The following is a 104,954-nucleotide window of genomic DNA, read 5'->3' on the forward strand; positions in this document are numbered from 1 at the left end:
AGGGTAGTAACTGACACAAATCATGATCATGCTTTTAGGTTTGAAATAAACTCAAAGTATTCAACGTTGGCTAAAAAAATCTGCAATAAGTGTTTACTGGCAGGTTTTGAATTCTCACTTAGCATGCAAAAGAGCTATACGTGATAAACCACATACTTTTACTGGGGAAAACATCCAACAAAGGTATTGGACACAGTACTCAGGAACACATGGGAAACATAATTTAAAACTTTAATGTGTTTTTTGTTTCTTATTCTTTTGACATAATTTGAACTGTGCTTCGATCTTCACATTAGTATGTCTTCTATAGACCTTTCTAGTGTCTTTTTCTTTGTTAAAACAGTACTGGTAGTAATAGTCAGGCACCCTTATCTCTATAAGAATCCTTTGATGTGAATTCTAAAATATTTTCTTTCAGCTAGAAAAAAAAAAAAAGAAAAAAGGAACGGCTAGTTCGAAGAGTTCACTTGTTTGTACACAGAGCTGTGGATGCTTGGAGCTCACAGGCCGGAGGCGAGGCTTGGAGGCTGTGAGGTATGGGTGGAGGTGTGGGGCTCAGTCATAATGGACCTTGCGCTCGGCCATGCCAGAGCTGGGTAAGTTTCCATTGGAGAGTGTCTGGAGGGTTGAATGAGGCCTGTCTTTCAAGGTACACCTGGTCTTCATCATGTACTTTCGAAAGGCCTTTTGAATAACAGCAGCACATCTTTCCTCTTCCTTCCTTTTGGTGGTGGTGACTATGGGTTCATATAACTTCTTGAAAGGGTTGGCCTCCATGAACTTCTCCTCTATCGCTGCTTTCATGCTATCCAGGCCACTGGACTCACCAAGTACCCTCTTGGTGAAAGCAAAGAGAATATCCAAGCAATGGAGACGATCTCCACTCACCATTGGCAAGTCCATGACTAAAAATTGGTATTTATTTGGCTTTGCCACACGCAGAGGCTCAGGAAGGGCATCAGCAAAGTCAGAAAGGACAGAATATTTGATAAACTGTGTTGCTTCTGGGTCAAACTTTTCCCAGACTTCGTAGAACATTTCAAAGTCATCTTCACCCAAAGGTTCCTCACTTTCTTCAGTGGCTACATTGAAGTTTTCTAAAATCACAGCAATATACATGTTGACCACAATGAGAGAGGAGATGATGATATAGGTGACGAAGTAGATTATGGCTATGGTAGAGAGGTGACAGCTCTCTGACTTGGGGTCACAGGACTCTTTTGATTTCAACATGGGGCTGAGGAGGGCATCCCAGCCTGCTGTCGTGGTTATCTGGAAGAGGCAGAGCATGCTGCTTATAAAAGTTCGGAAGTTGAAGATGTCATCAATTCCAGAATCTTCCTCCACTTTGCGAAAAGAGTTCATACCAAAAATGGCATAAATAAACATAACCAGAAAGAGGAGAAGACCAATATTGAATAGAGAGGGCAGGGACATCATCAGAGCGAAAAGCAGAGTTCTGATTCTTCGTGCTGCTCGAACAAGTCTCAGGATTCGGCCAATCCGAGCCAAGCGAACCACTCTGAACAGTGTTGGAGGGAAAGGAATGTGCTTCTGGCTTTCCAAGGCAGAAACCACTGTACCTGAAGACAAGGAGGAGGGTCAATGAGTTTCCAGCAGGCAGATTGATTTTAGACATAGCCTGTCTCTCCTGCTTTCAATCTGAGTGAGACCAAATTTTTACCATTACTTTTCAGCTTATGTACAAAATTAAGAATTTTTTTACCCATATCAGGGGGAAAAAAATATATGTGCCTTAAACTGAAGAGCAATTTTCAAGGTTCATACAATTTAGATAGGAATTTAGATGGGACAGGACATCTAAGAAGACCCTCCAAAGAAAAGAAATAAAATGCAGCTTATTAAAGGCTATTTTGTAAGTTACCTAATGGATTTGAAATACATTATCATTGATGTTGGGCATTTAAAATCACTCATGAGGTAGCAAATATAACAGTTTTCTATATTTATTATATACATAGAATGGAAAACAGATAAACTATTGATGGAGTCATTTAGATTATAATGCAAAGAGAAATTTCTGCTACTGAAGCCTGAGTGTGAGCTATCAGTGGAAGTTGTACACCCCTAACCTCAAGGTTTCTTAAACAAACAGGTTCTTACTGTAGAGGAATTTGAACACAGCCTGCTATAGGCAAGGACAGAGGTAGAGAAAGAAGGTGGTGTTGCGATGCTTGTCTCTGGGCTAAAACTGCCACAGATTTCTCATCTTTGTCAATACGCTCATTCCAAGGACTTCTGGAAGTCCAAACTCAAAAAGCTATGGGAATAAGTTGGAGACAGTTTTTCTATTATTGTAAATATCCCAGAAGTGGCATCTCAAGCAGAAGTTTCTGCAGACTGCTGAATATTTGGCCTAAAACGTCACCCTGTTTTCTCATTGCTTGCTCTGCAAACAAGTGATACAAGGGTTTAAAACAAAACACATTTTGAACCCAATATTACAGAATGGCTTGAACATGCTTGCCTCGTACACACAGGGCCTTGTTCTTCCTCTAGGATCCTCTAAGGTCATTAGAAATGATGGAAAACCAATTTTTTTGAGATGTGGAACTTTTACCATTTCAGCAACAAGTGGAGGAAGTCCCTCCTTTAAGGTCCACTTCTTCTGTGAATATTTCTTTCAGTAATCAAGCTCACAGTAATTTGTCTTTCCTGTGAGCTCAGTTCTTTCATGCAGCAAGTGAGTTGGGGTTCAATTAATTTCTCGGTCTTTTTCTGATTCCTTAATGTGGTAGGTCTTAATTTTGTTGTTGTTCAGTCACTCAGTCGTGTCCAATTCTTTGTGACTCCATAGACTGCAGCATGCCAGGTTTCCCTGCCCTTCACTATCTCCCAGAGTTTGCTCAAACTCATGACCATTGAGTTGGTGACGTCATCCAACCATCTCATCCTGTGTCACCCACTTCTCCTCCTGCCTTCAATCTTTCCCAGCATTAGGGTCTTTTCCAATGAGTCGCTCTTTGAATCAGGTGGCCAAAGTACTGGAGCTTCAGCTTCAACATCAGTTCTTCCAATGAATGTTCAGGGTTGATTTCCTTTAGGATTGGCTGGTTTGATCTCTTGACTGTCCAAGAGACTCTCTAGAGTCTTCTCTAGCACCATAGTTCGACAGCATCAATTCTTCAACACTCGGCCTTCTTTATGGTCAAACTCTCATATGCATGCATGACTACTGGAAAAACCATAGTTTTGACTATAAGGACCTTTGTCAGCAAAGTGATGTCTCTGCTTTTTAATACGCTGTCTAGTTTTGTCATAGCTTTTCTTCCAAGGAGCAAGCATCTTTTAATTTCATGGTAGCAGTCACCATCTGCAGTGATTTGTGAGCCCAGGAAAATAAAGTCTGTCATTGTTTTCATTTTTCTCCCATCTATTTGGCATGAAGTTATGGGACTGAATGCCATGATCTTCATTTTTTGAATGTTGAATTCTTAAGTCAATTTTTTCACTCACTTCTTTCACCTTCAAGAGGCTCTTCAGTTTCTGTTCACCTTCTGCCATTAGGGTGGTATTATTTGCATATCTGAAGTTACAGATATTTCTCCCAGCAATTTTGATTCCAGCTGTGCTTCATCCAGCCCAGCATTTCACATGATGTACTCTGCACATAAGTTAAATAAGCAGGGTGACAATGTACATATTCCTTTTGAAGCAGTCAGTTGTTCCATGTCCAGTTATAATTATTGCTTCTTGACCTGCATACAGGTTTCCCAGGAGGCAGGTGAGGTGGTCTGGTACTCCTATCTCTTGTAGAATTGTCCACAATTTGTTGTGATCCTCAGAGTCAAAGGTTTTAGCAAAGTCAGTGAAGCAGAAGTAGATATTTTTCCAGAATTCCCCTGCTTTTTCTGTGATTCAACAGATGTTGGCAATTTGATCTCTGATTCCTCTGACTTTTCTAAACCCAGTTTGTATACCTAGAAGTTCTCGGTTCATGTGCTGCTGGAGCCTAGCTTGAAGGATTTTAAACATAACCTTGCTGACATTAAAATGAGTGTAATTGTATGGTAGTTTAAATGTTCTTTGACATTGCCCTTCTTTGGGATTGGAATGAAAACTGACCTTTTCCAGTCCTGGGGCCACAGTTGAGTTTTCCAAATTTGCTGACATATTGAGTGCAGCACTTTCACAGCATCATCTTTTAGGATTTTAAACAGCTCAGACAGAATTCCATCACCCCTATTAGCTTTGTTTGTAGTAATGCTTCCTAAGGCCTATTTGACTTCAGACTTCAGGATGTCTGGCTCTAGATGATGGTCACACCATCGTGGTTATCTGTGTCATGAAGATCATTTTTGTATAGTTCTTCTGTGTATTCTTGCCACCTCTTCTTAACCTCTTCTGCTTCTATTAGGTTCATACCGTTTCTTTCCTTTATTGTGCCTATCTTTTCATGAAATGTTCCCTTGGTATCTCTAACTCTCTTGAAGAGATCTCTAGTCTTTCCCATTCTGTTGTTTTCCTCTATTTCTTTGCAATGATCACTTAGGAAGGCTTTCTTATCTCTCCTTGCTATTCTTTGGAACTCTGAATTCAGATGGATATATCTTTCCATTTCTCCTTTGTCTTTCGCTTCTCTTCTCAACTATTTGTAAGGCCTCCTCAGACAACCATTTTGCCTTGTTGCATTTCTTTTTCTTGGCGATGGTTTGGATCACTGCCTTCTGTACAACGTCACAAACCTCTGCCCATAGTTCTTCAGGCACTCTGTCAGTCAGATCTAATCCCTTGAATCTACTCGTCACTTTCACTGTTTAATCATAAGGGATTTGATTTAGGTCATACCTGAATGGTCTAGTAGTTTTCCCTACTTACTTGAATTTAAGTCTGAATTTTACAATATGGAGCTCATGATCTGAGCCACAGTTAGCTCCCTGTCTTGTTTTTGCTAATGATATAGAGCTTCTCCATCTTCAGCTACAAATAATATAACAACCTAATTTCAGTATTGACCATCTGGTGACATCCATGTGTACAGTCGTCTCTTGTGTTGTTGGAAAAGGGTGTTTGCTATGACCAGAGCATTCTCTTGGAAAAACTCTGCTAGTCTTTTCCCTGATTCATTTTGTACTCTGAGGTCAAACTTGCCTGTTACTCCAGGTATAACTTGACTTCCTACTTTTGCATTCTAGTCCCCTATGATGAAAAGGATATTTTTTTTGGTGTTATTTTAGAAGGTCTTGTAGGTTATATGGAAGCATTCAACTTTATACTCTTCAGCACAGTGGTTAGGGCACAGACTTGGATTACTGTCATGTTGAACAGTTTGCCTTGGAAATGAACAGAGATTATTCTGCCATTTTTGAGAGTGCATCCAAGTAGTGCATTTTAGATACTTTAGTTGACTTTGAGGGCTACCCCATTTCGTCTAAGGGATTCTTGCCCACAGTAGCAGATATAAGGGTCATCTGAATTAAATTTGCCCACTCTGGTCCATTTTAATTCATTGATTCCTAAAATGTCAATGTTGACCCTTGCCATTTCCTGTTTGACCACTTCCAATTTACCTTGATTCATGGACCTAACGTTCCAGGTTCCTATGCAATACTGTTCTTTATAGCACCAGATTTTACTTTCACCACCAGACATATCCACAACTGGGCATCATTTCCCTTTTGGCTAAGCCTCTTCATTCCTTTTGGAGCTATTTCTCCACTCCTCTCCAATAGCATATTGGACATCTACTGGCCTGGGGGTGGGGTGGGTGTTTATCTTTCAGTGTCATATCTTTTTGCCTTATCATACTGTTTGTGGGGTTCTCAAGGTAAGAATGCTGAAGTGATTTGCCATTCCCTTCTCCAGTGGACCACGTTTTGTTAGAACTCACCATGACTCATTTGTCTTGGGTGGCCCTACACAGCATGGCTCATAGTTTCACTGAGCTATACAAGGGTGTGATCCATGTGATCATTTTGGTTAGCTTTCTGTGATTGTGGTTTTCATTCTGTCTGCCCTCTGAGGGATGAGGGTAAGAGTTTGTGCAAGCTTCCTGATAGGAGGGACTGGCTGCAGGGAAGACTGGGTCTTGCTCTGGAGGGCTGTATCTTGCTCTGCTGCTGCTGCTAAGTCGCTTCAGTCATGTCTGACTCTGTGTGACCCCATAGACAGCAGCCCACCAGGCTCTGCCGTCCCTGGGATTCTCCAGGCAAGAACACTGGAGTGGGTTGCCATTTCCTTCTCCAATTGTAGGAAAGTGAAAAGTGAAAGTGAAGTCGCTCAGTCATTTCCGACTCTTCGCGACCCCATGGACTGCAGCCTACCAGGCTCCTCTGTCCATGGGATTCTCCAGGCAAGAACACTGGAGTGGGTTTCCATTTCCTTCTCCAATGCATGCATGCATGCTAAGTTGCTTCAGTCGTGTCTGACTCTTCGCGACCCCATGGACTGTAGCCTGCACCAGGCTCCTTCGTCCATGGGATTTTCCAGGCGAGAGTACTGGAATGGGGTGCCATTGCCTTCTCCGGTACCTTGCTCAGTTAATCTTTAATCCAATTTTCTGCTGATGGGAGGGGCTGTGCTTTCTACCTGTACTTTGGCTTGCGGCGGCCCAGTCCTACAGTCTTCAGTCTCTATGGTAGGCTATTGGCTATATGGTAGGGGTAATGGCGACCTCCTTCAGTTACTGTGAACTCTACAATGCCTGGTACTGCCTGGAAAAAGTTCAGCAAATAGTGGAATGAATGAGCTGCTCTCTGCATATTGGAGGAAGAGCTCTTTAAGTGCTCAGGTGGTTGCCCCAGACTCATCATGATTTTCTAACTTTATTGCTGCTGTCAATTTCACTAGGACTTGTGCTTGAAACTGACTAATAAAGATTAACAGTCTATTTAACCATAAGTATATCAAAAGATCTATTACTAAGCCTTATCTACATAAGTTTCCATGGCTAAAAAGTAGAACAGACTATGAACTGTACCATTTTCTTGGTCCCTGACACATCTGCATTGCTGCTATCGTGTTAAGAACCAAAATATTTTGATCCAGGGAGTCTGTTTATTGCATCCCTTCTGAGATAAAACAAAAGCTTCCACTTGTGAAATTCATTTTCACTGCCTTCATGCTCTTTGAACAATGAGAGGAACCCATAGGTAGTTATACGCAATTATAGTTAAATTATCAGTTTAATTAAAGCAGACTTCAAAAACCCAGAGTAAAATCGTACAGCTTAGTCATGAAGAATTTAACTTCGAAGTTAATGTACGTGCATGTGTGTGTATATGTTTCATGGAAAGGTATAAGGCAATAACCCTCTTTTTCTCCCTATTCTTCTATAAACCTTAAGGTTAATTTCTGTCTGCAGTTAAGAAAAATATAGTGATTATAGGGTGCGCTAGTTGGTGAGTGAAACCGAAGCAGCTGACACACTATGTAGATTCCACTGTAATTTAACGTGAGATTCAGAACAACAAAAAAGCACTATTTGTCCTCATGACACACTCTCACAAGACCCATACAGGGTGAGCCGTGGAGGCCCTCTATAAGGAGGAGGGAAGGGAAGGCCCGGCAATGTCACTGGGACACAGTAATTGTGATCTGACATCCACAAGGATTTTGAACTAGAGAAAAACATGGAAACTAAATGCCAAATCCTTAAAACAAGAAAAGCTCTTTAGGCCTTATAGTTGTAGAAGAAAATGGAACTTTGACTCAATTCCCTGGATAAAGTAGGTAGCCCCACAAAAACTTCTAAGTCATCTTAATTTCATCTATCCCCATTGAATAAATGATCCACATAATTACTTAACTGTATTTCAATTGTGTAGATAGTCAAGGGAGTGAAAATTACTCTGTATCTTCTAGCAACTCCCCAAAGATAATGGCATTCATTCATCTATTTTTTTTCCAAAAACCACATTAAATTTAATTTTCTGCTCTGTGGATACTCTGGACAAAATTTCAAATGATAAGATTTACAAGTTTACTTCTGGCTCTCAGATTAAAGCCCCTCTGGGTTGCCAATTTTACTTACTAACAATAGAAAGGCCCAAGATCACACAGTCAAATAAATTCCAGCCATTGGTGAAGTAGTATTGCCTCAAAGCAAAGATTTTGATGAGACACTCAAATCCAAAGATGACCACAAAGGCCAGGTTGAGACGATCAAGTAAATGTTTCATGGCGTCTGACTGGTCATATGATTCAGCCATCATGCTAAGCATGTTGAGGAGAATGAGGATGATGATAATGATGTCAAAGACCTGGTGTGTGACGAGGTCAAACACAAAACCTTGGCATTTGTTCTGAGGAAAAATAAAAAGGAATCATAGATCATTTGGAGTTGTAGGAATTAAGTCACAAACATTAAAAGGCACATACAATAGCATTTGTCCTCTCTTACAATTAAAGTAGTTTCTTGGAAAATGCACACTTTTTAAAGGGCAAGAAATTCTTCTAATAGATATTTTTCATTTAATTTCATTAAATTTAATTAGAAACTGGTTTTAAAATGTAGGCATATAGCTTTAATCCCATTTTGAAACTAAATAAATATGTATATTTTTAGTAACAACATAACTTTGATGTGGTGGATGATTTGTTTTTGCTGAAATAAAATACCTCATGTTGGGTTTAATCATAAAAAAATGAACTTTGGTCTGTATATTTCACCTACTTCTGTATTTTTTGACTTTAATAATATTAATGCAGAGGATACTTGCTTACATACTTTTGTTGAACAAGACAGAATTAACATCTCCAAGGCTCCATTTGTTAGTTTAGAATAATCAGAACCTATACTCAACCAAAACATTGTATTCAAACAATTCTTGAAAGTCAATTTTCTAATTCTTGTTCACTTGACAATAAGGCTAGATAAATGGGATTCTAATCCAGTGAATACTAAAACTGAAAACAGAAAAACTGATTATTTCACATTAGTACTGATGGTGAACTTGCATATTGTTTCGTACATGGATGGCCTGCTCCAAAGTAAAGGTGTGCTGATTGCTCTAGTACAGGTTCTAACTCAAGTTTCCGTGCCTTATCTACCATGTGCAGTGCAAGACTCAACTACTCCACTATTTTCTTTAATTATCTCTATAAGGCACTACTTGGTTGTTTGCTTAAATGAAAACTGTTCTTTAGCACAAACTCAGACACTGATATTGTATGGCATGCTTGACTATACATTGCTTGTTTATGTATAATCTAATATATATATATATATACACCATATGTATATATTAGATTATTTCATATTATATATCATCTAATCAAAGTATGCACATAGCGTTCTATTAGAAAATGCACAGACCCCTGAGAATTCATGTCAACAGCCCCAGGCATCTGTTAGGGTAATCCAGGCAAAAGATGATATTTTGTGGTCCTAACAGTAGAGAAAGACATGAGTTTTTAGGTTTAAGAACTAATATGGAAGTAGAAGCAGGAGTCCAAGAGTGTTCTAATGGAGTAGGCTGTGGGAAAGTTAAGGCTGAGGTCATAATTTCTGCTTGTTGGTGCATTCTATCAACTGGAGAACAGCAGATAAGGAGTTTGGTGGGGAGATGATGGATATGTCCTGGGTACCCTGGAGTTTGAAGTGCCCAGTGGGACATCCAAGGGACATGAGCAGGTAGAGGTATGGGTCTGGAGTTCAGGCAGAGAGCTGGAAAGCAAATGTGGAGTTCCATGGCATCAGTACTGATATGAACTAACATCAAGAGAATGAAGGCTGTCACTATGGGAGAGCAAGGGCAATGAGAAGAAAAAGGGTTGGAACAGCAGTAGAAGGATATTACATGTAAGTTGATGTCTTTCAAACTTTGCTTCAGGAGCTCTAAAACTTTTAAGGAGTCTGGAGAAGAAACTTGAAAGTCAAATGCCTTTCCTATGTGCGAATGCAACTGGGAAGTCAGAAAGGACCTGGAGAAACGATACTTTTAAGGATACTCTCCAAGAAAGTAGAATAAGGGCTGAGAAAAAATGTAAGGGCATGGTAAGCACTGGCCTTACAGTTCAACTCTAATATTTAGAAAGTGGAGGAAATTAAAAATATAAGCTACCAAATGTGGTAGAGGATCAAAAAAAAAATCTATGTTATTTTAAGATACATTCTATGTATTTTAATGTATTCTACATACATTCTATGTCATTTTATAGTGACTTCTATACCTCAGGATAATTTTTAAAGCCTGTAATGAAGCTACCTTGTGGGAATGCTTTAGGTAGAAATGATTCCAGATCCCTTGGTCTTACTGCTGGAAAGAATATCCATCACTTCTCAGGTTAAAACAGCTGTACTTCCCTCTCTATGCAGTTGCTACTCCAAAGATCAAAAGATAATATGTAGACTTTAGAAATTAAAAAAAAAAATCTCTGGGGAGTTAAGGGCTAGTGTGTCTAGCCTATACATGCTCAGTCATGTCTGACTCTTTGTGATCCTGTGGACTGGGGCCCACCAGGCTCCTCTGGCCATAGGATTTCCCAGGCAAGAATACTGGAGTGGAGTACCACTTCCTTCTCCAGGGGATCTTCTTGACCCAGGCACTGGACTCATGTCTCTTGTGTCTCCTTCATTGGCAGGCGAACTCTTTACCATTTGCACCACCTTGGAAGCCCAGTTAAGGGCTAACAGCTGATTCAAAGTCTAAGCTCAAATTCGGACACCAGGGGACAGGGTTTGGGGTTTACCTCATGCAACACTGCTCTCTGGAGTATAGAGTTTAAGATAAATGCTTGGCATTAACTGGTGAGTTGCCCTTGGTTGTCGGAATCACTCATTGTGAAGCCATGATTGGTGAGCCATGCAGGAATGTCTCTGGGGTAAGACCTACTCCCCGATGAGACACGCAACAAACAAGCTATAACAGATAGTTAGGAATGGAGGTGGCGGCATCCCTGTGGGAAAGCAGTCCATGCCCACTTCAAGTTCATCTCTTGCATTCTGACATGTCCAGTGCAGTATGTGTGTTGTGTGCTCAGTCACGTCCAACTCTTTGCAACCCCATGGACTGCAGCCTGCCAGGCTCCTCTGTCCATGGGATTTTCCCAGCCAGGCAAGAATACTGCAGTGGGTTGTCATTTCCCCTTCCAGGGGATCTTTCCAATCCAGGGATAGAAACTGTGTCTCCTGTGTCTCTGCCTGCATCGGCAGGTGGGTCCTCTTACCACTGAGCCACCTGGGAAGCCCAGTGCAGTGCAGAGGCCTAGAAGCTGCATATGTGTCACTGCAGCTTCTGTTCAACTGTGTGCTGCACTGCCAGCTTCACATCCTTCACGAAACAAACTAGTAAATGGGTGTCTCATGAGTCTTTTAATAAACTTCAAATCTGGGACCAACTGGTACTGAATCAATGGTTGCATATCATGCACATATAAACAAAAATTCTCTTTGCCTTTCTTGTTGGCTCAAGTTTAAATAAGAACTTCAAAGTGTTTGCTGTTGTTCAGTCACTAACTCACGTCTGACTCTTTGTGACCCCATGAACTGTAGCATGCCAGGCTTCTTCTGTCCTTCACTATCTCCTGGAGTTTGCTCAAATTCATGTCCATTGACTCATTGATGCCATCCAACTACCTTGTTCTCTGCCATCCCTTTCTCCTTTTGCTTTCAATCTTTCCCAGGATCAGGGTCATTTCCAATGAGTCAGCTCTTTGCATCAGGTGGTCAAAGTATTGGAGTTTCAATTTCAGCATCAGTCTTTCCAATGAGTATTCAGGGTTGATTTCCCTTAGGATTGACTGGTTTGATCTCCTTGCAGTCAAAGGGACTCTCAAGAATTTTCTCTAGTGACACAATTTGAAAGCATCAATTATTCAGCGCTCAGTCTTCTTTATGGTTCAACTCTCACATCCATGTATGACTACTAGGAAAACCATAGCTCTGACTATAGAGACCTTGTTGGCAAAGTGATGTCTCTGCTTTTTAATACCCTGTCTAGGTTTGTCATAGCTTTCCTTCCAAGGAACAAGCGGCTTTTAATTTTATGCAGTCTCTGTCCATGGTGATTTGAGAGTCCAAGAAAATAAAATTTGTCACTGCTTCCACTTATTCCCCTTCTATTTTCCATGAAATGGTGGGACTGGATGTCATGATTTTTTCAAAGTTGAATTTCAAGTCAGCTTTTTCACTCTCCTCTTGCACCCTCATCAAGAGGCTCTTTAGTTCCTCTTCACTTTCTGCCATTAGAGTGATATCATCTGCATATCTGAGGTTGTTGATATTTCTCCCAGCAATCCTGATTCCACTTTGTGATTCATCCAGCCTGGCATTTTGCATGATGTACTCTGTGCTGTGGGCTTCCCTGATAGCTTAGTTGGTAAAGAATCCACCGACAATGCAGGACATCCCAGTTCAATTACTGGGGTGGGAAGATCTGCTGGAGAAGGGATAGGCTACCCCCTCCAGTATTCCTGGGCTTCCTTGTGGCTCAGCTGGCAAACAGTCCACCTGTAATGCAGGAGACCAGGGTTTGATCCCTGGGTTGGGAAGATCCCCTGGAGAAGGGAAAGGCTACCCACTCCAGTATTCTGGCCTGGAGAATTCCATGGCCTGTGTAGTCCATGGGGTAGCAGAGAGTTGGACACGCCTGAGCAGCTTTCACTTTCACTCTGTGCTGTGCTTAGTCGCTCAGTCATGTCCAACTCTGTGGGCCCATGGACTGTAGCTTCCACATCAAAGTTAAATGAGCAGGGTGACCATACCTGCCTTGTCATACTTCTTTCCCCATTTGGAACCAGTCAGTCATTCCATGTCCAGTTCTAACTGCTGCTTCTTTCTTGACCTGGTTTCTCAGGAGACAGGTAAGGTGGTCTGGTACTCCCATCTCTGTCAAAGTCTTTAGCATAGTCACTGAAGCAGAAGTAGATGTTTTTCTGGAATTCCTTTGCTTTCTCCCTGGTTCAGCGAATGTTGGCAATTTGATCCCTGGTTCCTCTGCCTTTTCTAAATCCAGCTTGAACATCTGGAAGTTCTTGGTTCACAAACTGCTGAAGCCTAGCTTGAAGGATTCTGAGCATAACCTTGCTAGCATGTGAAATAAGCACAACTGGAACATTCTTTGGGATTGGAATGAAAACTGACTTTTCCAGTCTTGTGGCCATGGATGAGTTTTCCAAATTTGCTGGCATATTGACTGCAACACTTCAACAGCATCATCTTTTAGGATTTGAAATAGCTCAGCTGAAATTCTATCACCTCCACTAGCTTTGTTTGTAGTAATGCTTCCTAAGGTCCACATGACCTCACATTCTAGGAAGTCTGGCTCTAGGTGAGTGACCACATCATCATGGTTATCTGGGTCATTAAGACCTTTTTTGTACAGTTCTTCTATGTATTCTTGCCACTTTTTCTTAATCTCTTCTGCTTCTGTTAGGTCCTTACCATTTCTGTCCTTGTGAAGTCACTTGAAAGTGAAATTAGTACTGGAAAATGAGTATGATACTTAAAAGCTAGATATGACTTAGGTAAATTTAAGTTCCACATACTGTTGTCAGATGAAAACTCTATAAATATAATTTTATCATTAAACTTTTTGTAAAAATTTTTCATTGTATAAATTCTAAACACTTGTCCTGACATTTAGAGACATTTTTAGTACAACATAAATGTTTAAACCTAGTGGAATGGATTTTGTGCCCTAAAACATACTTCTTTATTCAACAAATCATTGAAAATGTACTTAATGCTAGGCTCTATTCTGATTGCTGGGAATAGCAGGAAATTAAATATACCTTTGATAATTTAGGGTTTCCCTCATAGCTCAATTGGGAAAGAATCCACCTGCAATGCAGGAGACCCCAGTTCGATTCCTAGGTCAGGAAGGCCCAGCTGGAGAAGGTTTAGGCTACCCACTCCAGTATTCTTGGGCTTCCCTTGTGGCTCAACTGGTAAAGAATCTGCCTGCAATGTGGGAGACCTGGATTCGATCCCTGGATTGGGAAGATCTCTTGGAGAAGGGAAAGGCTACCCACTCCAGTATTCTGGCCTGGAGAATTCCATGGACTGTATAGTCCATGGGATGACAAAGAGTTGGACATGACTAAGCAACTTTCACTTTCACTTTGATAATTTGGGACCTCATGGTTGAATGAAAATCTCCAAGTCCTCTACATGCATCAGATATCAAGCCCCTCTTCCATACTGCTTTCTCAGACTTTTCGGTACCCCCGACCCTCCTCATCTTGAAAGCCTCCAAACTCGCTTCTCAGAACTACCAACTGTGCCTGTTGTATGACTTTATAATCTAATGCTCTCAAATTCCAGCCCCTTGATGGACTGTAAGCACAGAGCAGCCCTGTAAGTACCTCGTAAGTCAGGGTTTAGCAATCTGTGGCCCAAAGGCCAAATCCGGTCCCTCACCTATTTTAGTATAGCCCATGAGCTCCGAACAGGTTTTACTCAGAGTGAGTTTTGGGGGAAAAAACTCAAAAAGAATAAAATTTTGACACATGAAAATTACATGAAATCCAAATTTTGGTGTTTATAAATAAAGTTATACTGGAGCACGGCCAAGAACATTTGTTCTCTATCTATAATGATTGCTTTTGTGTAACAACATCAAAGTTGAGTAGTAATAGCAGAAACCACATGGCCTGTAAAGCTTAAAATATTTACTGCCTGGCCTTTTACAGAAAAAGTGTGTCCGCTCCTAAGATAGAAAGTTTATCATAAATACTTGTGAAGTGGAAGTGAGTATGCGTGACCTCAATTTCACACCAGAGAAAGGTGGTAAAATATATTATAAATACATTTTAAATTGGCCAAGATTACATTCAAATAAGCTGCTAAATTTACATCACTGTAATGAGTATATACTGAGCAGCTCTCGTGCATGCATGCATGCTAAGTTGCTTCAGTAATGTCTGATTCTTTGCAACCCTATGAACTGCAGCCTGCCAAGCTCCTCTGACCGTGGCATTCTCCAGGCAAGAATACTGGAGTGAGTTGCTGTGCCCTCCTCCAGGGTATCTGCCTGACCCCAGGATCAAATCCGCATCTCTTACGTTTTCTGCATTGGCAGGCGGGTTCTTTACCAATAATGCCACTTGGGAAGCCCAAGCAGCTCTCGAATGCTCACGAAAAAGTAAATTTAAGCTGTTGCCCAGGCATTTACTATTGAATTCGAATGTCTGATTATCCTAAGAACTCGAGTCATACACCAGTGTACCTTGGTTCATATAGAGTTCTCAGGTCAAGTCTATAAATTTAAAAATTAAAGAGAATGGCACTGCAGATGTCTGAGTTCCTCATAACCACTTAATGCATCCATGTATTTAGAATCAATCAAGTGCTCTCACCCGAGGCCTTGGAATGGGCCTTTGAGGTTTTTTGGATCCTAATTTTTTCATTGCATTATAGTATTTCTTCTGTTCTTCTGTCAGAAAGACATCTTGGCCACCTAAGTATGTGGAGAAGATGACAGCTAATTATCATCAACAGATTTTTGGAAATGAATTCTGAATTTTCAGAAATAGTTTTAAAGTTATATTGCATTTCTATTAACAAATCCTAAAATTCCAATCTGAAGCAGAATGAGACTCTAAGGAAGGGCCTAAAGGAAACAGGGTTTAAATTAAGGAATAAGGGAGATATGTTACTTTTATCAGTTATATTTCTCTTTTTATAATATAAATAAGACTACAAATTCTTTGCAAACATCCACAGAAACTTTACAAAAGCTGAACATACTTCAAGTTGTGTAAATCAAACTACAGTGAAACAACCATAGATATTAGTAATAAAAATCTAAATGAAAAGTCCTAAAGAGTGACAACTAAAATATATGAATGCATATATCACTAATAAAATTTCCAAAAACATCTGTCTAGAGCCATTCTTGCCAAAAAAATTAGAGAGCTTTAAGTGTCTTCACCACTGAGTAATAAAGAACAGAAAAGTGAAGGAGGATTTTCACGAAATTAGGGTGGGAGAAGTGGTAAAACATCTAGAAATGCTGGATAAAATAGAACAGAATTACTTTTAAAAGACATAGCTGAACTTGCCCAAAAAGTAAGGAAAATTTCCATCATCTGAAAGTCAAGAGAGAGAAAAAAAGAGTAGTAAATTAGTCCTGAAGTCATGGCTGGCCTAAGAACACTTGCTAACTTATGCAAAAATGAGAATCTTAGGATTTAATAAGTACAAGGGGATCATGGGGAAAAGACAGTGGGGTTAGCCCAAGAACCCTGTGTGCTGGTAATGGAATTCTCCAAGTGCTGCCATTACAGAGTGAAAAAGAAAACCAAACATATCTGCTGGGGAGAGAAGACAACCAGGACATCATCTTAGTCTATACTCTTCACTGAGAACTTGTGAATCCAAGCCTGCCTTGATGAGGGTGTGGGGTTTAAATTTACACCACCAGTATGGACCAAAAAATACAGTCCCAGAACAGTCTTTCCAACAAATGGCGCCAGGAAAACTGGATATCAACATACAAAAGAATGAAGATGAATCATTACGTAACACCATATACAAAAATTAACTCAAAATGGATCAAAGACATAAATGTAATATCTAGAACAATAAAACTCTCAGAATAAAACACAGAACAAAAGCTTCAAAGCATTAGATCTGGTAATGATTTCTTGGATATGACACAAAAGGCAAAAGAAAAAACAAACCAATTGGACTTCATAGTTTTAAATTTGGGGGCATCAGAGACACTCTCAATGAAGTAAAAAGGCAACACACAGAGTGAGGAAATATTTGAAAATCATATATTTGATAAGAGATTAATAATATATAGAGGACTCTGAAAATATAAAAACAAAAAGACAGACAACCTGATTTTTAAAAGGGCAAAAGGTTTGAATAGATATTTCTCTAAAGAAGATATACAAATGGCCAATAAGGACATGAAAAAATGTTCAGTGTCACTAATCATTAGGGAAATGCAAATCAAAATCGAAATGATATATCACCTCACATCCATTAGAATAGCTACTATCAACAAAACAGCAAACAAGTGTCTGAGAATGGAGAGAAATTAGAAACTTTGTATATTGTACATATCACCATATGATATAGCAATTCCACGTCTATATAGACCTAAAAGAATCAAAGCAGGGTCTCAAAGAGATGTTTGCACACCCATGTTCATAGGACTTTTATTCACATTAACTAAAACATGGAAGAAACCCAACTGTCCATCAATACATGGATGAAAGAGCAAAACATGATATATATATAGCCTTAAACAAGAAGGAAATTCTGCAATATGCAACAACATGCATGAACCTTAAGGTCATTATGCTAAATGAAGCAAGCTACTCACAGAAAGACAAGCACTGCATGATTCCACTTACACGAGATGCTTAGAATAGTTAAAATCATGAAGATAGAAAGTAGAATGGGAGCTGTCAGGGGCTGGTGGGAAGTACGGGGAGTTATGAGCTTAAGGGGTGTAGAGTTTCAGTTTTACAAGATAAAGAGTTATAGAGATGGATGGTGATGATGGTTGCACAACATTATGAATGTATTTAACACCACTGAGCTGTATATGAAAAATGCATAAGATGATAAATCTGATGTTATGAGCATTTTGCCACAGCAAAAATAAATAAATAAATAAACCAACAACCCAGCCCTAGAAGTTAACCAGGTTTTCTCAGGATGCCTGGCAGACATTAACTATCTTCAGTAATCATATGCATCATGATAGTATTAATACTATTTTTATGAGACTGCCCTTTGTGTGTTGTGAGATAAATAAAATGAACAGCTATGGAAATTTTAAAGGCTATCACATTCTGTACCCACAAGAACCAGTTTTCTCAGTGTGGAAAAGAGGAGATACAGATGTACTGGTTAAATGAAAACCTTGTAGTCCTAAATTTGAAGTAGCTCTGTCCACTGAAAAAGTCTCAAAATAATCACAATGAGCATTCTAGATTGTGATCTTAGAACACTACCTCCCAGAACTCCCTAAAGAAATGGCTGATTCCAGATCTGGAACAAAAAGTGTAAAAACAATGCCTAGAACATACTGTCAATCCAGAGAGCAAGGAAGTCACCCAGTGCAAGGACCTGATTTGAATCCTAATTTGAAAAGAAGCAAACTTTAAATACAATCAATCAACTAATCAGTTAAAGAATGAATAAATATTTTGAGAATATAAAAGACTGGAGGAAATTTGAACATTGACTGGATTTTTGATGAATTTAAGAACTCATATTAAACTTTTTAGATGTGATCATGGAATTGTAGCTTTGTTTAAAAAGAGAGATGTTCTGAAAAATTGGTGGATGAAATAATATGATGTATGTGATGCTCTATAAAAAAAATTCAGTGGAAGGATCCAGTGGGGAAAGACATTGAAGGTATAAGGATGTTCTTAAATCAATAAATGTTGTGCTGGGTGATGGGTATTTTAGCTTCATTTTACCATATTCTTCTGAGTGTTTGAAGTTTTCCGTAATAAAAAGTAAAACAAAATAGAACAAAAATGCTATGGACTGATCAAAACAGTGATTTCAAATGCAAGCTTAAACCTAAAATCACAAGGCCTGACATTCAGATTGTAGGTGTTGACTGCAATCAAGCTGCGTATTACAGAGGTGACTCCACATAGTACACTCCTGAGTAACAGCAGCTATGTAGTTGCCTGGGACTGTGAATGACTCTCCCAGCAGACACTGAGGAAGCTCAGCAGTATCAGGATACATTTTAGATGGATTAAGAAAAGCTCAACAGAAAAACAAAGAAGGGTTGCAAAACAAGGAAAAAACCAAAGGTGAATATTTAGCCACCTGATTTTAGGATTGAGAAATGCCTTCAGTATATAAATTCAAGAAAAGAGGGTAAAAGGACAAGATTGAAAGCTTGACTTAAAGATGTCATTACAAAAGTGTAAGAGGTAAGTCAAATTGGACATACTATATAAAACCATAAGAAAAAATGATAATATCAATTTTAAGAAGAGACAAAGACTATATAAACAGAAAACTCAAGGAAGAAACAGTTATGGCCATCAACCTGTGGAAAAGTGTATAACTTCAGAAATGGTCAAATGAATGAATGTAAAACTGTGAGATAACACTTTTACCCATCAAGCTGGAAAAAATGATTTAAAATTACAAAAGTCAGAATGATGAGAACTGAATAAACAGGCATCTTCATGTCTTGCAAAAGGAGGCCACCCAGCAGAGCACTTCTGAAAGGTAATTTGACAATCTATCTTTAATGCCTTAAATTCTAGGAACTTATCATGAGGAAATAATCAGAGATATACAGACAGACTTTCAAGAATGTTCATGATTATTTTAGAAGAGCAAGAAATTTGGAAATGACCTAAATGTCCTTAAAAAGGAGAGTATGGGGAATGGTTGGAACAAATTATGATCTATCCATAATATGGGATGTAATTCATCCATGAAAATTCTTATAATAAAGATGATCTCATGACATGAACTCATAACTAATGAAGAGGACAGTTAAAAATATTATATAATCTCAACAGTGTAAAAGAAACATTTAGTATTATTTAGTAGTAACTGGAAAAGCTGGTACCAAAATGATGAGGCTTAATCTAAAATAGTTATCATTTGGTGGTCACCTTATGGGTGATTTAAATTTTCTTTTTATCTTACTCTTTTTTCCACATTTACTACAGTGCTCCTATAGATTATTGAATCAGAAAAACAAATATGTGTCACAACACACGGTGGGGGAAAAAACCTGTCTCTTCTGCACCATCTTCTTTCCAAGTGAGTTCAGTAAATCTGCTGAGACTTGAGTGTTGAAGAGGCAGGATGCAAGTTTACCGAAAGAGAAGAGTTTACAGATTTTTCCTGCACTTAGAATGGTTTTACATCCGATAAACCCATGGTAAGTTGAAAATATTGTATGTAACTTGAAATGAATTTAATACACTTAACCTGCTGAACATCACAGCTTAGCCTTGCCTACCTTAAACATGCTCAGAACACTTAGAAATTAGCTTTCATGTGTGTGTGAAAGTTGCTCAGTCATGTCTGACTCTTTGTGACCCCATGGACTATACTAGTCCTTGGAATTCTCCAGGCCAGAATACTGAGGTGGGTAGCCCTTCCCTTCTCCAGGGAATCTTCCCAATCCAGGGATTGAACCCAGGTCTCCGACATTGCAGATGGATTCTTTACCAGCTGAGCCACAAGGGAAGCCCAAGAATCCTGGAGGGGGTAGCCCATCCCTTCTTCAGGAGAGCTTACCAACCCAGGAATTGAATCAGGGTCTCCCGCATTGCAAGCTATCAGGGAAGCCCAGAAATTAGATTACAGTTGGGCAAAATCATGTAACACAAACCCTATTTGAAAATAAAGTGTCGCATATCTCATTTAGCTTATCAAATACTGGATTGAAAGTGAAAAACAGAACGGTTGTATGGGTACAGATTGCTGTGAGTATATGTCCACTGTTTATCCTCAACGAGCGCGCGGATGGTCGGGAGCTGTGGCTCTGATGCTCAGTGCATTAGGAAAGTATTGTACTGCATACCTCTAGCACAGGAAAAGATCACAGTTCAAAACCTGTAGCAACGTCTCTACTCAATGTGTATCACTTCCACATCATCGGAAAGCTGAAAAATCATGTAAATTGAACTATCCTAAGTCAGGGATTGTACTTGTTTTATCCCGAATACACTTGCAAGGTTACTAAAATTTGACATAAATACTGATCCTGATATTTGGTTTTCTACTAGAGTTCAACAATGTCCTTTGTTTAAGAGGGTAGGCTGAAGAATAAAAACAATGATTAACAAAACCCAGCTGATGCAGTCCCGTTTCAGTCATATCCTCAAGACTCTTCTCTACGAGGCTCCCTCTTCGTTCTCATGCAGATGATAAAGGCTACTTTGCACAACAATCTAGAACTGATTTATGCTCCATTCAAGCTCTTTGGAGAAATGAGGAGGTAAAAACACCAAATCAGGACAATCCCCATACTTATCTTTTTCTGCTGTTGGTTGAAGTTGTCAATAATAACACCAGTAAAGAGATTCAGAGTGAAGAATGAGCCAAAGATGATAAAAACTACGAAGTAAAGGTACATGCAAGAACGTGCCTCAAACTTTGGCTGTTGTCCTTCCTGTTAGGGATTGTTTTAATGAAAGAAGAAAACAGTTATTGGAGAAAAATATGAGCCATCTTAACTGCTTGGTAGCCGCACCATTAACCACTCAGCCTCCTCCAGTGAGCCATGGCCCTGCAGGGAGCCCCTTTCCCATCCTTCAGTTTCCCCCAGTGCAGCTCCCCCCACAGTGGGGAGGGGGTATGGTGGAACATTAGGACTTCTCTTTGCAGCAATGGAGAATCACTGAAGGGTTGTGAGACAGGGGAGTAGCATGATTGTGTGTGTCCTTTGAAAACGTCTCTAGGATGTCCATATAGACACATAACTAGAGGGCGCCAAATTGAAGATGGCCACCCGAGAAGGGACATGTCCATTTCACGCAAAGGAGCCTAACCACCAATCCTTGCTGAATAGCTCCATTGTTCCTACGGAGCCCACTACACTTTGCATTTAGTCTGTGCTTGTGTCCTGTCACTCTTGGGTTCCTAGTGCCTGGCAGAGTTTGTGACACGAGGTTCTCCACACATTGAATGAGTGTATGAATGAATGCTCAAGCTCTGGAATGGACAAAAATGGACTACAACCAAGCTGGCCGAGTTTGAGGCATGACCAAAAGCATCCAAGATCCCTTCTGCCCAAGTTCTTCACAAGGCTCTGGTTTTATTCATTTTGGGGATAGGGGTAGGAGCATCTCTCTTTTCTTTTCTCTAGTCATATTCAAAGATAGAGATGAGTGTTGATAGCTCTGTCATCTGCTCAAAGTACTTATGATATTTGTTATTGAACACCTGCCATAGAAACCACTGTATTGGACATAAATATTTGAAACAATTATTTTTCTCTTTTGCCTTGAAGAGTACCTAACCTTAGTCCCACTTGGCTTCCAGGCATCTACTTGTTTGAATTAAGGGTGGGCATTAGTCTGGAAACAATATAATGGAAAGAAAGAATTAATATTCAGTCAATTTAACTGACAATTTAACATAAGACTGCAGCAAGCTGATAATCTTGCAAAGAGAGGTTCAGCTAGAGGAACAGAGAAAAGCTCACCTCACTTGTACCCAGGGAATTGTCAGAAAGAGAAATAGACAGAGAACATCAGAGCTGTGAGCATGCTAGGATGTAATACTCACAGGAAGATGAATAAGAACCCTTGTAATCCCTGTTTCACAGAGTTTGTCTTAATGTAAAAAAGGCAGAGAACCCTGGCCACTGGAACGATGATGAGGGAAGTTCTGGGCTGGCCATGTAGTCATGATTCTCCTGATTTGATCCTAGCACTCTACAACATGGTAGAACACAAGCTCACCTCAGTGGAATCAACAGCTGCATACATAATTTCCATCCAGCCCTTAAATGTTGCCTGCAGTGAAAGAAGAGAAACATGAACACCATTATAGACTTGTCATCAACATACAAAAGCCAGCAAGTCCAGAGGGCAGATGTATATAAGATGATGGTCCACCCTTCCTGGACAGAATGTCTACATAAAGGAATAGCTGAAAAAAAGCTCATGGGCATGTGTTTTGTATTATTTTTTCTTCATTTTCACAAGATAAAAAGTTTAAAAACAAGAAAAATTTCTGCTTTAAAAATTCCTAGAGAAGTTATGGACCAGCTGATGCAAAGAACCTGACTAAGGCTCTTTCCTGATGCCACATCTATTTGCTCTATCTGTCCAAGACCTTGCAACCACAGTTTGACATGGGACTGCTCCCACAGGGAACTGTTACTACATCTGAGGCTCCATGTTTCTCTGGCTGGAGCTAAGGAGAACAAGGCACCACAGGACAGTGTGAGGTCCAAACCCTTACAGGGTCTTGGAGGTTGAAGCTCAGTAGACAATAAAGTTGGCGATGCTCAGTGGGGAACAATGCCAGAGGGCATTAGCTCCTGTGAGGAAATTGGGGTCTGATTCTATTATTTCAGCAGAGTCATTATATTTTTATTAGCTGAGAAGTGGCTCATGATTCTGTTGAGGGTTCTTTCCCCAGAGTGAAAAACAAACCAACAACACTCACCACTTGCAGTAGCGCAAGGTAGGCCATTAACACATTGTCAAAGTTGACGTGCGGGGTGTGCCAGAGGAAATCTCCACTTTCACACTGATTCCGGTTTGCAACAATGTTAGAATCTATAACTGATTTTACATCTGTTGCATTAACACATCTTCCAAATCTTCCAGAAAACAGACTTACTCCCAGGATACAAAATATGAGCCAGAAAATGAGGCAGACAAGCAAAACATTCAGAATAGCAGGTATGGCACCTACGAGAGCATAAACTACCACCTTTAGGAAACAAAGCAGAAGAAAAACATAATAGGTGTGTGAGACTCACCAAGCTCTTAATCTTCCCAGGATGGGTCTGATGTGTGGGGCTGCATTTCTTGAAACCTCATCTTTACATTCCAACTCTGAACCCCAAACCTATGGCAAGCCCTGCTCTCAGCTCCATACACTATGGGTCCTTTCGGTTGCTACAGGATCAGTTGAGAAGTGTCTTCTGATGATGGTGTTTGAGACACCTGCCCAAGGACTGAAGGGAAGCCAGAGCCCAGCTTGACTGTCACAGAAGTACTTTTGGGTGAAGACTATATCTTAGACCTTTCTCTACCTCTGAAATTCTAAGCAGTGGGTTAGATGGGTCAAGGAGTCCAGGAAAAGTTTGACAATTTAAGGGATGTCCAGCCCAAGAAGAGCAGTTGGCTTCTCTACCTTTCCCTGCTAGCTGACTTTCCTCCATTCCACCTAAAGAACATACCTTCATCCCTTCAAACTGGGACAGTGCTCGCAGGGGCCTCAGTGCTCGAAGAATCCGGAAGGACTTCAAGCCCTTTGAGTCGATGAGACTGGTCACAGAGACCTGATGGGAAAAGAAGCTACGGGTAGTGTATCCAATTTGTTGCCCAGAGAACCCAGTGGGTGTTAAAAGCCATCTTTCTGAGAGGCAAATGCATGCCCACAGTGGATTATCCAGACACAGAAACCAACCAGACCCAGCTGGAAGGGGAGGGCAGGTTACAGGCTATTTTTCTCCTTGCCTGGCAAAGCTCCAGCCCATATGGGTGACAACTGTGCATTTACATGATTTGTTTAATGAAAGACAAAGAAAAGCTGAGAAACTGTTGTGAATTCAGGGAAACCAGAGAGACATGACAATGGTGTGTCATGTGGGATCCTGAGTGTGATCCTAGATTGCGGTAGGGGGAAAGGTGGTGGTAGGTAGGGAGGGTAAATTAGCCATAAAGGACCTTGTGACAACTGAGAACATTTGAAAATGGATGTGGGTTTTAGTGTTGGATCATGTTAAATTTCCTAACCTTGACAATTGTTTTGTGACTGTGTGAGATAATATGCTTGTTCTTTGGAAGTACACCCTGAAATATTGAGGGCTAACGTAGTGTGATCCCTACAACTTAATCTCAAGCAGTTTAGGGGGAAAAATACAGGAAAAATTGATATGGCAGATGGGTTTAAATATTAATAATGGATGAATCTGGCGAAAGAATATAAGGGATTCTTTTGCAACCCTTGCAACTTTTCCATAAGCTTGAAATATCAAAATAAAAAGTTACAAAGAAATAATTCTAAAAAGAAAGAATGAATGAATTCCTTTTGGCTAATATGGTCTCTCATTCAAACAGCTCCTTTTTGGGGAATTAAATCCAATTTTCTCTCCTAACATGCTTCTTTACGGGATAGGACAGAGGGTTGGAAAACTCTATAAACACTAAAACTCAACAAACAGGGACTTCCCTAGTGGTCCAGTGGTTAAGACTCTGTGCTCCCAACACAGTGGGTGTGGGTTCAATCCCTGCCCAGGGAACTAGATCCCACTGCCACAACTAAGACCTGGCATAGACAAATAAATAATAATTTTTTTTAAAAAAGCTCAATAAACGTGCTGAACTTAAGTTGAAGAGTACTATTTGCAGATTTTCAGCCATTCTTATTGTTTATGCAGAGTCTTCAGAAGCTCAACTTAGATGGAGAGTGCTCAGCAGGACAGGAAGTGAATTATTGATACTCCCGACTTAGCTGCTGGCAAAGTTCACTGGGATCTAAAAACACCTCCCAATCTCATGGAGAAGGAAATGGCAACCCACTCCAGTGTTCTTGCCTGGAGAATCCCAGGGACGGGGGAGCCTGGTGGGCTGCCGTCTATGGGGTCTCACAGAGTCGGACACGACTGAAGCGACTTAGCAGCAGCAGCAGCAGCCAATCTCATTGCAGTAGTAACACATTTGCAGATTAAGAGAAGTTGAATGAATATGGCAGAATAACCAGATTCTTAAATTCATAATCAACTTTAAAAAATCACCATCAATTCAAAATGTGCTTATTTATAATGGTTTTTTCAAATAAGCTGTTCTGTCCTTCTGCTTGTGACAGCATTGCCTGTTGGGAGAGTTATTTAATCAGCTTTTGCACAAATACGCCTACCTTGTTCCTATGGTGGTGGTTTAGTCGCTAAGTCTGACCCTAGTGACCCCATGGACTGTTGACCTTGTTCCTAACCAGAGGGAAAAGGGTTGTAAAGCTTAGCAGTTCTGGCTTTATTAAATGACTATTACTATAAATGGAGAAGATGTTCCTGGAGGGATATTATACACCTTTTCACCTGGAACCTCACCCCTGACTGAAACATCCATGAGAAACGCTGACAAGAATACATCCCTGTTCTTTTCCACTCTATGACATTCTTCCAGGTGGGAAGTTTTCACTAGTTTTATTTTATTCATACCTAATTTGCATTAATCTCCCTGTACTATGCTTTTGAGATTCCTATGATGTTCATATACATTCTTATGGATTTCTCCTTTTAACTGTTATGGAGTATTATAGCATATATTTATATTTTATGAACTCATCCCCCCTTGGTGAATACCTAAGTTATTTCCATTTCTTTGCTACTATGAACAAGAGCAAACTGGACAGATGTGCATTTTTCCTGGGTACATACATATGAGTTTTCCTTAAACGTATAACTAGAAGTGGTATTTCTGGATTTGTAAATTGGGTTCATTTGTAATTTTAACTTAATGGTGCAAAACTTTCCCCAAATGTCTTGTATAGCAGTTAGCAGTGATTAGAAATTCCATTTTCCTAAACCCTTCTCATGTTAGATATTATCCAACTTAAAAATTTTTGTCTGTCTGATAAGGAATAAGAAGTCTCATTTTAATATGCACTTCTGTGCTAACTGGTGGTATAACTAGTGTGTATTTCTTCATACATTTATTAGCAACTCGAGATCCTTCTGTGAATTGCCTGCTTACATCCGTCTCCCCTTCTTACACTGGGTTGTCTTTGTCTTGTTGATCTGTAGGGGTATTTATTTACAGTGGATAATAACTATCTGTTATGCATGCAAGTGTGCTCAGTCACTTCAGTCATGTCTGACTCTTTGAGACCCTATGGACCATAGCCCACCAGGTTCCTCTGTCCATGGTATTCTCCAGGCAAGAATACCGGAGTGGGTTGCCAAGCCCTACCTCCAGGCACCAAACCTGTGTCTGACCCAGGGACCAAACCTATGTCTCCTGCATTGCAGGTGGATTCTTTACCACTGAGTCACCCGGTAAGCTCAACTATCTATTATGAATGTGGTATATACTGTCTCGAGGGTCTAGCCTGTCTTTTATAATCATGGTGTTGTTGAACAAAAAAAAATAAAGTCTTATATTTTGATATATATTTGTGGTTGTGTTTGCACTTTCCAATTCCAAAATTATAAAGAGCATTTTATTTAATCTTGAGTAATAAGCAACATAAAAAGATTACTCACATAACTCATTTAATCCACATGATAATGTTCTGAATTATGCAGTGGTGTACATCACTGCTGGGCGTCCCACATGGTCCCAGTGGTAAAGAACCTGTCTGACAATGCAGGAGTCTTAAGAGACATGGGTTCAATCCCTGTCGGGAAGATCCCCTGGAGAATGACATGCCAATCCACCGCAGTATTCTTGCCTGGAAAAACTCCTGGACAGAGGAGCCTGGTAGGCTACAGTCCATAGGGTTGCAAAGAGTCAGACATGACTAAACTGACTGAGCACACACACACATAACATCACTACCGCATAACATCACTACCACATTACAGACAATGAACTCTGAAGCTCAGTGGATCAGCATCTTGTTTCAGATGGAACTGGGTCTGTACAATGCTAAGGCTGGTAACAGTAATAGTGGACCACACTTAGTGCTTTCTCTGGGATTTATAAAGCTATATAGTTAAAGGATTATATCTTCTCTTGCTCTACTCATTTTTGTTCCATTCATTTTGTTATCAAGGTTATGTTTGTCTCATTAAATAAATTTACAAGCCTCCCCTCCTTTTCTGTTCCTTGTCTTAATTTGAGTAAGGTTGGGATGCACTGCTTGTCTTAGTTCAGGCTGCTGTATCAGAATACCATACCATAGTCTGGATGTATAAACAACAGAAATTTCTTACAATCTGAAGGCTGGAAATTCCAAGATTAAGATACTGGCAGAGCCAGTGTCTGGTTGAGGACCTATTTCCTGATTCATAGGCAGTCATCTTCTCCCTGTCTTCACAGAAGGAGTGAGGAAACTGTGGGGTCTCTTATAAAATCACTAATCCTATCCATGAGGGCTCTGGAGCCAAAGCTCTTATGTCCTAGCTGCCTCCCAAAGGCCCCATCTCCAACACACTGGAGATTAGGTTTCAACGCAAATTTCCGGGGCGGGGTAGGGGGACAAAAACGTTTGGTCTATAGCACTGCCTCTTGGAAGTTTGGTAAAACCTGTTTTCAGAATCCACCTAGACCTGGTGTCCTTTTTGAAAGTATGGCACTCGGCTACTGCTTTGATATTTTAAATAGTTATTGTTAGCTGTATGTTTTCCATTTTGTATCTGGGCAAATTTGGGCAATTTAGAGTCTACACTTTCATTTATATTCATTTGGAAATTGATGCCAAAACTTCAAGCACTTTGCTTGAGGTTACACACAAAGGGAGTAAAGAAACAGCTTCAAAATCAGTCTCCTACACAGACCTGTGGACACAGCAGTGGAAGGAGAGGATGGGACAAATTGAGAGAGCAGCACTGACATATACACACTACCACGTGTAAAACACAGAGCTAGCGGGAAGCCGCTGTATAATACAGGTATCCCAGCCTGGTACTCTCTGAAGACCTAGGGGGACAGGATGGCGGGAAAAGGGGAGGGAGGAAGGCTCAAGAGGAAGGGGATACACATATATATAGTTATATAGTTATCACAGATTTGCAGTGTTGTATGGCAGAAACCAACACAAAATTTTAAAGTAATTATCCTCCAATCAAGAATAAAAAAAGAATCAGTCACCTAAGTTTAGGCCAGTAAACCACAGGTCCTAGATCAGAGATACCAAAAATCTGTCCATTGTCTTATGCATCCTTCACTATAGTCAATAAGATAACGGATACACAGTGACTAGCACTCTGGAAACTGATAGGGACCCACATGATGCTCATGAGAATGCTTGTGTTGGAGCTCTGATGGCACCGACGACTCTAAAATGCTTGAACCACACGGTCCAGTTGTACCCACCAACAAAACTATGGCTCTCCAAAGTGGTGTGCTGAGCACACAGTTTTTACTATGCATTTGTCATGTCTACTTTCGTAAGTAGCAGGGACAAAGTCCAACTAATTAGGTCATTGTAGAAAGGATACAGATGTTAAAATCAAATACTTTGCAGGGAGGCTTACTAGATTTGAGTCTCACCTCCATCTTCTAGCTGGGCAACCTCGAACATGTTTCTATGACTTAATTTACTCCTATGTATCTGGGAAAAATAATAACTGCAACATGGAAACGCTGTGATAACTAAAAGAGAGAATGCATAAAAGGCATATGGCAGAGTACCTGGTACTGAGAAAGCAGTCAGAAAATGTTATCTACTATTACTGCTATTGGCCTTGGCATCCTACAGACCAAGGTGTGAATTCCAATCTCATCTGAAACAAACTGCTAAGCCTCTGAGCTTCAGATTTCCTTGTTTGTAACATGGTAGGCAATACATAGGTCTGCCTAACTTGGAACACTGTTGTTCAGATTAAATGGGGGGAAAAAATGTATATGAATAATCCTCTTTGTTGTTTGACAATCAAGATGGAGACCAGCCTAATATGGTGGCTGCTAACCTGCTTTGAGAAGTCTTGAAAAGAAGTGAAAAGTTGGAAGGAAAAGGAAAAGTAGAGAATGTGCAAAGTTATTCTAGATGTACATCAGACATAAGCACTGCTTATGGAGAGAAGTGAATAAGTACCATCACAGAAAGGGTTGAGATGGTGAGCATATGAAATGCAGCATATGAGGAATGGGACCAAGGAAAGGCTGGACTGCTGATAGATAAATGTGAAGAAAAATATTCTGCAGAGGCACTCACGTGAGGCACATGGGAGAAGAAGCTCCCATGTGATCCCCTCCTCCACCCCTACCCAGCCCCCCTCAATCCCACCGGCACATGACACAGAGATGGTAAACTTACAATCACAATGATGAAATCGAGCCAGCACCAGGCACTTGTGAAATACTTCCCAAATCCAAAGGCCACCCATTTCAGACCCATCTCCAAGATAAAAATGTATGTGAAAACAGTGTCAGTACAATTAAGTAATTCTTGGATTTTAGGTTGTTTATCAAGGTTAATATCTTCAAATACCTGAAATGATAAAGCACAGCCATAGGTCAGGTTGAACTGTCTGCTGACTTTACTTTTTATTGTTCTTCCTTATTTGAATAAACTAGGATCTTTCTTGGTGATGAGATTTTGCTCAAAAGGTATTAAGGCTGAACTTTTCCAGTAGAAAGAATTCCTTGAGTAAGTAAGACAAAAGAAGGAAAATCCTATTCCTAGATTTCTGTTGCCACCGTAACTTCCCAGAGTCTCATCAATGGCCCCTGGAATATTAAAAAAAAGAAAAAATCTTCCTAATGGATCATTGCACTATCTCCTGGTCTTCCTAATCCTTTCAACTCTTGCCAACAATATCTTGCCAACTTTCCCAGAACCTCCCAGAGGCATTCACCATTTCTTTCATCCTCCTAGTTATCTGGGTGGCTCTATTCAGTGGCTGTTCACTGCTTATAACATCAAGTCTGAAAACCTTAGTTCACATTCTGGATCCACCAACCCTGAGGCTCGCCATCCCCCACCACAAACAGCATTGTCCACTTATCCCAGTGTTCCCTACAGATGTGATCATTTTTATATGGGAGCCATGATGTGCAAAAGTTTGGGAAGCACTGGGCTAGAGCTCCCAATGTAAATTACTTTGAATGTTGCTAAGTCGCTTCAGTCATGTCTGACTCTGTGCCTAACCCTAACCCTAACGTTAGGTTCTATGGACCGTATCCCACCAGGCTCCTCTGTCCATGGGATTCCCCAGGCAATACTACTGGAGTAGGTTGCCATTTCCTTCTCCAGGGGATCTTGCCAACCCAGGGACTGAACCTGAGTCTCTTATGTCTACCTGCATTGGCAGGTGAGTTCTTTACCACAGGCACCACATGGGAAGCCCCAAACATTCATTAAGTGTGACTATGAAAATGAGACATCTAAGCTTTGGGAGAGACCCCTTTCCACACCACATCCAAACATTTCCTTAACCCAAAGTATGTGTGTGTGTGATTCTTCAGGGTTTATACTGCTAGGCTATAAGCTGTCCTTTTGGCCTTTACAGTGTTACTGAGGATGAAAGAAAGGAGAGAGGAGGCACTAAATCTGCCAAGTCATTTGGGAAGGCAAGAAAGAAGTCAGCAATGCGGATAGGAACTAAGGTAATCTCAGTTACACAACCCTAGAGAAAATGAATAAAGAATAAAACAGTCTCACTTTCAACCCCCAAGTGGGCTTTTCACTGAAGAAGGCCCTTCATCTCCTCCTCTCCCCCACTGGCTCCTGGTCAGCCTTTAAGATATTAGCTTAGCTGATATCTTCTGTAGGAAATTGTCCTTCTTCCACAGGAACAGGTTAGGTGCTACCCTACATGGCCCGTTGCTTCTCTGAGTGTACCACTATGGCCCTAGTCATAGATGTCTGGATTCCACCTGTCTTGCCTACAAGCCTCCAAGCTCTTGAAGACCAGGGGTTGTCTGTTTGCCTCTTTCAGTTCAGTCGTTCAGTCATGTTCGACTCTGCAACACCATGGACTGCAGTATGCCAGGCTTCCCTGTCCATCGCCAACTCCTGGAGCTTGCCCAAACTCATGTTCACTGAGTCAGTGATAACCATCCAACCATCTCATCCTCTGTCGTCGTCCCCTTCTCCTCCCACCTTCAATCTTTCCCATATCAGGGTCTTTTCCAATGAGTCTGTTCTTCACATCAGGTGGCCAAAGTATTGAAATTTCAGCTTCAGCATCAGTCCTTGCAATGAATATTCAGGACTGATTTCCTTTAGGATGGACTGCTTTGATCTCCTTACAGTCCAAGGGACTCTCAAGAGTCTTCTCTAACACCACAGTTTAAAAGCATCAATTCTTCATTGCTCAGCTTTCTTCATAGTCCAACTCTCACATCCATACATGACCACTGGAAAAACCATAGCTTTGACTAGATGGACTTCTGTTGACAAAGTAATGTCCCTGCTTTTTAATATGCTCTCTAGGTTGGTCATAGCTTTTCTTCCAAGGAACAAGCGTCTTTTAATTTCATGACTGCAGTCACCATCTGCAGTGATTTTGGAGCCCAGAAAAATAAAGTCTCTCACTGTTTCCGTTGTTTCCCTATCTATTTGCCATGAAGTGATGGGACCAGATGTCATGATCTTCATTTTTTGAATGCTGAGTTTAAGCCAGCTTTTTCACTCTCCTCTTTCACTTTTATCAAGAGGCTCTTTAGTTCTTCTTTGCTTTCTGCCATAAGGGTGGTATTATCTGCATATTTGGGGTTATTGATGTTTCTCCCAGCAATCTTAATTCCAGCTTTTGCTTCATCCAGCCCGGCATTTCTCATGATGTACTCTGCATATAAATTAAATAAGCAGGGTACAATATACAGCCTTGACATACTCCTTTCCCGATTTGGAACCAGTCTGTTGTTTCATGTCCAGTTCTAACTGTTGCTTCTTGATCTGCATACAGATTTCTCAGGAGGCAGGTCAGGTGGTCTGGTATTCCCATCTCTTAAAGAATTGTCCACAGTTTGTTGTGATCTACACAGTCAAAGGCTTTGGCGTAGTCAATAAAGCAGAAGTAGATGTTTTTCTGGTATTCTCTTGCTTTTTCGATGATCCAGCGGATGTTGGCAATTTAATCTCTGGTTCCTCTCCCTTTTCTAAAATCCAGCTTGAACATCTGGAAGTCCACAGTTCATGGACTGTTGAAGACTGGCTTGGAGAATTTTGAGCATTACTTTGCTAGTGTGTGAGATGAGTGCGATTGTGCAGTAGCTTGAACATTCTTTGGCATTGTCTTTCTTTGGGATTGGAATGAAAACTGACCTTTCCAGTCCTGTGGCCACTGCTGAGTTTTCCAAATTTGCTGGCATCTTGGGCGGAGAACTTGAACAGCATCATCTTTCAGGATCTGAAATAGCTCAACTGGAATTCCATCACCTCCACTAGCTCTGTTTGTAGTGATGCTTCCTAAGGCCCACTTGACTTCACATTCCAGGATGTCTGGCTCTAGGTGAGTGATCACACCATTGTGATTATCTGGATCATGAAAATCTTTTTGTATAGTTCTTCTGTGTATTCTTGCCACCTCTTAATATCTTCTGCTTCTGTTAGGTCCATACCATTTCTGTCCTTTATTGAGCACATCTTTGCATAAAATGTTCCCTTGGTATCTCTAATTTTCTTGAAGAGATCTCTAGTCTTTCCCATTCTGTTTTTTCCTCTATTTCTTTACACTGATCACTGAGGAAGGCTTTCTTATCTCTCCTTGCTATTCTTTGGAACTCTGCATTCAAATGGGCATATCTCCTCTTCTCCTGTGCCTTTCACTTCTCTTCTTTTCTTAGCTATTTGGTAAGGCCTCCTCAGACAACCATTTTGCCTTTTGGCATTTCTTTTTCTTGGGGATGGTTTTGATCACTGCCTCCCATACAATGTCATGAACCTCCATCCACAGTTCTTCAGGCACTCTATCAGATCTAATCCCTTGAATCTATTTGTCACTTCCATTGTATAATTCTAAGGGATTTGATTTAGGTCATAATGGTCTAGTGGTTTTCCCTACTTTCTTCAATTTAAGTCTGAATTTGGCAATCAGGAGTTCATGATCTGAGCCACAGTCAGCTCCCGGTCTTGGTTTTGCCGACTGCCTCTTTAGGAGAGACAAATCTGAATGGTGTTGAAAGTTCATTTCCCATTTCATTTTGGAAGCTTAGCAACAAGCTGTCTCAGCAGGTCTGAGTTTGCTCAAAGGAAGAGCAGGCTGATATCAGAACTGAGCATTGGAAGCTCCCATAATATAACTAGGCCTAATCCAGGATGCTCCCATTTCTATGTAGTTGCCCAAATCAGAGCTTCACAAACTCTAATGAGCCTTAAACCACCTAGAGTCTGATTCAGCAGGTCTGGGGTGAGCCCAAGACTCTGAATTCTTAATAAGCTGCCAGGTGATACGAGGCTGTTGGTCCATGTATCACATATGGTGGTGAGGGACTGGATGTTTCTTGTCTCATTTCTCTATAAATACGTGCAGGGCAACGGGGCCTGTGTCTGCCTCCCGGAAGCCTCTGCACTGTGTGCGCTCACTCTGCCCAGCCTACACTTTCCTCATCTGAAGGCAGATGAGAACTAGGAGATCTGCGTGCCCTCTGCTGCTTCTCTGATTGTAAGTCTTCTCAGACAGGTGCATAGTTTTCTCACACAGGTGTCTGTGTGACCTTGTGACAATAACATTGCTTTTCCACTAAATAACACAGGGCAGGGCGGATAACAATGACTATTTGTGGAATAAGTGCAAGAACCTTGTCACTTGGAAGTGTAGATAGCTAATGAAATCTAATCACCAGAAGATTACAGGGAAGCCTACAGGATGAGGGATAAAAATTAATCAATTTTTTTGTCTTAGAGATTGTCTTAGAGTAATTTGCTTTTTTGTTTCAGGAATAATTTACATAGCAGTAAGGAGGTAAATGGGTTTCCCTGGTGGCTCAATGGTAAAGAATACACCTGCCAATGCAGGAGACCTGGGTTTGAACCCTGGGTCGGGAAGATCTCCTGGAGAAGGAAATGGCAACCCATTCCAGCATTCTTGCCTGGGAAATCCCATGGAGAGAGGAGCCTGGCAGGCCACACTTCACAGGGTTGCAAAGAGTTTGAAGAACAACAAAGCAGGTAAATAGGCTGTCTGTTGATCACAGGCTCTGATGGACCCCAGTGCATGCTCATCTCTTTTCATCTGGAAATCACACAGGTGTAAAGCACTAACCAGGAAGGTAGGGGTGCAGGAACAAGATGGGTCCTTGTCCCTCCTAGCAATTTACTGTGAAATGATCTATGACTCTAAACCAATAAGGGGAACTAAGTACTCCATTCACTTGGGATGATAAATACTAAGAGAATTTAGTTTTACATTATGGCCATTTTAAGAGGAAACACAAGACATAAGGGGAGGGAGAGAGAGAAACACGTAGGTGGTAAGACAGAAAATACTGTTGCTCAAGGTGAGGGTATGTGTGCAGAGGAGGAAAGGACAACAAGGTGAGGAGAGAGAGCAGAAAGGAGTTCATGACCATATGGCTAGGGAGGTTGATCGATTCAGTTATTTCCAAAGCTCATTAGAAATCACAACATACCTCAATTTAGGATACACCTAAAACAGTGTCTTTTCCCCTCCTCTCAAAGGATCATGAGTGGTGAAAAATACCAAGGCAACTTATATCCTATTCTAGCCCCTGTAGACTTCTCCTCCTAAACATTTTATCTTTTAGAAAGCAACACGAGGGCCATCAGGAAAAAAGAGAATAGGAGCATTGCCATCTAGAGGAGGAAACATGTAGGATACATTGAAAATGTCTAGAAATCCTCCAGGAATGATGGACAGACTTGGAGTTAAGGTCAAGAATCCAATAGACACTTTAAAGTGCCAATCTGGGGACTTCCCTGGTGGTTCAGTGGTTAAGATTCTGTGCGTCAGTGGCAGGGGGCACAAGTTTCATTCCTGTTCAGAGAACTAAGTTCTCACATGCTGTGTGGCATGGCGGAAAAACAAACAAATAAATAAATACATTTATTTATTAAATACGTGGGTCATGCCTCCCACAGGTAAAGCATCTTCAGCTTGGGGATTTCCCAGCTGTAGCATTTCTTCAGAACATACTGGCAAATCCTGTCCCCTAAGGGGGTACACCAACAGAAATCCCACTTCTTCCTAGCTTCCCCACATTCACAGCTCCTTGAAGGGCCAAGTCAGAATGAAACCACCCAGCCGCCTTGCCCCCCAGTGTCTCCACAAGACCATGACAATTTACCAGTGCCCCACTGCTCAGCAGAATCACAAAGATAATAAAGCTCTCAAACCAGCTGTGTTTCACTATCTGGTAGCAGGTTTTTCGCAGGCTCCACCAAGTGATCCATGAGGACTTTCTCTTGTCCACAGTATAGCATAGAGAGCAGCAATTCAGACCTACAAGCAATTAGAGAATCACTATCATTAGTTGTCTATAATACATGTGAATTACTAGCCCAATTCTTCACCCTCCTTGTACACACCGTGTAACTTTGCAAATCCTCCAACTAAAGAGTTGAAGTCTTTTTCCAACACTTTGAATCTGGGGTTCAGCCATGTGACAACATTTGGTCAACAGAGAAGAATAGGGGTCATCATATGCCAATTCAGACTCAGTGAGAACTTCAACAAAGATACAGAACTATAGAAAGTATTAAAAAGAACCAATGAAAACTGAAGAAAATAATAACTGAGATGAAAAAGAATACAACACTGAGATGAAGACTACAATAACTGAGATGAAACCATTGAGAGGATGCAGAAGAATGAAATTAGTGATCTGGAAGACAGGTAGTCGAAATTACCCCATCAGGATAGCAAAAAGAATTTTTTTTAATGTGAAGAGCTTAAGGGATCCCTGAGACAACATCAAGTATACTAACATTAGCAATATAGGGGCCTCAGAAGGAGAAAAGAGAGAAAAAGGACAGAAAACTTGTTTGAAGAAATAATGAGTGAAAACTTCCCTAACCTGGGGAAGGACAAAGACACCTAAGTCCAGAGATGGGAGCACAGAGATTTTCAAACAAGATGAACCCAAAGAGATTCATGCCAAGACATTATAATTAAAATGTCAAAAATGAAAGATAGGGACTTCCCCAGTGGTCCAGTGGTTAAGACTCCATGCAATCAATGAAGAGGGCATGAGTTTGATCCCTGCTCAGGGAAATAAGATCCCACATGCTGCAAGGCATGGCCAAAAAAAAAAAAAAAAATCATAAAAAAACTAAAGATAGAGAATCTTAAAAGCAGTAAGGGAAGAACTAGTTACATACAAGAAAAACTTCATAAGTCTATTAGATGATTTTTCGGCAGAAACTTCACAAAGCAGAAGGACTGGCACAATATATTTAAATTTTTGACATTTTAATTATAATGTGGACTGCATTATTATCATCTTATTCAATTCTTTCCCACATTTTCTAAGTCTTTGTTGAAATTCTTACTAAAATGAAGTTCTCCATTTTCCTCCCTAGTTTGGTGAAAACTCTTATGATCATCTCTTTGAATTCTTTACCAGGTAAATTACTTAACTCTATTTCTTTAGGATTTTTCCTGGGTTTTGTTTTTCTTTAGGGTTTTGTTCTTTCATTTGGAATATATTCCTCCATACGCTTATTTTGTTTGAATTCTAGTTTTTGTTTCTATGAACTAGGTTAAATGGCTACCTATCTTGGTATTCAAGGAACGGACTTGTGTGGGAGTGTCCCCTGTGTAGACAGCTTGCACCTGGCATCTTCAGCAGGGTTACTGGGGCTGAAGCTTGCCAGGAGCAACTCCTGGGGAGCACTTAGGTATCTGAGGCCACCTAGGCGGAGCAGCTGACGTTAGAGTGGGCTTGGGCTGCAGTCAGGCCTTGGGGAGTGCTAAGTCCAAGGCTACCTTGGTGGGGTAGCTAGAGCTGGAGTGAATGAGTGCTGGGGAGAGTTCTGGGCATGAGGCAAACAAAGGTGCTCTCTGCTGCCTCTGACCCCACACAGGGATCCAGTACTTCTCTGTGCATTTGGCAGAAGCTCTAGGATTAGAACATGGATTTCCTTCCTCTGTTCATGAGATTTCCCAGGCAAGAAAACGGGAGTAGGTCGCCATTTCCTTCTCTAGGGGATCTTCCTGACCCAGGGATCAAACCTGGGTCTCCTGCTTTGCAGGCAGATTCTTTACTGTCTGAGCCACCAGCGAAGACCTGACTAACACAGTAGGGTTGGTACATAGATCTCTTTCTAGTATAGTTTAGATGCCCTTTAAACTGCTGTTTTCTTGTTGATCCCAAGGTGGGTGGGTCTGTGCTCTGGCCCCGCAACAATATCCCTTCCTACTCTAGGTCACTAAGTTGAGGGTGCAGTTCCCATGGATACCATGTCTCCATCTTTCCTACCTGATCTATAAGTTCTATGTGCAGTAGCTGTTCTATCAGTCCTCGAGTCTTTTTCAGGGGGAACTGCTCTACAAGTAAGTGTATATTTGGTGTTTCCATGGGTGGAGGTGAGCTCAGGGTCTTCCTACACCACCATCTTGGATGCCTTCTCCCAGAGAAAAATCTTGAGAGATGAGTTGAGCACCTGGCAAAAGCTCTAGCCAACCCCAAATTTATGGTCAAGTTCTTTTGATCTATGACCTCAAGCATATCCTGACAATTGATGTATTGGGAACTCTACCAAGTGGTAGGAATACTGGCTCAGTGGGCTTTCTAGAAAAGTTTCCCCAAGTTTCTACCCTAGAAGTTGGGCTGTTTGAACTGACCTCACCTGAATCAAGAATTTCCTGAAATGGTCTCAAGAATTCAGGGGAGACTCTCTTCACTTTTGTCTTCAGTAGAATTAGAAAGAAAGAATCTGTCAAACTATAGAGCTTCAAAGAACAAGAGAATCCCATCCAAATATTTCATGAACTGAATGTAGGAATATTGCCACTTACCTTTGGGCAAACACCTCTCTGGTTTCTTTTTGGGGACCATTTCAAGTACCCGCATAAAGGGATCCTGTGGATCAATGGTGCTACATTCTGAGAGCATACTCGTAGCATCAGACTTCTATACATCAGAACAAAGGAAAGGGGGAATCATTTCCCAACACTCTCTGTCATCATGGTTAATACCTAATATCTTATTTTAGGACTTTTAATGTATGAAACTAGGTAGGCATGAGGGGCGTCTAGAAAGTATCCCTCTTGTTAGGTTCTCTCCAAATGCTCTGACCAGTCCTGACTCCAAGACGGAATTCTCTAACTCCTTCCCCTTGGATGATGAAAGGTAAAAGCACATGACCCAGTATCTCAATCTTTTCCTCCCTCCAAATCTTACCTCTGATCTGCTGACAAACCATACACACAGAAGCCAGGTGAGGAGGAGGAGGCCACTTTACTGACAATGAAACTGTCAGCTACCTCAAGTCCCAAAATAATAGGCCTAGAACCGTGGTTGTATTGATTTTACTTTCCAGGAGACACTTTGGCAATGTCTAAAGACATTTTTTATTTTTGCAATGGTGGGGAGGATTCTATGTGCATCTAGTGGGTAGAGGCCAGAGTACTGCTAAACACCCTACAATACACAGAATAGTCCACCATAATAAAGAATTATTATCTGGGTCCAAATGTCAACCTGGAGAGGCTGAGAAACCCTGGCCTAGATCTTTGATTAATGATCTAATTTTGACAGTTTGCTCTGCACTAATCTTGATATTTTTCCATAGTGGCTATTTTGAGCAAGCTAAGTGGATGAGCTATGTTTCTTCTGGGAACACCCTGGGAAAATTACCTTCCGAAGATTCTGTATTGACATAGGAGGATCATCTTCAGAGAATACATCAATTTCCACACTCTGAATTCCTGGACTAGTGGGATCCTTGCTCTTCTGATGGGCTTCACTGGCCTGACACTGAGAAACCAAGAGTAGAATTAATACTCCTCCTGGACATCTCACTTGGGATGAAACAAGTTTGAATTCTATTGGGTTTTCTGTTTGTCATGAAAATTGTGACATTATTTAACTTTTTCTCTTTAATTTTAAAAACTGCTCCTGAAAAAACTCAACATAAAATAATTCTGGAAAAACTATTATAGGAAACAGATAATGAGGGGGGAGGAGCCAAGATGGCGGAGGAGTAGGACGGGGAGACCACTTTCTCTCCTACAAATTCATCAAAAGAATAACCGAACGCAGAGCAAACTTCACAAAACAACTTCTGATTGCTAGCTGAGGTCATCAGGCGCCCAGAAAAGCAGCCCATTGTCTTCAAAAGGAGGTAGGACAAAATATAAACGATAAAAAGTGAGACAAAAGAGCTAAGGACGGAGATCCCTCCCGGGAAGGGAGTCTTAATAAGGAAACAGATAATGAAACTTACTCGTAAGTAATATAATCAAAACAACTTGATTTGATACAAAATTCAGCAAAAAATTAAGAAGTGAAACTTACTGTATCCTTTCAATTCAATGGCTAAATAATAAATCATTTAATAAATGGTACTGGTATAATTAGTTATCTCTGAAAAAATACTACAATGCCATAATAATACAGTAAAAATTAAAATTGATAATCACTTGATATTCTACTGTAAAAATACATGAATAAAACTATTAAAAGAATAATTTGGAAAATAATTTTGTATTCTTTTAGGTACAGAGGATTGGCTTAGCAAAATAGGTAACCAAAAGGCATAAAGAAAATATGAAAATATATTATAACATAAAAATTAAAAATGAATTTTGTCTGATGACCTGCAGCTAAATCCAAGAAGGATATGCAAAGTCACATCTTAAGAAAGGTTTCATCCTAAAATATATGTGAAGGTTCTTGTAAATCTGACATTGTATGGGCATAATTTAAGAATGCTGCTCCCCGCTGAACACATATACACAAAAAACAGGTACATATTCTCTATGGACCAGACACAGAACAAAATAAAGTAATAACAATTTAAAGCATGCAGCAGGTAATGGTGAATAAAAGTGTCCCATGTGAAAAAGGAAACCATAGTTATATCCAAAGCTTGAAACTCTGGGCTAGATTGAAGTTCTTATACTTAAAAGAGAAAGTTAAAAGAAGTTGTGGCCAATGCTTCGGGTTACAATTATACAAAGCTGCATACATAAGGAGGCAGGAGGAAGCACAGCCTCAGAAATAAGATCTGGGCAAAGGGAGCCACTGGCTTAGTGACTGGATCTGCAAAATGCCTAGTATCACTGTTAGAGAAGAATCAGCTGCCAATACAAGACTTAGTTCTGAAATGGATCTCTTAGAAGGGTCTGTTAAAGATACCACAGAACTCAGCCTGAGGTGAGAGTGATAGACCCTCCCACAAAGATGAACTTTCAAATTTATATTCCAAAGTGTATGATGAGACAAACATAAAATCAGTAGTCCTCAAAAATTAACTACAGGGAGGTTAATTTACTTGAGGAAAAAGAACAAAATTAGCATAGTAATCTAAAAATGTCACTAAAATCAATACATTTATAAAAAAGATATTCAGAGTGTTGCTTCCTAGTTGGTAGAGTAAGGAGCTCTGCAGAATGTTCCACAGTAAAATTAACATAAATGGTGGAAAATATTTGTAAAAAAATATTTAAGATTTCTGTAAATTGTCCTATGGGCATACAGCAAATGAAGAAATATTTACTTTAAAAAAAAATCTATGCTATTCAGTAATAACAGCAGGAGTCTATGGCACTTTTGCCATGACCTGCTCTCTCGCTTCCCACCCCCAGCTCAGTTTGATGGACGCTCCACTTTAGGCAGATGTGACCAAGAAGATGGGGCTCCCTCTGCCCTCGGCTCCCAATGAAGAGACATGTATCTCTTTAGAATGTGCAGGTCACCAGCTTTTCTCATCTCCTCCAAATCTGAGTTGAAGAGGCTAAATTTCTGGTGAATGTGGTCAAGAAGTTGGATTTCTTTTTTCATTTCAGTTACTACTCATAGGACAGAGACTCTATTCCAAGTTCAAAACCTTGGCAATACTGGGGCCCTGATCTCCCTTACTCCAGCTTGTTTGCAGGGCAGAGATTCCATGCAGGAAGAGGGAGACTGCGAGATGAGAGACCACTGCCCCTCGGAGCACCCCAGGTAGTGGCTAAGACATCCTCCCCAGGGTGGCAGGCAGTTCATAAGAAACAAAGTCTCTTTTTACGCTATATCCACTTCACCTTCCACACTCCTTTCCCCACCTTTCAGTCAGCTCCCACTCTGTATTTCTGTCCGTGCTCAACCGAAGGCATTTGACTCCCTTGTTGCCCCATTCCACTCTGAACTCCTCTGGTATCTCCCACCTGTGCCACATGTGGGACCATGATTAGAACCAGCCTCGGATGTGCAGCCACCACATTTTGTACCTTTATTACCTCTGCATTGTGCTCAGGACAGGGCAGGCGACCAGTATCCATGGCAACTCCAGCTTTAAACAATCTCTGAGTCTGTGTATGAGCCTGCATACCTGTTTTCCAGTCTCAGGTTGTGTGACAGCCTGTGCCTTATCTTCACTAGGGGATTCAACATCATCTTCTTCCTCTGCAAGTGGGGCCAACCAAGTCCGATCATGCAAGGTCATTGGTACAGAAGTTAGTACAGCAAACTCCTCCCAGATCTCTGGGCCCTTTCTTATCCCTGTGACCAGGGGAATGATATCTTTGCTCTCTCCACCAGGGCCTTTGGTCACCTCTTTTTGCTTTGATAAACGTTGCCTCCTGCACCGCTTCCTGAAAAAATGCTCAAGAGTATGCATTACAAAACAAAAAGCCCGGCGGAAACGATCCAGGGCTACCTGGACTTTGGTTTTCTTGACCTTTCCTTCCAAGTGTCCATTTCTCTCCTCATTGCTGAAGGAATTGAGTAGCAAGGCAATGAAGAGGTTGAGTACCTAGGAAGGGGCAAAGAGAGAGGGACATAGGGAAAATTTTGCAAAGGAAAGAATACAGTAGGGTTCCACAACAACTTTTCCCCAAGACTGGAAACAAAATCACATGAACGTTCTATGTCCTTCTGTCTCCCAAGAAAGTTCATCTATAAAATAAAGAAAAGGAGAGAAGATTGAGGAAATAATAGAGACATCAAGATAAGACCGAAGAAAATTGAAGTTAAAGGGTGCAAACAGTCAGATGCAGTCTGGTCTGTGTATAAACAGTGGGTATTGTAAAGCCTGGCCAGGGTAAGGTGAAAGGCATAACCATGTGGCAAAATCAGAAGTGGATATTCCTTGGGGATCAGCCAGAATCATGAGGTAGGACTTTTGCTGGCATGCCCACAAGGATATGAGTCTAATGTCTAAGACCACTGTACTATGAGGGCCTCTCCTTTCGGCACAATTTGAGAGATGGTACGCTTCTGCAAGTTTTTTACCTCTTTTGTTTGTGGCTCTCACCAGTTCAAAAATATACAGCTTTCTGGGGGAAGTGTTTTGTGGGTGTTAAAGGGTCCAGTCACTCTTCCTCAGTCTCACCATGAGAATTCCCAAGTCTGAATCTTTGCCCAAGTTACCCTCTATTTGCTAAGTCCTCTGTTGTCTCTGAAGTGCCTTTTTCAAGTACCGTGTCTCCCACAATGTCTTTCTTAGCACTCCCTTCCCACTCCCTTGATCTTGCATATTTCCTGCTGTCTACTAACACCATTTATTAGATACTGAGGACAGTTAATTATATTTGTATGAGGATCATTAATTATATTTGCACGATAGTCCCAACTCAGTTCTAAAGATCTTATGCTCAGGTATCCTTGTCTGTCTCCTATCTCATCACACCCTCAATGGTGTACACTTAATTCGTTTCTCCAGAGACCATGCTTCCAGCTGTAAGTAACAAATACAGGGCAGACTTACGTAATAAGAAAATGCCACATGACAAGATGTTTGAAACTAAAAGACAGGACCAATTATGCCTTGACAATAGGTTTGTTCCACCTTCAGTCTACCTTCCTTAGTGCTGACTTCGTCTTGCTTTGGTACTTCTCATGGTTGCATGATGTTTGCGGTTCCACCAAGAATCACAGTCATAAAAGGGTTGGAGGAAGAAAAAGGACCCCTTTTTTCATCATTCCTCCTTCCTCCTCTCCTTGTGCTCCTTTCCTCTCAGCTTCCTTCTTTTAAACAGCAAGGAACCTTACTCTGTGGACATTCTTTACATCTTTGTTGTTATTGTTCAGTTGCTCAGTCGTGTCTGACTCTTGGCAACCCTATGGACTGCAGCATGCCAGGCTTCCCTGTCCTTCACCATCTCCCAGAGCTTGCTCAAACTCATGTCCATGGAGTTGGTGATGCCATCCAACCATCTTGTCCTCTGCTGTCCCCTTATCCTTCTGTCTTCAATCTTTCCCAGCATCAGGTCTTTTCCAATGAGTCGGCTCTTCCCATCGGGTGGCCAAAGTATTGGAGCTTCAGCATCAGTCCTTCCAATGAATATTCAGGGTTTATTACCTTTAGGATTGACTGGTTGGATCTTCTTGCAGTCCAAGGGACTCTCAAGAGTTTTCTCCAACACCACAGTTCGAAAGCATCAACTCTTCGGCACTCAGGCTTCTTTATGGTCCTACTGTCACATCGATACATGACTACTGGAAAAACCATAGCTTTGACTATACAGAGCTTTGTAGGCAAAGTAATGTCTCTGCTTTTTAATATACTGTCTAGGTTTGTCACTGCTTTTCTTCCAAGGAGCAAGCGTCTTCTAATTTCATGGCTGCAGTTACTGTCCATAGTGATTATGGAGCCCAAGAAAATAATAGTAGTCACTGTTTCCATTGTTTCCTCATCTATTTGCCATGAAGTAATGGGACTGGATGCCATGATCTTAATTTTCTGAATGTTGAGCTTTAAACCAGCTTTTTTACTTTCCTCTTTAACCTTCATCAAGAGGCTTTTTAATTCCTCTCCACTTTCTGCCTTAAGGGTGGTATCGTCAGCTTATCTGAGGTTATTGATATTTCTCTCCACAATCTTGATTCCAGCTTGTGCTTTATCCAGTCTGGGATTTTATATGATGTACTCTTTTCAGCTATGGACCAAATTAAGTAAAAAATTCCTACCTCAGCCAATCAGTGGCGATTTGAATAATCACTTGGAGTAGGATAGACATTGGGGCATCTTTAAAGTACTAGATGACAGGTTTTCTTTCATGCTTACCATACAGTCTTCAAATCAAATTCAAACGCAGATTTTTGAATATTATACAACATTAAATTTATAATACTATATTTAAATAACAATTTTCACTAGTAAAGTGTTGGAAAAGAAGCTAATGCATTTGTTTAGCCCATGCATTTAAAACAACAACAACAAAACGGAGACACTCACCACGAGTTTTCCGATCACCATGATTGACAGAAACACAATAACGCACAGTGTTGGGTTAGCTGCCTGCATACATTCCCACATGTTTTCGATCCATTCACCACAGAGGATGCGGAAAACCACCAAAAAGGAGTGGTAGAAATCCCCCATGTGCCAGCGTCGTAAACATAGGACTTCAGGATCACAGGACTTCAAATGATTCTTTCTGGAACTGAATTTAGAGCCGAAAAGCTGCATGCCAACTACTGAGAAAATAAAGACTACAATGGCCAAGACCACAGTTAGGTTTCCAAGGGCTCCAACGGAATGGCCAATGATCTTAATCAGTGTGTTTAAAGTTGGCCAGGATTTGGCTAACTTGAAGACCCTCAGCTGAAAAAAAAAAAAAAATAGACAATAAACAAAAATGGAAGAAAAGCCAGTTAGGACAAATTCCACCTGCTCAGCTATAATTCAAATGACTTGTTCCCAAACCATAGCATTTATAACTTTCAAAAGTCTTTTCAAAGCCAAATCCATCCTAAACATGGTCAGCAACTCCATGCCCCAATCTGATATTCACCTGTGTCTATTTTTTGTTTTAAAAATGAAACATCTTAAAAAAAAAAAAAAATGAAACATCTGGTCTAATTTTTTTAAATGATAAAGACTTTGGGATCATGATGGTGGGACTGAGTATACACATTAATTAAACAAAATGAACATATTGGAACCCTGTATAATATTGGTTGTTGCTGTTGTTTAGTCACTAAGCCATGTCTGACTATTTTGTGATCTTCATGGACTGTAGTCCACCAGGCTCCTCTATCCATGGGATTTCCCAGACAAGAATACTGGAGTGGGTTGTCATTTCCTTCTCCAGGGGATCTTCTCCAGGGATCAAATCTGCATCTCCTGCATTGCAGGCAGGTTATTCATTGCTGCACCACTGGGGAAGCCCCCAATGTGATGTTGTTCAATCGCTAAGTCATGTCCAACATTTTGTGACCCCATGGACTGCAGAATGCCAGGCTTCCCTGTCCTTCACTATACTAAGGGTCAAAAACTCTGGGCCCAAGGCCAGATCCATCCCATTACCTGCTTTCATATGGCCTGAGAGGTGAGAAAGTTTTTTTATACCTTTAAATGGTTGGAAATAATTTTTTAAACATTTCATTACACATTAAAATTGTATAAAGTTCATCATCGCAGCACTGTTTATAATAGCCAGGACATGGAAGCAACCTAGATGCCCATCAGCAGACAAATGGATAAGGAAGCTGTGGTACATATACACCATGGAATATTACTCAGCCATTAAAAAGAATTCTTTTGAATCAGTTCTAATGAGATGGATGAAACTGGAGCCCATTATACAGAGTGAAGCAAGCCAGAAAGATAAAGACCATTACAGTATACTAATGCATATATATGGAATTTAGAAAGATGGTAATGATAACCCTATAGACAAAACAGAAAAAGAGACACAGATGTACAGAACAGACTTTTGGACTCTGTGGGAGAAGGCGAAGGTGGGATGTTTCAAGAGAACAGCATCGAAACATGTATATTATCTAGGGTGAAACAGATCACCAGCCCAGGTGGGATGCATGAGACAATTGCTCGGGCCTGGTGCACTGGGAAGACCCAGAGGGATCGGGTAGAGAGGGAGGTGGGAGGGGGGATCGGGATGGGGAACACATGTAAATCCATGGCTGATTCATGTCAATGTATGACAAAAACCACTACAATATTGTAAAGTAATTAGCCTCCAACTAATAAAAATAAATGAAAAAAAAACTGCATAAAGTTCAAATTTTCATGTCTGTAAATAAAGTTTTATTGGAACACTGCCATGCACATGCGTACTATAATGTCTACAGCTACTTTTGTGCTATGATGGCAAATTGAGAGGTTTCTAAGTGACCATATGGCCTGTAAGACTGAAAAAATTTACCATCTGGTGTTTACAGACAAAGTTTGTTAACTCCTGCATTATATAATTGAGCTCACAAGTTGATGTATTGCGCCTAGGAGGAAAAAGGCAATCAACTACTCAAGCCATGTTCTCTTTTTCCAGAGAGAAATCCTCTTCATGGAAACATATAGACTTTACAGGAGACAATAACAGAAAAAAGCACAGTAGCTAGTTTCACAGATTATTTCTTATATTAATTTTTAATGTAAACCGATGGTTTCACTCCAAAGTACAATCCTGTTAAGTGTCAACTTTTGGGTTGGCCCAAAAGTTCATCTGGGTTTTTCATAAGATGTTAAAGAAAGACCTGAACAAACTTTTCAGCCAACCCAATATTTGCGGAGGGGCAGGGAGATACTGCAGGTCAGTAAGACTTCTATCACAAGAGAGGGACCACTTCTGTCTACACAGAGGGGAACTGGGGGCATCTCAGGGAGAAAATGTGGTTCTATTCTTGTCCACAGACAAAGTCATAGAACTCCTTGCCTCAGAGCATGGCTGTAATAAGCCTAACCTTAATGTAAACTTAATGTAAAAGCCTTACTTTTACATTAGTAAAGCAAATGTAATTTTGTTCACTCAAGCACCAATAAAACTTTAGGGAGTAGCCTGATAATGCCTGATTTTAAGCAGTGTGATTTTCTAATATATGCCAACTATAAAATGTATGCTTAAGTAACTGAATCAAATGTCTTATTCCACAGGTTGAGAAATCCTATCCACAGAGAAGGAGAAATATTGTATGACACCCTTTATATGTGAAATCCATAAAGAAATTATATAAATGAACTTACTTGAAAAACAGAAAGAGACTCACAGACTTAGAGAATGAATTTATGGTTGCCGGGGAGAAGGATGGGGAGGAGAGATAGTTAGGGAGTTTGGGATGGACATGTACACACTGGTATATTTAAAGTGGATAACCAACAAGGACCCACTGTACAGCACATGGTACTTTTTTCAATGTTATATGGCAGCCAGGATGGAAGGTGAGTTTGGGGGAGAATGGATACATGTATATGTATGGTTGAGTCCCTTCACAGTTCACCTGAAAATATCACAGCATTGTTAATCAGCTATATTTCAATATGAAATAAAAAGTTTTTAAAAAGAAAAAAAGAAATCTTATCCATGCTCCCTCCAAAAAAGTAAATCTTTGAAAGAGGACAAGAGGTAACCTTTTGTGGTTTCCTGATTCCCTTCCCAGATGTGATTTCTCTGTGATTTCTGCCCACACCTCCCATGGGGTCTGCCTTATGGTCATTTCTGGGCCATGTCTTATATTTTCCCTAGACCACAAAGTCCTTGAAGGCAGTGCTTCCCTCACCTTTGAGCCTTCCCCCGTACATACCAGGTACTCGGCAAAGGTTACTGGGGTGCCTCCAGTGGTTTGTGGATGAAGGGCGAAGACTACAGAAAAGGACCGTGCTACTGGCAGCAATGAGGAGGGACGCTGTGGGACAACACCCGCTGGCAGCACCTGCCCCCACCCTGGGCTCTGTAGTACATCTCCCTTGGTAAGCTCAGCTGTGAGGGTGCCTGGCTTAGAGTTCTGGGGGGGGAAATGGTTGGAGGGGGTTGCACACAAAGCAAGGAGCACAGTCCTGACGCCAGAAGACATAAGTTTACGCCTGGTTGCCTGAAGGGTCATCTTGTGGCAGGGGAGGGAGGAGAGGAGGGGTTCGACTGAGAAGACCGTCTGGGACTCACAAGTGTATTATAGACCTGGGTGGCAGGAGGAGTGTGATTCTGCTTCTCAGATTAAGGTAAGATGGTAAGCTTTATTCTGAAACTAGTTATTAAACTCACTGAAGACTCTTCAATCCTGGCAGATAAGTTATTCATTAAAATAAGAAAGTAAGTGCCTTACCACTCTTAAGGAACGAAATGATATCCAACTCCCCGAAACTATCTGGTTTAATATCACATCTGCCAAACTCAGAAGAGCAACAACGCTGTCAAAAATGTTCCATCCTCGACGAAAGTAGTGGTAGGGATCCAGCGCAATGATTTTTAGGCACATTTCAGCCATGAAAATGCCAGTGAAAACCTACAGTGAGACAGAAGAAAAAAATGAGAAAAAGAAGGTATATCCAAGGGAATTACAGAAGTTACAAAAAATAAACTGTATTCTCATACTTGATACTATATACCCTGCAGTCCATGAAAAAAAAACATCTACCACTGTAGCATGGACTTCACTTTACCTTTCCCCCTCTCCCCACCACCCCGTCCCACCATGGCCTCCACTCCAGTATCACCAAGCTAACACGCATCAGGATGGAGAATAAATATTATTTTCCATTCTGTTAAAAAAAAATGAAGCAAAATTTGCTTCTTGGTAGATGGCAGAGTAATAGGAAGAGTCAAACAATTCCTCCTCTGAATTCTCTTTAAGAATTTAATTCTCACTAATAACTCCAAAGTGAGGGGAGTACACAACAGCTCTGAAAAGTAAAGATAATTATCATTCATAAACCAAAAAACAAGAGCAGTTTATCTAAACACTTGATCTCAACACTTTGGTCAGAAAATAAAATTTTTCTTTTTAATTTTTAAGGGCCCATAACAGAGAATTGAAAGAAAGACACTACCAGACAGCAGCAACCTGATATAGAAGATAAACCCTGAGTTGGTTATGGTTGAAAGAAAGATTAGTGATTCAGAATATAATCTTAAAAACTCCCTCAGAATGCAGGGCACATCATTCCAGAACAAAATATTAAAGCATTAAAAGAAGGGGGAAAGAGTTTAAAAAGCACTAAACTATGTCTTTTCCACAGGAAAAATAATTCTTTGTCTTTAACAATTAGATAAATACAGGCTTAAGAAATTTGCAAAATGTTGCACAGTAGCCAAATTCAAAGTTAAATCTATCTCCTATATCTTTGCAGAAAATAAGGCAAAGCATTTCTTCATAGCAAATAACACATTCTCTATCATAAACACACAGAAATTAAGCAGAAATGAGAAAAACCATAGTGTGAAAATAATACAGTAGTATAAAAAGGGTTTGTTTTTTGTTTTTTTTTTTAATAAAAGAGGGTTGGACTTCCCTTGTGTCTCAGATGGTAAAAAATCCACCTGCAATGTGGGAGGCCTGGGTTCGATCCCTGGGTTGGGAAGATCCCCTGGAGAAGGGAAAGGCTACCTACTCCAGTATTCTGGCCTGGAGAATTCCATGGACTATACAGTTGCAAAGAGCTAGACACAACTGAGTGACTCTCACATAAAAAGGGTTAAAAATCTTTTTAAATGTTGTTCATTATAAGACACTCCTCTTTAATTCTGGAAACAATAGCAACAACCTATAAATGATTAAATCTCTTTATTAAAAGTAACAGGTAGTCTATTTTTATAAATAATGAAATGACTATTTGTAAAATACAACCCTAAAATAAAATGACACAAGTTAAAAGAATGGGCAAAGCTAAACGCCAGATAGGCAAATATAAAGAAATCAAGAGTGGCAGAGAAAAATCAAAGCTCATATCTATCATTTCCCTTTAAATATTGCTGCCTGTGTGTGTGTGTACTGTCTCTTCAATCTTATCCGACACTTTCCAGTCTTGTCTGACTCTTTGCGACCCTATGGACTTTAGCCCACCAGACTTCTCTGTCCACGGGATTCTCCAGGTAACTGGAGTTGGTTGCCATGCCCTCCTCCAGGGGATCTTCCTGATCCAGGGATCAAACCCGCATCTCCTGTGGCTACTGCACTGCAGGCGAATTCCGTACTGCTGAGCCATCAGGGAAGCCCCCAATATTGCTGTCTATCTCTAAAATGCCACAACCAGTGCCTAAAAGCATGCAGGGTTGTGTGTTCCACTTAACTGTGCAGGATTCATCTCCATCCCTTTTTGACCCACTCTTCCTCCTCCTGTCTCCTTTAGGCTTTAGGTGTCTTAGCCTGACAGCATCACTAGATGCCTGGGGAACCATCAGTTTTGCAATGCAATTCAATTGCTACTTTTGACTTCTCGGGAGCTCAATGGACTCTCCTTGATTCAAGCAATTCTGAAGCCTAGAAAGCCTATTTCTGAGTGTAGTCCACAGAACTCCACAGGCCAGCTTATTCCTGCTCCACCCATCAGAGGATGGAAGTCTGAATGTGTTCCTTCAAGCCCAGTGCTCCAAGGCCTCCCATCATCACCATCATGGGGGCACAACAGATAAGGTGGCTGCTTCCTTTCTGCATGTGTAGTGAATAGGGTGAATGGAAGGGATGCACAGGCTACATAATCAGCTTTGCGTGTTTCTCTTCAATTTCTAGGACCCAGGGTCCAGCTGCCGCCTGTGTTTTCAGACACCAACAATGTCTCTGTGCCTCCTTTGGCCTCTGGAGAAGAATGTCACTTAATTAGCCACCTTCCAACTGCAAAATGCAACTTCACCTCAGTATCTGGGATGCCTGGTCAGTGGGAAATATGAGAGGTGGGCTTTGGTTACTTCCAATAGTTGGATCAACAGGTGAAGTGATGGACAGACCACCTTTGAAATTGGGAAGCCCTGTCTATGGAGACAACCCTGTCAGAGATTTTTTGAGTATTCTCTGGAACTTATCCAATAACTCTATCTACCAGGAGGTACTGAAAGATGGGCCCTGAGGAGGTACTGAAAGATGGGCCCTGCTGACTCTGCTGAGGTAGGTACTGTGGCCCTGAGGTCACATAACTTTCTGCCTCCAACTGAAACAACCTCAGGCCATTCTGGGACACCTCAACAGGAGAGAACCAAACACCCTGGCCTGGATCCCAGAAGACCCAGCCTGTTAGAAGGTAATCTGTATGTCAGGTTCATCGTGCAACATGGAACCTAATCCAACATATGCATACCCAAAGGGCACTTCTTCCTAAAGGCAGCATGTGAAAAAGAACTTAAATACAGACTATCTATAAGGAGACCCACTCTGGTCTTATACTGTAGTTCCCTGCTCTTCTTCACGGGATATGGAACCAAAGGTGACAGGCAACTGTCTACAGTTCTACATCATGCTAAACTTGATGCACAGAGGCAGCTCTGTGCACCAACTCCTGATTCAATAGGTACTCTGGTTCTTGTCAATGTAAAAAAATTTTTAAACATCCACACACATACATATTTGGAAATATTCTGTGATGCTAAAAATGATCATCTTTTCTAGTAAGACCATAAGAAATTAGTTTCTTCTTTGTATTTCCCTTGTTTTTAAAATAAAAAAACAAGTATTGCTTTTTAAATTAGAAAAATAACATAAAACTTTAAGAAGAAAAAACTTGACATTCTGATAAGATTTTTAGCTAATTAACTCATTAGCAAATTAGGGTACAACATTCACTGGGTACTTACCATTTCTGATACTTGGGAAACTAATTTGCCCTTGGGCCTTCTGCAGGAATTATGAATTAAAGTGAACAGTTCTTGAAAAGTCTGTTCCCCTATCTTAGTTTTCCCAATTTAACTGAGACTACTGAAGCAGGTTCATCTGGAACCCCACCCCAGCTCACTCTCCACCTCGCAACCCACTCCTGGGAAAGTAAACCTCCTTCAGCTTCCAGGCCCTAACTCACCTTTACAGGGAAAATAACACTTAGCAACGGCAGTCACATTATTTTGTGACAAATGATGTCATCAACATCACTAGGTACCATGGCACTCATTACCATGGGTCCTTGGATATGGTTAATATTTTCTTGATTATCCAAGATAGTTGACCTTTTAAGACGTCTACTTACAGACTTCCTGGGTTGCACAGTGGAGAAGAATTTGCCTGCCACTGTGGGGGACACAGGTTCGGTCCCTGGTCCAGGAAGATTCCACATGCCATGGAGCAATGAAGCTCAGGAGCCACGACTGCTGAGGCCGCATGCTCTTAGCCTGCGCTCAGCAACAGGAGGAGCCTCCGCTTCTCACCACATTGAGAAGCCTCGGCACTGCAATGAAAAGTAGCCCCCACTCACTACAACTAGAGAAAACTATAGAGCAAAGCAACAAAGACTCAGCACAGCCAAAAAACAAGATGTCTACTTGCTTCTGTCTTACCAATGAATGACTCTTTAATCATCCATTAGATGACTAAAGACATCCCTTAGCATACTAGAGAGTGAGCAGGGGCCCATTGAAAGTTACCGAAATGGGTAAAAATAAAATTCTAACGGTCATTTTTTCCCTCGACTCCACCTAAGAGGACCAAAGACCCATGTTAGGTTAGACCATGCACAAGATATCTAGACTTGAGAGAGTCATAATTCAAAGTTTGAAATATGTTCCATATTTTTTAAAAACCTAGAATTACCAAGTTCCCTGTGTACAATATATTCTCAAAATTCTGGTCCATTTTGTAATGCTCCATGGCCAAGAAGACAGTGTTGATTATGATGCAGATGGTGATGGCCAGCTCAGTGAAGGGATCAGTCATCACAGTTCTCAGGACCTTCTTAATGCCTAGCCACCAGGGGCTACAGTCCCACACGAGGTATTTGGACGCCAGATTTTCCCCGCACGGGAGGCACGGCTCCTGTGATTTTTCCTGTTCTGGAGAAGAAGAATGGAAAAGCACCTGAGGAGTTAGCGCTGCAGCCGTCTGGCTGCTCTCTGCCTGTGTGTCCTTCTCCCCTCTTCCCTGGCTCCTTCTGCGCTACAGCACGATCAGTCAGGAAGAGCGCTGATGTGCAGCTAAAAAGGTTTCCCACACTCGGCTTTCATGTGGCACGGTCGAGTAAAAGCCTTTTATGTGTTACGAGCACCTGGGAGCGGGGCTGCACTGTCAGAGATACGGATGGGAAAGTCAACACTGACTGGCCGTGAACCCATGCGAGAGACAGACAAGAGTCCAAGTTACGTTCACCCAAGGCAGACCAAGCTGGTGGCTATACCAGAGCACAGGAAGCTACCAGGGCCCAGGGGAAAGGGAGATATTCATCAGGGCCATCTACAAGCACCGAAACAAAAGGCATGCAGTCGGTTGATTTCAGGTCAGAAAAGGCACCCTGATTTCCACACAGTGTTAGGGCTTCATGAGGGGACTCAGAAGTGCTAAGAATCCATTTAAACCCATTCTCGCTAGAACCTGAGTCCTGCCCTTGAACACCAACCCCTCAGTTTGGTCCCTGTTACCTGTTGTTAAACAGGTCCCTCAGATGGTACCAGCCTGCATGCACAGGTCTTCTATCGTTCATGACAGATTCCTATTCTAATTTCATTGACAACTGTCACCTCCTGGAAACTTCTATGTCTTCTCTCCTTTGGCTGACTCTCATTGTCACCGAAACCTCCTGTGACTGTGTGGCCTGAACAGGTAGTCTTCTTGGTGCTGTTGGTCCCACCATTACCCAAGTGGCAGCTCAGGGAAGGCCCACTCAGGGAAGGCCATGTTGCTCACATGCTCCAAAGAAGCACTGGGAGTCACTCTGCAGAAGTACCCATGGTGGGTTACAGAGGGCTTCTAGGGAGCTAGAGAGAGGGAGAAGGGAAGGACACTGTTGAGCTTAGGCTCCCCCTTGGTCTGGGAGGCAGAACTTACCCTGCATGGTAATGGTAAGGATGCTGACGGCACTCAGCGCTCTCTGCCTTTGGAAGGAGTCTCCATGCTCATCACAGTGGTCCACTGACAGATTCTGGGACAGTCGTTTGGTTTGCTCAAGGAGGTGTGGCTGTAAGAGAAGGCATGGTGGACCTTCTGAGGGAAGGGGTGGCCTCTCCTCAAAAGCTGACAAGCTTTGTTTCAATGACACATGCAGTGAAGATGCTCAACTCACTTCAACTTCATTGCATGCCAAAGGTTCAGTTTTCTTAATTCACATTTAATACATAAGAGGAATATGGGTTGAATGTTCATATTTTTATGTATGCACATTTCTAGAGTCTAGAGTCATACCTACAGAAACATTTATTTCTCTGTGTTGTATTCATTGTCAACAAAAAGCAAAAAAAAAAAATTTACAAAAACTAATGCATAATGGTTTGGGGTATGAAAGCAATAAAAAGTGTAATTTAGAAACAATGTTTGAAAGGGGCAGAAGTGGAGGATAAATTCAGAAAGGTGAATTGGGGCCAGACAGTGAAGTGCCTTGACTGACTGTCTAAATAGACTTTAAACAGACAGTAACTCAGACCTTCCTAGTGTTTCAGGGGTTAAGACTCTGAACATCTAATGAAAGGGGCATGGGTTTGATCCCTGTTGGGGAACCAAGATCCCACAAGCCATGTGGCTAAAATACCAAAAACAAACAATAAAAAAAAACCCAAAACAAAACAAAAAAATTTTGTAACTAAGGACAGTCATATAAAGATCACAAAATCCTTATACTAGTAAACTTCAGGTACTCTTTCAGGCTGTGTCTAAGAGTTTATTGATTTTCATCTTATCTAAAATTCTAAAGTATCTAGAAATTAAAAGACATAAACCTCATAAACCTTCAGCTATCCAGAAAACTCAGGTATCTGTAATTACTTATTCCCCCCAAAGTTCTGACCAACCATGGCCTTATAGGGAACTATCCCTTTGTTCTAAAGGCAGCTTATAGTCTTACAATAGCCATTCTTATTATTCTATTAACAGTTAAAGGGAAAAGACATTTTATGTTAAGAATGAGGAAAAACATCCACAATACTAACAAATGCATGCAATTTCTTGACTATGCTGTGATTTGACAGCAAAGAAGCCTAGTCTAAACCATGGCATCTTACCCTGTCACTCCACCAGGGAACTGCTCACAGCAGTGGGGGAGGTCCATCCATCTACTTCTTCAAAGGCCCCTGAACTCTCTTTCCCCATCCCAGGATCAGATATGCACACCCACTTTCTGCCTCCTTCATCTTTCCACTATCTCAGGAAGGAGGCTCTAGCCATTGTTCCCTGGCCTGTATCTCCAACATCCTCCTCTCTTCTGATTTCTCTTCCTCAGAACTAAATCATGTTCAAACATCCCCCACCTTAAATAAGATTTCTTTTTCTACATCACACCCTCTCATAGCTTCTTTTCTGCATTTCTGCCTAAACAAGAGCCTGGCTTGAATGCCCCATGCTGCTGCTGCTCAGTCCCTAGTCACGTCCCACTCTTTGCAACCCCGTGGACTGCAGCATCCTTGCATATAGGGCAAAGAATTAACTCCTTGGCTTGGCTTCAAGGACTATTGTAAATAGTCTGCATCTTACCACTAGAGCCTCTTGCCACCATCCCCACCAACCTCACACACACACACACACACACACACACACACACACACACACAGAGAGAGGTGTGTGTGCACATGCACATTTTCTACTGGGTCATGTTCTACTCTCCTTTCCTTCCAGGCCTATGCATGTGTTGTTCTCTCTGCATGTGGAGCTTCATTCTTCCTTTAACCTGGTTAATTCATCCCTTCAGCTTACACACTGCTTCCTCTAGGAACTTTTTTCTGATCCACTGCTCTTTTCCCTGTCTACATCAAGTCTGGGGCTGGTGGTCTGAAACAGATGTTATTGTTGGTCCCATCCATACATCCTCAGGCTTTCTTTGGCAACCCAAATAACTTTCACCCTAACACATAGCAAGTCATAAATTATTGTTTCCTGACTCCAGAAGTCTTGAACCAATGATAGGCCAAAGGCAGTGTATAAATAGTGCCCTCAGTCCAAGGAGATTAAACTGACTTAATAACGCACATCAATTGACCACCTTCTCTTCCATGTATTGCTTCTCCCCTCCTTTCTCAGTACTTCCTGCGATCACTTCCCAAATAATCTACTTGTTTAAGGTCTCTAACATTTGTCTTGGAGGAAATAAACACTGCCCCTAAGACATTGCTCCTGCTCTGCTCTCCCTGTGACCTCATGTTGGTTATCACACTGAACAGTAACTGCCTTCTTGTCACTGTGCCTGCATTATGAGATGTCTGTGTTATATATCCCATGTATTCCCAGTACCTACTCCAGTGCCAAATAAACACTGTCAACACTTTAAACAGACATTTGTAAATAAATGGATAACTGAATAGACCCATGGATGCAGGGAAGTATGTGCAAATAGATGAATGGATAAATGACTAACTGAATGAATGAATCCTTTCAATTAGGTTGACAACTTGACCTGTCCCCCTGAGCAGTGCTCAAATATCGTTAGTTCCTTAACCAAAACTTGCCTTTTTTGAAGAATCTTCATCAGAATCTGATCCTGGAATCTGGTCTTGCCCAGACTTTCTTAAAAAGAAGGATTTTCTTTTCTTACTACCAAACAGCTTTCTCTTCTTTGGGGAAAAAGATGATGCTTCAAGGGAATTAAGTGAACTTCTGTCAATTCCCATGGCAACCAGAGCCTTAAAAAGTGAACAAAAGCAATTAATGAACAGATCACACTCCTCATAGAACACTGCAAACGACTTCCACCTTGGTGAGCATTCTACCCTCTCTTCTGGTAGCACTGGACCATTTCAACTGCAAATTGCCCAACTGGAGTATGCTAGCTTCATCACTGTTTCTGTGGGGAATGTGTCCTGTTTGTTCATGATACTCCAGCCCTTGAAGGCAGGGTTGACTCTCCAATATCTCTGTGCCACTAACCCTTAGCACAGTGTCCTGTATGTGCTAGGTACTCACTGAATGTCTGTGTTTAATGATGCAGATATCAAGCACTTAAGAGGGGTTTCCTCCTAACAAATCTCTGCAGAGGATGCTTTTCTTGAATCTTAAAACTGCCTTGAAATCTTAAAACTGAATCTTAGAATCTAAGAACTGAAAAAATATCAAGATGTTAGTGAAACAGTAAATATAACAGGAATTACAAGACGGAAGAGATGATCATGACTATCATCTCTACAGCCAGCATGATTGCTTTCCAAATGCTCTCAAGCCAAGTCCCTGGACACAAATATCTCCAGCTTCCCACAAGAAAGCCTAGAGCAGAGCCTTCCTTTTCACACATATATCTAGCCAGCAATTTTGAATCTGTCTTTGAAGGCTCACATTCAGAAAGCCAAAGATCATCAAAATCCCTTTCTCAAGAGCCCTGTGCCTGGGCATCTTCGTGAGAGACTGTAGCAGAGCCAGCTTCAAGGGGCCTAAAAATTTTCAGAAAATCACCAGTTGGGAAAGCACTGAGGCCAGGCCTTGTGCAGAAACCTTAAGTGTCAGACCTCACAGCCTCTGGGATGCCCCCAAGCAGATCCCACTAACAGATATCATGTGCCCCTACCTCCTTCTCCTCCTTTAACAGCTGCTGGGCTTCCTGAAACATCTTCTCCTTGGCTTCTGTTTCAGCAGCTACATTCTTGTTCTGTTCCTCATAAGTCATGGTGACAACAGCCAGGGTTAAGTTAACCAAGTAGAAAGAGCCCAGGAAGATGACCACCACAAAGAAGAGGACCGAGATGAGCCCTGAGGTACGCACGGTCTGCAAGGGACAGAACACACGGGGTGACTTCACCTGGAGCAGAGATTATACAGTAGTGATTGGTCTCCCCCCAGCCTTGATTGGCTCAGCTGCCCACAACCTCGTCTATTGCCTCCCCCATCACCTGGAGATCCTGATGCTCTGTCCCCCAGTGAGGAAGTACCATCTGTACGTTCACACAGAAGTCCTAGTGACTTGACTATGACTTTCTCATGGGTATTTGTGTTTTTTTACATAAAAATGGCGAGAGAACAATGCAGCATGAAGGCTGAAGTACTCGTGGTGGAACTGCAGTCAGTGGGGAATCTGGTGAGGGGTGATATTTCTAGGAAGAGTTTTTTGTACTCTTCTTCCAGATATCACATTTATAGTCTATTTGATGTTTCTAACGGAATTCTAAAAGAGAATTTAACAGCACAATTGTTAAGGATAAAAAAAATACATGACAAAGGTGAAGGAAAGATGGTTGGTTATAAATAAACGATAGATAAGTGGTGGAAAGGGAGAGAGGGAGAAAGGGAGGCAGGGAAGCAGGGGGCGGCAGGGGGAGGTGGAGAGAGAGAGGGGGAAATAGAATGAATAAATAAACAACCTGTCGATAAAGTTTCTCCCAGGAATCTTGGGTCATAAGCCGGAACATGGCAAGAAAAGACCAGCCAAAGTTGTCAAAATTTGTGTAATTATAGTCAGGATTTTTTTTGGTTTCTGTGCAGTTATATTGTTCAGGACAAGCGCTAGATATTGGAAACAAAGGAACAGAGAAAGAATTACATACTCTGCAGTCGAGTCCCCCCCGCCCCCGCCCTGCCCCGCACACACACACACCCTGCCCAGGGCACTGGTTCTTCCAAGAACAATGAGCTCACACTCAAGACTCCTAGGTGAAGAGAACATTTGTAGAGTGTCATCCCTCATCTTCCTAACCTCCCAGTCTATGTCTAAACATGTGTATTCATAGGCTCTTCTCAAACACATTGATTAGAAAGTTCATATTGGCAGTTTTTCATTTAAAAAATGAAGTGTAGTGACTTAGTGAACAATTTACAGTTAAAAAAAAAAAAGACATACAATGAATTGATGTCTCCCTCTCTCCCCAGACACCCAGTCCCACTTTATAAAGGCACAATTAAACAGTTACTTTATTAATTTTCCAGAAGTCTTCTATGACTATAAAAGCACATGTCTATCAATATACATCTTTTATAATACATGAACATGAGCATTCTTTGAGCACTCTCTTGCACTTTGCTTTTTTCATGAAATGATACTGACTGGAGTTCTTTCCATATCAGCATACAAGGAAATGTCTCATTTTTTGTGTGTCTTACATTTCTGGGATTTTTATAAATGCCTTGCTAATGCTGAATATTTAGATTACAATTGTTATCAGTCCCCTATTATTACAAACATTTGGGTTTTACTTTAAAAACAGTAGATATCTTGCATATGGGTCTTGCCCACATCACCAAAACACACAACATTGAGTGCATTTATCAAATACACTAAGAGTATGTATTTTTTTAGTCTGAAATATAGTATTCTTATCAAAGTAACACATGCTGTAGTTTTAAAAACTCACATGGCACCACAAGGCTTATAATGAAAACCACTCCAGCATTCTTCGACTTTCATTTATACACCCCAAATTCAACAACTTTTAGCTCTTTCAGGTCCATATCTCTAAATATGGTGCTTTTACTGGGAGGAGATCAAGATGGCAGAGGAGAAGGATGCTGAGCTCACCTCCCCTAGTGAATACATCAAAAATAGATCTACATGTAGAGCAATTCTCAATGAAAACAAACTGGACACTAGCAGTAAACTGGATATAAGAGTGTAAAGAAAGATCCATACAGAGTCAGGTAGGAAGGGAGGGGAAGCAATTAGGTTGGGACTCACACCCATAGGAAGGGGCACAGAAGAAAGGGATAGCAGAGGCTCAGAGATCCTTCCTGGGGGGTAAAGGGTTCGAATCACATCCTGGGCAGGCCAGCCCTAGGGTCTAACACTAGGACAAAAAGTTCCCTTAGCTGATTTGAAAACTAGTGGGATTTACAGGAGGGCTATCACAAACTGAGACTCTGCTCACAAGGACATACACATGCTTGCTTAATCTCGGGAATAAGGTGGATGCCCACTCTCACCACTTCTATTTAACTTGATATTGGAAGTCCTAGACATAGCAATTGGCCAACTTGATATTGGAAGTCCTAGCCATAGCAATCAGCCAAAAGAAAAAGAAATGAAAGGCATCCAGATTGGAAGAAAAGGGACTTTCCTGGTGGTCCAATAGCTAAGACTCTACATTCCCAATGCAGGGGACCCAGGTTTAGTCCCTGTTCAGGGAAGTAGATCCCATGTGCCATAATCAAGAATTCACATGCCACAACAAAGACAGAAGATCCCTAATTAAACATAAAAGCTTTTGCACAGCAAAGGAAACCATAGCATTAGTTGCTCGATCGTGTCTGACTCTGCAAACCCATGGATTGTAGCCCACCAGGCTCCTTTGTCCATGTAATTCTCTAGGCAAGAATATTGGAGTGGGTAGCCATTTCCTTCTCCAGGGGATCATCCAAACCAAGGATCAAACCCAGGTCTCCTGCAGCCTTTACCATCTGAGCTACCAGGGAAGCCCAAGATGAAAGACAACACTCAGAATGGGAGAAAATAATTGCAAATGAAGCAACTGACAAAGGATCACTCTCCAAAATACACAAGCAGCTCAGGAAGCTCAGTATCAGAAAAACAAATAACCCAATCAAAAATTGGCAGAAGATCTAAACAGACATTTCTCCAAAGAAGACATACAGATGGCTAATAAACACAAGAAAAATGCTCAACATCACTTATTATGAGAGAAATGCAAATCAAAACTGCAGTGCAGTATTACCTCATACCAGTCACAATGGCCATCATCAAAAAATCTATAAACAATGCTGCAGAGGATGTAAAAAAAAGAGAACCCTCTTGCACTGCTAGAAGGAATGTAAATTGGGAACAGCCACTATGGAGAACAGTATGGAGATTTCTTAAAAAACTAGGAATAAAAGTATCATATGACCCAGCTATCCTACTACTAGAAATCATTCTAAAAAACACATGTACCCCAGTGTTCACTATTTACATAGCCAGGACATGAAAGCAACCTAGATGTCTACTGACAGATGAACAGATAAAGAAGTTGTGGTACACATATACAATGGAATATTACTCAGCCATAAAAAGGAGTGGATATGAATCAGTTCTAATGAGATGGATGAAACGAGAGCTTGTTATAGGGAGTGAGGTAAGTCAGAAAGAGAAATGCAAATATCATATATAATGCATCTATATGGAATCTAGAAAAATGGTACTGATGAACCTATTTGTAGGGCAGGAATAGAGACACAAACATAGAGAACATAGTGGACACAGCGGGGGAAGGAGAGGGCAGGACTAAATAAGAGTGACACTGAAACATATACATCACCATATGGAAAACAGATAGCTAGTGGGAATTCTCTGCATGACACATGGAGCTCAGCCTGGTGCTCTGTGATAACCTAGAGGGGTGAGGTGGGGTGGGAAGTGGGAGGGAGGTTCAAGAGAAAGGAAACGTATGTATATCTATGACTGATTCATGCTGATGGATGGCAGAAACCAATACAACACTAGAAAGTAATTATACTCCAAATAAAAATAAATAATAATTTTTTTAAAAAGATGGAAGATCCTGTGTGACACAACTAAGATCCGGCACAGCCAAATAAACAGATATTCAAATTGGAAGGGAAGAAGTAAAACTGTCACTATTTGCAAATGATATGATACTACAGATAGAAAATTAAAGTCTCCATCAAGAAAACTGTTTAGAACTAATAAATGAACTCAGTAAAATTTTAGGAATCAAGATTCAGAAATCTGTTGCATTTTATATACTAAAAATGAACTATAGGCATGTATGTCCTCTTGAGGATCATTCTAGAGAGCTCAATAAACCTTGTATCAGATTAAAGTCTAACATATCTAGTAGGTCTGAGCTAATCAGAACCTGTGGCCACTACAAGACTTCCCTAATTTTACAGACAGGGTTACATCTCTGTTATTTCTCTCTGTATTTACACTCACCACACTTTCAAGAATTTGCTGTACATCTCTCTTCCCTGAAAGATGTCAGTTTCAAGAGGGCAGCACTCCTTTATATGTACTTGGATTCCTAGGACCTAAGACAGAGTTTGGCACGCTGTTGGCCCTTGATACATATTTATTACTGAGAAACGAACGAAGTCTATTTCATCAGAGTGCCTAGCATATTATCTTAGTTTGAAATACACTCAGACTTCCCTGGTGGTGAGGAGATAAGAATAGCCTGCCAATGCAGGGAACATGGGTTCAATCTCCGGTCTGGAAAGATTCCACATGCTGAGGGGCAACTAAAGCCCATGCGCCACAAGTACCGAGCCCACACTCTACAGCCCAGGAGCACAGCCAATGAGATCCCTGCGCTACAGCTACCGGAGGCTATACATCCCAGAGCGCACAGCGCACCCACAGAGCCTGAGTGTGCAACTGCTGGGGCCTGGGCTTTGCAACAAGAGAAGTCACTGCACTGAGGAGCCCGCACAACAGCCCTTGCAAACCACAACTACAGAAAGCCCATGCACAGCAACAAAGATCCAAGGCGACCAAAGGAAAACAGCAACATCAAAAAGAAAGACACTCAGTAAATCTTCACTGAATCCCTTAACTCAGAGAGGACTACCTAGAATGAGGAAGGATATCCCCAGAGGGCTACCAGCTGTTGAGGTGAATGTGTATGAACAAATGTACAACAGGGTGGGCAACCAGAGGCAGTGGTGGTCACAGATCAACAAATAGAAGATGTATGCTGAGATGTCTTGCGTCAGGGCCATGTCATTGACCAGGAAATAGGTCTAAATGGAGCTTCCAGTCACAATATCCTTTCTGACCTTTGATAGTCTTAAATATCTACTCCATAAAGTTGAAATATCACTATGTTTTCAGTAGGTTTCTTATTAGATACAAATTCAACATAATTTGGGGGAGAGTACAGTTCTAAACATTGGGAATTAATTTTTAATTTAATAATGCATGTCAAAATTTGTTTAGATACTTGAAATAACCAGTAGTGTTTGAGAACTACCACCACTGTTTACATATGTCATTAGATGAAGACTGTTTGCCACATCACTTCAAATAGATAGAATGAAGAATATAAACATCTTACCTGTTGCCCATCCACATGCCACACATTTTGAATTCATTGGACTCTTCCTTTTTAAAGCAATAGTCTGAGGGGGAAAGAATTATAAATTCAGGCTGAAAAAAATAACAACTGAAAGGAAAGAGAATATCAAATATGCCAAATTATGCTACAAAAAGATGGTCCAGAATCTTCCAAAGTGATCAAGGTGATCAAAGTGATCTCAATGAAATGATCCAGAGAGAAACTAGATCCTAAGCCCTCAGGATGATGCAAGAAAAGAAGAGGAAGAAGGAGGAGGAAGGAGAAAAAAGAGGAGGAAGCAGTGACACGATAGCCACTTTGTTTCTCAGTACATAGAACTGAACCAGAGACCACGCTTGGGAGAAGCTGGACACAGGGTCAGCCATGAGAAGCTCAAAAACCAAGAGAGACATGGAGAAAGTATGACCACATGAAATTCAGGACACGTGAAATTGATATAGGGTTGGCCTCAGAGTGGGGAGGGTGCAACACAAAAGGAGCGATATCACTGAAGAAAATACTTGGGTAGAGGGAGGCAAGTAGTGGGAAGTTGCTGGTCCCCTTTGACCAAAGCCAGGCACTCTGAAGACATCTGTAAAATGTGACAAGGAAGTGGGAAGATATGAAAGCTGACACCACTGTTATGGATGTGCAACTTCAGGCTTTTCCTTCTCCATGAAAACCCAGAGAAGGAGGCAGTTCTCTAAGAAATTCACCTGCCTACATGAGAATCCTAAAGGAACAAGTTATCCAATGCTCCTAAGACACTCACAACACAGACAGATAGATAGTACTTTACTTTTTATAAATAAAAAGTAACCATGCACAAACCAAGAAGTGAACGGTGGGGTGTTTACCTTGATAGTTATCCTTGTCACAGGAATTACTGACACATTTGAATCTCAGATTTCCCTTGAAGAGCTGCTGACCTACCAGGGCGAAGATGCTGAGGCAAAAGAGAGTCAAGATCATCACATCGACAAGCTTCTTCACAGAGTGCAGCAAGGCCCCAACAATGACCTTCAAACCTGAGGAAGAAAACAGGTGTGGGGAGAAGACCCCCACTCACACACACACTTAAGACACAGGCAAGGAACAGTAAGGCTTCGAAAGTTGTCTGACTGTGGGCTGGCATTGGAAACTGCCGGACCTGGGATTCTGAAGGTGAAAGTTCTAGTTCCCACTCTGTACCTTAGAAGCTATTTGCCATCAGAGCCATCCACTGGTCTAGGACTTGGCCTCTTTATCCCGCCCTATAGATGCCACAGGGTTGCTCTGCAGGGCAAGTGAGAAAACTCTGAGCAGAAACTTGCCGCAGAGACTTAAGACATAACTTGATGACAGCTGTGCGGTCATCTCCCTGACTGGGGGTCACAGGCAACATTAAGGCCAAAGTGAGAAACTGACGCTGTATTTAACATGTGGTAGCTACTACCTACGGTAACATAAAGAAGGTGCCCTGAAATACGGCTAAATTGCAGGGGTGGGGAGGCATTGCACAGAAAGCTGGAAGAGGAAGCTCTGTCTGGACCCCAATAATGAAGGTGTCTTAGGGAAAAAAACTCAGATTACTACTTATAATCAGGGCTTTTTTAAATTCATTCAAGAAATAGTTACCAAGCACCCTCAAGGTCTATGATACAGTGTTTGGCTGCCAAAGTTACAAAATAAAAAGGACACAGTTGTGTAGTATGTCAATAACTATTTAAAAATCAGTTTTCTGCAGAGAGGGGAGGACACAGGGAAAGTCCTTCTCTACAGCATTTACAAAGGTCCTGGTTTGCTAAATTCCAGAGTGTAGACCCCTCTTCTCCCTCCATACACCCCTCTCTTGCAGCTGCTTTCAAGCTACCAACATGACATTCCTGGACACACAGCTGGAAACAGATGTGCACAGTCTGCTGGGAAATGAGAACAAGTCAGTCCCAGTACAACACTGAGTCACAGGCTCTGCTTTCAATAGGTTCTGCTCTCTAGAGAAAGAAATTGGTAGATGACATCTATAATGTCTGGGATGACACTGAGTGACCAAGCTACAGCTGATCAGCATAAACCATGAACGGTAGACTTGAGAGCACAAAGCAGCATCTGATGGGAGGCCAAGCCCACCGCAATGACCTTCCCACCAAGGGTGATGCCACATGAGAAGGAGACTTTAGGCCAAGCTGGGACATTCACTGGCTTCACCAATGCACTCATGTTCATGCCAAGATCATGCTTTCCCTGCATGGTCCCGGGCACCAAACATGAAAATACTCTAACCTCATCTATGCTTGACTTTTTATCTATAACAAGAGGCTTGTGTCTTCCCCAAAGCAAGATGATTCGGATGAAAGGTAGTTGTGATTCCAGAATTATTTTTACATAGCCCCATAAAAGATTGTATCTTATACTCTTCATTCCAAAAAAAGCACTGGACTCAGTGGAAGAAGGTAGGGTGGGATGATTTGAGAGAATAGTATTGAAACATATATATTACCATATGTAAAGTTACCATCATGGTTCACTGGTAAAGAATCTGCCTGCCAGTGCAGGAGACACCAGAGAACATGGGTTCGATCCCTGGATCAGGAAGATTCCCGGGGAAGGGATTGGCAATCCACTCCAGTATTATTGCCTGGAAAATCCCATGGACAGAGAAGCACAGCAGGCTATGGCCCAGGGGGTCGCAAAGAGTCAGAAATGACTGAGCATGCATGCACCATATGTAAAATAGATGACCAGTTGCGAGTTCAGTGCATGAAGCGGGGCACCCAAAGCCAGTGCTCTGGGACAAACTGGAGAGATGGGATGGGGAGGGGTGTGGGAGAGGGGTTCAGAATGGAGGGATACATGTATACCTTTGGCCAACTCTTGTTCATGTATGGCAAAAACCATCACAATATTGTAAAGTAATTATCTTCCAATTAAAACAATTTAAATTAAAAAACAAAAAGTATCCAGGGATCTCACATGGTTCATGAGTCAAAATGGAGAGTGTGTTTACCGGCTCAGAGATGAAGAAGGAAACACAAAAGTTGCTAAGTGACTGCCTGAACATATATTTATATTTTATCCACATGAAATATGAGGGGCTCAGCTCAGGCAGGAACCCCCAAGTCCACCTGGGAAACCAAGGTCCACCTTGCAAAAGAGGAAGAGAAAAAAGGAAGAGAGACAAGTTCCAGTAAAGCACCCTCTGTCCGTTTCTTTATCACTCCGCAGTTGTTTTTCTGGAGTTTCCAAAAACAGTCCACTACCTCTGTATGAAAAAGATGCAAATTGCCTGGAGTTCGATAAAAGAGACTAGAAGGAGGGAAGGAGGGAAGGAGTCCAGAGAGAGAATAATTTTTAATACTTTTTTTGTAGAGGACACGGGAAGGAGAAGAAAAGACTGTGCCACTATCACCTCGTTTTTGATAAACTGGAATTTATTGTTACAACCCACCCTGGGCTTCATCCTGACCACAGAGCTTATCTGGCTTCCAGGAGACCCCCTTTTCTCTCCTTCCTACTTCACGGGTGGCTCCTACTCATCTCCTTTGCCAGTTTTTCCTCTCACCCCTCCCCTTTAGGGTCTCAGTGCCTCGTGGGTCTCAGTCCTGCATCCTCTTCTACTTTCCATCTATGCTCATTTTCTTCGTAACCTCATCAGATTCCATGGTTCTAAATGTCATCTATGGTCTTATAATCTCCGAAATGATATCCGCAGCCCTGAACTTCAGCTTGTATTTCTAATTGCCTACTTGATAACTCTGACTTGGATGTCTCATAGCCAGCTCAAACAGAATCTGTCTGAAGCTAACCCCAATCTGACCCCCAAGGCCTGCTTCTCTCAGTCTTCCTTTTCTCATTCAGAGATGATTCCATCTTTCCAGTCACTCAGACAAAAAACTTGACTCATCCTTGACCCCTCTTTTGCTCACATCATGTATACAATCAACCTGTCAGAAAGTCCTGTTGTTTATATCTTTAAATTTATACAGAATCTGACCACCATTCACCTACTCCTCTTCTACTGCCTGATCTGAGGGCACCACTGTTTCTTGCTTGGATTTGGGCAGCGGCCCTATGTGTCAGTTTGGGCCCTCTGAGAAGCAGACACTCTGAGACCAGATTACAGGAGATTTGCGGGGTAAATGCCTATGAGGAATAGTCTGAAGGGAGAGAGTGGAGGGCGGAGAGAGCCTCAGACTGTGACCCAGGGCTGACATCTGGAAAAGGAGAGCAGGAAGAAAGCAGGATAGATAGGAAGGGCTTCAGACTGCAGTGCATATGGGAGATAGTCTCACCCTGGTTGCTGAGAAGCCCCTGAGCCAAAGTCCCCCTTAGAGAAGTCCCATACCTTTTAGGGGTGGGCCTGCACTAATGCTCCCCAGATGCAGGGAAAGCATGATCTTGGCATGAACATGAATGCAGTGGTGAATCCAGAGAGGGGGTAGCTGGGACCATTCATCAACTGCACTCCCTGCAGCAAGGGATCTGAGCAGCATGCATTCATGGTAACCAACATGCCACCTGCTTGGTCTTCCTGCTTCTACCTTTGCTCCCCAGAGTTCTGTTCCCACACAACAGCCAGAGTAATCCTTCTACAGCCTGAGTCAGGTCAAGGGACTCCTCTGCTCAAAGCCCTTGCATGGCTCCCATTTCCCTCAGAGAAAAGCCCAAGACTTCCTGGGACTTAGGTGCTTCCCCTTCACCTCTGTGGTCCTTCCTCCCCCACCTAGTCCCTCACTCTGTCTGCTCTAGCCCCATCCACATCCTTCATATTCCTTGGTCTGTGGACTGGCTGCTCCCTAGGCTCTGGATACTCTTTCCCATATGTCTGCTTGTGAAACTTCCTCACCAACTTCACATGTGCTCACATCTCACCTTTCCAATTGACACCTATACTGACCACCCCACTGAAAACTGCAACCTGCTTCCTTGAACCCCATGACTTCCAAGAGTCATCATGTTACCTACTTTTCCATTTCATTTGTCCATGAAAAAGCATGCCATATAATTTACTTATTTATTAAAGTTATTGCTTAAGTCCATCTCCCAATCCTCCACCTAGAGAGTAAACTCCATGAAGCCAGGGACCTTTGTCTGTTTGCTCACTGATATCCCAGGCAGGTAGCACAGTGCATATCAGGGGCTCAATATGTGTTTGCTGAATGATCAAATAAATGAATAAAGAGCATTATCTGTTAGTTTGTGGTTTACATGACATATTGAGAAATTTTAACTATTCTCTTCTGCTAAGAGTCAATGTTGAAACTTAGAGTGACTTACCTGAAATTACTGAAATTGCTTTCAAAGCTCTGAATACTCGGAAGGTACGCAGGGATGACAGACTGAGGCTGCTGTCATTGATATGTGGAGAAAATGATACAAATCTATAAGACAAAGCACAGCAAAGTCCAGGCTTGCTCAGTCATGTCTCTGTCCCACACATCTCCGCAAAAGTCACGAGTAATTACAGCCTGGGTTCTGTCCACCAGCATGAAACCTGCAGCCTCCCCTTCCAGCCCCACGACCATCTCAGGAGCTGGCAATGTCACTCTCTATTGCTGTGGACCCAGGGACCACAGATTGCACAGGAGACTATTCTCAGCTGATCTTTATATTTGGACATAGTTCGGGATCCCTTGAAATAAGTCATTGCAGTTGTGGCCACATTCATGGGTAACAGAAATAAATTAAAACATTTATTGACTTGCTACCAAGTTCCAGGCCCCAGTACACTTTCCTAAGGTCTCAACCATGTGGCCAAGTCCAGAAGGAAACTAGGCGGTCTGGCTCCAGAGCCCATATTCCTCACCATTGCACTACACCACCTCTCAATAACTTCTGACTATTGACCTTGAAATGTAAAACTCTGAAATTACTAGTACTTACCTCAAATGGCTTTTGTGAATATTAAACAAAAATAAATGCAAAGTGTTTAAGACAATGGCTGGCACCAACTAAATAAGATTGGGTTTATTATTACTGTGCTGGCAATGGGCCATTGTTTTTCTTGCTTTTTATTTTGCTCATCATTCAGATGCCAAATTGATGTCCTCTCCTTCAGAAACAACTTCAGTCCTCACTCATGCTATATACAACAACTAACTCAAAATGGACCATAAACTTAAACACAAGAGCCAAAATAATAACACTTCTAGAAGGGAACATGACAGAAACTCCTTGACCTTTCAGTAGACAAAGATGTTCTAGACCCCTGTGTTCCTCCGCCATCTTCTGAAGACCATAATCATGCATAGCATTCTATGCTAGCACTAACTGTAGCAGTTTTAATGGTCATTAAATGCTTCACTGGGTTTCCCTGGTGGCTCAGATGATAAAGAATCCGTCTGCAAAGCAGGAGACCTGGGTTTGATCCCTGGGTCAGGAAGATCCCCCAAAGAAGGGAAAGGCTACCCACTCCAGTATTCTTGCCTGGAGAATCCCATGGACAAAGGAGCCTGGTGGGCTACTATAGTCGATGGGGTTGCAAAGAGTCAGACACAACTAAGCGACTAAGCACATTCACAAATGGTTCTCTTCCCCTCTGAACTGTGAACTTCAACAGAGTGAGAACCATGCAAGATATTTTTTTCATTATCACAACCCTGGGCCCACAGAGCCTGGCCCCATAACAGGTCAGTGTTTGGTGAGTAAATGGCTGAAAAAGTAAGACCATGACTGTTTGACCAGAAATGGATTTGTGGGGGATTCCCTGGCAGACCAGTGGTTAGGACTCAGCACTCTCACTGCCATAGCCCGGATTCAGTCCCTGGTTGGGGAGAAGAAAGAGACAGAAAGGATGAAGTGGATTTGTGTGTGTGAAGTCCTCTGGCCAGCTGGCTACATGTGCAGTTCAGTGCCAACCAACACTGCACTTAAGAGCCCTAGGCTTTACTTGGCTGTACTCAGCCACTCATGTGGATCCACACAGAACCCGGATGGAAGCCAAAGGGCTTCTTTCCCACCCCTAGTCTCTTCAGCAAAAATCTTAACATTCTTACGCTGTTGCAATGACAATGGAGTCCAGCCAGTTCCATGGATCTCGCAGGAAAGAAAACTCATCCAGAATAAAACCTCTTGCCAATATTTTAACTAATGCTTCAAATAAATAAATCCCAGTGAAGACATACCTACAAAGCAAATCATCCAGAAGAAGAAATATGATAAGCGATGTGAAACACAGAGAATCCCTCTATCTGATCTGACCTTCATGAGGTTTGATCCCATTTTAATGTGACATTTAACATTACAGTCTTAGCAAATCAGGGTTCAGAAAGGTAAGGTCTTCAAGCAAGTTCTGATATTTGGGATTTCTGATAAACAGGCCCATGGATAAAGTTACAAAGCTGCTTTTAAATCACTAGCTTCATAGCCATTTTCTTGAGAAAAGTTTCAGCCAACATGGACAGTCTTTTCAACAAATGGTATTGGGAAAGCTAGATATCCACATTTAAAAGAATGAAGTTGGACCTTTACAATACGTACAAAAATTAACTCAAAGTGGATTAAAACTAAATGTAAGACCTGAAACTATAAGAGTCCTAGAAGGTAATATTTACAAATCATATATCTGATGAGAGGTTAATATTTGGAATATATAAAGAACTCTTACAAATTCAACAACAAAAAAATTAAATAATCCAACTTTAAAATGGCCAAATGACTTGAATGAACATTTCTTCCAAGATTATATACCAATTGCCTACCAGCCTATGAAAAGATGTTCAATATCACTAATCATCAGAGAAACGCAAATCAAAACCACAATGAGATATCACTCATACTCATTAGAATAGCTACTTTTTAAAAAAAAAAATAGAAAGTGGGTTAGGATGTGGCAAGATTAAAATTCTTGTGCACTAGTGGTGGGATTATAAAACAGTGAAACCACCATGGAAAATATTTAGCATGAAGAACCTTCAAAAGATTAAAAATAGAATTACCATATGATTTGGCAATCCCACTTCTAGGTAAATATACAAAATAACTGAAAGCAGAGTCTTGAAGAGATACTTGCATACCGGTGTTAATAGCAGCAGTATTCACAATAGCCAAGAGGTAGAAGCAACTCAAATGTTCACTGACAGATGAACAAATTAATAAAATGTAGTACATACATACTATAAAATATCACTGAGTCTTGAAAAGGAAAAAAACCCTATCACATGCAATAATATGGATGAACCCTGAAGTCATATACTAAGGGAGATGAACTAGTTTAAGAAGACAAAGGTTAAATGATTCCTTTATATGAAACACCTAGAGTAATCAAATACATACAGACATAAAGTATAATGGTGATTAACAGGGGACTGGAGGTGAAGGCAGAATGAGGAGTTATTATTTAACGAGTACAGTTTCAGTTTTGCAAGATGAAAAATAGCTGTGGAGACAGAGAGTGGTAATAGTTGCACAACTGTGTAAATGTACTTAATACCACAGATCTGTACACCTAAAGTGATTAAAATAGCAAATTTGTGGTAATGTGTATTTTATCACAATTTAAAAAAACCTATTTCCATTTTATTCCTTTAGTCCTTCACCATGTTCTGTCTTCTAATTTATTTCCCTTCTTCCCCTTCCTCCTCCTCCAAAAGATAATACCCTATTTCTCTTGTTATAATTCCAATAAAAAGTGCTTGGTTGGTGTGCACACACACACATACTGGCCCCACATCTGGGACAGAAACAATTCATTTGAACAATTTGCTGGTTCAGATTAAAAGAAGTGGACTTTTTCTGGTAGAATATCCAGTCACTGTTAGCCTTCAAAGCTAAAGAACTAAGGTCTTGGGAACTTGAAAAATCCTAAAGCTGCTAATTACAAGAGCAGAAATGTTCAAGAGGCTGCCTTGGGAAAAAGCTACTTCCCGCTTCAGCTTTTTCCTAAACTGCTCACCTTTCAGGTGACAAATAAACACAGAAGAGTAATTACTGTGTGCCCTGAGATGCCATCTTTTAAATTCAGGTATAATTTATAAAAATTATGGGTCTTTTTTTAAAAAAGGCTGTAATTGCAGATGTACGGGATTCTGCAAGTCTTCATCCAGATCTCAAACAAATGAGACAGCCACCTCTCACTGCAATCTCTGTCTATCCATCTGGCCTTCCACCTCTCACCCTACCATTCTCTCTTTTCTAGCAGAAGCCTGGCCAATGGTGGGACACACAGACCAAAATGACATCTGCGTTGAAGTAGAACCATGCCCACCAGCAGGCAGCGCTCAAGTTCTCCATGATAGGGAGACTTCAACCCTCCAGGCAAATCAGGCCCACTTGGGTGTGTCACTGTCAATTCAACCATAGTTAGGGTATCCAGTCAGGGTCATGGATGTCCAGCTTGTAAAGACTCTATTCTGAGAAAGTTTCCAAATGAAACTGATTCTGCCAGCATTGGTGTTGGGGGTTTGGGACTGTGGGTGACTTTTTCTTTTCTCCATAGCCAAACTCTGATGTAACCATGATTCTTTAAGGTCTATTTGCTTAAAAACACAGGATAAATGTGTGCAGGAAAAATACTTACTCCGCATTCATGTTAATGCTGCTCTTCTGATGAGCTAAGGCCATGAACACGCAGTTGGTGATGACAGTACAGATGATGAACATGCTGAACAATGTGAGCGGGGCTGTTAAGGCAGGTACACTGCAGGATGGCCCATGTCATTTAGTTACTGTAGTAGACGCTGCAGGGGTCCCTGCAGGGTCCCTTTTCTGCAAAAGCATCTGACTTTTGTGGGTGTTGACTGGAACAACCCACAGCCGCCCCCTTTCTTGAAGAATTGTCCTCGAATGGCAGCCTCTCACCCTGCAAGGCTACATGCCCTTGCCACACATCTGACCCACAGACTTGCAAAAACTCGCCCTCTGGCTTTCAGGTGGGGCAGCTCTGTGATACAATCCATGCTCTGAAGATCCCTGTGGGCTCAGGCTAATGCCTGATGTGGGCTCAACTAAGGCCCTGTCCTTGTTTGGCTCCTTCTTTTGCTCCATGATGTTTCCCTTTTTCCTTTTCCAGACAGCACTTCTCCACTAAATCACTTAATTAAGAATCCCATCTCAGACTCTGCTTCTAGGGAACCCAACTTAAATAGATATTCCTTCCCGTTTTCCTGAGTACTTCATTATGTCTACCAACCCACACCTGTCTTTTTCACATCTCCCCCACCTCCCATCTGAAACTGCCAGGTTTCTTCTCATCCCCTGTAAATTCTGGACTTTTAACACTAGAAAGTGTTTCCAAAAAAGCTTTAAACACTGTAGTTCTGCCACAACTCATTTATCAGCTAAACTCAGTGCAGAGGTTGCCAGTTTACAACCTTTACTTGGGTCTCAGCTTAGATGTTCCTTTCTTCAGGAGGCCATTCTTGATGCTTCCAAAACCCAGTTGAGCCTCTTGTCTCCTCCGAGGCCTCAGGGTCCCAGACAGGGGCCAGCCCCAGCACAGCCCTGCCTGCCATGCAGTGGGGCCACTCAGCCAGTATTTGTTGAAAGAATGGGTTGTTTCCACTCAACAGACACATGAACCCCTAGAGTCTGTACACACTTCCCATGGCCTGGACTTAGTAAAAGAAGCAACAAAAGGATATGAATGAACTGAGATTCTAATGGCCAAACTTCTGACTGAATTGAAAGGCCCCAAAATGAACAAGGCACGTTTGGCACTGAAGCGGTAGATTGTTCTCTTTTTGTTCAACACCATAAATGTCTGCCAAAAAAAAAAAAAAAAGCAAAAAACCACACAACAGCAATTACATGCAATGACAAAACAATATTTATCATGAGTTCATCTTAGAGAAAATTCAGTGGAACCATAGGTTGAGGTATGGCTTATCATATTAAGACAGCAGCTTCTGATTGGAGAGTTACCTTCTGAAGCCAGAGGTACTTTCTCAGCAGCTTACACTGTCACTTTGGAACCTAATAGATAACCCCCACCCATGTGGCTTGGGTCTCTCTCAGAGCCCCAAGACTCTGATCTGTTGAAAGTCAGTCCTCACGCCTAAAATAACTGTTAAGTTATGGACTTTTCACCCAGTGACATACTCTGGAGGCTACAGAAATGAAGTGCATGGATCCTGAAAACAAGAAAAAAGAGATAAAGAGTAATAACTGGGTCAAATAAAACGCTTTGTATTGTACTATTTATGGAGATGAGAATTAGAAGAGAACTTGAAGAGATGGAAGTAGAACTGAACATTCACTGGAGTCTCTGCTACCTTGTAGTGGGTATGACCAGGGATGCCAAATCCAGGAAAGACCCACCAAATGGTGCACTTCTCACCCAAAGTGTCCAGTTGGGCCCTGCTGAAAAACACCTGCTTCCTCCTTGCATCTCTTCCTGGGCTCTGGGCATGCAGCTGCCTCTGGACAAAACCAATGACTCACAGGCTTCTAACATCAACCTTCAAACCATCCCCTTTCCATATAACAGTCATCTGCTATCCCCTTATGGGTTCCCAAAGCTGCTAGTTATAAAAGTCTTCATAGAACTAGGGTTATTCCTGTCTCCCATGTCACTGCTCTTTTCAGACTTGCAGAAAGTACTCCTTCACATGTAATTCAGCATGTTCTCAGACAGGGAAGACAGGTCTTGTCATCCAGGCACAGAGACAGTGGGTTAGCTGCCACCTTGGTTGAGGTACCAGAACTTCTGCCACTGCCAAGCATCAACTTCCTTCACTGAGTTGTGGAACTTATTGGTCTGCTGGCCATCTGTCAGCAGGGAAAATGTGGACTAGGACGTTTTCTGTTTCCTCCATAACAAAATGAAATGGGCTACAGGATTCTTTGAAAGCTATGAGCCCAGGAGTCTAAGACTCACTTTGGAGATTCTGTGTACTTCCTTTGGACAGAAAGATGATTTTAGGGCAGAGAGTAAACCTCTCCCTGAGGTGGGTCACCCAGATTAATAGGTGGCATGATATGGCTCTATTTCTGTGCCCTTTGATCTTGATATTTTATTAATGCCTCCTCTGACTGCTTTAAATATTTCAACTAATGGTGTATTTAACTACACTTGCCAAGGTTTTAATGATTTAAAATATAGGTATTTCCTGTCTGCTTGCTGACACATCTCCACCCTTTTCTCTTTCAAAAATGGAAGCTTTGAAAGATAAGAAGCGACCTGTGACTACACAAAGAACCCTTGGGTTGGAGTCCCAGCTCCACCACTAACTGGCTGCTTGACCTGGTGTAAACCACTTCCCCATCAAGGCTTTGTTTCCTCATCTGTAAGATGAAGTGCTAATGACACCACCCATAGCTCACAGGAGTGCTGAAAGCACTGGCATGTGAGGTTGTGAGTGTAAGAGCTCTGAACAAGTATTAAGTCTCCTGATTTAAAGGGAGGACCCAGATTTAGAAGAGATGGTCCTAGAACATCCACCCCAGCTAGAACAGCGTCTGTCCTCCCAGGACACTCCATAACACACCAAGGTGCTGCCTACCTCCTGGGTCCCCTACCCAGCCTTGAGGCAGAAGGAGGCCTCCTGGAGTTAACTTATCTCCAATGACTCTGCTTCTAAGAAGCCCCTGAAATCCTGGGGCACTAGGAGAAGGAGAGATATTGAAGTGTTTTTGTTCCTTCACCTCCTTTCTCATTTCTTGTTCTTCCCACTCATACCCCACTTCCCCCCATCACACAGTCATCATTCGGCCTGGTAATCCCAAGTCTGTTCAGTTCAAGGACATACAAACCAGGCAATCTTCCTTTGGAGAAGTCAGTTTCTCATGGGTGCCCACAAAGGATGCCCTAAGCATGCCATATTTTCCAGGACTCGCCCCCAAACTCCTCAGCTTCCCTCCTCCCTGTCTTGAGTCTGGCAAAGTAGGTTTTCCATTCTCTGCTGGATCACGCAGCGAAACGATGATGGCAAAATCTTCTGAGTCTTTCCTGAAAGGGGATGGCTTATAGAGGACTCTCCTCACTGCCCTGGGCTTTCAACCAGCCATCAGAAGAGCCTGAGCTCACACTTCCTCATTCAGGAAACTCTTTGAGAAACTTTTATTAGAATTTCCCTACATCTAGATAGATAAAACAGCAAGACTATCATGTATTGGTGAGGAGTTTACATATAATCTGCATGTGCCCACTTGATTACAATATTCTTAAACTTTATTTATTGAGCTCCTCTTATGTGTCAAGTGTTGGTTTGGGGCTTTGACCTTCATAAATCTCATTTAATAACCTAAAAAGCCTACTGGATAAAGTTTCTCAGGGTAAACTCTAGTTGCTGAAACAGACATTCATGGACAGTGGTATTAATCCTTCACTTCAGCATAATGCTTTACAGTTTATAAAGTGCCTCCATCACATGTCTATACTATAATAAAGGGAAAGCAGGCATTGTTCTCATTTTACTGATTAGAAAAATAGTAATTAGTGAAATGATTCACCCAAACTTATAAATTCAAGCACTTGAAATGGTCTGTACTCAACGTTTCTGACTGCTAGTCCAGTTCTCTTTCCTGACACCATTTTACCCTTCTACTGCTCCTAGTCCTTATCTTCTCCAAGATATGCATTATTATAGAGAGAAAATTAATACTGAAAGCCATTCTTAGGACTATGAAATCAAAGACAGGGTGATAGCAAAGGAGAAGTGGGGTCTGGCTCCTTTATAGCCCAAGATCAATATTTGGAGATCCTTGCAATGCCAGTTATACTTTGTGGTTAGAACACTCCCATCTCCCCACAGAGGTACCTCATGATTGCTGTAGAATGGGTCCAAGTCTTCTAGCGGCTTTGCTATCAGGTCACGGGGAATGTCACCATAAAGCATGGGCAACTTTCTGGAGACCTTTAGGTCGAGTTGAGGTCGAGGCTTGGGTTCTGCTGCTTTCTGGTCTTTGGACTTCTTTTTCTCCTTTTGGATGGCGATCCGCTTCTTGATCGCAGCCAAAGTATCAGGAGTGAAGGGGCGGAAATTCCTCCCATCTGGAAAGATCACTGGGTAGCACCTGTCATCCATCTTCACCCTGGGGACAGAGACAAGCAGTAGATTCTCAGAGAGATCTGGGAGGCAGAAATTATACTCTAATTTCTGCCCCGAGATTCCACTTTCCAAGGATAGAACCATGGAGTTTACAGAGTTGAGACTGAAATGGGGGGACCTGGGAGCTCATTAGCTGTGGGTAAATTCAGAAAAGTTGACCATAATTGTGGATATAGCAAGAATTTGGGGCATAGGTGAGACCAAAGCAGAACATCATTCCTGAAGGACCTGGGAACAGGTGGGAACCTGAGTTAAAGACCAATGAGCAAAAGAAACTCAGTCTGTAAAACTGAGCACCAAGCAAGACAAGAAGACTAAACCAGCTGAACTACTGAAATAGTACCTACTAATGGTAGACAAGTGGTCACAATGTGAACAGGAGAGGAAGGAATAGGGAATCAAATGGACCATAACTGGGGGTTGTAAAATCAAAACTATAAGTTCATGAGTCTTTCTTCACCTTTGGTCAGCAAAGTTCTTAAAATGTGATGGGATGGAAACAAAAGAGCCATAAACATGGGCATGAACATTTATACTATCATCTATGATCCTATGCCAGCTCCTTTACTTCTGAGATCCAGACCAGGCAGAAGCAAGACTTCAAGAAAGCTAAAAGGGCTTGCCAAAGCCAATAGGGTCACTCTATCATGGGAAAATAGCTCTTCCAGCCCTTATCCCTGATAGCACTTTCTACAAGGACTTTCTCCACAGCTTCGGGCTTAAAACTAGACTCAGGAAAAAAAAAAATAGTGTTTCAGTTGAAAGCATTTATTCTCCATATCAAGCATCCTCTTCCTTTCTAATTTACTGAATGACAATCTAGGACTAATTCTCACACCCCTCCAGGGAATTACAATGGGGAATCAACACAGCACTGGTGTCTTCATTCAACAACCATGTGTTCAGTGCCTGTTCCAGGCACAGTGCTAGGTATTAATCGTGAGAAAACCTCCGTTGCTTCTCCAGGCACTACAGTTATGCTGCCCTGCTATAGTGGAGAAGACAGATAGAAGACATGAAATTATACCAGAGTAAGACAAATGCTACTCTAGGAAAGAAATAGAGGATGAGTAACTAAGCAGTTTTGCAGAATCAGGGATGGGCTACCAAAGCTTTAATGTCTTAGTTGAGACCTGAAGGAGATGCAAGTATCAGAGAAGAAAATAAGGGACATCAGAGTGTTGCAGGGAGAGGAAACAGCATGAACAAAGACATTTGGTAGAAAAAGAACATTATCCATCAACAGGTCTTGTCTGCCCAGAATGGAGATTTTTGTGGAGCATGAGGGTCAGTCAGCATCAGAGAGCATGTGGGGGCCTATAATACTTAGTAAAGATCATGAACTTCACCCTGAGGGTAGTGGGGAAGTGCTAACATTTGAGTTATTATTATTACAGAGGAGTAACACTATCATTTTTTAATATCCATCCTACTGGTGAGAATGGATAGATTTGGAATAAAGGGATGAAGGAGTTGAGAAGGCTAGAAGAGGAGAAGTGAGCTTAGAAACTGCTGCAACGGGTCAAAACCACTGAGGATGACCTAATGGAGTAGATGGATTTGAGAGTCATTTAAGAAACAGCTGGATTGAGGGACAGGAAGGAGCCAAGGCTCCTGGCTTGAGCAAGTGGGTCAACAGTGCCACTCATTCACATAGAGGGCACTAGGGAAGGAGAAAGCTATGGGTGAACAGATTCAGTTTAAAACACGTGGAGTTGGAGAAGGAAATGGCAACCCACTCCAGTATTCTTGCCTGGAAAAGTTCATGGACAGAGGAGCCTGGCGGGCTGCAGTCCATGGGGTTACATGACTGAGCATGTGTGCACGAGGGTGGAGGGAGATGGGTTGGTAGCAATAAACTGGTAGAACTAAAAAAACAAAAAAATAAAACACATGGAGTTGAAGCTACCGATGGGATCTGCAAGCAGAGAGAATCAAGAAGCACTTCAGTACAAAGAAATCACAACTTATACACGTTAGGTTCTGAAAACAGCACATTAAAAAAAAAGAACCTAAAAACATGGTCAAAATTTCCCTTGAAAATCCCTTAGGGAGGTACCATATTGAAGAGACATCTCAATTCATTTGTCAACAAATTCAGTACTGCCAGTTTTCTTCCAGTGCCAGAACCAGTCACTCTTCACTTCAGTGAAGAAAGTAGCTGGATTGTGTTTAAGAGTCATAAAAAAGGCAACATAGATGTGTCTTTAAACACACTAAGGGTAACGTAATATTCACAAGGTGTGAGCTGTATGTCAACAGAAACCAAACCTGGGACCATAGATTCAGTGGATTCTGTCCTCCACTCATTCAGGGTCAAGCTCTTAACAGATGTGCCCAGATGATGGAACTGGCTACACTATTTAAATTACTCTCTCTCCTCTCTCCTTCCCTCCATTCCTCTCCCCTTCTATTTCTCCCCTCACTTCTCTCTCATAAACATGTATTTTTGAGTTGAATTTATATAAATGAAGTAAGCATATAATGATACTCTACTGAATTTGGCTCAAGAGCTCATAAAAGACACTTAAGACAAGCATAAAGTCCTTTGCCGTAAATAGCATATGAATGTTAGCTGACCCTATAAAATGGATGAGCCAGATAAGACCCTTGATGGCAAAAACTAGACTTTATGCTAAGTTGCAGCAAGAAATACAGTGGAGGGCTCTTGACGTAATAATGAGACTATTAAAAAAGAAAATGGACACTCTGACCCTGTTGTTCTGACCCTGAGGTATCTTGCTTGGGTTCTTGAGGAAAAGAGACTTAATAAAAATAAGTAACACAAACGAAACTGACAACCCCCTGAAACTACACACATCAAAATTTATTACAGATGATGTAATAACTAAAGAACTACATCTTAAAGGTAACAAAGTGGTGGGTTGGGGAGAGTATGAAACCATTAGGGAAAATGTAATCAGAAGAATTTTCTGACCAACAATAATAAATAAGTATAAATTAGCATTTGCATCTATAGAGGATAATTTCTCATGCCACTGCTGCTGCTAAGTTGCTTCAGTCGTGTCTGACTCTGTGCAACCCTATGGACAGCAGACCACCAGGCTCCTCTGTCCACGGGATTCTCTAGGCAAGAATACTGGAGTGGGTTGCCATTTCCTTCTCCAAGAATTTCTCATGAGCTTTGAGTAATAACCTGGATATAATGACATGTATTCAAGAGCTGTTCAAAACAAGTTTTAGATTCAAATCTTAAGCCACAATTACTTTGGCATTCTTCTTTTAAATAACAACAATTAAAATAAACTGTCTAAAGAAGAAAAAAAAGGTAACACTGAAAATCACAAAAATTGATCCAGGAAAAAAGAATATTTTATAAAAATTATCAACTCAAATCTGATAAAATAAAACCACATGCAGTAAAATTTTCTTATTAACTGAAAAAAATTAATGCAAGACTCAAATACTCTTCAACAGAAGTAGACTCAGGAAAACTGGACTGTGGAAACAGAGGTTGCACATGCAAAATTAATTAAGGTAATGAGTTAACAAAATCAATATGGCACAAATCATAAATGATAAAATTTGGAAATATTCAAATACAAAAATATTTAATTCTGAAAATTTCTGTACAGAAAATAATTTCATTGCATGGAAAATTCATTAAAGAATTAATTTGTGTGTGTGTTAGTTGCTCAGTAGTGTTCAATTCTTTGTGACCCTGTGGACTGCAGCCCTCCAGGCTCCTCTGTCCACAGGATTTTCCAGGCAATAATACTGGAGTGGGTTGCCATTTCCTACTCCAGAGGATCTTCCTGAGCCAGGGATCAAACCCGGTTCTCCTGAATTGCAGGCAGATTCTTTACCATCTGAGCCACCAGGGAAGCCCACAAAGAATTAAATTAGCTAAGTACAATTCTTTCATAAGCCTCATTAATACTCAAGTGTGGAGGCAAATTTTTCTAACATTAAATAATTCGGTACCAAAAAAATTGAGCATATGCTCCCAAACAACAAAAAGAGAATCAAAAAACTGGAGGATGCATGGGCTCCAAGATATACTGTACCCAACCCAAGAGTGCAATAAAACTATTCCAGGATATCTGCACTCAATGGTCTTTATCCAGGGAGAATTAGAAATCAGAGCGCCATAAGAAAAAGTCTTCAAGAATAAAGTAAATTCTAACAAAAATATATGATTAAGAAACTGGCTTGTTAATAAGTAAGAAAAGAAAGATAATTAGAAATTTCATGAAAATAAAATGTTCTTCAAAAAGTCATGTTTTACACATGAGGCCAACTAAATGATCTGAGCAGCCAACAGATTATAAGGATAGGGAAAAAAAGAGAGTCCACGTGACCTGACACTTAGAACATTCTCCGTCATGCAGCAGAAGGTCAGTGATATCAGAGTCCACCCCCTTCTTTAAGGATCCAAATACAGTACTTGGTTTTAGAGACTAGTAGCTACAAAAATCATTGTATCATGAAGGTTATATATTAGTTTTTTATTTTTAACAATCAACTGATACATAAAGAAAATTAATTAAAATTACAGGATAGACTTCAAAATTTTATAAATGTTATAAAATACTATTGCAAGCTGAAGTTGGAGAGAAAAGATGAAGGGAAGCTCAGAGGCACAAATTTCCTCATCCTAAACACTTAAGAGAATGAAGACATTCTATGGAAGGTCAACACATCAAGCAGTACAAGTCTATCTCTTAAAATTACACAGGTAATTAAGTGCAAAACCAAATTAGAAATATAGGGGACAAAAACTGGAAGAAATCATGAGAAAGGCAGAAGGATTACTGTAAGGAGTTAGATCCTGCATCACACACAGGCACAATTCAATAATTTTTACTTAAACTTGATAAATCAAGAAATAGAAATATAAGAGAATTATTTAGAGTTAAGTGAGACAATGACCAGAAGACTGAAAAACTGAAATGGTTAAAAGTAGACTAGATATATAGGTTAAGGTGAAAACATTTCATTTTTCATGTTCTATCCTTCCTGACATTTCCTCCTCTGGAGCTATTTGAGCAATATGCATGTATGTGACTTTCATAGGATTGAAAAAAGATTGTAAAAATCCTTCTCATTTAATTAAAAAACATTCTCTAATTCAAAATAGAGAGTCAAAGTATCAGGTATAAAGACAGGCTCTAAATCTCCTAGAGTCAGAAAGGAAGCAAGCTTAATCTCAATTTACAGTCCTAAACCAGGAGACCGTGTGAATTACGATTTGACACAGGGCAATCCTGGAGACTGGGAGGCCCGTGAGAATGCTCTGCTAGACTCCCATCAGGTGACAGGCCAGATTGGCCAGTGAGGGGAGCCGTTTGTCAGGGCCTCTGAGGGCCTTTCTGGGCTCAACAGGCTCACAGGCCCACTCCCACCAAACAGACAGAAAACAAACACTCACCTAGGAAGGAAGGCTAAGGCCTCACTTCCTTAAGCAGAGACACTAAATTCATCAGGAATCCACTCTCTGCTAAGTAGCTCCAGACCTTAATTCAAATCTGTAGCTTTATAGAGTTATTTAGATCTGAATTCCAATCGTTCGTCCACTCATGTGCTGGGTCTTACAAGCCTCCAGGGCCTTACAATGGTGTGGGGAATCAAGTGAGTCAAGCACGAAGGATGAAGCCACACAAGTGCTGCTATACCAGAGGAAGCACCAGGGGCTTTGGGAGCCCAGAGGAGGGCACAGTTAGGAAGGATAGAAGTCAGAAGAGTACAGTGTGATAGCACCATAGGTGCTAGCAAAGGCTTTTCTTTCTTGTTTACGATATTACCTATAATTACAACAGCTACATAATCTTACTGTGCTGGCCATCTTAGTTTGCTCTACAGGTCTGCCCATCCTTTCACACGCTACTCAATGCCCATGAGCTGATCTATATGGACCCCCCTCACTGGGGTCCCTTGAGCTCTGACTTCTGGTTGAGCTTGGCCAATGGGAGGCACCGGCAAGAGACCCAGAGAACAGTGGAGAATGGGATCAGGGATTTCTTTCCCAACTCTCTCCCTGATGGTGGCATGTGGCACAGTTCCTGTCAGCTTCCCTTCTGGTTCTATCCACAGCTTCACTTCTGGTTCTACAGCACATTTTCCTTCCCCTTCAGATGTGGAATATAACGTCACCCCACTCTCAACACACCTGAGAAGAGCACTCTAACTTGTTTCTGTTACTGTAACTCTGCCTGAATTTTTATAAAATGTCTCTTCAATAAAACATCCTCAAAATGCCGAGTTTGAATGTGCCATCTGTTTCCGGCCAGGGCTTGGGCTGTTAGAATCATCCATTAAATAAAATTTAGAAAACAAGGAAATGATCACTCACAAACCAAAGCTACTGACCACATGCAAGTTTTAATATTTTGAGGGATTTTTCTTCTGTAGTCTTCTTGTGGATATATTTACATAGCACTCATTGAGATATATATGCCATTTCACCCTGTGAATTTTTCAATTAACATGACATTTCAAACATTTTCACAATGATAGATGTCATTTAATGATGTCTATCTTGTTCCAGGCAAAATTATTATCTCATTTAATCCTCAGAGCGATCTAATGAGATAAATATTATCCTTGGGGGATTTCTGAAAGGAAATATTCATCTGGAATTAAGCTGAATCCCTCTCTCTAAGAGATAGAGATTTTAACCTTACATCTTCCTTTGACTAGTGTTTCTTGCTAGTTTTCTCTAGCAGCTCGACCCTCACACTTTCCCCCAACCAGTGACAGGAAGTCACAAAAGGATTGCAGCTGTACAACCAGAACCTTTTGGCATGGATCTGGTCCACACAATCTAAAATGCCAGAGGTTCACCCTGAGGTTAATAAGAGTCTGAGCCATGGGCTAAGCACTGTCAAACACTTTAAATGGATTATCTCTCATAATTTCCCAAGAAAGCTGCAGGGTAGATATTATTATATTATCCACATTTTACAAAAGAAAACAGGGCTTAGAGAAATGGAAATACTTGCCAATGATCCCGTAAGTGCTGGAGAATCTCAATTCATGCAATTCCACCTACCCTCCCACTTTATCATACTTAAGCTAAGACATTCCAAGAAGGTGACAGAAAGAACTCAGGAGGAAAAAGCCACACAGCTTCCAGCAGGGCTGGGCTGGGTGGATGGCACCCTCACTGTGTGTGACGTTCTTTCCTGGACATCAGCCTCACTGCTACCATTCACATGTCACTCCCACATGCATCCCACGGGTCCCACCACGACACCCTCCCCCTCACCCAAGCCAGAGAGTCCAACGATGACTATACAGGATGCCCTTTCATCCATCTTGGCTGGTGGTCCCCATAACAAGTTCCAACTTCGGTGATGCATAAGTCATATTCATTAAGGTGGGTTATAAGAATATATACATACTCTTCCTCCTTCATAGATTCCATAAGAAAATCAGAAAGAAAGCAAATATGTACAGACTTTAACACAATTTGATCTCCGTCCAAAGCCAATCCCAAGCTAGGTGCTAGCTTTTCTAAAAAAAACAAAAACACCCTCATGTATATCAATTTCTGATTAAGTTAACCGGCCACAGGGAATTCAGAAAGTGTTTGGAGGATTTGCACCATAGCCTCAGAGGGAGACCAAGACTTGAACACATCGTTTCTAGAAAAGCCCCGTTTCTGACCCAAAGTCCAGGATTGCAAGCACCTACCAGGCCAGTCAGCTGACCATCTCCTATCCCCATGCCCTCTCTGAGCATTTGAAAGGAGGAGAATCACCTGATGTACCCTATTGCCTAAGCTATATATCCTGGCACCTGGTCTCTGTTTCTGATTTGAGCAGGAAAATGTTACAAAAGACCCTGATGAAAAAAATAGCAAGTTCCATAGTGGTAGGTTCAGCCTTGAAAGGACAGAAGAACAGGGCTACTTCCAGCCCAGAAGACTTACCTTCCTCCGGGTAAGGTAGCTCCAGGCAGCAGCTCCCGTGACACCTCTTGAAGCTCTCCACAGAGCAAGTCTCTCACAGAGTCCAAGCTCCTGCTCCTGGCAGTTGAAGCCCTTCTGGGAGGGGCGGCTCCAAAGCTGGGTGGAGAGCATAAAAGAAGGCAAATGGGAAGTGAGCCAAAGTGATTTTAAAGAATCGTGTAGGAAACCCTGTAACCAGAGAAGTGACTGAGATGATACTTACATTTATACTTTGGAAGCATCTGCCTTTAATCAGTGCTTAATCTAACTCTGCAGAAAGCATCATCAATAAAGAAACAGGTTGTTTTTTTTTTCTTTGGCCTCATCCAAGTGGGTGAGCAAATACAGAAAACTCTATCTGAAAAACCATGCTGTTTCTGCATGCAGCTTCGCTTGCAGGTCAACTAACTTGAGGCCATAAGGTCTCATCCCCCAGAACCTACCAAGGTCCACAATGTGAAACTGTTCACAGGGCACCCATTCAGCTCCTCCAACTTTATCTTCTCTTGTGCCATCAACACTGGGGTTCAGAACTGTGAAAATACATGCTTGCTTATGTATTTATCATAAGAGACACCAAGAAGACCCCTTGGCCACCAAAGCAACTCCACAATGGACCTGTCACCAAACTCAAACTCTACCATGTTGGCTTCTGTTTTGTTAATTCTTGGGGGAAAATGAAATACTGCTGGGCAGTGTCAGACCGTAAGCTATTTTCAGTCATTGTTACCTTACAGAGGCCGGCTGACAGCCAATGAGGTTAAGGACACAATATGAGTGTTTATAAGGAAGCAAGAGGTAGGAAGCAGTTGTTTAAAGGAATGTTGGGTTGGAATCACAGACAGATTTTTCGTCCTGCCAGAAGGGGCACTGAATTCTAGTCAGAAGAACTAGGCTCTACTATTCAAAGCGGTGTGATATTGGACAGATCACTCAGTTGCTCTGAGTCCTTATTTTCTCCCTATAAAATGGGATAATTTTCCGAATCTTCTTAGCCTTAGGAAGCAAATGTGATTGTATCTGTGAAAACACTTTGCAAACATTAGATATAAGTATCTTAATTTAAGAGAGAACAGGCCTGGTTGTTTTTCTCCCCCTACTGCCTCAACACCTAGGCCCCATGGAAAGGATGAAATTGCACATGTGGGATGAGATTAGCACCAGGCCTGGCACAGTGTATATGACCATTTTAAACCCTTCTCTGATTTTAGGGTGACTCTCAGAGTAAGAGAAGATCAAAGAATAAGAGAAGCGCTCAGAGTTAATGAGAATTTTTTACATGGATAGAAATGTGTGCATTTGAAGAGGTAAAGCAGGCCTTTAAATCCATTATCTTAAGAGGCCCTGGCCTTTTTAATATAAACTCTTTGCAAATATTATTTTCCTAAGCTATTAAGTCAGATTCAGACTTCCCACTCTGAAGTTTCAAAGAATCTTTCTAGCTCCATCTTCAAGGAAGTGAAAATTATTCCAGGGGTAAGGACTTAATTGACTAAGAATACTACACAAACACAGGCTGCCCAAGCAGCATGGGGCTTGCATTCAGGACTTCCCCCAGACTCACCTTCCCCGTGGGGAACTTAGGGAAGACAAACATGCATTTGAAAAATTGAGCAGAGGGACTTCCCTGATGGTCCAGTGGTTGAGACCCCACACTTCCTTGTAACATGAGATGCCAATGCAGGAGCTCACATTTGCATACCTTGAACCATATAACATCGTCACCTCCCTCAAGTGCTAGCAGGCAGCAAGACCTTGCCAGTTTCAGTCCCACCATCTGATAAGGTGATCTGCTTCAGCATCAGTGGTCAAGAACGGTGCATCTGCTTTAGCAGCAACCATGCCTCCCATCTGCTGATTTCTCAAAGATGACATTGAACCTCCACTATTTCAGAGTACTTGTTAATACTATAATGAGATGTGGGCCCTTGAGCAGTCTGTAGTCTCTTTATGAGAAAGAAATGTGTCCAAAGAACTACAAAACAAGAATGGGAACAACAAAGTTCAGCAAGCAAGATGCAAACAAAGGCTTTCAAAGCATAGAACAGAGAGCAACTCATTCTGGGAAGGCTTCCAAAAAGAGGTGGGATTTGAACAGAAGCTCAGAAAATGAGTAAGAACTCAATATGTAGCGAAAGTAAGGATGGGCTTTTCGGGAAAAGCATAAGCCAGGTCACACCATCCTGGAAGGACAAGACTGTGTAGAGAATCTCAAGTGGTTCCATGAGGATAGCTGAGGGGGAGGCTGAGATGAATGGATGCTTTGCATGGCCTTGAACAGTACTTCAATATTGCCAAACTTGAACAGGAACTTGTACTAGCCAAAGGCACAGCTTTGGCACTGTCTTATGCTTCTGATTATTTTATGTATTACCACCAAGTCCTTTGTTTCCCTAACGTGCACCACTGCTATCTCACTGACAATAAGATAGCCATGTAAATGAGTGATGCTGAGAGTGTGATGTCCACCACAGCAGAAGGTGAGAGCAGTCAAAGGGAACAGAATATTTTGTGGGGAAACTTAAAATGAGCAAACCAAGAAGAATTGCTTGTGACTAATTCTGGGGACACACGTCTGAGGAAGTCCAGAATCCATTTCCAAGGATGTACTTGCCTTGAAGGTCCTAAGGGTGATTCCCAGACACATCCCTACAGAAAGCATGCTTGTTGAGGACATAGTTTCATGATCTTATTCACTGTTATGGCCATATTCTTATAACTGTATATATTTAATAGGTGCTTAATAATTATTTGCAAATGAATAAAAGAACTACTAACCTCACAGTCCTTTCTGAAACCCAATACAGGCTCCTTGGTACTATCTATATGGCTCTGATGTGTCCGGCTCTGTACGATCTTGCTCTTCCCTTCTAGCCTTCATTTCCAGGGGTAAAGCCCTTCTAGTCTCTCACTGGCCTGTCACAGTGGCCTCCCCATGAGCAGCCTGCCCCTGCCCCTTCCTGGGAGACCGCCTCATGCACTGGCCACTCCTGCTCCAGTCACAGCCCTCTTCTGTGCCCCCGGCCTCACCCAGAGTATTGCTAAAGCTGCCCTCCTCTTGCCTCTCTTCTTGCCCCTTTCCCCAGTCCCTCGATTTCTCAATTCCAGCTGCTTCCATGAAGTTTTCATGACCATGCCATCCCTCCGTGAGCTGCCTCTACATGATTAGTCATCAACATTCCAATAGCACAGTATATCACCTTTGTGATTGGCTCCACACCATTTCAAGATTATTTTAGATACTACCTTTGTGTTTTAGTTTCTTTTAGTTCCTCCGAAAGCATTAGACAAGGCCTTCAGTCAAACAGTTTGTTTGGGAGGTGGATCACAGGAAAGAGGCATGAGGGAAAGAGAAATGGAAGGCTAAGAAGGAGGAAGAGCCAATAAAGGGTGTACACTTCAGCTGATAAGGCAGATTGGAGGCTCAGCCTCTCTCCAGAGTTTCTGAGGAAATGCAGAATTTGTTTGAGAATTATGAAGCTGGGCATTTGTCCTCTGGATTATATCCCTTAGTGGCTGAGGGTTGCTCACAGGGACATTATGATAATCAGCCTCCAAAATGGCCTCAGTGACCCTTACCTCTGATATTCACGTTCTTATGTGGCCCTATCCCAAATTGAACAGGTATAACCAACATGATATTGCAGAAGTGACAGTGTGTAATTTCTGAGTCTCAATCACAAAAGGCAATGTGGTTTCCCCCTGCTCTCTTGGATTGCCCCTCTGGAGGGAGCCAACAGCCACCATGCTGTGAAGACAATCAGCCCTGTGGAGACTCCACGTGGGAAGGAACTGAGGTGTCTTGCCAATAACCAGCACCAACTCATCGGCCATGAGAGCAAGCCATCTTGGAAGTAGATCCTCCAGTCTCCGTTGAGGTTAATTTCTCTCTGACCCCTAGTCTCTGGGTTATGCTTGCTCACGGACTGAGAGAGCTCCTGTGGCAAACCACCGAGACAGAAGAGCCAAAAGAAGCAGGACAGACCACGGAGGCGGGATGCTCTCAGCGCACAGGAGCTATCCACACGCATCAGCTGAAACTGGAGGGGAGTCGGAGGGACTGTGGCAGGGGTACCGAGAGCATCTGCGAGGCTTGAAAACTTGCCAAGAGATGGTTCCTGTGTATTCTGTCACCTCCACATGGTTCGCCAAGTGGTTACACACATGTAGGCTGTGAGCAAGGCTTCAAAGTCCAGCTCATGAGATCTGCTGCAACACAACAGCAAAAACTGCTCCATCCTCTAACTCCTATTATTCACTTCTTGTACCTATATTTAGCACTTAGCTCACTGCTTCCATTTTCTGATATGCATTATTGAAGATTATTTTGGCTGAAAGTAAGGAAATCCTAACCCTAGTATATTGTATAAGCAAAAAAGAAAGAGATTTTATTGGTAAGGAATGGGAATGTCATACAGAATCCAAGGGAAGAGAAGTACTGATTCTCATGGAATAGAACCAAAGACTGAAGACCTGCAAGATATTTAGGAGGTTCTGCTTCTCCTCATCTCTTGGTTCTGTTGCTGTTCCCCAGGCTCTTTGCTCTCAAACCTTACCGAACACCGGCTTTCTCTGGTCCTAGCTGACTTGACAGAAAATGTTGTTGTTCAATAACTAAATCAAATCTATCCTTTTGCAACCCCATGAACTGCAGCACACCAGGCTCCTCTGTCCTCCACTATCTCTTGCAGTTTGCTCAAATTCATGTCCGTTGATTCAGTGATGCTATTTAACCATCTCATCCTCTGCTGTCCCCTTATCTTTTGGCCTTCAATTTTTCCAAGCATTGGGGTCTTTTCCAATGAGTCAGCTCTTCACATCAGGTGGCCAGAGTATTGCAGCTTCAGCTTCAGCATCAGTCCTTCCAATGAATATTGAGTTGATTTCCTTTAGGATTGGCTGATTTGATCCTCTTGCTGTCTAAGGGACTCTCAAGAGTCTTCTCCAGCACCATGATTTAAAAGCATCAGTTCTTCTGCACTCAGCCTTCTGAGTCCAGCTTTCACATCTGTACATGACTACAGGAAAAACCATACCTTTGAACACATGGACCTTTGTCAGCAAGGTGATATCTCTGCTTTTTAAAATGCTATCTAGGTTTGTCACAGTTTTCCTTCCAAAGAGCACACATCTTTTAATTTCAAGGCTGTAGTAACTGTCCACAGTGATTTTGGAGCTCAAGAAAATAAAAAACTGTCATTCCTTCCACTTATTCCCCTTCTATTTCCATGAAGTGATGAGACTGGATAGCATGATCTTAGTTTTTTTAATGCTGAGTTTTAAGCCAGCTTTTCACTCTCCTCTTTCACTCTCATCAAGAGGCTCTTTAGTTCCTCTTCACTTTCTGCCATTAAAAGTGGTATCATCTGCATATCTGAAGTTGTTGATATTTCTCCTGGCAATCCTGATTCCAGGTTGTGCTTCACCCAGCCCAGCATTTCACATGAGATACTCAGCATTGAAGTTACATAAGCAGAGTGACAATATATAGCCTTATACAGGCTGTATGTATATACAGTATGACAATATACAGTCATACTCCTTTCCCAATTTGGAACCAGTCAGTTGTTCCATGTCTGGTTTCTACCTGCTGCTTCCTACTTGACCCTCACACAGACTTCTCAGGAGACAAGTAGGGAGGTCTGGGGCTCCCTTTTCTTTAAGAAGTTTCCACAGTTTGCTTTCAGCCACACAAAAGCTTTTGTCCAGTCAGTGAAGCAGAAGAAGATGTTTTTTCTGGAATTCCCTTGCTTTCTCCACAATCCAACGAATGCTGGCAATTTGATCTCTGGTTCCTCTGCCTCTTCTAAACCCAGCCTGTACATCTGGAAGTTCTTGGTACCCACGGTTCTGAAGCCCAGCTTGAAGGATTCTGAGCATAACCTTGCTAGCGTGTGAAATGAGTGCAAATGGTAGCTAGAACATTCCTTGGCATTGCCCTTCTTTGGGATTAGAATGAGAACTAACTTTTTCCAGTCCTGTGGCCACTGCTGAGTTTTCCAAATTTGCTGACATATTGAGTGCAGCACTTTAACAGCATCATATTTTAGGATTTTAAAAAGCTCAGCTGGAATTCCATTACTTCCACTACCTTTGTTCATAGCAATGCTCCCAAAGGCCCACTTGACTTCACACTCCAGGATGTCCAGCTCTAGGTGAGTGACCACACCATCGTGGTTATCCGGGTCATTAAAACCTTTTTTGTATAGTTCTTCTATGTATTCTTGCCACCTCTTCTTAAACTCTTCTGCTTCTCTTAGGTCCTTACCATTATTGCCCTTTATTGGGTCCATCCTTGCATGAAATGTTCCCTTGATATCTCCAATTATCTTGAAGAGATCTGTGGTCTTTCCCATTTTGCTGTTTTCCTCTATCTCTTTGCATGTGATTGATTATGTTATTTGCAGCCAAAGATGGAGAAGGTCTACACAGTCAACAACAACAACAAAAAAAGAACTGGGCTGACTGTGGCTCAGATCATGAGCTCCTTATTGAAAAATCCAGGCTTAAACTGAAGAAAGTAGAGAAAACCACTAGATCATTCATGTACGATCTAAATCAAATCCTTATAATAATTATGTGATCAATTTCTTGGTAAAATTTCTCTGAGCCTCAGCCGCTTCATCCATAAACACCTGGATATACAGTGATAACACCTACTGTACAGGAACCCATGAAATTTAAATGATTGGGGATAACACTTTGCAGGGTACAAGCTAAAATAAATGTTTGTGGCTGAGGTAAGAGGCAGTGTTTACATACGTGATCTTCTACTGTATACCACGCTTCTGCCCCTCACATGGACACAAATACACATGCACTTCAAATTCTTTATACTCACCACACTCCCAATTACATTTAAGCCCCAGGAGGTAGTAGCTACTGAGGATTGCTGACTTAATTGTGCAGGAGGGAGGGGGAAGAGGTGGTGGGAAGGAAGGAAGAAAGGAACAAGGCAGGCAGATAGGCATGCTGCCAGCCTGAGGCTGGGATAGGTGGCCAAGTCTATATGGAAGCCCAGTGAAGGGACTGGCTGGAAGTCAAAAAGGATATAATTAACTTAAGAATTGCAATAAACTTGTAGCCACACTTAATAGGTTTCAAATATTTTCTCAATTTACCCTGGCTTCACTCTTCTCAGTTTGGTCTCTTTAGGGAGGAAGGGAAGAAAAAACAGCTAGGAAAAGTCTTAAAGTGACAGTACCATCAAGCTTATAAAAGGGAAGAACAGGTCTAGGCTTTGAACAAAAGCTCAGTGGCCTGCATGGCATCAGATATCTGCACAGTCACTCCTTGGGGAATGCAAAGGAAAGGAACTGAGCTGTAGTGACAGGAAGAAACACAGCTGACCTGACTATGAAGGTGCCTTCCCAACCCTCTCCCTTACCATCCACCCTTCCTTCCCCCACCCTACAACCCCTTCCCATCGTCCCTGGAAGGCTGAAGGTGGTCCAGGGGCTGTGTAGTTCAGTATCCCTGAGATGACATTTCAGCTTTTTTTTCCTGCTTTTTCCTGACTAGGCATAAAGTGGATGCTGGTATTTCTAGAGCAAATTTAAAGGCATTTGGAAATGAATTCACAATGTATATATCCACTAAGGTTTAAATTCAGAAACAGAAATGACTGTCACAGGAGAAGTAGGAAGACCTTCCTCCTCAGTTTACCACGTAGCCTTGGGTTAACTGTTTCATGTCAAAATCTAACCTCGATGAGACTCCATTCTCTTTCTAAAATCCCAAGCACAGAAGCTCACTGGCTACCTCTGTATAAAGTGGTCCAACCAAAATCCCCAGGCATGCTTGACCCTGTGGCCATCTGTTACCATTAAAAGAATATGTTCTTTTATTGTACCACAGATGTTAGCTGCCTACATGTACTTCTCTGTGATTTGTATCCAATCCTACTGCCCCTCACTTCTGGCCCTGAAGGATCTCTGTTGGCTTTCCCCAACTCCACGGGACCCTCAATTCTTTCTATTCAACTAAATTTCCTACCATCTTACCTCTCAGGAATGAGGTAAATTTCTTTTGGATGCCTTGAGCATAACAGTTTCAAAGATGCCCCCCTCTTTTTTTTACGTGCATGCCCTTGCGGTGTCACCCTCCATCTCAAGCAATTTCTCTGATTATTTTTTTAAATAAATAATATGCTATCCCCAGAAGACATTTTAGTAAAGAAGTATGTCTCCACCTCATTAGGTTGCCAGAATTTGGAATTAAAGACAATATTGTCTTATTTTGCTTGCTCTCAATTTCGTAAATTAAAATGAAATCTTAGGGAATTTCCCCCCCCCCCCCCCCCCGCCGAGGTCTCATTTTTAAGACATTTTAGTCTGGAGACACTCTGAAGTGAGCATATGAGGACAGGTTCCTAGATGTCTAGACAGTTAGACCATGGGGTGCCTATATCTTCTCCCTCCAGGATGATCAGTGCCCTGGGCAGTCAAACCTGTTAGCACTTTGGTTCCTTGGGAGGCCAGTAAGATTCGTCGCCCAATATACTGATTCCTTCTGAGAAGGGGTTAGAGCACTGGGCTGGGCACTCCCAGACCATGGGACCCACAACATGCCCCCAGAGCCCTGGGACCTTGCTCGAGAGGAGGGTGCTCCCTCAGACCCTCCGAAGGTCCAGGCATCCCATCCTTAGTCCCATCTTCCACCATCAGGGAGCCCAACAGACCTCAGGTAGGGACAGATCTGCTCTCAGGGCCTCTGTCAGGGGCCTAGGGTCTCACAGCCTCAGTGGCTCAAAGCTATGGCCCCCGCTGCCCCAGGTCTGTTATTACCACCCCAGCCCCAAGTCCAGAAACACAAGTGTCTCATCAGAGTCCCTGAGAGCCAAAGTGTTCATTCTTCAACATACTCGCTCATTCATATACACGTACATAGCACAACAGAATATAGCCATGAAAGTAAACAGACCAAGAAACCCTAAGGTTTCACTGAGGTCACTGGCTGATCTCTTCTGCAAGGGGCTCTCTACACCCCAGAAACCACAGCGTTAAGAAAAAGAGGCTCACAGACCAGGTGATTTCATAGATGAGACCAACTAGCAAGCAGGCAGACAAAAGACCAAGCAATAGGCTGGTTAAGGTTCACCCCCCTGACCTCACCTCACCTGCCCTCACACCAGTTTTTGCCCAAATCCACACGTGTGCACACCTCTAGCCCCTGTGTGAACTGCCCTCTCCTCTACTTTCTCCCTAAATCCACACCAACATTCAGAACTGGTTTCAGTCCTTTCCTCCAGGGAGCTTTCCTTATAGCAAGGCCTTACTTGGCTGACGCTGACAAATTCTGTCCCCTCCTCTGACCACTTCATGTTGGATGAGCCTCAGCCCACCCCAGTTAGGCTGAAAGCCAGTTCAGGGCAATGACTGTTTCCTTTTCCCTTGCATCTCTCAGCACCCAGCCTGGAGTTCGTGCTCACATATTAACACTCAAGTTCCCTATTAAATGGGACAAGGATGCTAGAAGACAGGTGGCTCAGCTGTTTCCAGAAAGACACTGATGCTTCAGAGATCAAGGAAGGCAGGAGGAGGGAGGGAGGGAAAGCATGCACTAAAAGCTTATGGAATACACTGAAGAGCTGAGCATCAGAACAAAGACTCATTTAAAAGGGCAAAGGAAACACTAGATGGCTGTTAATGGTGAACTGAATATGATAAATTATTACTTAAATCACTTGGTTTCACTCCTTGTTGTTATGCACAGTTAATTGGAGGAAACAAAATGCTGGGCCTTGGGATGGGGAGGGGAGGTGGGAGAAGTCTCCAGCTTGTAGCTTCCCCAGGACCACAGAGCCATCATGCAGAGATGACATGCAGAGATGACATGCAGAGATGACATGCAGAGATGACTGGGCCAACCTCCCTCCCCAGCACCCCTCGGTGGCCAGGTCCCATTACCCACACTCTGAGGCTCCTTTGGCCCAGGCCGTTGGCAGCCAGGTGGCTAAGAAAGAGAGCCAGAGGGCTGGGCTGAGTGACAGGAAATCACTTGATGATGCCCTGGGCTCTGAACACTAACCCTGCCCCTGCTGGGTCCCACTCAGACATCTCACACCCTGAAGAAAGCCCAGTGGCCTCAATAGCAGATTTAATTCCTATTCAAGAACCTGGAGTTTGATTCTTTTTTTCTGATGTTTCTATTCTATTCATTATATTCCTGAGTTCTATTCATTACCTTCCTGAGTTCCTATGAAATTATAAAGCACTTAGACCCAGAAATGAGTAAGACATAGCTTCTACCTTCACTCAGTTGAGAGTGCAGATACAAGCATATTGAACTCATTGTGGGCTGCATAGACCAAAAAAAAAAAAAGTTTCTAACACTTAAGACAAAGAATGTGTTAGAGTCTGGGAATAAATTAACAATTGCATAGAGAAAGGGAGAAGAGGCACATAATGTAAATCTGATAACACCAAAATCAAAGAAAGAAATTTAGAAACATACAGATCTGCCATAGAACAGAATTTCACAAGCAATGCTTATATGACAATGACTAGCAAGGCCTAGAGAGTTATAGTTACATGATATGGCAGACAATGCTCAAATGTGGAAATTTACGTCTATAAGACAATTTAACAAACACTGTGCTGTGCTTAGTCACTCAGTCATGCCCGATTTTTTGCGACCCCATGGACTGCAGCCCCCCAGGCCCCTCTGCCCACAGGGACTCCCCAGGCAAGAATACTGGCGTTCCATGCCTTTCTCCAGGGGATCTTCCCAACCCAGGAATAGAACCCAGGTCTCCTGCATTGCAGGCAGATTCTTTACCAGCTGAGCTATCAGGGTGAGCAAAAGATATTTCTATGTTACAGAAATAAAAGGAGTTGTAAGACATAGCACAGGTGTAAGCTTGAAGATCATGTTCTTTCCCCTAATTTAAATTTATATTTAAGTTTTTGTTTAAACACTATTCTCGTCCTTCAGTTTTATCACAAGAAAAAGTTAGTTGTTATACTCCTTTCCATGATACTTTTATGTAAATAAATGTAATCTCAAGAGAAAAAACTTTTTCACAAGCCTGTTAATTACAGGCTCACAGGTTCTATTTGAAGTCAGGAGTAAGTTCTAAAAATATATACGTGTGTGTATATATACATATATATATATATGTGTGTGTGTATATATATGTGTGTGTGTATATATATAATGGTTTTTATATAAAGAAAATGTGAAGCTTGAAGAGGACTCTGGATGACAAGGAGAGGTAAATACCCTATATAATTTTGCAACTGAAACAATTAAAATATTAGATAAAATATTAAAAGATGAAAAATTAAAATATTTAAAAGCTCTGAGGATGCTAGAAATAAAGAGAAAACAGAAACTCCTGGATGAAAGAGAATGTTGGAATGACCTTTATTTAAAGGACCTTTGCCACACCCTCGAGACCATAATTATGCTGCCTTTCACATGGCTGCACAGAGTGTGGAGCAGGGCAGACAGTCTAGAGGTCTCTAAAGTGGGATATTTAAAAAGAAGAGTCCACTGTGTAAAACTGAAGCACCAAAGAGATACACCCACAAACTAAGGTGAACAAGAAATAAAACTGCCTCTTGAAAGAGGCTAGCACACTATGGAAAACAGTGTGGAGATTTCTTAAAAAACTGGAAATAGAACTGCCATATGACCCAGCAATCCCACTTCTGGGCATACACACTGAGGAAACCAGATCTGAAAGAGACACGTGCACCCCAATGTTCATCGCAGCACTGTTTATAATAGCCAGGACATGGAAGCAATCTAGATGCCCATCAGCAGATGAATGGATAAGGAAGCTGTGGTACGTATACACCATGGAATATTACTCAGCCATTAAAAAGAATTCATTTGAGTCAGTTCTAATGAGATGGATAAAACTGGAGCCTATTATACAGAGTGAAGTAAGCCAGAAAGATAAAGAACATTACAGCATACTAACACATATATATGGAATTTAGAAAGATGGTAATGATAACCCTATATGCAAAACAGAAAAAGAGATACAGAAGTACAGAACAGACTTTTGAATTCTGTGCGAGAAGGTAAGGGTGGGATGTTTCGAAAGAACAGCATGTATATTATCTATGGTGAAACAGATCACCGGCCCAGGTGGGATGAGACATGATGCATGTCTCAAATGCTCGGGCCTGGTGCACTGGGAGGACCCAGAGGAGTCGGGTGGAGAGGGAGGTGGGAGGGGGGATCGGGATGTGGATTACGTGTAACTCTATGGCTGATTCATGTCAATGTATGACAAAACCCACTGAAATGTTGTGAAGTAATTAGCCTCCAACTAATAAAAAAAAATTTAAAAAAAAAAGAAAGAAAGAGACTAGCAAAAACAACACAAATCCTTTCTGGAGAAGTTTCACTCTGATCCAGGTCTTAAGCAATTCCCACAAATAAAGTTTTAATAGAAATTAGCAGTTCACAATCAAAATCACAAACATCAAAAGAAGTAAGTCACTATCAGGGAGACCCAGACAAAGCAATGGACACACAAAGATTTTAGGTAGTGGAATTATCAGAGAGAAAATTTAAGAACCAATAGGGAAAAAAATGTCAGGAAACAAGAGACTGTAAAGAATGATCTTGGCAAACTTTTTTTTTTGTTTTATTTTGTTTTGTTTGTTTGTTTGGTTTTTTTTGGCAAACTTTTAAACGAACAAAATAGAATGTCTACAAATTAAAATATTTAGCAACTGCAAGTAGAAATGCAGTATGCAAGTTAAACAGCAGATTAGACACATAGACAGAGAAAATTTTAAAGCTCGAAGATAAATATAAAGAACTTAAACCAAAATGCAGCAAAAGAACACAAAATGATGCCAAATAAGTAAGAGAGGTAGGAAACATGGAGGACAGATTAAGAAAGCCTAATGTAAGTCCAATTAAATGGGCATCTAAGAATACACAGAACTGTACAAAAAAGATCTTCATGACCCAGATAATCACGATGGTGTGATCACTCACCTAGAGCCAGACATCCTGGAATGTGAAGTCAAGTGGGCCTTAGGAAGCATCACTACAAACAAAGCTAGTGGAGGTAATGGAATTCCAGCTGAGCTATTTCAAATCCTAAAAGATGATGCTGCAAAAGTGCTGCACTCAGTATGTCAGCAAATTTGGAAAACTCAGCAGTGGCCACAGGACTGGAAAAGGTCAGTTTTCATTCCAATCCCAAAGAAAGGCAATGCCAAAGAATGTTCAAACTACCGCACAAATTGCACTCATCTCACACGCTAGTAAAGTGATGCTCAAAATTCTCCAAGCCAGGCTTCAGCAATAGGTGAACCGTGAACTTCCAGACATTCAAGCTGGTTTTAGAAAAGGCAGAGGAACCAGAGACCAAATTGCCAACATCCGCTGGATCATTGAAAAAGCAAGAGAGTTCCAGAAAAAAATCTATTTCTGCTTTATTGACTGCCAAAGCCTTTGACTATGTGGATCACAATAAACTGTGGTAAATTCTGAAGGAGATGGGAATGCCAGACCACCTGACCTGCCTCCTGAGAAGTCTGTATGCAGGTCAAGAAGCAACAGTTAGAACTGGACATGGAACAACAGACTGGTTCCAAATAGGAAAAGGAGTACGTCCAGGCTGTATATTGTCACTGCTTATTTAATTTATATGCAGAGTACATCATGAGAAACGCTGGGCTGGATGAAGCACAAGCTGGAATCAAGATTGCTGGGAGAAATATCAATAAACTCAGATATGCAGTTGATACCATTTTAGCAGAAAGTGAAGAACTAAAGGGCCTTTTGATGAAAGTGAAAGAGGACAGTGAAGTTGGCTTAACTTAAGACTCAACATTCAGAAAACTAAGATCATGGCATCTGGTCCCATCACTTCATGGCAAATAGATGGGGAAACAGTGGAAACAGTGGCTGACTTTATTTTTGGGGGCTCCAAAATCACTGCAGATGGTGACTGCAGCCATGAAATTAAAAGACGCCTGCTCCTTGGAAGGAAAGTTATGACCAACCTAGACAGCATATTAAAAAGCAGAGACATTACTTTGCCAACAAAGGTCCGTCTAGCCAAGGCTATGGTTTTTCCAGTAGTCATGTATGGATGTGACAGTTGGACTATAAAGAAAGCTGAGTGCCAAAGAACTGATGCTTTTGAGCTGTGGTGTTGGAGAAGACTCTTGAGAGTCCTTTGGACAGCCAGGAGATCCAACCAGTCCATCCTAAAGGAAGTCAGTCCTGAATATTTATTGGAAGGACTGATGCTGAAGCTGAAACTCCAATACTTTGGCCGCCTGATGCAAAGAACTGACTCTTTTGAAAAGACCCAGATGCTGGAAAAGATTGAAGGCGGGAGAAGAAGGGGACAACAGAGGATGAGATGGTTGGATGGCATCACCGATGTGATGTATATGAGTTTGAGTAAGCTCTGGGAGTTGGTGATGGACAAGGAAGCCTGGTGTGCTGTAGTCCATGGCACACCAAGAGTCAGACATACCTGAGCTACTGAACTAAACTGAGAGGAAGAGGTATAATGAATAAATGGGGTGAACTGTATGGTGATGGATGATAACTAGACTTGTGATCAGCATCCACACTCCTTCCTTGAGAGTTGATTCCACTCCACGTTTGCAATTCTTGACATTTTTGCCTACCACCTATATGACTATTACTATCTTTATTTAAATCAAGTCAATTTTTAATTTTAAATATGTATATTTTAAAAATCTTTACACATTAAAAATTAATAATACTTACCATAAATAGAAAGTAATCTTTAAAGCAATACAGCAAAGACAACATGATGTGATTATACTTTAAACATGATAAGCAATGTTATAAAAACAAGCCTCTTACTGTAGCTCACAGACCCAGAAGGGTCTGACCCTGCCCATTTCAGCAGCCTGTTCCTTCTCCCTTCCCCTTGCCCTTTCCAGTCTGACCACAACAGCTTTCTTTCTGTCCTTAGTGCTCTCAATGCCTCCTGTGGCCACAAGGTATGTGCACATCCCGTCCTCTCTGATCCCCCCTAGAACCTCTTCCTCAGCCTCTTAGCTCACCTAAGTTCCTTCCAGCCTTTCAAATATCAGTGCAAGAAATTTCCTTACTTCATAGACTTCCCTGATTGGGCCAGATTCTCCCACTCTCAGGCCTTAGAGTACCATAAGTCTCCCCTTAGCACTTACTCCAAGTGCAGTTTTCCATTCATTTAAAGGATAGATTAACATCTGTCTTTTCCTCTGCATTCCATAAATCCCACCACAGCTATGACCATTCCTGATTTTGCTCACCGGTGAATTTTCAGAATGGTGCTTGTTACATTGTAGGCACTCAGTGGTATCTGTTGAGTAAATGAGTGGATGAATGAATGAGTGAATGAATGATTCTGGGATTTCTGAGATATAAAGTAGTAAAGTCCTGCAATTTCTTGTGGGTGTAACTTTTCCTCATTTAACTTCTGTTTCCAGTTTGATAATGAGGCATGGGAGACACTGCAAGCTTTCTCCAGTAAGGTCAGAACTGCTTCCTGGGACCACAGAGGCACAGCAGGGCATACGGCTCACAACTCTTGAGAATCAGAGCGTTCTGAACCTTATAGTCCTCCAGACACTGCTTTTTCCATGTCCATTTTCTGCAAACCTCTGCCATGTCATTCACATGAGACCATGGCAGGCAGGGACTTCAACACATAAAAATAACTATGTACCTAATAAAGTTTTTAATGGACTTCCATGAATCTTTTACTCTTCACCCTTCATAAGACACCTCTTTGACAATTCTGCATAGTGTTCCTCCAAAATCTCTTCTAATTTTGTTTCTCCATCTCCATTGCTAGCCCTGCTCTCATCCTCTGGCATTTGAACCATCACAATAGATCCCTCCAGCCCTTGTCTTCTCTAGTCAATCTCTACACCATCAAAAATTCATATATGGGCAGGTTGCTTTTTAGCTGAGAAAGCCAAAATCTCCCAATTCCCTACAAAATTCTTCAAGAATTCCCCAGCAAACATTTCAGATCCTCCTCAGCCTGGCCCTAACCTCACCATTCAGCCTCTTTCCTTAACAAGAAAGCTATACTGTGGTCACTCTGAGATTTGAACCAGGCCTGCAGCATGTCAGTAGCCTACCTCCAGAAGCAAAGTGGTTTTTAAAACATCTTTCCAGGAAAGGAAGTTAATGGGTGAGCAGTACCACAAAATACCCAGAATCAGTGCAAGCAACTGTGTACAGTGATCTCAGTCATTAGCAGGTCAGGAGTGACAGCTACTACCCAGGAGCCCAGGTAGGTCACTTCCCTCTCAAAGTATGCAGTATGGAGACTACAAATTGAATACCATAAGAAAGGCAAGAGAACCAGGAGAAACATGTGAGAGGCTGCAAGTGTCTCTGAAGGCAAAAGAGACTTGGGAGATTTTTCAAGTTTCCAGTAGGTGGCTGTGTCTAGCAGGAAGGGGCTGATGGACGAGTCAAGTCAAACCCAGAACCTTGTCCTCAGCTTCAATGGATCAGAAATAGCTCATCTATTTAACAAAATAGTCAAGAACACTATCCCAGGCAGTCTCTTCCCAACATCAGGATCTCAGGGAAGCCAAACTAATAACCAGAACTTTACTCACTAGGGGGTGGAAGTGAACCAAAGCAGATCAGGTAATTGCAAACATTTTCTTTATAACCAAAAACTATATAAAGCCTGACATTTCTGATGCAGTGAACAGCTGGTTTGCCTAGAACCCAGGGTGAGATACGCCAGAATGTCAGACACAGTGCCTTACTCTTGGCTGCAGCTAAACAACCTTGAAATGGTTTGTTGCCAAGTCTTTGTCTACCCTCTCTGTGGACTTCCATCCTTCTGCCTACATCTGTTTTTGTACGTCACAGTTTCCAAGGTTACAGTTCATTTTATGTGGCTTCTTATCTTCCTCATTTGGAAAAACCCTAATTTCATCAACCTCAAGGCTTCTCTGGGGTTGGACTTTCCATCTATTATGGAAATTCTCATTATCCAGGAATGTCACTTCCTGACCTGATGGCAAATGTGAACAGTGCAATCGTCTCCCCTTGCACTTTAATTACATTTCCAAGAAGCAGTTCAGAAAAATAGACCTGGAAAATGGCTTGAAGTTGGCTCCAACAGGAAGTAGAGCTCTGTCAGCTGAGAAGGACTGAAAAAGCAGTAACGTTGGAAACCAGGGGAAGCCAGTGCCTCCTGCGCTTAGCCCTGTGGCCGGGTCCTTAGAGGTTGGTCTTCAGTTTGGCTTCTGCCCTCTTCATCTGTGGCCTCTGGAAAAGGCAGCAGGTCACCTGACTTGGACAGATTTTTGAGGTCAAGTGCCACAGTGGCAGTGCCAAGACAAAGAAGGAGGGAACAGGGCAATCCGCAGGGAGAATTCCAGTTCAAAACCCAGGAGGGACAGAGAAGTGGCCCCATTCAACCTCAGGCGTTCAAGTGAGGGGGATGAATCTGACAGGAAAAGTGAGGTGGCATTAACTCAGAGTCACGAGAAGAAGCATAATAAAAAAATAGAGACTGAGGCCAACACCAGGCCCTGTTTAGAGTTATTAGGGCCCCAAAGTCAAGGGCTCATGGGGAAACGGTAGTCCTGTTGCCTGTTCTGTTGGGATCACACCTGGATCAGTTCAGGGTGCAGAATTCCTGGAACTTTTAATAAGTGTAAACAACATTTTCCACAGAGCAAAAGGAAATTAGCTTCACTCTCAACAAAGTGCATAAAGTGTCCTGGTGCACGAAGCATCATTTTTCTTAATGGTTTAATGGTCCCGGGTAAACAGTAGGTGAGCCCCTGACTTAAAGGGAAAAGTCTTGAGTAGGTGTAATACAGGCCCTTGGAGTTAATAAAAGGGGTGGGGAGCTGATTCAAAGCTGCTACTCCTACATGAACCTAAAGGCAGATGAAAGAAACTTGTGGATTGTTCTACTGGAACAAACTTAAAGAAAGGTTTCATTTATCAAGGGAATCAGCAGAAATACTGTGGCATTATGTGGTTACCTAAAATGTGTCATGCTACACAATGACATATTTTAGGTAACAAGCATTGAGCACCTCTTCATGTGTTTATTAGCCATCCATACGTCTTCTTTAGAGAAAAGTCTGTTTAGGTATTCTGCCCACTTTTTGATTGGGTTGTTTGTTTTCTGGTATTGAGCTGCTTGTATACTTTGAAAATTAATCCTTTTGTCAGTTGCTTCATTTGATATTATTTTCTCCCATTCTGAAGGTTGTGTTTTCACCTTGTTTCCTTTGCTGTGCAAAAGCTTTTAAGTTTAATTATGGCCCACTTATTTTTGTTTTTATTTCCATTATTCTAGGAGGTGGGTCATAAAGGATCTTGCTATGATTTATGTCATATAGTGTTCTGCCTCTGTTTTCTTCTAGAAGTTTTATAGTTTCTGGTCTTACAATTAGGTCTTTAATCCATTTCAAGCTTATCTTTGTGTATGGTGTTAGGAAGTGTTCTAATTTCATTCTTTTACATGTAGTTGTCCAGTTCTTCCACCACCTCTTATTGAAGAGACCATCTTTTTCCCATTGTATATTCTTGCCTCCTTTGTCAAAGATAAGGTGCCCATACGTGCATGGATTTATCTCTGGGTTTTCTATCTTGTTCCATTGGTCTATCCTTCTGTTTTTGTGCCAGTACCATACTACCTTAATGACTGTAGCTTTGTGGCATAGTCTGAAATTAGGTAAGTCAAGGCCTCCAGCTCCATTCTTCTTTCTCGAGGTTGCTTTGACTATTTGAAGGCTTTTTGTTTCCATACAAATTGTGGGCTTTTTTGTTCTAGTTCTGTGAAAATGCCATTGGTAATTTGATAGGGATTGCATTGAATCTGTAGATTGCTTTTGGTAGAATAGTCATTTTTACAACATTGATTCTTCTGACCCAGGAGCATGGAATATCCCTCCAACTGTTTAAGTCATCTTTGATTTCTTTCATCAGTGTCTTATAGTTTTCTGTATATAGGGCTTCTGTCTTCTTCAGTTCAGTTCAGTTCAGTCACTCAGTCATGTCCGACATGGACTGCAGCACACCAGGCTTCCCTGTCCATCACCAGCTCCTGGAGCTTACTCAAACTCATGTCCATCATATCAGTGATGCCATCCAACCATCTCATCCTCTGTCATCCCCTTCTCCTTCTCCCTTCAATCTTTCCCAGCATTAGGGTCTTTTCAAATGAGTCACTTCTTCACATCAGGTGGCCAGAGTGTTGGAATTTCAGCTTCAGAATCAGTCCTTCCAATGAATATTCAGGACCGATTTCCTTTAGGATGGACAGCTTGGATTGCCTTGCAGTCCAAGGGACTCTCAAGAATCTTCTCCAACACCACAGATCAAAAGCCTAAATTCTTTGGCGTTCAGCTTTCTTTACAGTCCAGCTGTCACATCCACACATTACTAATGGAAAAATCATAGCTTTGACTAGATGGACCTTTGTCAGTAAAGTAATGTCTCTGCTTTTCTAATATGCTGTCTAGGTTGGTCATAGCTTTTCTTCCAAGGAACAAGTGTCTTTTAATTTCATGGTGGCAGTCACCATTTGCAGTGATTTTGAAGCCCCCAAAAATAAAGTCTGTCACTGTTTCCATTGTTTCCCCTTCTATCTGCCGTGAAGTGATGGGACCAGATGCCATGATCTTAGTTTTCTGAATGTTGAGTTTTAAGCCAACTTCACTGTCCTCTTTCACTGTCATCAAGAAGCCCTTTAGTTCTTCACTTTCTGCCATAAAGGTGGTGTCATCTTTGTACCTGAGGTTATTGATATTTCTCCCAGCAATCTTGATTCCAGCTTGTGCTTCATCCAGCTGGCATTGTCCATGATGTACTCTGCATATAAGTTAAATAAGCAGGGTGACAATATACAGCCTTGACGTACTCCTTTTCCTATTTGGAATCAGTCTGTTGCTCCATGTCCAGTTCTAACTGTTGCTTCCTGATCTGCATACATGTTTCTCAAGAGGCAGGTCAGGTGGTCTGGTATTCCCATCTCCTTCAGAATATTCCACAGTTTGTTGTGATCCACACAGTCAAAGACTTTGGCATAGTCAATAAAGCAGAAAT

At 41.6% G+C, this 104,954-nt stretch overlaps 1 protein-coding gene across 1 annotated transcript; it reads right to left on the reverse strand.

Moving 5' to 3' along the window:
• Positions 1–386: 386 nt before the first annotated feature.
• Positions 387–76,975, reverse strand: SCN11A (sodium voltage-gated channel alpha subunit 11). The gene is made up of 26 exons (XM_065935243.1): positions 76,709–76,975; positions 73,592–73,710; positions 72,529–72,621; positions 70,007–70,135; positions 68,289–68,392; positions 63,890–64,060; positions 63,033–63,096; positions 58,395–58,536; positions 57,605–57,802; positions 56,556–56,729; positions 53,953–54,082; positions 52,726–52,964; positions 48,322–48,501; positions 44,498–44,866; positions 41,651–42,073; positions 38,974–39,087; positions 38,133–38,247; positions 35,461–35,615; positions 29,525–29,698; positions 23,781–23,882; positions 23,039–23,308; positions 22,327–22,380; positions 20,891–21,032; positions 15,262–15,362; positions 7,994–8,264; positions 387–1,583 (listed from the first exon to the last, which is right to left on the reverse strand). Exons 1-26 carry the CDS (start codon positions 76,973–76,975, stop codon positions 556–558), a joined length of 5,328 nt encoding a protein of 1,775 aa, XP_065791315.1. The 3' UTR covers positions 387–555.
• Between the last annotated feature and the right edge of the window lie 27,979 nt (positions 76,976–104,954).

This window comes from Muntiacus reevesi, chromosome 4 (genome assembly GCF_963930625.1).
Source record: "Muntiacus reevesi chromosome 4, mMunRee1.1, whole genome shotgun sequence".
Lineage (NCBI taxonomy): Eukaryota > Metazoa > Chordata > Mammalia > Artiodactyla > Cervidae > Muntiacus > Muntiacus reevesi.

Excerpts from the sequence above, each read along its gene's own strand:
- SCN11A (XM_065935243.1), bottom strand. The coding sequence starts at position 76,975 with ATGGATGACAGGTGCTACCCAGTGATCTTTCCAGATGGGAGGAATTTC. Across the intron at positions 73,711-76,708 it reads CATTCTACAGCAATCATGAG|ACATTTATGGTGTTGAACAA; the intron begins GTACCTCTGTGG and ends TTTTTTTGGCAG. Across the intron at positions 63,097-63,889 it reads TGACAAGGATAACTATCAAG|ACTATTGCTTTAAAAAGGAA; the intron begins GTAAACACCCCA and ends TTTCCCCCTCAG.